Source organism: Nuphar pumila, chromosome 11, assembly GCF_984573655.1.
Source record: "Nuphar pumila chromosome 11, dmNupPumi1.hap1.1, whole genome shotgun sequence".
NCBI lineage: Eukaryota > Viridiplantae > Streptophyta > Magnoliopsida > Nymphaeales > Nymphaeaceae > Nuphar > Nuphar pumila.
The window spans coordinates 71,928,626-72,072,804 of NC_143259.1; positions in this window are offsets into that span (position 1 = coordinate 71,928,626).

Genomic DNA, 144,179 nt, shown 5'->3' on the forward strand with positions numbered 1-144,179 from the left:
GGGCCGAAGAGCCAGAGTGTGTTGTTTCCACCCAAAGAGGTGTAATGCTCATGGTGGCCGAAGTGCCAAGAGCGGTGTTCTGCATGCATATGAATAAGACTTAAGGTCGCACATACCCCGCAGTTGAAAATCGTGTTAGGGGTACCCCCTCAGTAATGACTGTGTTGGGGCAGACTGAATGGGGTCGGGTACATACTCCCGTAGTGCTAAGGCACGGGCTGCCTAAATGGCATGCAGATTTTGTCCAAGTAATTGTAAGACTGGCAGACCCCTTCAGGAATTATGCTCACTGTGGAATGACAGTGACGGTACAACCTTGAGTGACACGTATTTTACTTTGGACCTGATAGAGTCCACGATGGCCTCAGTTACTCATGGGTTTTGGGATCGTGGTTATCCTTAAGATCTATGGATTGAACTCAACTACTGCAAGTAGAGGATGCATCCAAATATGGGCCTAGTAGGGTTCTCCCAGTTAAAACACATTGCCTTACTATGGATAGGGTCAACAGGCCTCTGGGGTATCTAAAAAACATAGAATAATCAACCCCCAGAACGTCGCGTTGATGCCCGGACAATGCTTCGCCCGCGTACCAAGGGTGGAAGAGGTTAAATATCGAAACAATGCATTAGCTTAGGTTCAGCGATGCTTGAATGTATACATGGATGGCCATTGTTGAGTCAGTCCTGCATAACCTTTGTGAAGGTGTCATGTTCGGTATACTACTGGACCGACTGGGCAAAGACCCGTGTTGTATCCGCACGACTAAGCGAAGCTCGAGGAGCTGTCCTTAGATGCATGAGATACGGATGTTCCAAGTATGAAGACTTGAGCTAGACATCACTTTGAGACCCGGAAGAGGTCAAGGCTAAGTCGTGAAGACTTGAGCGAATGTTCGACTCATAGCCCTGAGGAGGCTCTTGCGATATACGCTAAGTCTTGGAGGCTTGAGCGTCGCTATTACAAACTGCGACCCTGCGTGGTCATTATTTGTACTTGAGTTGAATGGATGTATGATTGCTTGCTTACCAGACCATCAGTGGTTCTGACCCCGTTTCATGGGGATTTCAGGTGTTGTATCTGCATGGCGATATGCGGAGCAAGGCAGCATCGAGTTCTAGGGTTTCTCTAGACAGAGTTGTACTGCTTCCTTTTTATTGAACCTGTACTGTTTTTCCAAGTGGTGATGTTGTAATAAACATGTGGTTTTCGATAAAATGAAACACTTTGGTGGTCAATGAATTGCTTGGCCACATACCTGCAACGTGCTCGGAGTTTTCTAAAACCGACGACTCATTATCGTCTGATTTCGCTGCTAAAAGCTTTTCTAAGTTCCGCTGCAAAGAAAAAAAAAAGAAATTCATGAAAATTTTAACTTAGCTTTGTTTTGAAAATCCGGGGCGTTATAGAATTGGTATCAGAGCATGTGTCTGAGAAACCTGGTTCAAGATCCGTCATGTCACGATATCGCACTGTAAGTATATTTTATACTTGTGTTCTGATCTGGGTGCATCTTTGTATAGATGGCAACTCGCGACTCCCGAGGTTACTGCTATCGTTGCGGGATCATGCACGATGAGTGGGTATGCCTATATGAGGTCCAAGACTGCCAATTTTGTGGCGAAGAAGGGCATTCCGCCAACGAATGCCAAATGAAACATACCGCCGATATGGGTCGGCGGGGATCGCTTGGTCTTAGGGATGAGACCTCGCGTGTTAGTGGGCCACATTACTCTAGTAGAGGGAGTAGCCGTACCCCAACAACTTCTGATGAACTACCATCTCTGGTAGGATTTGACTTGAACTTCCTTGAGGGATTCGGTCAATCGCAAGGCTATCAACAGGCATCATGTACGCCCAACTTGCACAGTCGGGATGAGGGATGCAACAACTCCTTCTATAATCTCATTATGATTTCAGATTCCTCGAATTATAGTGCTATTATATGAGGGAACGGAGCGGCTTCACGAACGCCGAGTCTAAATGGCCAAGAAGAGGAATACAACCCCTATCATCCCGTTATGGTCTCAGATTCCCCGAGCCATGATGCCACTGAGTGGGCAAGTGGACCGGCATCACTGATCTACCCACAAGATTCACTTGAGAGTGCGGAAGTGCCGCCCAAGCCAAAACTAGTAGTGCCTGCACCAAAGCAATGTGGAAGCAAATGATACTTCGGGTTGTTTGGGTCAAGAAAGAAATCCAGTTCCTAGAAGAGACTGGTAGTGTTTTGGAGTCAATAGACTCATGTACATAGTTTCTCAACGCCTAAAAGTCTGCCAGTGTGGCATGACGTTTGGTTAAGGCGATGCTTGTGTAAATGTGATATATATTAAGTAAATAAAGCTTTGCTTCGATATATATATATTGAGAAACTAAACATGTTGCTTGTATGTGATAGATAAACGGCTCCTACGACGAGGAGAACCATGCCGAGCGAGGAGTCCCATACTCAAGGATTCCTGCTAGAAACACTCAACAACCTGGTTACCGCCATTAATGAAACAAGGCCAGAACCAGTCGTACCACGAAACGAGCACCTGGTGCCACGCCCCCAGAATTTCTACTTGGAAAATCCTTTGGATTTTTAGGAATATTTTTTTTTTGTAAACCAGAGAGCACAAGTGCGGAAAACTGAAAGGGGAGGACAAGTGGAAACTCTGGGCGGGCTACAGATACCAACAGAAAAAGGAAACAACTTTTTATTAAATACATTTACAAAGTGTACAAATCTCATTTCCCTTATACAAAAACCAAAACTGCCAAGATCCAGCAAGTGTCAGAAGTGTGGGTCCAGAGTCTGTTGCAGCACATCGAGCTCCATCGCACGCCTAAGCAACCTGTATCCCCATAAAATGGGGTCAGTACTCTTTCGAGCTGGTGAGACAAACCAAACACAATATACCAAAGTGTGGAAGACGAAGCAGAGCTATTCATGACAATACATAGCATGCACATTACAATAATTAAGCAGTTACAGCATGAGCAAGAGTACAGAACTATAAGTGGAAGTAACTAACAAGAATTCATGGGCAGTAACTACGCTAATGCATTTCACAATCCATATCAACTAGTAAAGTATTTATCAAAGAACATAAATTACCAATATACTGTGAACGATGTCGGGTAAGTGCGAAAGGGAAAGTACAAGCCAAACGAAAGGTAACAAGCTGTAGTAATCGTAACGAGTATTGGAAACGAACAAGCAACTAGAGCAGCCGTACAACAAGTAACTAGAATGGCAAACTCAACAATAACGAACACTAAGCAGCAAAGAACTATAGCAATAGCAGAAATAACGGTAAGACAGGCACTCACAGCAGTAACAAACTATACCAAGTACTAAATCAACAAGGCAACCAAAGTAACAACCGAACAAGAAAGGCAACTGAAGCACAGACTACAGAACAAGTATCAACTACAGTAAGTCAGCTGATTGGTTAGTCTTTAAGTTCTTCTGATTACTCTATCGGGTACGTGAAGGAACCTCGCATTTTGTGAGACATGCACCCGACGTCTGTTATTCATGTTCTAGTGTGGTAATCGGGGAAGCTACAGACCGAGTTCAACCTCATGCGAGCAACACACGGCTAAGAGAAATTACTCGCATAAGCAAGGATTGCAATCCATACTACTGCAGTAGTGAGGTCCTAAAAAGGTAACCTCGACCTCCCTAACTCTGAGTGACTGGAGGCCAAAGGGCGCTACGGCTCCTGTCAAAACACGTGTCGTAGTAACGACAAGTCACTCAGGGTTGTACCATCCACCATCTCCCAAGGTGAACCGTTTTGTGAATGGGGCGAAGCAGGTTTGTCTTTCTTAAGGCTCATGTTCAATCATACCTCACAACAAGGAATTTGCCTCGTGGTCCCCGCAGGGTATGCAAAACGAGGACTTGGCCTGCCCATTCACGTGCTCAGCCTCACGCAACCAATAGAGCACACTACTCGTGAAAGCAGTCATAACACCATATTATTCATTTCTGTTTTAGGGTATATCACACAAGAGTCCATACAACACAAGGGCCACTGCCCGAAGACTCCAACTGAGCCCATATCAAGTCATATCATTATTCATACCCTATGGTGTTCAGTCTTTTCATTTCATGAAGTAAGGGCACGTGGTGCGCTTACCAAAGCCTCAAGCAATGTACCTCCTCAGGGTACGTTCTACTCAATAACTGTGTCAGGATGTGCCAAGTGCAACGTGTAAGAGTAGAAGTATCACATGATTCTACTCTTTGCACAAGTATAAATAATAGAGGCATTGCATAACATTTCTGAGAGACAAATAAGTGTACGAGCCAATACACATTCATATGCATATGATATTTCATCGATATTCCATCACATAAAGCATTGTCTATAAAACATTACAATGGCACTCGCATATCCACCAACAAGGCAAAACAACACGAGTGTGTGCTGAATAATCAAGTGTGAACAAGTATCATACTTCAATGAAATAGTCTGAACTAAGTGAGTAAACCTCAAGTGCAAGCAGTCATGCATGAGCAGAATACGACAAGTACATAAATGAGCTAATACAATATTGCAGAGCAATGTGCCTCACGATGACACAGTTAGAAACATGTGGCCACGGTGAAACCGCTCTCGAACAAATCGAGACAACATTCAAAGCACGTATCTTTAATATAAGCGAGCTCATCTCGCAAAGTGGGTCTACAACCCGAAAATGACATGCTAAGGAGATTTACTACAAGCATACATAGAGTATCGTCGTACAACATTCGCATCTCATGAATCTCGCGACTATACAATGAGGGACAAACACCTCAAAAGGAGTGCAATAGCCAAGTGTCATGAACACATAGGACAAGACACATTGTTCGAATCATCAAACCCAAGCCTCCGGATAAGCTAATCTTATGCAAACCAATACGCACACGGTTATAGTAAATCACATCGTACACAAGAATTACTATGTTATACCACTGGCGAACCACACATAGCAGAGAGTGCTAACTACAATGTATTTATCGTAACAATGCACACATAACAAAATTAGCTATTTACTATTTCCATCAAGGCGGCGACAGAGACAGTTGTTGTTAACGAGTAAAGTGGCAACTATGTCGTGCAATGGGGAAGGTACGGCTAGTCAACTAGCTATCTCGTACAAAGAACTACAAAACTACAAGGACGAAGCCCGAACATTTGTTGCACCGAAGACGCAGCAGCAACAACCCAATCTGGTTGTAACAAGGCCAAACTCTCGCCTAAAACCCGTAGCACCATTCAACTAGAATGCAGACCAAGTATTGTAGCTGCACAACTCGGGAACGAAGTCTCCAATACAACTATAAAGGTGATACTACTATGCGAACCTACGCGGCCCGTTGGTCTAGAAAACTGTACAGACCTAGGCAACATGATCATCCGGTCTTGTGTCACCGGCACTAGTGCAGTCCCATAGGCTGGAGTCCGAAGCTCTCTATCGAAATGGGAACACGAGACAAAAGGAAGGGAAAATCCAACAGCGGTGTTGGAACAGTTCCCAAAGGGGTCGGCAACCTTACCAACCACACAGATGAAAAAGGATACTAAGCGCACACACGCATGCCCGGCTTGGGCTGTGATGCCAAACTACGGCAACACCCGCGACGAGGTGGTAACACCCCATAAGTGTTCAACTGAAGAAGAGGATGGAGACGAACATCAAACTATACTGTCCCATATCCCGCACACTACTGGGACCGAATCCCTTGGGCCAGGTAGGTTTGGCCCAGAAAGAGTAATGACAACAAGGAGAGGTATGCATCACAGAACATAAAGTTATTGATGTAGTATCATGAATTACACACAGATACAAAAGGACACGTATGTGCATCGTGTCACAAGTGCGAGAACTAGACAAGCGACAATGCCAACCATTGCACACTATGATGAGACAGTTAGAAGCATTTGTCACGGTAAGGTGTGACTCAGAAGTTGTGCCAAGGTTCTTAAACCATGCATCGCAACTACAAGCGAGCTCATCTCGTTACGTGGGGCCATTGTCCGCAACAGAACTCGTCAAGGAGTTCTAACAGTCGCATAAGTTTCACTAGACTGTGATTCCAACATGAATCTAGAGAATCCCTACATACTTAGGAGAAATGCATGTAATTGCCAATGTGATAGTACATTCGCATATCACCAGGGTGAGCATATGATAGCATTCATTAGAGCAAAGCTCAAATGCTCAAGTGTGTGGCAGTGAACGTCTTATTCGTGACACTACGTTACGTAATACATTAAAATATACTTAACTAATTTGTGAAGTGCCAAGGTGTCAGTTACGTGTGATAAGAAACAACCTCGTTGCATTATCTCAATGATACATGCCATGTGTTTCACAATCAAGTAAGACCTTATTTCTCTTTGAAGGCATGGGACCATCATCAAAGGAATTTGTGTTCTATGCAAGAGAAACCCATTTCAAAAGTGGACATACACGCCTACGTGAGTCCATATCACATCACATAAAGGAGTTACCATATCATTGCGCACATTACGCTAAGTACATATTGTTTACTTTGGCCACCGAGCACTCTTGTTTATATTATAACTAGTAAAAATGTTGAATCATTGGGGTATTTGAACCCCGTGCTATGGATGCTTACACGCAGCCCCAAAGGCTGCAACTGGGAGGTCCAAAGTTTGCTGACAAAGTGGAAAGGCGCAACACAATGGAGACATATATATCTATCTATCTATAACTTCGGCTGCAACTCAAAAGAGGGAAAACGACAACGAGCCCAACAGCGCGGCGGCTACAACCGGTTGCGAGGTAGGAGTCTTTCCAGGACAGACCCGCGGCACCATCAAGACACTTGAGGCAACAACTACTGCGTTGACAGCAGCTAGCACACTGCTGGGGCCGAAATGAAGGAAAAACTGGGACAGCAACTATGCTGTCCCGCAAACGGCAAAGGCCCAAAACCTTGGACCAAATGGGGGTCCAGTCTAGGGGAGGTCACGGCTGGGGCTCAGCCAATGCAAACCAGCCCCAGGTCTGGACTGAATCGGTCCAGACCCATGCTGGACTGGTTCCAACAGCATGCAAAGGTCTGGACTGGACGTCCAGACTAAACACTGTTCAGCCAAGAAGACCAGTCCAGGTCTGGACCGACTGGTCCAGACCATGGAGGGCGTGCTCTAATTGAGCACGGTTTGGACTGTGTGTCCAAACCCAAGCTGGACCCATCCAACAACGTAGGGAAAGGGTGCACCAGCTGCCTACACCTGGCTGCAGCCTATCTGCTGCACGGCTGCAGCAAGGTCCAAAAAAAATCAAAACCCGAAGGAAAAGGGCATGCAGGGCATGACGCCAACTCAACAAGTTGGAGCAGGCCTTTGACAGGTCTAGACCACATTCGCTCCAGACCATGTCAGGCCTGAAGCTGGGAGCCGAACCCACACCAACCCAAGTTGGTGGGTTCGACAAAAGCTCAAGCTGAACCGAAGAAAGGGAGAAAGAAAGGGGCGTCACGCTGGGGGCAGGTCTAGTAAGAACCCTGCTTGACACGTCCAGCGTGTCTGGACCGTCCAGCCACTAAGATAAAACAACGACCCAACCTGTAACCGAAATTGTAAAGGCTGAAAACAATGGGAAAGCCTGATGTGTACATTCATGGCTCGACCTGTTGGGTCGAGACCAGCAACACCCAAAAGGGGCTAACCCGCATAAGCCGGGTTGCTGGGCTTAGGCCGAACCATGGTCTCCTAGCCAAAACGGAGAGAGAAGGGAAAAAGATAAAAATATCTTGGCAAGGCCCGGCGGACAAGAATCAAACCATATGCATAAAATGCGTCAATGGCCAAAAGATAATGCTTGAGTGGGAGATGGCTTCCAGCCATTATGCAACTATAATACAAAACGAGGAAAAGAAGCAAATCTTCGAAATAGAAAATCACAAGAAATGGAAAAGCATTCTATCATGGTTTATTCATAGAAATTGCATGTAACGTATTACAACAAATGCATGAGTACGAATAAAAAAAAATCTGAGCTCATGACGTCTTACCATTATTTTGCTCAATGCAATACATGCAATGAAAACTATAGAAATAAGAAAACCCAAAATGATTTCAATAATAAAACCTAAAACATTTTCAACGAAAAAGAACCCAAACGATTTCAATGGGCTTCACACAACCTCATTTCGCAACAAACAAGAGAAAAGTGCATTATAAGCATGCTAGAAACGAATTCCACTTCCAAGGGGTTCGTGTAGGAGTGTCTCACCTACGAGGCTTTGGAAAATGAAAAAACAAGGTGCTGCTCACGATTGGGGCTTGTACTAGGCTCACACACACTCAATATCTCCTCTCTCACTCACGGTTTAGAGAAGGGAAGGAAGGGGAGGAGGAGAGAGAAGCTCTTTAAAAAAAATCTAAGGCAATGCCTCTTTCTCTCTCTTCAATGCTCTAAATAGGTTAGGGTTTAAGGAGTGGACGGCTGGGATTAACCCAGCTAGGATGGAGGGCTGGGGTGCTCCACGCCCCCCTCCTAGAAATCCATGCCCAATGCATGTAAGTGTTTTGAAATCATTTCAAATTCTTTCAAAAACGCCACTTTGAAAAACCATTAAAACTTGAAAGAATTACATGGGCTGCCCTTAAGGCTTAGCCAATGGATTTCTAGCATTTAAAATCCTTCAAAAATGTTGCAGAAATGCCATGGGGCGCCAGCCCCATGCTCTCTCTCTTTGAAAGGTGTGCCCCTCATAATTGTTCATTATGAGCCTTTTTGAAAAAGCAATGGCCAATAGTGGCTTACTTTTCAAATGCCATGCAAAATGTCACAAAAGTGCCACCCATCTGGTCAGACCTTGACCAGCTGGTCAACCAAGACTAAGGATGTCCACTAGGGAGGACGCCCAATGGATTTGGGTCCTCATCTAATTGATCCGCTCCAAAACCAAAAATCGCCACTAGTTAAACTTCAAAACTACGCTTAATTAATGCACTAAAATATTAGTTAAATTCAAATAAATCATTCAGTTATCTAATTATCCTCAATTAATACGAAATGGTTAAGGCCTTTCAATAAAATTGCCTTTCGTTTGAAAGAACTAAGCGTATTATGATTTCCTGTCCAAAACTCGTAATTCCCATGCACTGACAAGGTTTTTTTGTCGTATAAATCCCAAATTCGGGGATAAACTATAAAAACATATTATAAGTTAACCCTTAAAATTTCAAAGGTTAATTCATCCAATATTAGGCACTTCTTACTTACACAGTATATTTACGCGATTTTCGGGTCGCGCGTACAAAGCCAAAACACAAGGCATATTCAAAATATACTTAATTATGCAATATAACCTCGTAATTATACGAAAGCATATATATCAACATTAAGTAAGCAGTAAACTTCTCAAAAATATTCCCGTACCTTACATCCTACCCTCCTTAAAAAGGATTTCGTCCACGAAATCGCAAAACAAGGAGTAACAACAAAATGGTCAGATCTCGTCTGACAATACCTAATCGGCTACAACTAAGTCTCCCGTAGACTTCTTGGGACAAAACTTGGCAACAATGCTTGGGTTGTCTACACTTAAAACACTTGCCATCAAAGAGAGGACAAGTTCCAAGACCGCGATCTACGTCGCATTGTTGACACTTCCGCTGAACTTCTAGTCGCTGCGGTCGCTTTCGCTGGGCAATCGATCGCTGGGATCACTTACGCTGGCGGTTCTAAGATACTTTCTGGCGCTTCTGCTCTCTCTCACGTATCAATGGTTCGGCAGTCTCGAGGTTTGTCTCATTTTCAAAGCAGGAAGATTCAAATCTATGGATAGCTTATAGGTTTTTGCACTATTATCCTGCCCATCTTGGGCTACGCGCTGAAGATTCCCGTCTAACTGCTGAATCACTACCGTTTATCGTTGCACAACCTCTGCAAGGTTGTTCACAACACTCAAAATATTGTTGCATCTAGTCTCTTGAGTCATCTATCATGGCAAAAAAAAAAAAAAGACACAACAAATCAATCAAAAGGTCTAACAACTTTGCTCGCTAAGCGATAATCGCCGCAATCACACAGAAATCACGAGCACCCAACACACAAAATCAGACAACATTCATCACAATTCAAACAAAAGTCACATTGCGACAAAATCGGGCAACAATACAACAAGCAAGTACATTCCCCCAATAATCTCGAGCGACACCATATCAGGCCGCTATTGCTAGAAAGGTCAACTTATAGATCACAACTAGTAGCTATATCCATCAATATCAGGAGATCAAAAATCACACAAGTTACCCGTCGGATCGCCAGATCTGGGAAACGTACAACCTCACACGGATTTACCGCCCTAGATGGTTTACCTGGTCTTGGATAGTGTTTCCTCACAGAGATTCACCAAGCTAGTCGGATTACCTGGTCTTGGTCATACCTACCCTCATAGATACTCTGTACACAAGGATATATCAATACAATTGACCGCACTCAGGGTTAGAAACCACTAACAAGGGTTTATGCAGAATGACTAACAACACACATCATATTACTACTCAAGGGAAAACAAGAAGTAGAATCACACATAAAGCAGCAACATGTATCACATTACTTCACATGGCACAACAAATCAAGGAATCACACATTCCTTCAGCAAGGTTCTATGAACCAAAATCACACATCGGATCTAAACATCCGTCGCATGCTCTCGATAATTCTATAGCAGAACAATCATATCATAAGGAAGATTCACACCATGCCACTCATCACTGCCACTATAAGCATTATGTTCTCAATATGAGACCTCAAAGCATGCATAATCAAAGTCATCTCATTCTTAACATAACTAGGACAATAACTCGATCACCCCTATAATGATCAACTATCTCTACCACACAAGGTGGAACGAGAAGGGCGAACTATGCAAGTAGTCCCCTAGATCTCAATCAAGAGCTTCAACTCTCGCAGGAGTCTACGCGAAACAGCTTGGGAAACTAAGTCCACAAGCGCGAATGAACGCTTAGGTTCCGACAATCGATAGCTTAAGCCTGATACACGAGGCTGAAACACGAAATGGGGTCTCACATTGGATGACACCCGAAAAACACACATGATCATCTAATCGAGCAGAACAAGTCATGAAACAACAAAACTGAATTAGAGATACTGACAGTGCGATGGTCGATGCTTGCAGAGACTTGAACCACAGTTCTTTAACTCTTTTAAAACACTGCTCTGATACCATAACTGTCGTGCCCCTAGAATTTCTACTTGGAAAATCCTTTGGATTTTTAGGAATATTTTTTTTTGAAAACCAGAGAGCACAAGTGTAGAAAACTGAAAGGGGAGGACAAGTGGAAACTCTGGGCGGGCTACAGATACCAACAGAAAAAGGAAACAACTTTTTATTAAATACATTTACAAAGTGTACAAATCTCATTTCCCTTATACAAAAAACAAAACTGCCAAGATCCAGCAAGTGTCAGAAGTGTGGGTCCAGAGTCTGCTGCAGCACATCGAGCTCCATCGCACGGCTAAGCAACCTGTATCTCCATAAAATGGGGTCAGTACTCTTTTGAGCTGGTGAGACAAACCAAACACAATATACCAAAGTGTGGAAGACGAAGCAGAGCTATTCATGACAATACATAGCATGCACATTACAATAATTAAGCAGTTACAGCATGAGCAAGAGTACAGAACTATAAGTGGAAGTAACTAACAGGAATTCATGGGCAGTAACTATGCTAATGCATTTCACAATCCATATCAACTAGTAAAGTATGTGTGAACACAACAAAATTTTCAAAATCTTTGAAATATTCCCTTTTTGCCCCTGATATCATTTTCTAAGCAATTGAGTCGCTTTTAAATCCAAATTCCAATACATTTCTCAAGTTTTACTGAAATTAAATTCTTCTTATATGTTTAAATTGATTTCGGATCTGGATCCATTGTCCAGATCCGAATCTGAGTCTCGTTGTCCAAATTCTAAATTAAAATTACAGAAAATACCAAAAATAGTTTTTTCCGACATCCGTTTGGATCCATCACGTGTATTTCTCGATTCGAGCTTCAAAAACTCGAACATTTTTTCAAAACTCAGGTCCAAACCCATTCTTCTGAAGAAATTTCCCCGAAATGGTCTGAAATTCTCAGAAAAATACTTTTGTAAATATTTCTCAGAAAAATACAAAAAAATTAGTGTTTAATCTTTGTTTTCGTGTAAAAACTTAAATTTTGTTGCAAAAATACAAAAAATGGAAAAATCATGCAAAAAAAAAAACCCAAAGAAATTAGGAAAAATTACGTGGTTTTTGAAGATTTTGCCGAAAAACTCACCTTGAACCATTTTTTTTAGAAAAACCTGAAAAGGAGACCCCTGTAGGGAATTTTAGAAAATTTACAACGGCCACTCCCATTCGCTCCCACCATCGCCTCTCTCCCGTTGGATGACCCTCCATCTCCAACAGCTCGTTTCTGGAATTCTCCTCTTCGTCTTTAAAAGGAGATCACGCAGGAGTCTTCAGGGGATCCAGCTTCACCCTTTCACATTCTCCATTACGATCCATTCCTTATCCTTCCACTGCAATATTCTCAAGCGATTCCATCGATCAACCTCCTTCCTCCATGCAAGATCACAAGTAAGCATCCGATCTCTTGGACTCTCCATAGATTTTTTTTTTCTTTCTTCTTTTTTTTTTCCTTCCAAGCTTTATCTTTCTGCATTATCTTCTCTGCTTCCTTTTGTTTTTAAAGCAAAATGGTGTAGCCGATCTGCCTATAGCAGAATCGACTCACCCCCTCTGCAACAGTAAAATGGAATTCCAACATTTCTTTTGATTTCTGTTTTATGTCTTTTGTCAGTTATGCGAATTACTATTGCTTTATTTGTGACATTAGATTTAATAATCCTCTATAGTTCATTTGCATCCCAATCCAATCTTCTTGACAATTTCCCGTTTTCTTTTTTTTTTTAGTTCCTGTTTTGATCTCTGCTCTTGACGTTGGAATCTTTGTTTTTATTGATTATTTTTCTGATTCTTATCGACATTGAGATTTTTTTTGTACCTGGTTATTTGCTTTTATTTGGATCAATATTATTGTTAAATAGCAGATATGTAAGCCTCGTAGCTTCAGATATGCATTAACATCATACCCCATGGCATTGACACCATTGAATGACCCATGTTGCTGATGATTCGATATGCATTTCGTGGTCTTCTCTTCTCCTGTTTTCATGACCTATGGGGTTGGAATTTTCTTCGGTATGTGAAAGTTTTGAGGGGTTCAATACCTCTCTTAGTAGTTCAGCCTCGACCGACCCCCCCCCCCCCCCATTCGTTGTGGAAATATATCATTTCGTAGATTCCTCCCAAACATTTTAAATAGCTAACTTTATTCAGTTTCATATCATAACACTCGATCCTGATTTGCATTTTTTTTTTGTGTTGTTGTTTTTATGATTATCGGGTCATGCTTTTACTATTTTGCTATCCCTGCTTTCACGTTATTCCTCTGTTATCATGCTTCAGTTTCTCACTGGTAGACCCCTGTGATGCTCGACATTTCTCAGCAATCATATAATCCCCTCTGTATCATGGTCGGCTGTGTTATCTCTGTCTGTTGAACCACTGATCATACCTTGCCCATGATATCAAAGGAGTGACCAGCATGATATGCGATGGCCAAGACAAGGGTGTAAAAAAAAAGAAAGGGAGGAGAAAAGAGGGTTCTCAGGCCCAGGTTTTCATTTGCTACAGATCATGTGATCTTCATTTACTGCATCAATGGTCAGTGTTTTGAGAATGTTAGGGAAGATCCCCCTTCAAATTGATTGGATTCCTTGGTTATTCCCCAACTTGGGATAACTCTTCTGATGATTGGTTCAGCCATATTATCTTGCAATATGAGCATTGCTGGATACAATCCCTATGCCATTAACGTTCTAGGAGTTTTAGCTGCTGTGAGGGATTAAGGTGGACATATGGGCATTACCGAATTTATCTTAGCTTGATTGATATCAATGTTCACGAGGTATTTTTTTTCTTCTCTCTATCATTTCTTAATTTGTTCTTATATTGATGGTATACATTTTCTTTTTGCTATGATATTGTCTTTTAACTCTCTTATCCCCTGTTACATACATATGTCCTGTATACACGTTCATGATATCATATTTTCCAAATATCATGTACCCATGTGTTCATTAGCTGTTATAACCCCTCATAAGTCTCCATTATAGTTGCACTTTTCAGCATTTCTGAATATATTGCCACCATTTTTTTTAGTATGTTATATCCCTGCGTTTTGTTTTTATTATTACTTATGTTTTTGCACCTACAGGATTAACTCCCTGTTTTGGGGACACAATATCATCACCAACGCTTTATATTGTTCTCTTTTCCATGTAAATACATTTGATGGGAAACTCACTTTTTGCTTCTTCTTTTTTTTTGTGTTTTGCAGGGTCAATTTCTTACTTCTAATGTAATGCCGTCACTATTGTTTTTGTCTCTCTAAATCCTATGATATACCTTGTTTAATGGATTGATTTAACATCAAAATTTACAAACCCTATGTGTGATTCCACACTGCATTTTCATATTAGGTTGCACACAGCATTAGGGTCATCTTCTTTGCCAAATCTCTGCACAAACCCATCACACAACAACACTTCTGCTGCAAGTTACATCCCATTCACCCAGTTATCACTTCCTGTAGCCCCTGCTATTACTATTATAGCCATCACAAACAGCACCTTGCTGCAATCCTACTTGCAGCAACATCACTGTAGCCTCTTTGGATTTACAGCAGTACCACTGTCGTGCTTCTTCCTACACCTACAGCCATATAAAGCACTGCTGTATATGCCAAGTGTAGCAACCTCCAACACTCTCCGGCACCATTTTCACTATATTGTTCCCGCACCAGCACACCACTACACTAATCACTCCCTGCAATTATACTCACCTGTTATATAGCATCTTCAGCACTATTACATTCACAGCATTACACACTGCAGTCACCCAGTCATTGCTGCACATTGCCCACCATCAGCACAGCACCTGCTGCAGCATTGTCTATGCATTGAAGCCCTTAAAAGTGACCTGCAAAATTGAATCTTAGCAAAACCTCAGCACATCGTAGCATTTTTCCTCTTTCCATTTTCTGCAATCACTACTGTAGATTCATTAGGAACACCCACATCCACCCACTGTATTTTCAGTTCCTTGCACTGATATTGCTTTGATCCATGATGGTTAGTTGTCCTTTACATTAACTAATGTTGCATTGATGTATTTTCAATCCCCTGAGAACTGTTTGCACTGTATTTTACACCAACACCCACTCTACATCCAGGTCATATATATATCTATATATAAGTATATGTCTATATATATATACATATATATGTATGTATATGTGTATATATACGTACCTATATATATACATTAATGGCTATCCTTCCATGCTTTAGATCATCAATATTACTTCATCGAGGTATTAAGCACAAGGTAAGTATATGAATGCCTCATGATTTGCATCTTTGAAATCAAAATAATATATGCAATTCTTCTCTCTTCATACTAATCAGTTGTTTTGCAGGAAATCTGTGGAAAACATCATTACTTGGGATTTGTATTTTCAATTCTAAGTATTGTAATAAGTTAGGTCTTAAATGAGAAATTACATTTCCAACTTTTAGATAGAATGAATGAGCATTATAAATATCATGAATCACTTGTTCTCATATTTTTTCCTTTATTTTCAAAAATTCACAAGTGGGAACACGAATGGCACGTGCACCATTTTCGTAAGAGGTAATTGACCCTAAGTTGATGATCCACATCAATGGCCATAGTCAGAGTGTGGACAAAACTTAGGATTTTTATCTTTTACAAAATAACATTGGATCCACACTGGATCCGTTTTCAAAATTCATCATATTTCCTTAAATATTTTCTCCTTTTATTAGAATTTAACTTAAAATTGACTCAAAATATAAACCAATGGCCATAGGCGGTATATTGAGAGTTAATTTCATTTTAAATTTTATAAAAGCACCAAATGTATTTTATTCTTCACCTGAATTTAAATATAGATTATTATATAATACATTCAATGATCATAGTCAAGGATGTATTATATCTTCAATCTTATTTTAATTCATTTAAAGAATGAAATAGCTTTTCAAATCCAATTTCAAATTCTTTAAATTCATTCATCATTTAGGATAGAACTGCATCATATTTTCAAAATTCCTTTTTCAAAATTCCAAGTAATGTAAATATCTTCCTCAATCTATCTTCAATTCTTATAAAATCCGATTTATCCTTTCATTTTCAAAATTCAATTTTATTTTCAAATCTCAAAGTTCAAATTAACTTTGAGATTCCAAAGTCACTTTATATTCAAATTCAAATCAGATTTCAAAATTCAAATTCGACTTTGAAATTCCAAATTCATTTTATATTCAAAACTCCAATCAAACTCAAAGTTCAATTTAACTTTGAAATTCTTGATTCTTCTTCTAAATTCCAAATTCAAGCCCCAAAATTCAAAGTCCAATTTGACTTTGAAATTCATTTGTATATTCAAAATTCTAAATTTGGAATTCTTAATTCATCTTCTGAATTTAACAAATCCAAATCCACTTTTAGGATCCAGGATTCAACATTCATATTGGATCTCAGACTTCAGATCCAATTCCCCTTTAGGATCCAGAATCCAAATTCTATCTTTTGATCTCAGACTTCAGATCCAAGATTCCATTTTAGAATCCAGAATCCAACTTCACTTTGGATCTTAGACTTCAGATCCAAATCCATTTTTAGGATCCAGAGCCCAATTCTACATTTGGATCTCAAACTTCAGATCCAAATCCATCTTAGGATCCAGAACCCAATTTCACTTTTCGATCTAAGCTTTCAGATCCAAAATCCATTTTAGGATCCAGAATCCAAACTTCTACTTTGAATCTCCAATTTCAGGTCCAAAATTCCATCTTGGATTCCAAATCTTGGATCCAATTCCATTCAAAAATTTCAGATCCAAATCCATTCTAGGATCCAGAAACCAATTCTATATTTGGATCTCAGACTTCAGATCCACTCCATTTTAGTTTCCAGAACCCAAGTCCATCTGGGATTCCAAATCTCGGATCCCTTCCTGTTTAGGATCCGGAATCCAATTCCAATTTTAGATTCTAAATCCATTTTCGGACCTAATCTGAATCCCTTAAATCCATTTCTATCCTTAAATACCATTTGATTATCTTAGATCCATTCCAAACTTAAAAATCCAAATTCAATTCCATCTCAAGTATTCATTTTCTTTTCTAAATTCAAAATCCAAATTCAAAGTCAATTTTGACTTTGAAACTTCATTTCCTTTCATTTCAAAGCTTCAAGTCATTCTTTCTCATTTATTCTTCCAAATCCTGATTTACTTCAAAAGCTTAGAACTTCTCTGATCTATCTCAAGTTCTAAAGTTAAATTCAGACATTTCTTCACTCCCTTATCAAATTCATCTCAGAATACTTGGAAATTTTCAAAACATCTTTTTCAAAAAGAAGCATACATCTTTGCATAGCACAAGCATGACTCTTTGTGCATTTAGAGTTAGAATAAATTCTTAGATTATATTTAAGGCAAAGCAAAAGATATAGATTCGATCCTTGGTTCGATTACCCCTGGTAAAGGCGCCAGGAACGGTTAAACCTCGTACTGACGATCGAATCCCGTCTCTCCATTTTCCCGCAACATTTTCAAAACGGAGGCGAGTAATTTCCTAAATATTTTCAAATAAAGGTCAAGTGAGACCGCGCAAAATAGTTCTTCTCTCTCTCTTTCTTTTCTCTTCTCTCTTTCTCTTCTACCTTTTTGTTCTCCTCCCTTCAAAAAGGAGGAAAATAAAGGTTAGAAAAGGAAAAGAGAAGGAAGAGAGAGAAATACACAAGAGAGGAAAAATTTTGCGATGATCATAGATTTGGCGACCGAGATGGGACATCGTCTTCGTCCGGTTGGATCTATGCCTTTGCTTTGCTTTTATATAATCTAAGTCTTTATTCTTCTATGTCAGCTTCATTTCTATGCAAACCTTAGGAGCCTAGACTCTATCCTAAGCTGACATCATTGCATATAGGATCTAAGTATGGTTTGGTAGGACTATATTGAGGAGATTATTCCATGATCACATTAGACTTAGGTTTTAAATACAACTCTCCTCAATTCTAGGGATTGAATGCAAACAATGTATGCAAGTGTATGCTTCTCTTTATTTAAATCTATCTTCTTTAGGACTTGCATTAGAGCCTTCTGATTTTATTGCATGTTGATCATATTTTGAAAAACATCCCTACCTATATTGTCCTGGTCTTCACGTTGCTGGGCTGTCTCACTGAACCATAGTTTGGGAGAGAGCCTCACAACTGGACCACTTATTTGGGTTCGCGCCCCCCTACTACGTACCTAAGGGCCATAGTCTGAGGTATATCGGTAGGTGCTCAAGGATGTTGGGAAGCCATTACCTTAGAACCGAAGAGATATCTTATATGCCACGTACTTCGAGCTTCGGCTTGAGTATATCGGCGTACCTTGATTGAAGTCAGATGATATAAATCTTAGAGTTAGGATTAAGATCCTATTTGCCATTTCAAATATTGCATATAGAGTCAGCTTTAGGGAGTGTTGTTTGTGCATCCTTGCTTGTATGTGTGTGATTGAATAATATTACGTATATGTATCCTCCTTATATTTTCCAAAACCCTAGGTATATATTTCAAAATTTCCTCCTTTTAAAACCCAGGTGTATTATTCTTTCTCTTCTTCTTCTTCCTTTAAAATTCTTCCAAATTCTTCTGATCCTGCCTGCAAGTTCTTAAAATTTTAAATATTTACCATTCATCCTCAAAATTTCATTTATTCTCTTGTTTTCTTCTGATTTTATATTCTTGTTTACATTTTCATAAAAATCTCTTTCCGTCAAGAGATATCCTTTTCAAAATAATATTTTCTTTTTCATATTTTTAGTTGGTTACTCTCCCTCGTAGAGTAAACAGCGCAATTGTCACAAATTTTATGGCGACTCGATCCCTAGTAATGGGATACAATTGTTTAGATTTCAAACCTAAATCCTCCCTCTTGTTAAAACTTCTTTGGTCTAAAAACCTCCATGTAACGCCCCGAATTTCCAAAAACAAAGCTAAGTTAAAATTTTCATGGATTTCTTTTTTTTTTCTTTGCAGCGGAACTTAGAAAAGCTTTTAGCAGCGGAATAAGACGATAATGAGTCGTCGGTTTTAGAAAACTCTGAGCACATTGCAGGTATGTGGCCAAGCAACTCATTGACCACCAAAGTGTTCCATTTTATCGAAAGCACATGTTTATTACAACACTACTGCTTAGAAAGGCAGTGAAGGTTCAATAAAAAGGAAGCAGTACAACTCTGTCTAGAGAAACCCTGGAACTCGATGCCGCATTGCTCCGTATATCGCCACACAGGTTCAACACCTGAAATCCCCATTAAACGGGGTCAGAACCACTGATGGTCTGGTAAGTAGGCAAACACCTATCTATTCAACTCAAGTAAATGCATAGACCACTCAGGGTCGCAGTTCGTAATACGACGCTCAAGCCTCCATGACTTAGCGTATATTGCAAAAGCCTTATTAGGGCTATGAGTTGAACATCCACGCAAGTCGTCATGACTTCGCATAAGCCTCTTCAGAGCTGTGAGTTAGAACAACCTCTTAAGTCTCTATGACTTAGCCTTGACTTCCTCAGAGTCACGAATGGATGTCTAGCTCAAGACTTTATGCTTGGCACATCCGTATCCTACGAATCTAAGAACAGCTCTCCGAGCTTCACTTAGTCGTACGGATATCAATGGGGTTCTTTCCCAATCGGTCCAGTAGTATACCGACCATGACACCTTCACAAAGGTTATGCAGGACTGACTCAACAACGTCATCCACTCATACATTCAAAGTAGCGCTGTACCTAAGCTAATGCTTTGTTTCGATAATTGCACCTCCCCCTGGGCTTAGGGGACTCATATCTGGGCGACAACGCGACGATCTGGGGGTTGATTATTCTATGTATTTTAGATACCCCAGAGGCCTGTTGACCCCATCCCCCTAGTAGGACGGTACGGCATACCGGAAGAGATCCTTACTAGGTATCCGAATGCATTCTGCTACTGCAGTAGTTGGGTTCAATCCTTAGATATTTAAGGATAACCACGACCTCCATACCTCTGAGTGACGAAGGCCATCAATGAACTCTATCAGGTTCGGGTGAAATATATGTCACTCAAGGCTGCGCCATCACCGTCTTCCTCGGTGAGAAATTCTGAAAGGGGCCTGCCGGTCTTACAATTACTTGACGAACATTGCATGCCTATAGGGCAGCCTTTGAGAAGTATGTACCCGACCCCAATCAACCACACGGTTTTCACCGTGGAACAAAGGTTTTATTCATATGCATGCTTAACTCTGCTCTCGGCACTTCGGCCTTGACGAGCACTTCACCTCTTTCGGTGGAAACAACACACTCCGGCTCAGCGGCCCTTACGAGTCTGGTTGTCTGATAATTCTCAATGAGCATGCACATGACTCGATCTCTACGGATCGGCTACTCGGCGTATTTTTACGCAACGAGCTCAGGACCTCGTCAAGGTACTACCACTACTTTGGCGCAACGGCCCTTACAAGTATGGTGCCCTTGCAGGTGTCAGGGAGACGAGTCATTCTGACATCGTTCCAACAAAGGACATCATTGTGCCACTTAACTGGTTCTGGCAGCTCTTCTGCCAACCATTCTGTCAACATCTTTTCTGCTCTACCGGCAGTGGTGCGACGAACCTTTCTACATCGTAGAAGGCGTTCCATAAACTGGGTAGCACTTCTGCTATGTTCTTTCTGAGCCATTCTTAGCTCCTTCAGGAATTTCAGCAGCACTTCCTCTCTTTTACGGAGAAAGCGTGCGTTTCTTTTATCCATTTCAGCGGCATCTCCCCTCTTTGGTGGGAAATCGCTACGCTTAACTCGGGAAATGGATGCGCACCGTTGTGTGTACTTTGCATCCATCAAGGTTGCAGGAACCTTGGGCCATAGCTAGGCCATACGTAATTGATTTAGTCTTTACGTAAAGAGCATTTTGCCAAAAGGCGAAGCCTTTCCAATAGGGGCTTCATTCGTCAAGCAGAATCTTGTACGAGGAGCGGTAAGGGAATCGCATGGGCGATTTTGGAGTTGATCTCCGTTTGAACACTCACTTACGCGCCATATATGTAATATAAGCAGAAGCCTGTGCTTTATACGGCGGCGGCGTAAAGGAAATGCATATACTATTGTTCAGGGTGTGTAACTGAACGAAATATTCTACATATATAACAAAGCAGAAGCCTTGGCATCGTTTGACGCGATGGCGTAAGTAAATACATTGCAGAAAGCAGGAGCCTTGGCATCGTTCGACGCGACGGCGTAAGTAAATGCATAATCGGAAGTGCAGTAATCGGAAGTACAGAAAGCAGGGAGCCTTGGCATCATACGACGCGACGGCAAAGGTAAATTACATGGCCTGTGCGATATAAGACGCGTCGACAGTATCAGCAGATATACACCTAGATCTGTATCCAACGATAGTTACGAGGCGAGCGAGTGAACACCGAAGTGTCCTAGAGGGCTCAACCAAGAACTAGGGTGAGATACTATTTTGAAGAACGCATATACTGCGTATTCGAACATATATATCCGACGATAGTTACGAGGCGAGCGCGTGAACACCGAAGCGTCCTAGAGGGCTCAACCAAGAACTAAAGTAAGATACTACTTCAGAAAGTATATGCTATATACAAACAATCAAATACTTGAGAGAGATGGTTTAATGAAGCGAACTTACTTCAATTTGAGGAAGAAACGACTCCGATTGCTTCAAACGCTTCGAACGAGGCTCGACTTCGAAAAAGGATCAACTTCGAACTTCGGACGAAAAAGGACTTGGACTTTGACTTTGAACCAAACCAGGTTCAAGTCAAGTCAACTGGGTTCAGACTTAGGTCAAGTAGGTTCAGACCTAGGTCAGGTGGGTTAGGACCAGGTCAGGCAGGCTCAGACCAGGTCAAGCAGGCTCAGGCTAAGTCAGGCAGGCTCAGACCAGGTCAGGTGGGCTCAGGTGGGCTAGGCTAGGTAGGGGAGGTTTGGGAAAGGAGGAGAGAGAGAGGGGTTGGCGATTTTTAAAGAGAGGGGGGCTCCTTTATTTATAGATTCTGAAACTTGGGCCCCAAGTTTCAGAATCCCCTCTTTACCCTTGGGCTTTTCTGAGAATCCCTTCCATGGAAGGTGCTGGAAGGAGCTGGAAGGCTCTGGAAGGTGCTGGAAGGTGCTGGAAGGTGCTGGAATATTCTAGAATCTTCTAGAATATTTTCTGAGAAATATTTCTGTGGGTCCCACCCATATTTCTGTGGGTCCCGCAAGAATTTCGGGTTTTCGGCGATTTTTTTCCGAAAAATTCTGAGTACGCCATTATCTTCGTATTGATGCCACTAAGAAAGTTGGCTCGCAGGAATCCTTTGATTTTGTTCAGATAGGAAGTTATGGCTTCTAGAGTGTTTGAGCATATATTCGCGATTCGATGAATATCCTAAGTATAACTGGCTCGCAGGAATTGATTTGTTTCGCATTCTGAGAAAAATGCTATTTTTACCCGTAAATGCCTCATGAATTTTATTCAGATATTTTTTGAAAAATTGCGGGTCTTACATCATTACCCCCTTAATGGAATTTTGTCCGCGAAATTCAGCTAAGAGTACAAGGTGAAGAGTTCAGGATATTTATCCCGCATATCCGATTCAGGCTCCCAAGTGCAATCATCGACTCCGTGATGTTGCCATCTTACTTTGACAAGTGGAATGACCTTTGTCCTTAGCACTTGCTCCCGTCGGTCCATGATCTCTATTGGCCTTTCTTCCACCGTCATATCCTCCTGGATGTCAATATCTTCATGTTGGATGACGTGGGAAGGGTCGTGAACGTACTTTCTAAGCATTGACACATGAAATACGTTGTGTATCTGTGTATACTGCGGTGGCAATGCTACTCTGTAGGCGGTCTCTCCTATCCGGCTCAAAACCTCGAAGGGACCAACGAATCTGGGGCTGAGCTTCCCCTTCTTTCCGAAACGAAACACACTCTTGGTTGGGGAGACCTTGATAAAAACCTTATCTCCAACCGCAAAAGTGAGTTCCCTACGCCGCTCATCAGCGTCGCTCTTCTGTCGACTCTGAGCAGTCAGTAGCTTCTTCCTGATCATGTGGACCTGCTCAGTATAATGCTGCAACACTATGGGCGAGTCCAAGGTTCGCTCACCCACTTCACCCCAATGGATTGGTGATCTACAGGGTCGCCAGTACAAGGCTTCATACGGTGCCATCCCAATGCTAGCGTGGTGGCTATTATTATAAGCAAATTCAGCCAACGCTAGGTGGGAATCCCAATCACCTTTCCATTCTAGCATACAGGCTCTTAGCATATCTTCGAGAGTCTGTATGGTTCGTTCTGATTGCCCATCTGTTTGGGGATGGAATGCTGTACTGAACTTGAGTTTCGTACCCAGGGCTCTTTGAAGCTGCTCCCAAAAGTGAGAGGTGAACTTCGGGTCACGATCGGATATGATCGAAATCGGCACTCCATGGAGTCTAACAATTTCCCGAATGTAGATCTCCGCCAATCGTTCAGTTGAGTATCGAGTGTTGATTGGCAGGAAGTGAGCAGACTTGGTGAGTCTGTCTACGATCACCCATATTAAGTCATGTTGTCTCTTGGACCGAGGCAATCCAACGATGAAATCCATCGTAATGCCCTCCCATTTCCATTCTGGAATCTCGATCCGTTGCATTTTTCCACCAGGTCGTTGATGCTCGATTTTTACTTGCTGGCAGATTAAACACCTTGAGACAAATGTAGCCACATCACGTTTCATACCCCTCCACCAGTACTTTCTCTGTAAGTCCCGAAACATTTTTGTACCCCCAGGGTGAATGGTGTACTTGCTGTTATGAGCCTCCTGGAGTACTTCCTGTCTTAGCTCAGGGTTATTTGGAACCCAAATTCTTTCTTCCATCCATATTCCTCCATCTTCTTTTAAATGGAAGAAAGTGTCATCTCTTTCAGCACGAGCTTTTAATTCTAAGTACTGGGGGTCCTTGAACTGTTCGGCTACAATGCGATCGAGGATCTCGATATGGATTGTCAGGCATGACAATCGAATCTTTCCTGGGTCAGCCAGGAATGACTTCCAACTGACAAAATCCTCCATCAGCTTCCATTGTCCGGTGAGGCTGGCCAGAGTGCCAACAGTCTTGCGACTAAGGGTATCTGCTACAACATTCGCTTTTCCAGGGTGATAGGAAAGTGTGAATTCATAGTCTTTGAGGAATTCCAGCCATCGCCGTTGCCGCATATTGAGTTCTTTTTGAGAAAAGAGGTATTTTAGGCTTTTATGGTCCGACATGACCTCGAATTTCTCTCCATATAGGTAGTGTCGCCAGATTTTAAGCGCGAACACTACCGCGGCAAGCTCAAGATCGTGGGTTGGATAGTTTTTCTCATGAATTCTTAACTGACGGGATGCATAGGCGATTACTTTGCCATGCTGCATCAATACACAACCCAGACCTGTTCCCGAGGCATCGGTATAAGCAACGAAGCCTCCCTGACCAGCAGGTAAGGTAAGGACAGGGGCAGTGGTAAGCCTCTGTTTGAGAACCTCAAAGCACTCCTTACACTGGTCAGTCCATTCGAACTTGACTCCCTTTTTCAATAATTTTGTCATCGGTACGACGATTCGGGAGAAGTCTTGTATGAACTTCCGATAATATCCGGCAAGTCCAAGGAAGCTGCGGACCTCAGTGATATTTTCTGGCTGCTTCCAGTCTATCACAGCTTCGACCTTCGCAGGATCTACTGCGATTCCATCTTTGGAGATCACATGGCCAAGGAACATTACTTTGTCTAGCTAGAATTCACATTTTGAAAACTTGGCATATAATTGATTATCTTGAAGGGTTTTCAAGACGATTCTCAAGTGCTCCTTGTGTTGTTCCTCATTCTCTGAATACACGAGAATGTCATCAATGAAGACGATGACAAAAGTGTCTAAGTATGGCTTGAACACTCGGTTCATCAGGTCCATAAAGACAGCAGGCGCATTTGTAAGTCCGAAGGGCATTACTACGAACTCATAATGGCCATATCTCGTTCTGAAGGCAGTCTTAGGTATATCCTCCTCCTTAACTCTGAGCTGATGGTATCCAGACCTGAGGTCGATCTTAGAGAACACTCTCGCTGTTCTGAGCTGATCGAATAAGTCCTCAATCCGAGGCAACGGGTACTTATTTTTAACGGTTGCCTGGTTAAGCATCCGATAATCGATGCATAACCGAAGGGATCCATCCTTCTTCTTTACAAATAGTACCGGGGCTCCCCATGGTGACATACTTGGTCGGATGAACACTTGTTCCATCAGTTCTTCCAACTGACATTTCAACTCACTGAGTTCAGCTGGTGCCATACGATAAGGGGCTTTGGATATCGGCGCTGTTCCAGGTAAGGATTGAATTCCAAATTCAACCTCACGAAGTGGCGGAAGTCCTGGCAATTCCTCAGGAAACAGATCGGGAAACTCTCGCACTACTTCCAAACTCTCAAGGGGTTGGTCGTTGGATTTTTCTACCGAAAGACTCAACAGGAAGGCCACACAACCCTTCCTAAGGTATTTTTGTACCTTAAGTGCTGATATGAGCCTTTTTTGTGGAACTGGTTTGGATAACCGGTATTCCATCTTAGGCAATCCGGGTCGAGATAGAATTACTCTGCCCTCGCGGCACAGAATCTTGGCATTATTCTGAGCCAACCAATTCATTCCCAGAATGACATCGTACTGTATCATATCGATCAGGATGGCGTCAGTAGGCAAGTGTTGCCCTGCTATCTCAATATCCAAATTTTTCACACACCGGATACATTTGGTGCGTGAACCCAACGGGTTATATACTTTGATCATTTTATCAATCGGTTGCACCGAGGCGTGGAGTTGTTCGGTGAAATCGTCAGAGATAAACGTATGAGTAGCACCACAATCAAACAAGACGTAAGCTGCATGTCCATTAACAGGTACGGTGCCTTCAATGAGGTCACCGGTTTCGACTTGTTCAGTCGTTACAACGTATACACGACCTGCAGCAGGCCTTTGTTCTACTCTAGGTGGGGGTCGTTGGACTTGTGTTCGTTGTGGTACTTGTTGAGAGGGTCCGGCAGATCCGGCATTCCTCCTCTGCTCATCAATAAGCTTCTTCTTGCATTGTCTTGCAATGTGGCCCACTTTGCCACAGTAGAAGCATCCACCTGTGTCACGTGGACATGGTCCTCTTGCGTGATTAACATGGCATTTTGGGCAGTTTGGGTTGGACTGCAGGTTGTTTGGAGCCATGTTCTGCCTTGGCCTTACAACTTGTTGAGTGTTGTTCCCACCTTGGAACCTTTTCTTCTGAAAGGGTTGTCGTGAACCCTGGCCACTTGGAAACATTCTCTTCTTGTTCCCACCATCAACTATGGGCCTTTTTGCTATGATCACTTTTGATCGCTCCCAATCCACTTGTATTTTTGAAGCTGCTGCCACAGCCGTTTGAAATGTTTGGGGCATGCTGGTGATAACCCGTGACCTTAGCCCTTCTTGCAGGCCATTGATGTACTTGTCGGCCCTTTCTTGGTCGGTCTCAAATAACCGGGAGCAGTACCGTTCAAGATTTTGAAATTTGGTGGTATAGTCAATCAGATTCATGCCACCCTGCTCCAATTCCAGAAACTCCATCTTCTTCTTGTTTCTGGAGTGTAATGGAAAGTAATTATCCATGAAAGCTCTCCGGAAGTCAGTCCAAGGAATGACTTCAACTTCCGAGAACTGGATAATCTTAGTGGTATCCCACCACTTCCGTGCGTTGTCTTTCAGCCTGTACGTGCCAAAGTTGGTCTTCTTTTCTTCTGGTACTCCCAGCACCAGGAAGGCACGTTCGGTCTCTTCGACCCAACTTTCTGCCAGTTCAGGATCGGCTCTACCAGCGAAGACTGGTGGATCGAGCTTGAAGAATTTTTCATAGGTTATTCCACCAAGGTTTTCGCTTCGAGGTGCGACTGGTTCTGGCCTTGTTTCTCGAATGGCAGTAACCAAATTGTTGAGTGTTTCCAGCAGAAATCCTTGAGTATGGGACTCCTCGCTTGGTATGGTTCTCCTCGTCGTAGGAGCCATTTATCTACCACATACAAACAACGTGTTTTAGTTTCACAATTTATATATCGAAGCAAAGTTTTATTTACTTAATATACATCACATTTACACAAGCATCGCCTTATACAAAACGTCATGCCGCACTGGCAGACTTTTAGGCGTTGAGAAACTAGGTACATGAGTCTATTGACTCCAAAACACTACCAGTCTCTTCTAGGAACTGGATTTCTTTCTTGACCCAAAGAACCCGAAGTATCGTTTACTTCCACATTGCATTGGTGCAGGCACAACTAGCTTTGGCTTGGGCGGCACTTCCGCACTCTCAAGCGACTCTTGTGGATAGATCAGTGATGCCGGTCCACTTGCCCATTCAGTGGCATCATGACTCGGAGAATCCGAGACCATAACGGGATGATATAGGTTGTATCCCTCTTCCTGGCCATTCAGACTCGGCGTTGGTGTAGCCGCTCTGTTCCCCCATATAATAGTACTTTGATTCGAGGAATCTGAAATCATAATGGGATTATAGAAGGAGTTGTTGCATCCCTCCTCCCAACTGTGCAAGCTAGGCGTACATGATGCCTGTTGATAGCCTTGCGATTGACCAAATCCCTCAAGGAAGTTCAAGTCAAATCCTACCAGAGACGGTAGTTCATCAGAAGTTGCTGGAGTACGGCTACTCCTTCTACTGGAGTAATGTGGCCCACTAACATGCGAGGTCTCATCCCTAAGACCAAGCGATCCCCGCCGACCCATATCGGCGGTATGCTTCATTTGGCATTCGTTGACGGAATGCCCTTCTTCGCCACAATACTGGCAGTCTTGAACTTCATATGGGCATACCCACTCATCGTGCATGATCCCGCAACGATAACAGTATCCTCGGGAGTCGTGAGTTGCCATCTATACAAAGATGCACCCAGATCAGAACAAGAAGTATAAAATATACTTATAGTGCGATATAGTGGACAAGTCGGATCTCGAACCAGGTTTCTCAGACTCTTGCTCTGATACCAATTCTGTAACGCCCCGAATTTCCAAAAACAAAGCTAAGTTAAAATTTTCATGGATTTCTTTTTTTTTTTTCTTTGCAGCGGAACTTAGAAAAGCTTTTAGCAGCGGAATAAGACGATAATGAGTCGTCGGTTTTAGAAAACTCCGAGCACGTTGCAGGTATGTGGCCAAGCAACTCATTGACCACCAAAGTGTTCCATTTTATCAAAAGCACATGTTTATTACAACACTACTGCTTAGAAAGGCAGTGAAGGTTCAATAAAAAGGAAGCAGTACAACTCTGTCTAGAGAAACCCTGGAACTCGATGCCGCCTTGCTCCGTATATCGCCACGCAGGTTCAACACCTGAAATCCCCATTAAACGGGGTCAGAACCACTGATGGTCTGGTAAGTAGGCAAACACCTATCTATTCAACTCAAGTAAATGCATAGACCACTCAGGGTCGCAGTTCGTAATACGACGCTCAAGCCTCCATGACTTAGCGTATATTGCAAAAGCCTTATTAGGGCTATGAGTTGAACATCCACGCAAGTCGTCATGACTTCGCATAAGCCTCTTCAGAGCTGTGAGTTAGAATAACCTCTTAAGTCTCTATGACTTAGCCTTGACTTCCTCAGAGTCACGAATGGATGTCTAGCTCAAGACTTTATGCTTGGCACATCCGTATCCTACGAATCTAAGAACAACTCTCCGAGCTTCACTTAGTCGTACGGATATCAATGGGGTTCTTTCCCAATCGGTCCAGTAGTATACCGACCATGACACCTTCAAAAAGGTTATGCAGGACTGACTCAACAACGTCATCCACTCATACATTCAAAGTAGCGTTGTACCTAAGCTAATGCTTTGTTTCGATAATTGCACCTCCCCCTGGGCTTAGGGGACTCATATCTAGGCGACAACGCGACGATCTGGGGGTTGATTATTCTATGTATTTTAGATACCCCAGAGGCCTGTTGACCCCATCCCCCTAGTAGGACGGTACAGCATACCGGAAGAGATCCTTACTAGGTATCCGAATGCATTCTGCTACTGCAGTAGTTGGGTTCAATCCTTAGATATTTAAGGATAACCACGACCTCCATACCTCTGAGTGACGAAGGCCATCAATGAACTATATCAGGTTCGGGTGAAATATATGTCACTCAAGGCTGCGCCATCACCGTCTTCCTCGGTGAGAAATTCTGAAAGGAGCCTGCCGGTCTTACAATTACTTGACGAACATTGCATGCCTATAGGGCAGCCTTTGAGAAGTATGTACCCGACCCCAATCAACCACACGGTTTTCACCGTGGAACAAAGGTTTTATTCATATGCATGCTTAACTCTGCTCTCGGCACTTCGGCCTTGACGAGCACTTCACCTCTTTCGGTGGAAACAACACACTCCGGCTCAGCGGCCCTTACGAGTCTAGTTGTCTGATAATTCTCAATGAGCATACACATGACTCGATCTCTACGGATCGGCTACTCGGCGTATTTTTACGCAACGAGCTCAGGACCTCGTCAAGGTACTACCACTACTTTGGCGCAACGGCCCTTACAAGTATGGTGCCCTTGCAGGTGTCAGGGAGACGAGTCATTCTGACATCGTTCCAACAAAGGACATCATTGTGCCACTTAACTGGTTCTGGCAGCTCTTCTGCCAACCATTCTGTCAACATCTTCTCTACTCTACCGACAGTGGTGCGACGAACCTTTCTACATCGTAGAAGGCGTTCCATAAACTGGGTAGCACTTCTGCTACGTTCTTTCTGAGCCATTCTTAGCTCCTTCAAGAATTTCAGCAGCACTTCCTCTCTTTTACGAAGAAAGCGTGCGTTTCTTTTATCCATTTCAGCGGCATCTCCCCTCTTTGGTGGGAAATCGCTATGCTTAACTCGGGAAATGGATGCGCATCGTTGTGCGTACTTTGCATCCATCAAGGTTGCAGGAACCTTGGGCCTTAGCTAGGCCATACGTAATTGATTTAGTCTTTACGTAAAGAGCATTTTGCCAAAAGGTGAAGCCTTTCCAATAGGGGCTTCATTCGTCAAGCAGAATCTTGTACGAGGAGCGGTAAGGGAATCGCATGGGCGATTTTGGAGTTGATCTCTGTTTGAACGCTCACTTACGCGCCATATATGTAATATAAGCAGAAGCCTGTGCTTTATACAGCGGCGGCGTAAAGGAAATGCATATACTATTGTTCAGGGTGTGTAACTGAACGAAATATTCTACATATATAACAAAGCAGAAGCCTTGGCATCGTTCGACGCGACGGCGTAAGTAAATACATTGCAGAAAGCAGGAGCCTTGGCATCGTTCGACGCGACGGCGTAAGTAAATGCATAATCGAAAGTGCAGTAATCGGAAGTACAGAAAGCAGGGAGCCTTGGCATCATACGACGCGACGGCAAAGGTAAATTACATGGCCTGTGCGATATAAGACGCGTCGGCAGTATCAGCAGATATACACCTAGATCTGTATCCAACGATAGTTACGAGGCGAGCGAGTGAACACCGAAGTGTCCTAGAGGGCTCAACCAAGAACTAGGGTGAGATACTATTTTGAAGAACGCATATACTGCGTATTCGAACATATATATCCGACGATAGTTACGAGGCGAGCGCGTGAACACCGAAGCGTCCTAGAGGGCTCAACCAAGAACTAAAGTAAGATACTACTTCAGAAAGTATATGCTATATACAAACAATCAAATACTTGAGAGAGATGGTTTAATGAAGCGAACTTACTTCAATTTGAGGAAAAAACGACTCCGATTGCTTCAAACGCTTCGAACGAGGCTCGACTTCAAAAAAGGATCAACTTCGAACTTCGGACGAAAAAGGACTTGGACTTTGACTTTGAACCAAACCAGGTTCAAGTCAAGTCAACTGGGTTCAGACTTAGGTCAAGTAGGTTCAGACCTAGGTCAGGTGGGTTAGGACCAGGTCAGGCAGGCTCAGACCAGGTCAAGCAGGCTCAGGCTAAGTCAGGCAGGCTCAGACTAGGTCAGGTGGGCTCAGGTGGGCTAGGCTAGGTAGGGGAGGTTTGGGAAAGGAGGAGAGAGAGAGGGGTTGGCGATTTTTAAAGAGAGGGGGGCTCCTTTATTTATAGATTCTGAGAATCCCTTCCATGGAAGGTGCTGGAAGGAGTTGGAAGGCTCTGGAAGGTGCTGGAATATTCTAGAATCTTCTAGAATATTTTCTGAGAAATATTTCTGTGGGTCCCACCCATATTTCTATGGGTCCCGCAAGAATTTCGGGTTTTCGGCGATTTTTTTCCGAAAAATTCTGAGTACGCCATTATCTTCGTATTGATGCCACTAAGAAAGTTGGCTCGCAGGAATCCTTTGATTTTGTTCAGATAGGAAGTTATGGCTTCCAGAGTGTTTGAGCATATATTCGCGATTCGACGAATATCCTAAGTATAACTGGCTCGCAGGAATTGATTTGTTTCGCATTCTGAGAAAAATGCTATTTTTACCCGTAAATGCCTCATGAATTTTATTCAGATATTTTCTGAAAAATTGCGGGTCTTACACTCCACTTTTCCTCTACAGAGAGAGCACTGATATTTCAAAAATAGTCACGACAAGAGGGGGGAAAGAAACAGTTCCTCAACTCAGCGACAGTGAGGCGGAAGGGATAAGCTCTCCTAAATCAGTTAGGGGACAGGGTCAGAACAAGAAAGATGACATCAACCCCACTATGTATGATATGTTCCAAAAGATGATGGCGAGGATGATGTCGGAACAAGCCGAGGCCAAGCTGAAAGAGGCAGTTCCTAAAAGCAAACTAAGGAAGAAGCCTGTAAAGAAGCAAATCCGAATCATCAGGAAGAAGGTACAGCCAGACACTACTTCTGAGGAATCGGAGTCAGTCGAGGAAGAATCAGAAGAGGAAGAGCAGATTGTCTACAAACAGAATCCTCCGAGACAGTCTGTAAAGATAGTTGCAGAAGAGCCTGAATCCGTCAACAAGCCCAAGTCTGGGGCTCCAGCGGAGGACCTGATAAGCAAGCAGATGAATCAAGCAATCAAGGACATTCAAGCCAAGGGTAAGGGCAAACAGACCTACACCGGCGAAGATTTTTACGATGGTCTAGATGGGGACGATAACCTGCAGAATCTTCCCCGCAAGTTTCTCAAATTTGACGGGACTGGCAACCCTAAAGCCCACCTGGCCATATTTTATGCAGAGTGCAGCCCTTTCAGGAAAGATAACAGGGCTCTGTTCATCTGTTTTCCCTACAGGGAGGGTATAGCAGCCAGATGTTATGCTGATCATGTGAATCCTATCGAACTACGAGAGTTCGATAAGGTAGTAAATTTGTTCATCGAGCGCTTCTTATTCAACACTGAAGCCTCACCTACATTAAATCATCTTTACAACCTGAAGCAAGGAGAGAATGAAAGAGCAGGTGATTTCATTCACAGGTGGAGAAGCACCTGTAATAAGATGAAGGTACCCATTCCAGAGGAGCACGCACTGCAGGTGATCCTCAACAATTTCTCTCAGCCCATAAGAAGCCTCATTGCCACTTCCTCGGCGAAATCCTTCATCAAGTTGATTGAGCGAGCCGAATGGCTCGAAGCAGGAATATAAAGCGGACTTTACGAGGGCACGCCTCTAGTCAAGAATATCCAAAATCAGAAAAAGAAGGCGCAGTTCGCTCATTCAGTTGAGGTCGCTTGCAATAATCTTGGCAACAACAGCCAAGGAAACAAGAACAACAATGGCAGTGGTCCGAGAGTAGATCAGGGCAAGGGGCAAAAGGAGAGAGCGTATAAGAACAATGACAAGCCGCTTCCAATTGGCATCCAACAGAAAGGGGATCTTCAAGAGAAGCCCAAGTACATCAAGTGGGAGAAAGATCGAATCTTCACTCCTTTAGATCAAACTATGGAAGCAATTCTGGATTACCTGTTAAAGCACGGGATGATCAAACTCCCTAAAATAGCGGATCCTCCCGTAATCTTGGGAAAGTTTAAGGACCAATTTTGCAAATACCATAGGGAAACGGGGCACGACACAGAGCACTGTTTCTTCCTCAAACACATGATACAAGACTGCATCGACAGAAGTGAGCTGATAGAGGACGAGGAAGAAAAGCAGCCAGCAGTCCTGACAGAACCATTCCCGGACCACTCGAAGAATTGATAAAGCCAAAGTTTTTTGTTTGCTTTCGTCTCTTTTTGTCAGTTGTCTTGTAGGGGCAAGTCGCCCAGTCTTCTATGAGTCTTTTCCTTTTTAAGTTTTTGTAAATATTCGGTTGTTATCAAACTTTTGCTTATCAAATGAAATGTCAATTTCCTTTATATCTTTTATAATGCTTCTTTTTCCTTTGCCATATTGGGGCATTTTAATTCCCGTTCTTTTTCAGAATGCGGGGCAATCCTTACATCATTCATGAGAGAAATGATATTACCTATGAGGGCTTTTTCAAAAATCATGAAATTTTAAAAATCTTCGTTATGACCAAGGAGTTCAAATATTCCTTGGTCTAACCTTTGACAAAAAATCAACCCTCGTGTTGATCATGTCTTCAAAAATAAGTTTTTGAAACCATTATATTGAAAGATCAACCCTTGTGTTGGTCTTATCTTCCAAAATGAATTTTTAAACTTTTATATTCAAAGATCAATCCTTGTGTTGATCTTATCTTTCAAAATGGATTTTAAATCTTTATATTCAAAGATCAACCTTTGTGTTGGTCTTATCTTTCAAAATGGATTTCAAATCTTTATATATCAACCCTTATCTTTCAAAGTGGATTTCAAAATCTTTATATTCAAAGATCAATCCTTGTATTAATCTTATCTTCCAAAATGAATTTCAAATCTTTTCAGTCAAAAGATCAACCCTTGCGTTGGTCTTATCCTCCAAAATTGATCTCAAAACTTTTCAAAGATCAACCCTGGCGTTGTTCTTATCTTTTAAAATGGGTTATAAATCATCATATTCAAAGATCAATCATTGCATTGGTCTTATCTTCCAAAAATAGGTTTTAAATCATTATATTCAAAAGATCGACTCTGTGTTGGTCTTATCTTCCAATATTGGTTTTTAAGCATTGCCTTCAAAGATCAACCCTTGTGTTGATCTTATTATCAATTTCGAACTGTTATTTTTAGAAATCAGGTCTATTGTTGATCTTCTTCTTCAAAATTAGGTATTCAAAACCATTGCCTTTGAAAATTAACCCTCATGATGATCTCTCATGTTTGATTTAAAGGATCAGATCTCCCGCTGATCATTCTTCTTGTGGTGGATTTTCTTCCCCCAAAATGATTTCTCATTTATCTTTTAAATAAACATTTTCCTTCCAAGATCCCATATGCAGGAAGGATCAGAAAAACTGCTTTTTCTCAAATCTTATAAATTTTCAGTTAATTTTTGGTATTTTTTATCTGTTTCATTCATTTTATTCATATTTTATCAAGTTTACATCAATTTCATCAAGTTTATCAAATATTTCCTCAAATTCCATTAAATTTTATCAATTCTTATACCCTTTCAGGTTAAGGGATAAACCTGATGCCTCTTTCCCATGAGGTATTTTCTAAATATTCTTTGTCCCCTTTCAGGTTAAGGGATAAACCTGACCCTCGTTGTCCGAGGTGTTCCCATTCAGGATAAGGGAAAATCCTGAGACCCCTCGTAGGAGCAACAACGCTACCTATGAGGATTCTTTTGTAAATACAAGTTTTATCAACCTTTATTGATTTTCTAAATTTATATCAATTTCTCTTCTTTAAATTCTATTCTTTACCCTTTCAGGTTAAGGGATAAACCTGATGCCTCTTTCCCATGAGGTATTTTCTAAATATTCTTTGTCCCCTTACAGGTTAAGGGATAAACCTGACCCTCGTTGTCCGAGGTGTTCCCATTCAGAATAAGGGAAAATCCTGAGACCCCTCGTAGGAGCAACAACGCTACCTATGAGGATTCTTTTGTAAATACAATTTTTATCAACCTTTATTGATTTTCTAAATTTATATCAATTTCTCTTCTTTAAATTCTATTCTTTGCCCTTTCAGGTTAAGGGATAAACCTGACCCTCGTTGTCCGAGGTGCTCCCATTCAGGATAAGGGAAAATCCTGAGACCCCTTGTAGGAGCAATGACGCTACCTATGAGGATTCTTTTGTAAATACAAGTTTTATCAATCTTTATTGAGTTTCTAGATTTATAGCAATGTCCCTTCGTTAAATTTTCTTAAATTCTATTCTTTTTCCCATTCAGGATAAGGGAAAATCCTGAAACCCCTCGTAGGAGCAATAACGCTACCTATGAGGATTCTTTTTGTAAATACAAGTTTTGTCAATCGTTATTGATTTTCTAGATTTATATCAATTTCCTTTCATTAAATTTTCTTAAAATTCTATTCTTTTTCCCATTCAAGATAAGGGATAATCCTGAAACAACTCGTAGGAGTAATAACGATACCTATGAGGATTCTTTTGTAAATACAAGTTTTGTTAATCTTTGTTGATTTTCTAGATTTATATCAATTTCCCTTCATTAAATCTCTTTAAATTCTATTTCTTTTCCCATTCAGGATAAGGGAAAATCCTGAAACCCCTCGTAGGAGCAATAATGCTACCTACGAGAATTCTTTTGTAAATACAAGTTTTGTCAACCTTTATTGATTTTCTAAATCTATATCAATTTCTCTTCACCTTCTTAAATTCTATTCTTTTCCCCATTCAGGATAAAGGATAATCCTGAGATCACTCATAGAGGCAACCATGCTACCTATGAGAATTCTTTTTACAAAAATAAATCAATTTCCTCAAATGTTCTACATTTTTTTCAAAGTTCTATATCCTTTTGTCTTCTCAAAGTTTATTCTTTTTATATTCACCGTCACATACCTGGTCCATCTAAATCATAGATCATAAAATCCAAATTTTGTCATATCCCTTCTAAATTCAAGTCTCAGGTTATCTCTTCATAAAATCTTCTATTTTCCCCTTCAGGATAAGGGATAATCCTGAAACCCCGGCCATTCCTCTTGCTTCAATCTCTAAATATCTTAAATAGGCCGATCTCCTTCCCGACTCTCAGTTGAAAAACCCAGTGTTCGCATTGGTTATTTTGCTAAGTTTTCAAATCTAAAGATCAAGTTCATCTGTCCTCGTGCTGTTTGTCTCTCAAAAAATCTCAATCTTAAATCAAGTCATTAAATAAAAGGTCCCAGCTACTTCGTTGGTCGTTAAATGATTAAATAAAAGGTCCCAGCTACTTCGCTGGTCGTTAAATGATTAAATGAAATGTCCGAGCTACTTCGTTGGTCGTTAAATGATTAAATAAAATGTCCCAGCTACTTCGCTGGTCGTTAAATGATTAAATGAAATGTCCCAGCTACTTCCCTGGTCGTTAAATGATTAAATTAAATGTCCCAGCTACTTCGCTGGCCGTTAAATGATTAAATAAAATGTCCCAGCTACTTCGCTGGTCGTTAAATGATTAAATGAAATGTCCCAGCTACTTCGTTGGTCGCTAAATGAAATGTCTCAGCAACTTCGTTGGTCGCTAAATGAAATGTCTCAGCTACTTCGTTGGTCGCTAAATGAAATGTCCCAGCTACTTTGCTGGTCACTAAATGAAATGTCCCAGCTACTTCGCTGGTCGCTAAATGAAATGTCCCAGCTACTTCGTTGGTCGCTAAATGAAATATCCCAGCTACTTCGTTGGTCGCTAAATGAAATGTCCCAGCTACTTCGTTGGTCGCTAAATTAAATGTCCCAGCTACTTCGCTGGTCGCTAAATGAAATGTCCCAGCTACTTCGCTGGTCGCTAAATGAAATGTCCCAGCTACTTCGCTGGTCGCTAAATGAAATGTCCCAGCTACTTCGCTGGTCGCTAAATGAAATGTCCCAGCTACTTCGCTGGTCGCTAAATGAAATGTCCCAGCTACTTCGTTGGTCGCTAAATGAAATGTCCCAGCTACTTCGCTGGTCGCTAAATGAAATGTCCCAGCTACTTCGTTGGTCGCTAAATGAAATGTTCCAGCTACTTCGCTGGTCGCTAAATGAAATGTCCCAGCTACTTCGCTGGTCACTAAATGAAATGTCCCAGCTACTTCGCTGGTCATTAAATGAAATGTTCCAACTCCTTCATTGGTCGTTAAATGAAATGTCCTAGTTTTTACTGGTCATTAAATAAAAGGTTCCAGCTCCTTCGCAGGTCTTTAAATGAAAGATTCCAGTTTCGCTGGTCAGAATGTCCAAAATCATAAATTGCAACTAAGGGTCGCATCAAAATCTATATTGAGTAAATATTTCACATAGAAGTCATGAAAACTTTGCCAATTTGCTAAAAATATTTGTTGATTCCAATATTCTTAAAAAGCACAAAAGAATCACCTCAAATTACCTTTAGTATTCTTTCCAAAAAGGTGAAACTTTTTGCGAAAAAGAGGTAAAATTCAAATCTTTTCCCTGTTTGATCAACCAAAAGGATGAAAGAAATATCGTCGGTATGATTAGTGAAATAAATATTCGATGACATTGAAAAGCCGAAAGAGAATTGATATTGATCATAGCTATGGGGCATGTTCAAAGACGATTTTCTGGCAATTAGGCAGTGGAAATATCCTGAGCCATAAAAGAATCCACTTAATCCATGTCACCTTATCCAGTTTAAAGCTGCAATCAAATATCGGCAAAAAGGATCTCTCAATTGTCGTCAATATGAAGGCAAATTAAGCGAGTAGACCCCCGGGGAAAAAGAAGATTTGTATCATCTACCGAGATGAAGGAGTTTGTGAAGGATCCTTCCAGGGAAAGTTCAGATCACCGTCGAGATGAAGGCGAGTGTGATGAACCTACCGACAAACCCTAAATGATATTTGATTTCTGCTATCATTTAAAGACCTTCGAGCCAATATCATATATAAATCTTTGAGAAAAAGAAGGATCAAAGCATCTCCGAGATGAAGGAGTTTGTGACGTACCCTTCCCTGAAAAAGAGAGAAAAGTCAGGACATCTCCAAAATGAAGGATGATGTAAAAAGCCAGAAAAGCCCCATGACTCAAAAAGAGTGCAAGAAGATCATCACGGGAAAACACCCAGATATCAAACTGCCGAAATTGCCAGAAGTCATCTTTTCTCATGCAAAATTTCTTTCATCAATGTCTTTTCATTACTTGCTTTTATGAAATTGAGAATGTTTCTTCTCTTCTCATATCAGGGAAATGAATAACTTCCTTGAAGAAAATCATCAGCGCTAAAAACTTTGAATTTGACTCTTAAAAACCAAGGAGTTAACCTCGTTGGAGGAAATACTCTAGGTAAAAGAGAGAATATCTTTGCACACATGTACACATTTTCAAGCGTTGAAGTCAATTATAAATTTATCTTATTGGCAAAATTTTCTAGATATTCTAAAGAATGAAATAAATATTCAATATCCATTTTGGTGCAACCTAGCGTTGTTTATATATTCCAGAAGAGTTGCCTCACTCAGCTGAAGCATCTCTCCTGTCCCATCATGGTTTCAAGAAACTCGTATGGTTGTTCCCACTCAGGTTAAGGGTCAAAACCCGTACTTCCTGCGAGAGGTCATTAAATTCAAAAAGTTGGGTTCAGTCTCAGCAAAGAGACTCCCAAGTTCATCCCTTTTTCCAAAATTTCATTTTCCTCCTTTCGCGAAACCCCTTTCGGATTTGTTCGTCCAAACTTCGAAAGTCCCATCATGGTCTCTTCACTCGAGGATTCCATATCTTCGTCCCTTTCAGGTTAAGGGTTAAGACTGAACCTCGTACCTCGAGGTATCTTCCTTTTTCAGGTTTGGGTTAAACCTGAGTCTCGTTTCGACGAGGTGTTTCTTCCTCCAGTCCCATCATGGTTCTTCCCATCGAGGAATTCATGCTTTGTATATCCATCCAGGATAGGATTCCACTTAAGCTTAATTTCACAAGACATTTTCCAAAAATGTCCCATCAAGACCCTCGTGTATTCCTTTCCTTATTTCAAATTCATCTTGATATATTTTCGTCCCATCCAGGTTAAGGGCTAAACCTGAATCATTCCGATAAGAGTATCTGGTCTCACCCATGAGACCTGATCAAAATTCTCATTTCCCACCATTTCAGAATTTCCATCTAAAGTCCCATCACGATTTCCTCATTTTCTACTCAATCATATCATCTTCGAGGATTTCGTCTCCCCAAAACCATTCAGGATAAGATTTCAAAGCCTGAGAAGCCATATTTTCAAAATAATTCTTCCACACCCAGTTCAGACCTGCTGACTGGGGCATTTTCAAAATTTGGAGTGTTGTCTTTGCCACTAAGCTCGGCTCTCAACCGGCTTAGTAGCAAAGAGGGGCATCTGTGAACAACCCAAAATTTTCAAAATCTTTGAAATATTCCCTTTTTGCCCCTGATATCATTTTCTAAGCAATTGAGTCGCTTTTAAATCCAAATTCCAATACATTTCTCAAGTTTTACTGAAATTAAATTCTTCTTATATGTTTAAATTGATTTCGGATCTGGATCCATTGTCCAGATCCGAATCTGAGTCTCGTTGTCCAAATTCTAAATTAAAATTACAGAAAATACCAAAAATAGTTTTTTCCGACATCCGTTTGGATCCATCACGTGTATTTCTCGATTCGAGCTTCAAAAACTCGAACATTTTTTCAAAACTCGGGTCCAAACCCATTCTTCTGAAGAAATTTCCCCGAAATGGTCTGAAATTCTCAGAAAAATACTTTTGTAAATATTTCTCAGAAAAATACAAAAAAATTAGTGTTTAATCTTTGTTTTCGTGTAAAAACTTAAATTTTGTTCCAAAAATACAAAAAAAATGGAAAAATCATGAAAAAAAAAAACCCAAAGAAATTAGGAAAAACTATGTGGTTTTTGAAGATTTTGCCGAAAAACTTACCTTGAACCATTTTTTTTAGAAAAACCTGAAAAGGAGACCCCTGTAGGGAATTTTAGAAAATTTACAACGGCCACTCCCGTTCGCACCCTCCATCGCCTCTCTCCCGTTGGATGACCCTCCATCTCCAACAGCTCGTTTCTGGAATTCTCCTCTTCGTCTTTAAAAGGAGATCACGCAGGAGTCTTTAGGGGATCCAGCTTCACCCTCTCACATTCTCCATTACGATCCATTCCTTATCCTTCCACTGCAATATTCTCAAGCGATTCCATCGATCAACCTCCTTCCTCCCTGCAAGATCATAAGTAAGCATCCGATCTCTTGGACTCTCCATAGATTTTTTTTTTCTTTCTTTTTTTTTTTTTTTCTTCCAAGCTTTATCTTTCTGCATTATCTTCTCTGCTTCCTTTTGTTTTTAAAGCAAAATGGTGTAGCCGATCTGCCTATAGCAGAATCGACTCACCCCCTCTGCAACAGTAAAATGGAATTCCAACATTTCTTTTGATTTTTGTTTTATGTCTTTTGTCAGTTATGTGAATTACTATTGCTTTATTTGTGACATCAGATTTAATAATCCTCTATAGTTCATTTGCATCCCAATCCAATCTTCTTGACAATTCCCCGTTTTCTTTTTTTTTTAGTTCCTGTTTTGATCTCTGCTCTTTACGTTGGAATCTTTGTTTTTATTGATTATTTTTCTGATTCTTATCGACATTGAGATTTTTTTTGTACCTGGTTATTTGCTTTTATTTGGATCAATATTATTGTTAAATAGCAGATATGTAAGCCTCGTAGCTTCAGATCTGCATTAACATCATACCCCATGGCATTGACACCATTGAATGACCCATGTTGCTGATGATTCGATATGCATTTCGTGGTCTTCTCTTCTCCTGTTTTCATGACCTATGGGGTTGGAATTTTCTTCGGTATGTGAAAGTTTTGAGGGGTTCAATACCTCTCTTAGTAGTTCAGCCTCGACCGACCCCCCCCCCCCATTCGTTGTGGAAATATATCATTTCGTAGATTCCTCCCAAACATTTTAAATAGCTAACTTTATTCAGTTTCATATCATAACACTCGATCCTGATTTGCATTTTTTTTTGTGTGTTGTTGTTTTTATGATTATCGGGTCATGCTTTTACTATTTTGCTATCCCTGCTTTCACGTTATTCCTCTGTTATCATGCTTCGGCTTCTCACTGGTAGACCCCTATGATGCTCGACATTTCTCAGCATTCATGTAATCCCCTCTATATCATGGTCGGTTGTGTTATCTCTGTCTGTTGAACCACTGATCATACCTTGCCCATGATATCAAAGGAGTGACCAGCATGATATGTGATGGCCAAGACAAGGGTGTAAAAAAAAAAAGGGAAGAGAAAAGAGGGGTCTCAGGCCCAGGTTTTCATTTGCTGCAGATCATGTGATCTTCATTTACTGCATCAATGGTCAGTGTTTTGAGAATGTTAGGGAAGATCCCCCTTCAAATTGATTGGATTCCTTGGTTATTCCCCAACTTGGGATAACTCTTCTGATGATTGGTTCAGCCAAATTATCCTGCAATATGAGCATTGCTGGATACAATCCCTATGCCATTAACGTTCTAGGAGTTTTAGCTGCTGTGAGGGATTAAGGTGGACATATGGGCATTACCGAATTTATCTTAGCTTGATTGATATCAATGTTCACGAGGTATTTTTTTTCTTCTCTCTATCATTTCTTAATTTGTTCTTATATTGATGGTATACATTTTCTTTTTGCTATGATATTGTCTTTTAACTCTCTTATCCCCTGTTACACACATATGTCCTGTATACACGTTCATGATATCATATTTTCCAAATATCATGTACCCATGTGTTCATTAGCTGTTATAACCCCTCATAAGTCTCCATTATAGTTGCACTTTTCAGCATTTCTGAATATATTGCCACCATTTTTTTTAGTATGTTATATCCCTGCATTTTGTTTTTATTATTACTTATGTTTTTGCACCTACAGGATTAACTCCCTGTTTTGGGGACACAATATCATCACCAACGCTTTATATTGTTCTCTTTTCCATGTAAATACATTTGATGGGAAACTCACTTTTTGTTTCTTTTTTTTTGTGTTTTGCAGGGTCAATTTCTTACTTCTAATGTAATGTCGTCACTATTGTTTTTGAATCTCTAAATCCTATGATATACCTTGTTTAATGGATTGATTTAACATCAAAATTTACAAACCCTATGTGTGATTCCACACTGCATTTTCATATTAGGTTGCACACAGCATTAGGGTCATCTTCTTTGCCAAATCTCTGCACAAACCCATCACACAGCAACACTTCTGCTGCAAGTTACATCCCATTCACCCAGTTATCACTTCTTGTAGCCCCTGCTATTACTATTATAGCCATCACAAACAGCACCTTGCTGCAATCCTACTTGCAGCAACATCACTGTAGCCTCTTTGGATTTACAGCAGTACCACTGTCGTGCTTCTTCCTACACCTACAGCCATATAAAGCACTGCTGTATATGCCAAGTGTAGCAACCTCTAACACTCTCCGGCACCATTTTCACTATATTGTTACCGCACCAGCACACCACTACACTAATCACTCCCTGCAATTATACTCACCTGTTATATAGCATCTTCAACACTATTACATTCACAGCATTACACACTGCTGTCACCCAGTCATTGCTGCACATTGCCCACCATCAGCACAGCACCTGCTGCAGCATTGTCTATGCATTGAAGCCCTTGAAAGTGACCTGCAAAATTGAATCTTAGCAAAACCTTAGCACAACGTAGCATTTTTCCTCTTTCCATTTTCTGCAATCACTACTGTAGATTCATTAGGAACACCCACATCCACCCACTGTATTTTCGGTTCCTTGCACTGATATTGCTTCGATCCATGATGGTTAGTTGTCCTTTACATTAACTAATGTTGCATTGATGTATTTTCAATCCCCTGAGAACTGTTTGCACTGTATTTTACACCAACACCCACTCTACATCCAGGTCATATATATATATATCTATATATAAGTATATGTCTATATATATATACATATATATGTATGTATATGTGTATATATACGTACCTATATATATACATTAATGGCTGTCCTTCCATGCCTTAGATCATCAATATTACTTCATCGAGGTATTAAGCACAAGGTAAGTATATGAATGCCTCATGATTTGCATCTTTGAAATCAAAATAATATATGCAATTCTTCTCTCTTCATACTAATCAGTTGTTTTGCAGGAAATCCGTGGAAAACATCATTACTTGGGATTTGTATTTTCAATTCTAAGTATTGTAATAAGTTAGGTCTTAAATGAGAAATTACATTTCCAGCTTTTAGATAGAATGAATGAGCATTATAAATATCATGAATCACTTGTTCTCATATTTTTTCCTTTATTTTCAAAAATTCACAAGTGGGAACACGAATGGCACGTGCACCATTTTCGTAAGAGGTAATTGACCCTAAGTTGATGATCCACATCAATGGCCATAGTCAGGGTGTGGACAAAACTTAGGATTTTTATCTTTTACAAAATAACATTGGATCCACACTGGATCCGTTTTCAAAATTCATCATATTTCCTTAAATATTTTCTCCTTTTATTAGAATTTAACTTAAAATTGACTCAAAATATATACCAATGGCCATAGTCAGGGTATATTGAGAGTTAATTTCATTTTAAATTCTATAAAAGCACCAAATGTATTTTATTCTTCACCTGAATTTAAATATAGATTATTATATAATACATTCAATGACCATAGTCAAGGATGTATTATATCTTCAATCTTATTTTAATTCATTTAAATAATGAAATAGCTTTTCAAATCCAATTTCAAATTCTTTAAATTCATTCATCATTTAGGATAGAACTGCATCATATTTTCAGAATTCCTTTTTCAAAACTCCAAGTAATGTAAATATCTCCCTCAATCTATCTTCAATTCTTATAAAATCCGATTTATCCTTTCATTTTCAAAATTCAAATTTATTTTCAAATCTCAAAGTTCAAATTAACTTTGAGATTCCAAAGTCACTTTATATTCAAATTCAAATCAGATTTCAAAATTCAAATTCGACTTTGAAATTCCAAATTCATTTTATATTCAAAACTCAAATCAAACTCAAAGTTCAATTTAACTTTGAAATTCTTGATTCTTCTTCTAAATTCCAAATTCAAGCCCCAAAATTCAAAGTCCAATTTGACTTTGAAATTCATTTGTATATTCAAAATTCTAAATTTGGAATTCTTAATTCATCTTCTGAATTTAACAAATCCAAATCCACTTTTAGGATTCAGGATTCAACATTCATATTGGATCTCAGACTTCAGATCCAATTCCCCTTTTGGATCCAGAATCCAAATTCTATCTTTGGATCTTAGACTTCAGATCCAAGATTCCATTTTAGAATCCAGAATCCAACTTCACTTTGGATCTTAGACTTCAGATCCAAATCCATTTTTAGGATCCAGAGCCCAATTCTACATTTGGATCTCAGACTTCAGATCCAAATCCATCTTAGGATTCAGAACCCAATTTCACTTTTCGATCTAAGCTTTCAGATCCAAAATCTATTTTAGGATCCAGAATCCAAACTTCTACTTTGAATCTCCAATTTCAGGTCCAAATCTCCATCTTGGATTCCAAATCTTGAATCCAATTCCATTCAAAAATTTCAGATCCAAATCCATTCTAGGATCCAGAAACGAATTCTACATTTGGATCTCAGACTTCAGATCCACTCCATTTTAGGATCCAGAAACAATTCGAATTTTAGATTCTAAATCCATTTTCAGACCTATGCCGAATCCCTTAAATCCATTTCTATCCTTAAATACCATTTGATTATCTCAGATCCATTCCAAACTTAAAAATCCAAATTCAATTCCATCTCAAGTATTCATTTTCTTTTCTAAATTCAAAATCCAAATTCAAAGTCAATTTTGACTTTGAAACTTTATTTCCTTTCATTTCAAAGCTTCAAGTCATTCTTTCTCATTTATTCTTCCAAATCCTGATTTACTTCAAAAGCTTAGAACTTCTTTGATCTATCTCAAGTTCTAAAGTTAAATTCAGACATTTCTTCACTCCCTTATCAAATTCATCTCAGAATACTTGGAAATTTTCAAACATCTTTTTCAAAAAGAAGCATACATCTTTGCATAGCACAAGCATGACTCTTTGTGCATTTAGAGTTAGAATAAATTCTTAGATTATATTTAAGGCAAAGCAAAAGGTATAGATTCGATCCTTGGTTCAATTACCCCTGGTAAAGGCGCCAGGAACGGTCGAACCTCGTACCGACGATCGAATCCCGTCTCTCCATTTTCCCGCAACATTTTCAAAACGGAGGTGAGTAATTTCCTAAATATTTTCAAATAAAGGTCAAGTGAGACCACGCAAAATAGTTCCTCTTCTCTCTTTCTCTTCTGCCTTTTTGTTCTCCTCCCTTTAAAAAGGAGGAAAATAAAGGTTAGAAAAGGAAAAGAGAAGGAAGAGAGAGAAATACACAAGAGAGGAAAAATTTTGCGATGATCACAGTATGCATCAAAGAACATAAATTACCAATATACTGTGAACGGTGTCGGGTAAGTGCGAAAGGGCAAGTACAAGCCAAACGAAAGGTAACAAGTTGTAGTAATCGTAACGAGTGCTGGAAACGAACAAGCAACTAGAGCAACCGTACAACAAGTAACTAGAATGGCAAACTCAACAGTAACGAACACTAAGCAGCAAGGAACTATAGCAATAGCAGAAATAACTGTAAGACAGGCACTCACAGCAGTAACAAACTATACCAAGTACTGAATCAACAAGGCAACCAAAGTAACAACCGAACAAGAAAGGCAACTGAAGCACAGACTACAAAACAAGTAAGTATCAACTACAGTAAGTCAGCTGATTGGTTAGTCTTTAAGTTCTTCTGATTACTCCTTTGGGTACGCGAAGAAACCTCGCATTCTGTGAGACATGCACCCGGCCCCAAACCCCGACCTTGTAAAAACCTTGAGTTTTTGAGCAAATTTTTTTTTTTGAAGGATATACAGAGTGAAAAACAACTAGCAGAAGTAAAGGAGGGAAACAGGGGTAAAGCAAAGGCCGCAAGTCTGAGCGAGCCACAGTGAGAAAACCAAACCATAGTAGACAAGTAAAGTATTCTTCATTTCCACAATAGATGCAATGATACAAACACGAGACTGGGTACAAAAAGGGACAGTCTCACAAAAAGGAGAGGTACAACCCCTCAAACCCCAAAACCAGAAGAAGCCAGAATCTGCTGCAAAGTGTGGGTCTCAAGGCTCCTGTTGTGTGCCGTCGCATCGCGCTGCGTCTACTCGTCACCTGTATCCCCATAAAACGGGGGTAGTACTCTTGTGAGTTGGTGAGACAAACCATCTATACATTATCATTTGTAAGAAAAAGCAGAAGGTAAGCAACAAGCTACAAGTGTGCTAAGTACCAGACTATAACTAGCATGATGGAACAGTTAGAAACATTTGAAATAAAAGTACAAGTGTGTGTCAGGTAGGTGCACGTGCCACAAGACTGTAGAACTACGAGTAAGTAACAGTGCAACCACTAAAGTAACAAAGTAGGAACTGAACAACAGAAAGTAGCAGCTAAATTAACAGAGTAGAAACCAACCAACAGAGGGTAGTAACTGAACAAAAGTGTATACTGTTCTAGAGTAACAACTACAGTAAGTCAGTCTGTTTGGTTAGTCCTTATGTTCATCTTTTTACCTCCGGGTAAGTGAAGGAAAACCCTCGAGTTCTGTGAGTCATGCACCCGACTGTAAACACACCAAATTTTTACCTTCATCCAGTGTTTGTCCATTTCATAAGTCATTACAGATCATTGCATGTCATTGCATGTATTCTGCATAGCATTGCATGTCATTGCATAGCATTGCATGTCATTGCATTTCATTTTTGAGATCCAGCACTCCTATTTCAAAACAATCAATCCAGATTTGAATTTTAAAGCTTTATTTCAAAATCAATTTCAAAACCTGGGTTTTTATTCAATACTCTGTCATTTTCCAACCCCAGGACTTTATATTTCGAAATATTTTCTCAAGGAAACAATCTGGATTCATTTCAAATTCAAATTTTAATCGATTTCAAGTCACAGATGAGACCCATTGAGGTGGTGTCGCTTCTGAATTCCTCTATTCATCAAATTTCTCAAAATTTTGAAAGTTTCAGTCCGATCAGGACTCTGTCTCAGAGTCCTGATCCGGTCAGGAGTCTGTTTTGAGGTCAGTTTTACTTCCATTTTCAATCTGTTCCGTTTGCTTACGAAATCTAGGTCATTTCACAGAGTTTAGTTAGTTCAGGACTCTATTTTAGAGTTCGGTCGAGTTAGGAGTCTAACCCTGACTGTGTTTTCTGACTTATTTCATCATTTCTTGATAAAATCTTTTGAAAATTCTTTCATTTGGCTTTTAAAATCTAAAATCTCAGAGTCCTAAGAGTTCAGGGCTCTAACCCGGAGTTCCAGTTCGCTTGAGACCCTATTTTCAAAGATCTTGAATTTCAAATACTGATTTTAACCCCTTTTCAAAGCCATTTTCAGTGTTTATTTCAAAAATGTTCAAAATTCGATGTGGGCCCACTCAGTTGGCACCATATCCAGAGGAATTCTAACTCAGTTAGGACCTTATGCCATTTCAAAAATCCTAATTTTAAGTTTACTTTTGAAAATCTTTTGAAAACTCTTTCAATTTCAAGTTTTAAAATCGCTTTTTGAAAAACTCAAGTAGGGCCCACTCGGGGTGGCGCCATATTCGAGTAAATCAGGGCTAGACTAGGGTTAGTTGATGTCTTGGTTAGTGTTAGAGGTTTAGAAGAGTCAAAACCATTTTGAAAAACTCATTTTTGAAAGTTAGTTTTTAAAACTAGTGTTTTTAAAGGTTTTTAAAAGTGTTTTAAAAACCCAATGTGAGAGAATGCCAAGTGGCACCACATTTGGGGGATTTTTAGGATTAGCTAGGGGTTAATTAGGCATTAGTTTAGATAATTTAGGCTAGGGGTAGTTAGGTCTTTCCACCCAAAAATCGCCCCCCCTTAGAAGAGTCCAATTTTTTTAAAACATTTGATTTTTAACCTAAATTTTTTTTTATAAATAGAAGGCCATAGGGGGTCGATTTTCCCATCTCTCTCCTATTGAGTTCTTGGAGCTTCTCTCTCTTCTCCAGCCCTTCCTCCATTGCAGCAGCCTCAAGGTAATGTTTTTCTTTAATTTTTAGTTTTTTATTTAATGTTTTCATTGTTTTAAGCATGATTTAGCCATTGGCACCATCATCTTCAGGGATTAAACCATGGATTTGACCTCAAGAACCATCAAGAATCCGCAAGAACGATCCAAGAAGGTGATCTAACCCTGTTTTGGATGATTTACAGAGATTTTAATCCATTAGAATTGATTTTAATATGATTCTTTGCATTATTAACCAATAAAATATATGATTTACCCTTTTTAATGGGTTAAATCTATGTTTTAAAGGTGATATCAAATTCCAGCCATTGATTCCCTGTTTTTAATTTATTTTCATGGTTTATTCATGTTTGTTTTATGTTCTATAGCATAGAAATAATTTTTATTTACTGTTTTATGGTTTATTTTATTTATTTACATTAGTTAATGCATGATTTTTCAAGTTTCTTAAATTTCTGTGTGTTCTAGGTTTAGAACAGTAAAGATGATGTTATTTCGGATTGAAGCACTCATTGTTTCTTTCTGATTTTTTTATATGTGATTAATGCATGAGTTATTGAGTTACTGTAGAAAAATCAGAGGTTTTGGATTTCGGGAACCCTGTCAAAAAAATCAGACATCAAATCGGGTTTTTAAAGCTTTAAAATCGTGGTTAAAATCAAGAAGGTAACTTGCTGTTATGATATTTCTCTCATCTTATATCCGATTTTAGATCTGTAAAGTGATATGGATTCACATTGAGTAGATCTGTCTTCTGTACAATTTTCGGATTTTTTGATCACTGTTTAGTATTTTTACCTATTTAGAGAATCTGTTTTTAAATTTAAAACTCGTTAGGGTTTACCAAAACCCTAATTAGACTTGTGTTAGTCATAAATATTTTGAAATTCCAAATCCAAAGTTAGATCCTAAATCCAACTTGGATCCAGATTTCCAAGTATAAATTCCCACTTTTGGATCTCAGACTTCAGATCCAATTCCTCTTTAGGATCCAGACTCTAATTTCACTTTGGATCTTAGACTTCAGATCCACAGTCTATCTTAGGATCCAGAACCCAACTCTACATTGGATCTCAGACTTCAGATCCACAATCCATCTTAGGGTCCAGAGTCCAACTCTACAATGGATCTCAGATCCAAATCCATCCTAGGATCCAGAACCCAATTCTACTTTGGATCTCAGACTTCAGATCCACTCCATTTTTAGGATCCAGAACCCAAGTCCATCTTGGATTCTAAATCTCGGATCCCATTCTGTTTAGGATCCGGAATCCAATTCCAATTTTAGATTTCAATTCCATTTTCGGATCTAATCTGAATCTCTTAAATCCATTTCTATTCTTAAATACCATTTGATTTTCTCAGTCCTTTCCAATTTCAAACTTCAAAATCTAAAATTCAATTCCATCTCAAGTATTCATTTCCTTTCCTAAATTCAAGTTCAAATTCAAAGTTCATTTCCGACTTTGAAACTTCATTTCCTTTCATTTCAAAGCTTTAAATCATTCTTTCTTAAAGGCAAAAGATTTATTTTTTCAACTCGGATTTACTTCAAAAACTTAGAACTTCTCTGATCTATCTCAAAATTCTAAGTTAGATTCAGTCACTTCTTCACTCCCTGCATCTCAGATAACTTGGAAAATTTTCAAAACATCTTTCAAGAAGAGCATACATCCTTGAATTGCACAAGCATGATTCTTTGTGCATTTAGAGTTAGAATGAATTCTTAGATTATATTTAGGCTAAGCAAAACGGCATAGATTCGATCCTTGGTTCGATTACCCCTGGTAAAGGCGCCAGGAACGATCGAACCTCGTACCGACGAGCGAATCCCGTCTCTCCATTTTCCCGCGAATTTTAAAAAACGGAGGCAAGTAATTTTCTAAATAATTTCAAATCAAGGTCAAGTGAGACCGCGCAAAAGAGTTCCTCTTCTCTCTTTCTTTCTTTCTTTTCTCTTCTCTCTTTCTTTTCTTTCTTTTATTTTACTCCCTTAAAAAAGGAGGAAAATAGGGGTTAGAAAAGGAAAAGAGAAGGAAGAGAGAGAAATCACAAGAGAGGAAAAATTTTGCGATGATCACAGGAACGAAGTCTCCAATACAACTATAAAGGTGATACTACTATGCGAACCTACACGGCCCGTTGGTCCAGAAAACTGTACAGACCTAGGCAACAGGATCATCCGGTCTTGAGACTCTTGGAAGCTTTACCAATTCCTTGGCCAACATATATTCAAGGATTTCATCAAGAGACTGCTCGAGAGGAGTAAATTGGCGATCACAATCCCAACCGTCCCGCTTTATCTTTTCTTTGTGTTGACTCAATTTTCCACTCTGCTTTAAAAATTTCTCTTTCTGACTTATATGATTTTCTTTGCTATCCTTGCACCCCTCGCGGTGGGCCTTGACAAAATTTGTCTTTTTTGAATCTTGATTATTCCTGACAGGAGTGATGCTCTTGTAGAAATCTTTGCTCGTGAAGACTTTCTTGCCCTTGTCGCGGGCTTGCAAATCTTTAATCTTCTTTGCCATTTCCTTCAACTGTATTTGGACTGGATCATCCATTGCTTGATCTTTCAATTTATAGGTTGTCCCTTGCCTATGAGGGGATCTTTGAAGTGCTTGCCAGACTTCATACTCTTCATCAGTGCCACCTACTGATTCTGATTCATCAGATGTATCCTCGTGTTGGATATGTTTCTTGGATAGTTTTAAGACTTTCTTGGCTGACTGGCCTTTTGCCCTCTGCTTGACCTAGATCTTTTCTGTACTAGCTTCAGCTTGTTCTGTCGACATTTTGGTCATCATCTCTTTGAACATAGCATATACCTGGGGATCAACATCATCCTTTGCTTGCTGACCTTGACTTCTGATTGATCGGGGTGAGTCCATTTCTTCTTCTGAAGCGATCGAGTATGCCACACCTTCGACTGATGAGGTTTTCTTTCCGGATCTTGTATAAACCATTGAGTATCACGAGTATTCTTTTAGATGTTGTTGATGCTCTCTGTAAGGTAGAACTGATGATTAGGATTTTGAAGGAAATTTGGTTGAAGGAAAATATTTGTTGATAATTTTGGTAGACAATTGAAATAATATCCCATTACTAGGGACTGAGTCGTCGCTAGAATTACGACAATTGCATTGCTATTCTTTGCAAAATAAACAACTAGAAATATGCCTTGTTACCTAGGCAAGGTCGTCAGACCAAGGTGAAATGTAGAATAAAGGAATTTTATTGAGGGGAAAAACATGATTTTATCAATAATACACTTGATAGAGGGGAGGGGGACAAACAATTTTCCACCACTCCGGATAATCAGACGACACTCGAGGGCTAGGAAAAATAGTAAGATGGACAAAGGAATCCCAGCCATGTCTGGCAGAATGGTATGCTCCAGACGACTGATCTGATGCGAATTCGAATTCTGTGAGAACCCCTGCTAGTGGACGAATCTCTACGCGCTTCTGCCTCTGAGAGAATTGCCTGACGCACCGCTCTGGATGATAGTATGCGTAGAAGAAGGGGCCAAGTAGCCTGAACCGCTTGCCGTATGCATAGGTATATCTGGGAGGTGACTTCTGACGATCAAAGTAGTCCCATACGACTTCTTCCTCCTGAAGGTTGTCGATCAAGAACCGATATCGTGCAACTGGAAGGAGCTTTTCGCCATTGTATCTGAATAAACTTGCTCGGGCTGGCACATGCCGGAGGAACCAAGATTGCAATGCATAGGTGCACCCTTCGACTAAAATAGATTCTCCGAGCGTGAAACGAGTCAGCCCTCGGTATAGAAAAGCTAGTGCTGCCATGGCTATCGAGAGGCGGCTGGTCTGTTGACTTTCCCATCTCCTTAGAAGCTGAACTATTCTGATATCCATATAATTCCGTCCATCTGGAAAGAGAGCGAGTCCCACAGTGCATAAGACCATCGCATGTTGAATTCTCTCTCGAGCTGTCCTGGACAACGAGCTGACTTCCACAAATGCCCCATATTGTCGGTAGATTTTAAGCAGATTCACATATTCATTTCCATCTTCCTCGATCAGCGGCCAAGACTTACGCCCTGTCATGCGAGCTAAAGCGTCTCGAGGGTCCAGACCCTTGACATTAATCAAAAACTGCTTCTCCAATGGATCTCCAAGATGACCGGCTGGCTCGGGCAATCCCATGATTTCTGAAAATTCATCTATCAGCACTGTCATCTCGCCCCATGGGAACCAGAAAATAGAAGTGCTCGGATTCCATCGTTCTGCTAGTGCATGGATCAAATTGCCGTTGATTGTCTGCTTTCCCACTACGGACGCCAGTTCTAACCCACAATCGTCCAAGTGGTCCGGAAACATACAAGAGAAATTCTTGAACCATAAATAGTACCACCGGGGAAAGAAGGATCCGGTGCTGAAGACTCGATGCTCAGAAAGGCTTTGTCGCACCTCATAGGAGATGTGACCCTTAGGGAAGACTGAATCAAGCTGACTGGATGCCATCAAACTGGAAAACATGAAAAATTGGAATAAGACTTGGGAAAATACAGGAAATTTAGGAAAATGCAGGCAGGACAAAAAAATAAGGCAGGAAATTCGAGATCCAGAAGAAAGAGAGGATGAAAAATAACCTGGAGGTTTGAAGAAAATGGAGGAATTTTATGAAAATCGTCCAGGGTTTAATGAAATATAAGGAAGTACTTCATAAAATGAAGTGTTTTGAAAATCGTCCAGGGTTTAAAACATGGACAGTACATGGACATGGATTAGGAATTTTTGGAAAAACCATCCAGTATTTGAGAAAAATATGGAAAATAAAAAGGACATGATTATAACACATTCAATTACATCCTGCACAAACAAGTATGCACATACAACATTCCCTAAAAGCTGACTCTAGATGCACAAATTTTGAAATGGCTGTAGGACCTTAATCCTAACTCTAAGGTTCAGATCATCTGTGTCCAATCATGCTATGCCTATATACTCGAGCCAAGGCTCGATGTACGTGGCATTAAATCAATTTCTCCGGTTCTAGGTTCAAGTTTTCCAACATCCTTGAGCACCTGCCGATATACATTGGACTATGGCCCTTGGTACGTGGCAGGGGGTTTTTCACCCAAATAGGTGGCCCAGTTGTGAGGCTCTGTCCCGAACTATGGTTCTGGAAGAGAGCCCAGCAACGTGAAGACCGGGACAATATAGGTGGGGGTGGTTTTTGAAATATGAGCACATGCAAGAAAACAGAGGGCTCTAAGTCCTAAAGAGATAGAATTTTGAAATATTTGAAGAAGCAAACATTGTTTTCAATCAAACCTAGATTGAGGAGGGTTGTATTAGACCTAAGTCTATGTGAGCATGAATAATTCTCCTCAATATGGTCCTACCAAACCACACCTAGTCTATATGCATTCCATGTCAGCTGGGTTCAAGTCTAGGCTCCTAGGTTCACATGATAGCATAAATTAAAAGCTGACATTCCATGGAAATCGACTTTGACAACTTGAACTAAGTAGAGCATTAAATTGATCAGGCGAAGATAGATCCCATCTCGTTCGCCAAACCTATTATCATCGCAAAATTTTTACTTTTTGCGAGTCAAACTGACCTTTGAAAAGTTTTTGAAAATAACTCGCCTCCGTTTTAAAATGCGGGAAAATTCCATAGAATGGGACTTGCCTGTCGGTACGAGGTTCAACCGTTCCTGCCACCTTTAACAGGGGTAATCAAACCAAGGATCAATCTACTGCTCTGCTTTGTTCAACTTGTCTAAACCATATTCTAATTCCTAAATGCACATAGAATCAGGCATGTGCTATGAATTTTCTGAAAATGCATATTTGAAAACATGATGTTTGCTTTGAATAACTGAAACACTTAGAATAGATATCACATGGAAAATCATGAATTGGGATTTGAAATGTACTTCTGAGAAAAGTAAAAATTGATTTCTGAAGTATTCAAGAGTTTTTTGTGAAAATCGATTCTAAGAAATGTGAAATAACTTTGGAGAACTTGATTTCTTTGAATTCAAACTTTGAAATTGAATATATAACTTAGAAAATCGAATTTGGAACTTGGAAAATACTTGAAATATCATTGGCAAATCCATATTTTGAAAAAATTGATTTTTGAATAAGACTTAGAGGATTTTGAGAAAATGAACTTCTTTGAATTGAGATTTGAATTGGAATTGGCAAATGCATGAAATGAATAAATATGGATTTGAGGAATTGAGAAATACTTTTTGTATTTTTGAGAAATGCAGTGCATTTTGAAGTTAGCCTAAGAGTGTAGGTTGAATGTGGCTAATGTGAAGATCATAAATCTAGGTATCATTCGTATTTTGACTATGGCCATAAATACAAATTCCACCAAGTTTATAAACTTCATAAAAGCTAGTGTATGTGCCATTCGTGTACACCATAGTGAATTCGTAAAATGTGCATGAATGATACATTCATCAGACATTTAATATTTGCAGAATTAAACTATATGCAATGCATCCTATTCTATGCAGGAAATGTAAATTCTTATTGATGTCTTCTTTTAAATCGTTATAATTTTGAAAAGATTTTTAAATGTAAAACATGTGAAAACCAGACATCAAATAATAAAAACCGGTTCTCACTAGTGGATGAGACCGGGTCGAACTCAGGGAACGGGAATATTTTGTATTCAAGCACACAATTCTAAACTATTCTTTATTGCTGAATTATTGAAATGTAAAATGTTCTAAGAAAAGTAAAAACAACTAGCTATTACAACAAATGAATACCCTTCGCAGAGGGCATAAAGTGCAATATTTACAAACCCAAAATCAAATTCCTAATTCTAAACTGAAAAGTAAAAATTCTTCTATTCTTGCACTTCGTGTCACGTAATCGCTTCCGCTCTAGTCTGGTGCTATCCTGCACAAGTCAAAAGGACACGAGCAGTACAAGAGAAAGAAGTAGACAATAGCTAAAAAGGAAAATACTAAAACAATGGAACGTAAAATAAACGAAATCTAAATGACAATAACTAGATAAACCTAATGACAATTAACTAAGTAATTAAAAATACAAATTGCTTGTATCAATCAAATATGCTAACAACTAATAGCTAACAATTCAATGAACTAACAATGCAATCCAGCCATCTGATCACTCCTTCTAAAATATTGATTTAAATTCTAAACAGCCACCACTGGAAAATGAGTTAAAAACAACACTGTAAAGAAAACTCAGTAAAATATACTTCAGATCAATGAAAATAAGATAGATCTTCAAAAATTTGAAATTACATTGATCATTCAAACTGATTCAGGGATCAAATTAATTCAGAGAACAGCAATGATCGTCACTTTTGATCCAGTAATTCAAAATCAAACATTTGATCCAGTAATTCAAAATCAAACAAAATGGTTGAACACCTTTCTCTTTCATTAAACAAGCCTTCTACAGAAATCACATAATCAACCAGAGTTTTCAGGTGGTACTTTAATCCCTTGCTGGAGAAACCATTAAACAAAAATCCATCTCTAGATTTGCAGTAAACCTCATGCCATCTGATGGAACTCAATACAGATATACGATGATAAAAAAAAACACAGCAATAAGAAGAATCCAGCTATCCGATCAAGTGAAATCAACATAGAAATTAATGAAAAAAATTCTGGAACTAAATCACACTATGAACAGAATTTTTAGAAATGAGAAAAAAATAATAAACAGAAAATCAAAGACAGCATGAAATTGATTAACAGATGAAATTTTTTTTTTCAGAAACATCAATGATCGGTTTAATTTTTTTTTCGTTTTATTTCTATTTTTTTCTTTTTTAGACAAAAACAATATAATCGGACAAGTTGAAAGAAGAAGAAGAAGAAGAAGAAGAATGGAAGGAAGAAGAAGAAGAAGAAGAAGAAGAAGAAGACGATCCAAACTTACCAGATGGATTAGAAAAGAATGGCGGCCTCCACACCACGCCGTCGTCGGACTGCAGCACCACCACCGCCGGTTGGATTTGAACAGAGCAAGAGGGAGAAGGGGAAGAAGGAGGTCAGAAACCACCGGCGATGGTGGAAAATGTTGAGAAGAGAGAGAAAAGAGGGAAAGAGGGGAAAGGAGCAAGGTTTAGCCGTGTGAGGAGACGCACGGTTTTTGCGATTTTGGGGTTTTTTTAAAAAATTCAAACCGGTTGGAACCGGTTTGTAACAAGATTTTTTCAGCTTTTTAAAAAAAACGCAAACCGGTTCCAGTCGGTTTGCTATTATTATTTTTTTTTTAGTTTTTAAAAATCAAAAACCAAACCGTGTAATGGTTTGTTAAAAAAAACAAACTATTTAAAAGAGTATTTTTTTTTTTTTAAAAAAAACAAACTATTTACTAAAAACCTCAAACTTACTAACTACTCTAAAAAATTATTTACACTAAACTCATTTCAAAATATATCTAACTCTATTTTTAACTCTAATTTTTATTTTATTTTTATTTTTATTTTTATTATTTTTATTGAAAACTAAAACTAAAACTACTATGACTATAACAAAAACTAAAATATGCATAAAAATGTAAAATAAAACTATTTTTCATGCATTTTCTATTTTTAAATCATTTTAGCACATTTACTCGAAAACTATCATAAAATTGGGTTTTTGAAACATTCTTTTATAAAATCATGCATATTTTAATGTTAATAAACCCTGAATTATATGCATGATCAAATACCCCCATGCTTATGTTTTGCTAGTCCTCGAGCAAACTAGAAAAATGCAAGAAATCCAACTATCACCTAACTCACTTTCGTAGGAATCACGGTTGCATTTAGCTCATGCAACAAGCCCTTTCAACCCCTGGGTTACCCCAGTGGACGAGTAAGGTCTCGTGAGGGTTTGCAGTGATGCTACCCACAAACATCTCTGTCATGTATGCATAATATTACACATTCTCATAAGCAGTAGGTAATTAAAGACTTTGTTTTCACAAATATTTCCTGTTATTTCAAAATCAAAATATAATTAGAATCTTTTATATACCACCACAGAAAAAGAATTTCTTTCACTTTCTAAATATCACAATTATTTATGTTTTATTCTTAGAAAATCCAATAAAAACATATTATTATTTACTTATCCTCACTCATATGTTTTCTGCATAGGTTTTCTCAATCACGCTTCTAAGCACTGAACTTTTTTTTTTCTTTTTAAGCTCTTTTCTCTTTTTTTTCTTTTCACGCTTTTTTCTTTTTGCGCACTTATTTTTCTCATATAGCTTGCGTGTGGTCTGCTTTTATGCCTTGTGCAATGTCAATATCTTTTATACTTTTTCAATACATACCAAAAGATATCAACTAAGACATAAAAGTGACTTCCTTCATTGACCTTTATAACATGAGAGTCAAATATTTCAACTTGTATCTGTTCTCAGTTACTTAGGTTCACGAAGTTTTCCACTCTCTTTTTCGAAATGGAATTAATAGTTTCAACTTACATCTAAGTTCCATCTACTAAGGATTGTGGAATTATCCAAACAACCTAACGCATGCTTTTTCTCACTTTTTGAGCTCATTTTTATGCTTTTGTTCATTTGCTTAGTTTTTCAAAAATAGAACTGTGCATATTCATATTTATGATTCAAAATAAATTCTAACATGTATCTATCATCATTTCCTCGAAATCCGCATAAACAACCATAATTTTTAGATCTATGTCAGAAAAAAAAATTCGTGGGGCTTAAAAATCCTCTAAAAACATCAGATTTGAAATAACATTCATATAAGTTCAAACTTTTTCTTTAAAAATCTACTTTTTATGAGAGATGTGTAAACATGTGCAAGAACGTAAACAGAAATATCAAGGTGTGCATTCTACACCCTCCCCCATGCTTGAATGAAACTAAGTGAATGCACATGAGAGAAATAAATGAGGGAAAAGAGTAGAATGACCTGACATGAATTAAAAATGCACGTTCTATGAATGTAATGAATGCAATGTACACATGACAAAACATGAAACCATGAATGAAACAAAAAGAATATGAAAAACTCATGAAGAAAACTAAAAAGTAAAAACAAAATCTATAAATTCTAAGTAAACCTAATAATGTACAAGATATGGGTTGCCTCCTATAAAGCGCTAAGTTTCACGTCCCCAGCCAGACGGATCCCTGGAAAAACCTTCATCGTCCATGAGATCAATGGACATGAAGTGAGACTCAACCGGGCTCTATGAAGAAAAGAGTGTCATCTGTGACACTACGCACTGTGTTTCCATCCCGTCTACCTCTAACTGTAGGATCATAACTCTCTCAACGTGAAGAACAGAGATTAGTCTCATCTGAGAGACTGGTCAAGAATCGAGAGTCTAGGACCGACCGAGTATCAATAAATGCTACTTCAGACAAGTGGTGAATATGATCAGGCTTGACTTGGTCAAGCACCTTCTGCATCTGCACCTCTTGCTTACTCAAAACGATTGGTGATCCTAAAGGCTGAGAAAATGGGGCTTTATATGATGAAAATGTATGCTGTGAGTAAGGCCCCTTCTGCTGAGGTATCATGGAGATCGACTCGTCAGTAGAAATGATATGGGGTTCATGAGTCGATTCCTGAGTGGAGTGACACGCCTTCCCATACTGAAGGGATGTAACAAAGTCGACTTGCTTATGATGTGAATCAGTGGGTTGCAAGTCAAATAACATGGAATCCTCTCCCTTTGAGACAACAGACTGACTATGAAGGTTCCCCTGGCTTTGCCTAGTGAAAGTCTCAACCAACTGTCCCATTTGAGTCTCTAGCTTGGCTATTGACTGCGTATGGGAACTCAAAACTTGTAATATCCTATCTTGGAAGGATTGACTAAATGAAGGCTCATGAGGTTGGGGTTGAGTATAAGCATGTTGGGCTGGGGGATGAACCTGTGAAAAAATGGGGTGCGAGTAACCTTGTGAAGGGTTACTGGGTCTATACTGTGTCTGGGAGGGCTGATGGGATAGGGGAATGGATTGGTTTCGCCAACCTGGGGTATATGATGATGTAAACGAATCAGGCATGGGTCTAGCGAAACCTTGGGCAGCATTCACCTGCTCCTGAACGAATTCAGGATATAATGGCGCTGCCGGACAATCTAAAACACAGTGTGCAGGGCTAGCACATAGCTCGCACACTCTATCTACTGGACTTCTTGAAGAATTGGCTAGGAATTGATCTAACTTCCTAGTCAACTGGTCAACCTTGGTACGCAAATCTAACTCGGACCCAACTTCGGAAATCCCAACTTCCCTAGGACCACTAGACAGAGATGTAGTCCTATCGAGCCGTGAAGACAAGGTATGATGCATCGTGTTTTCACTCAAGGTCTCGAATAGAGACCACGCCTCGTCCTCACTCTTGAGCATAAAAGTGCCCCCACAAGACGAATCAACCATTTGACGATGCTTTTCAGTAAGCCCGTGATAAAAATACTGCACCAACTGCCAACGAGGCACCTGGTGATGGGGACACTTGCGGAGAAGATCTTTCAATCTCTCCCAAGACTCGTGAAATTGTTCTCCCTCAATTTGAGAAAAACTAGTTATAGCTTTACGAAACTGATTCGTTTTACTAATTGGGAAATATTTTTTTAAAAATTCTTTTTGCATTCCTTCCCAAGTAGTAATACGAACCGTCTCAAGAGATTTTAACCAGTGCTTGGCTTTATCTTTGAGAGAGAACGGAAACAAAGTTAACCTCATAGCGTCGTCTCCAAAATTATTGATTCGCACAGTCGAGCAAATCTCAAGGAATTCGTCGAGATGACGATATGGGTCTTCATTGCTAAGGCCATAAAACGAAGGTAACATTTGAATCACACTGGCCTTAATCTCAAAATGGCTCGCTCCTACATCAAGTCTTGTGATGCAGGAGGTGGGAGTATACGTATTTGGCATGAAGTACTCCCTCAAAGGACGGATCAAATGATGATCGTCAGCCATTGCGTACACCTTGGAGTAGACCGGTGTAGCACACGTCCTAACTCTGGGTTTTCTACCTAACTAACGCACTAAGCGGCCAAACCACGCAAACCACAAAGCGAGTAAACTAAAAACAACAAAAACTAAACAAGCACCACGCAGTTACACATAACAGAGATAATGCATGAAAAATATAAAATCTATGTGTACGGTACCAATCGTACACAGTCACCTCTAAGGGGATCCTAATAGGTGGGTTGTGCAGAAAAGTAAGCTCGTCTCTAAGATATGCACATACGTGGTTCTAAACCTAAATGCAACACAAACACTAGGCAATAAAGTGAATACTAATATTACGCCGTTCCACGGCAACGGCGCCAAAAATTTGATGTCTTCTTTTAAATCGTTATAATTTTGAAAAGATTTTTAAATGTAAAACATGTGAAAACCAGACATCAAATAATAAAAACCGGTTCTCACTAGTGGATGAGACCGGGTCGAACTCAGGGAACGGGAATATTTTGTATTCAAGCACACAATTCTAAACTATTCTTTATTGCTGAATTATTGAAATGTAAAATGTTCTAAGAAAAGTAAAAACAACTAGCTATTACAACAAATGAATACCCTTCGCAGAGGGCATAAAGTGCAATATTTACAAACCCAAAATCAAATTCCTAATTCTAAACTGAAAAGTAAAAATTCTTCTATTCTTGCACTTCGTGTCACGTAATCGCTTCCGCTCCAGTCTGGTGCTATCCTGCACAAGTCAAAAGGACACGAGCAGTACAAGAGAAAGAAGTAGACAATAGCTAAAAAGGAAAATACTAAAACAATGGAACGTAAAATAAACGAAATCTAAATGACAATAACTAGATAAACCTAATGACAATTAACTAAGTAATTAAAAATACAAATTGCTTGTATCAATCAAATATGCTAACAACTAATAGCTAACAATTCAATGAACTAACAATGCAATCCAGCCATCTGATCACTCCTTCCAAAATACTGATTTAAATTCTAAACAGCCACCACTGGAAAATGAGTTAAAAACAACACTGTAAAGAAAACTCAGTAAAATATACTTCAGATCAATGAAAATAAGATAGATCTTCAAAAATTTGAAATTACATTGATCATTCAAACTGATTCAGGGATCAAATTAATTCAGAGAACAACAATGATCGTCACTTTTGATCCAGTAATTCAAAATCAAACATTTGATCCAGTAATTCAAAATCAAACAAAATGGTTGAACACCTTTCTCTTTCATTAAACAAGCCTTCTACAGAAATCACATAATCAACCAGAATTTTCAGGTGGTACTTCAATCCCTTGCTGGAGAAACCATTAAACAAAAATCCATCTCTGGATTTGCAGTAAACCTCATGCCATCTGATGGAACTCAATACAGATATACGATGATTAAAAAAAAAACACAGCAATAAGAAGAATCCAGCTATCCGATCAAGTGAAATCAACACAGAAATTAATGAAAAAAATTTTGGAACTAAATCACACTATGAACAAAATTTTTAGAAATGAGAAAAAAATAATAAACAGAAAATCAAAGACAGCATGAAATTGATTAACAGATGAATTTTTTTTTTTCAGAAACATCAATGATCGGTTTAATTTTTTTTTCGTTTTATTTCTATTTTTTTTCTTTTTCAGACAAAAACAATATAATCGGACAAGTTGAAAGAAGAAGAAGAAGAAGAAGAAGAATCGGAGGAAGAAGAAGAAGAAGAAGAAGAAGAAGATCCAAACTTACCAGATGGATTAGAAAAGAATGGCGGCCTCCACACCACGCCGTCGCCGGACTGCAGCACCACCACCGCCGGTTGGATTTGAACAGAGCAAGAGGGAGAAGGGGAAGAAGGAGGTCAGAAACCACCGGCGATGGTGGAAAATGTTGAGAAGAGAGAGAAAAGAGGGAAAGAGGGGAAAGGAGCAAGGTTCAGCCGTGTGAGGAGACGCATGGTTTTTGCGATTTTGGGTTTTTTTTAAAAAATTCAAACCGGTTGGAACCGGTTTGTAACAAGATTTTTTCAGCTTTTAAAAAAAAACGCAAACCGGTTCCAGCCGGTTTGCTATTATTATTTTTTTTTTAGTTTTTAAAAATAAAAAACCAAACCGTGTAATGGTTTGTTAAAACAAACAAACTATTTAAAAGAGTATTTTTTTTTAAAAAAACAAACAAACTATTTACTAAAAACCTCAAACTAACTAACTACTCTAAAAAATTATTTACACTAAACTCATTTCAAAATATATCTAACTCTATTTTTAACTCTAATTTTTATTTTATTTTTATTTTTATTTTTATTATTTTTATTGAAAACTAAAACTAAAACTAAAACTACTATGACTATAACAAAAACTAAAATATGCATAAAAATGTAAAATAAAACTATTTTTCAAGCATTTTCTATTTTTAAATCATTTTAGCACATTTACTCGAAAACTATCATAAAATTGGGTTTTTGAAACATTCTTTTATAAAATCATGCATATTTTAATGTTAATAAACCCTGAATTATATGCATGATCACTTATTCCAAAGTTAATTTAATTTACATCACTATTGAAATTTAAATACATGAAAAAAAAAATCTTCAATGTACTTGCAAAACTAGAAAGACTGGTTAATGAAAATATGTTGGCTTTTCTAGGTTTATCCAGTAATATCTAGAAATTACTGGATTTTGCTAGATATAAGCCTTTTCCATGATTCCCTTAAATCAAAATTGATAAAATATGAAATAAAATTGAATAAATAAGGAAGATAGGATATGAAATTTTGAAATTGGGGTCAAAATGACCAAAATACCCCTGATAGCAAGACTATGGCCTTGAAATCAGAGTTTTCAGAAAGATATTTTGATAAAATGCAAGTTTTGAAGTTCAAATAAAAATATATCAAACCAAATATGCTATGACATGATTAAAAATATGAAAATTAGGGTTAGGGATTTCGAAATTTAGGTCAAATGACCAAATTGCCCCCGATAGCAAGACTATGGCCTTAAAATCAGGGTTTTTCAGAAAATATTTTGGTAAAACTTAGGTTTTATGCACTAAATGAAATCAAATGAACATCAAATTTAACCTAAAGTATCCTAATATGATTATGAATATGATTAAACCCTAAAAATATATGCTTATGCACAAAAATCCAAGAATATCACAAATTTTGTGATTTTTACAGTGTTTTGGAATTCTTCGGGTGCCCTGTTTTGCAATTCAAACCATTCCAGCATCAAACGGATTCTAAAAATCCTCAAAATTGGTACCTGCACTTGTGATAACCCTAATATCAAATTCGAATTATAAAAATATTTTTTTTGGCATTAAATTAATCCAAAAATAGCATCAAACTTTAAAAATATGCTATTTTTGACCTAGTTCACCAACCAGTCTTAGTCCAAGGCCCTAACCAGGGGTCAAACCTCCATGGAAATCTATGCAATTTTACAGATAACAAATAGACAAGAAAACAGAACTTTTCCTTTTTACAGATATGAAAAAGATGTTAAAACCATGGAGATACCCATCCAACAATCCGGACTTGAATATATTGATTTTAACTTTGGTCCTAACTGATACTTTCAATTGAAAATTCTGGGATAAATAGTACTACTCAGGTGACAAAAAAATAACAATACTCACTTTTTACAGATCATAAATCGGATCTGTAGTTTGGGATTTATAAACAACACAAGTCTGATTAGGGTTTTGGAAAACCCTAACGAGTTTTAAATTGAAAATCAGAGTCTCTGACACAGGAGAAATACTAAACAGTAATAAAAAATTCTGAAAATTTCACAGTAGACAGATCTAATCATTGTGAATCCATGGCATTTTACATATTTAAAATCGGATATATGATGAGAAAAATATCATCACATCAAGTTACCTTCTTGATTTTAACAACGATTTTAAAGATTTAAAAACCCGACTTGATGTCTGATTTTTTTGACAGGGTTCCCGAAGTCTAAAATCTCTTATTTTTTTACAGTAGTTTAATCACATATGCATGCATCACATATAAAAACATCAGAAATAAACAACAAGGATTTAAATTCGAAATAACATTATCTTTATTATTCTAAAACTAAAACACACAGAAATCTAAGAAACTATAAAAACTATGCATTAATTAATGTAAAACAATAAAATAAACCATAAAACAGTAAATAAAAATTATTTTTATGCTTGAAAATGTAAAATAAACATGAATAAACAGATAAATAAATAAAAACTCAGGAATCAATGGCTGGAATTTGCTTTCACCTTTGAAATCATGGATTTAACCCATTTAACGGGTAAATCTCACGTTTCGTCGGTTAAGAACATGAAAAATGTACCTCTCATCGATTCTAATGGATTAGAATCCTTGAAATCACCCTCAAACTGAGTTAGATCATCTTATTGGGTCGATTTTGGGTTTCTTGGATGAAATCCATGGTTAAATCCATGAACACAAGAGTTTCCATGGTGAAATCTATTGAAAAATCATAAAAAACTAATAAAACAATATTAAATAAACTCACCTTGGGGATGCAGCTGCAATGGAGGAAGGTGGAGGTGCTGGAGAGGAGAGAGAAGCCACGAAAATTTGAGAGACAAAGAGTTTCCCTTTGACCCCCCTTAGGTCCCTTTTTATAGTTTTTCAAAAAGTCACTTAATTAGGGTTAATTAAGAGGTTTTTCATTTTTTCAAGACTCTTTCTAATAAATCCACTAAGGGCAACAATTTTTTGTGGTTTCCTAACCCTAAATGAACTCTAATTAAACTCTAATTAATACCTAATTAAACCCTAAAAAGTCCAAATGTGACACCACCTAGTATGGACCCACATTTGGTTTTTAAAACCTGAATTTAAAACCTTTAAAAACCAATGGTTTAAAAGTTAAATAAAATGGATTTTTAAAATTGATTTTGACTCCTCTAAACCCCTAACCTAGCTAGTACAATGACTAACCCTAGTCTAGCCCTGACTTACTCGAATATGGCGCCACCCCGAGTGGGCCCTACTTGAGTTTTTTTCAAAAAGCGATTTTAAAACTTGAAATTGAAGGAGTTTTCAAAAGAGATTCAAAAGTAGACTTGAAATTAAAAGTTTTGAAATGGCACAGAGTTCCAACTGGGTCAGAACTCCTCTGGATATGGCGCCAACTGAGTGGACCCCACATCAAAGTTTTGAAAATTTGAAATAAATACTGAAAATAGCTTTGAAAAAGGGTTAAAATCAACAGTTGAAATTCAAAGATTTTTGAAAATAGAGTCTCAAGCGAACTGGACTCTAGGCTAGAGTCCTGGATTTTTAGGACTCTGTGATTTTGGTTTTTAAAAGCCAAATGAATGAGTTTTTGAAAAGATTTAATCGAAAATGGTGAAACAAGTTAGAAAATACAGTCCGGGTTAGACTCCTAACTCAATCAAAACTCTGAAATAGAGTCCTGAAATAACTGGACTCTTTAAAATGACCTAAATTTTGAAAACAAATGGAAATAAATAAAAAATAGAAATGACAACGGACTTCAAAACAGACTCCTGACTGGATTAGGACTCTGGGACAGAGTCCTGATCGGACTGAAACTCTAGATTTTTTTGTATTTTCTGAAAAACAGTTGAAAGAACTTGTCAAAACAGTGAAAACAATAACAAATATTGAAATAAAACAGAGTTCTGATTCAACTGAGACTATGGGGACAGAGTCCTAATTGAACTAGGACTCTTCAATTTTTGGATTTTCTGAGAAATCAAATGAGAGAATTTTGAAAAACAAGTGAAAATAGGATGAAATTGAATTTTGGTTCAGAGTCCTGATCTGATTAGGACTCTAAGAAAGAGTTCTGATTCGATCAGAACTCTAAGAATTTTGATTTTCTGATGAGCAAATGATGAAACTTGGGCAAAGCTTTTGAAAACCAGTGAAAATGAAGTGAGAACATCAATTTTGGATAGAGTCCTACTTCGATCAGGACTCTGGGGTAGAGTCCTGATTTGATCAGGACTCTGAGATAAAATCTCAAAATTTTGAAATTCTTTGATAAAAGTGCAATAGTTTTGGTAGATTGAAAGATTTCTGAAAGATTCTCTCAAAATTGAAATCAGGATCAGAGTCATGATCCAACTAGGACTCTCTGAACAGAGTCCTGTTTTAACTGAATCTCTGAGTTTCTGACTCATTTTGAAAGATTTTGAAAGATTTGATTGAAAATGGATAAAAATAGTTGTAAAAGATTAGAGTCCCAATCCAATTGAAACTCTGAAGAACAGTCCTGATCCGACTGGACTCTTGAAGAAGAGTCCTGATCCAACTAGAACTCTGAAATTTTGGCTAAAACAGAAGATTTTGAAAGGTTTTCTTCAAAAACAGGTAAAAAGGTAGTGAAAAGTAGAGTTCTGATCCGACTGGACTCTGGAAAAAGAGTCCTGATCCAACTAGGACTCTAAAATTTTTGAGATTTTTTGATAAGTAAAGGAATCCAGAAGCGACACCACCTAAATGGGTCTCATCTGAGAATTGAAATCAATTGAAATTGGGTTTGAAATGAATCCAGATTGTTTTCTGAGAAAATATTTCAAAATATAAAGTCCTGGGGTTGGAAAATGACAGAATGTTGAGTAAAAACCCAGGTTTTGAAATTGATTTTTGAAAGAAAAAGTTTTAAAACTCAAATCTGGATTAAATATTTTAAAAACATAAGTGCTGGATCTCAAAAATGAGATGCAATGACATGCAATGCTATGCAATGTGATGAAATGATATGAAAAAATGTATGCACTGATATGCAATTATATATAAAATGGACAAACACTGGATGAGGGTGAAAATTTGGGGTGTTTACAGATGCCCCTCTTTGCTACTAAGCTGGTATAGGGCCGAGCTTAGTGGCAAAGAAAACATACCAAATTTGAACCATAAAAATGCCCCAGTTAGATAAATCTGACTGGGTATGAAAGAATTAATTCAAATGATGATGGTAGATATGAAATGGAGAATAAGGAGAAAATTTTACTTAAAAAAGAAATGAGATTTAGGTTTTGCCCTTAACCTGGATGGGACGGGAAATACCTCGTATGGAACGAAGCTCAGGCTTAACCCTTAACCTGACCGGGTTGAAAATGGAATACCTCATCAAAGGAGGCTCAGGTTTGTACCCTTGACCTGATTGGGTGGAAAATGGAATACCTCATCAGAATGAAGCCCAGGTTTATACCCTTAACCTGATTGGGCAGAAAATGGAATACATCGTCAAAGGAGGCTCAGGTTTATACCCTTAACCTAATTGGGCAGAAAATGGAATACCTCATCAAAGGAGGCCTAGGTTTATACCCTTAACCTGATTGGGCAGAAAACGAAATACCTCATCAGAGGAGGCTCAGGTTTATACCCTTAACCTGATTGGGCAGAAAATGGATGGAATCCTCGAAAGAAGAGACCGTGATGGAACCTTCGGATTTCCGCACTATGAATCCGATAGGGGTTTTACAAAAGGAAGAAAATTGGGGTCCCTAAAGTTTGAAAAAGGATTGATTTTGGGCGCCTCATTACTGAGACTAATTAACTTTTGAAATTGCCTTTTGCTGAAATTGGTGGCTTAACCTCAAGCCGAAATTGGACTGTCTATGGTGGGACAGTGGGGACACAGGGAAGTGTGCGAATCTGAGAACCCAGGTGCTCTGATTATACCGAAGAAGGGAAGGAATCTTGAAAACTTCCGTTATCAAGTCCTAAAAAGGGATGGTGTCAGGATGCGCCAAAGATGAACCTCAAGCTCTCGCTTCATGCCAGAATAGCTAGAAAATATTGTCAAAATGTTGAAAATTACTGTTGATTCAAAATAATTGAGAGTGATGCATATTGTTTTGAAAGTATTCCCTCTTTTCTACCTGAAGTATTACCTCTGACTGGGCTTAACTCCGTAGAATCAAGATTCGAATTCAAATTGCTTGCGATTGGCTTTCTTTCAAGGAAGTTATCAATTTCCTTGATATGGAAGGAAAAGAAAGTATTCTTGATATTGCGAGAGCTATTGGTGAAAGAATATTGATAAAAGAATTTCACAAAATTAAAGAATATTCTTGATAGATTTGACAGTCTGATATCCTGGGATTCTTTTCTCATGATGATCTTTCTGCACTTTTTTTTTTTAGCAGATTGGAGCTCTCTTGGATTTTCGGGAATTACATCATCCTTCATTTTGGAGATGTCCTGACTTGTCTCTCTCTTTTTTTTTTTTGGAAGGGTACGTCACAAACTCCTTCATCTCAGAGATGTTCCGATCCTTCTTTTCTCTAAGGGATTATCATGATGATTATTGGCTCTTTGGTGGGAAATGTCTTGATGATAGCTGGAATTAAATATCTTTTAGGGTTTGTCGGTAGGCTCATCACACTCGCCTTCATCTCGACGGTGATCTAAACTTTCCCTGAAAGGATCCGTCACAAACTCTGTCATCTTGGAGATGATCCAAATCTTCTTTGGCCTCGGGGGTCGACTCGCTTAATTCGCCTTCATCTTGACGACAATTGAGAGATTCCTTTTGCAGATATTTAATTGCAGCTTAGGTGTTTGAGGAGATATGGAGATTGAGTGGATTTTTTCTGTATCACCCAGGATATTTCGACTGCTTTATTTTTCAAGAATGGTCTTTAAAAATGTGCCATTGACTGCGATCAATATCAATCACTCATGGCTTTGCAACAACATTGAATTCTCTTTGTTGGCCATATTGAGGATTTATTCTTCATCCTTTTGGTTGGCCAATAGAAAGATTTTGAACTTTGAATCCTTTTTCGCGAAAGCATTGCTCTTTCGGAAGTAATACTGGAGGTATTCTTGAAGTAATGTTTTTGTGCAATAAAGATTTTTGAAATCAACAAATATTTAATGACAAATTGGCAAAATTTTCTTGAAATCCTTTGTGAAAGCGAGCATTTGAAGCACAACGCAACACATCCATGACAGAAATTCTCTTCTCCTTTCCCCAAAGGAGACAATTTAGAATTTGGAATTAGGAATTACTCCTCTCCTTTCCCCGAAGGAGAGACTCAGAAATTGGAAATAGGATATTAGATGACCTGGAGATCGAAATTGAGAATTGGTTTACTGGGAGCGACATGGGTTCCGTAGGGATTCATCCTAAGAACGACATTGGTTCGATTAAGAACGACATTGGTTCGATTGAGAACGACATTAGTTCAATAGGGATTCAGCACGACATTGGTTCAATTGAGAACAACATTGGTTCACTGGAACGACATGGGTTCAATAGGGATTCAGCCTAAGAATGATATTGGTTCTATTGAGAACGGCATTGGTTCACTAGGAACGACATGGGTTCAATAGGGATTCAGCCTAAGAACGACATTGGTTCAATTGAGAACGACATTAGTTCAATAGGGATTCAGCCTAAGAATGACATTGGTTCAATTGAGAACGGCATTGGTTCATTGGGAATGACATGGGTTCAATAGGGATTCAGCCTAAGAACGACATTGGTTCAATTGAGAACGACATTGGTTCACTGGGAACGACATGGGTTCAATAGGGATTCAGCCTAAGAACGACATTGGTTCAATTGAGAACGGCATTGGTTCACTGAGAACGACATGGGTTCAATAGGGATTCAGCCTAAGAACGTGGATCAGGAGGACTTCAACCTACAAATCATATATCTAAAAAATACCAATCCAAAAGGAGTTCGACCTAAGGACTGTAAAGAATATCGGATCAGGAGGACTTCAACCTACAGATCAAAATTTTGGCAAATGGGATTAGTTCCGAAGGAGTTCAACCTAAGAACCGGGGATTAGTAAGACTTCAACCTACAGATCGAAATTTTGAGAACAAGATTGGTTTGAAAGGGGTTCAACCTATGAGCCGTATTGGTTTGACAGGCGTTCAACCTACAAATCACATTGACTCTGCAGGGGTTCGACCTACGAACTATCAATTCCATAGGGATTTAACCTAAGGATCACATTGGTTCTGCAGGGGTTTGACCTACAAACTATCAATTTCATAGGGATTTAACCTAAGGATCACAGTTTAAGAAGGAAGGGTTCAAACTTGTGAGCTTTGAATGGACCAGGTGCTAAACTAGGTTTTTGAGGGAAGATTCGAATCAGAATTCAACTCTTCAAGGAAAACTAGATGAATTGGATTTTGAAAGAAAATTCAAGTCGGAACTTGGATTTTCTAGACCAACTCTGAAGGAAAAGAAAACTCGAGTCGGAACCCGAATCTTCGAAGGAAAACCAGGTCCATTATGGAAGGAAAAGAAATCCGAGTCGGAACTCGAATCCTGAAGGAAAGGTAGATCAATTTGGAAGGAGAAGAAATTTGAGTCGGAACCCGAATCCCGAAGGAAACAAGATTAACTAGAAGGAAAGAAGATGCGAGTCGGAACTCGAATCCTGAAGGAAAACTAAACCGGTTAAAAGGAAAAGAAATTTGAGTCGGAACTCGAACTCCTAAAGGAAAACTAGATCGATTAGAAGGAAAGGAAATTCGAGTCGAAACTCGAACCTCAAAGGAAAACTAAACTGGTTAGAAGGAAAAGAAATTCGAGTCGGAACTCGAATTCCTGAGGAAAACTAGATTAATTAGAAGGAAAGGAAATTCGAGTTGGAACTCGAACCTCAAAGGAAAACTAAACCGGTTAGAAGGAAAAGAAATTTGAGTCGGAACTCAAATTTTTGAGCAAAACTAGATTAATTAGAAGGAAACGAAATTCGAGTCGGAACTCGAACCTCAAAGGAAAACTAAACCGGTTAAAAGGAAAAGAAATTCGAGTCGGAACTCGAATTCCTGAGGAAAACTAGAATAATAAGAAGGAAAGGAAATTCGAGTTGGAACTCGAACCTCAAAGGAAAACTAAACCGGTTAGAAGGAAAAGAAATTCAAGTCGAAACTCGAATTCCTTAGGAAAACTAGATTGATTAGAAGGAAAGGAAATTCGAGTCGGAACTCGAACCTCAAAGGAAAACTAAACCGGTTAGAAGGAAAAGAAATTTGAGTCGGAACTCGAATTTCGGAGGAAAACTAGATTAATTAGAAGGAAAGGAAATTCGAGTCGGAACTCGAACCTCAAAGGAAAACTAAACCGGTTAGAAGGAAAAGAAATTCGAGTCGGAACTCGAATTCCTGAAGAAAACTAGATTAATTAGAAGGAAAGGAAATTCGAGTCGGAACTCGAACCTCAAAGGAAAACTAAACCAGTTAGAAGGAAAAGAAATTCGAGTCGGAACTCGAATTCCTGAGGAAAACTAGATTAATTAGAAGGAAACGAAATTTGAGTCGGAACTCGAACCTCAAAGGAAAACTAAACCGGTTAGAAGGAAAAGAAATTCAAGTCGAAACTCGAATTCCTTAGGAAAACTAGATTAATTAGAAAGAAAGGAAATTTGAGTCGGAACTCGAACCTCAAAGGAAAACTAAACCGGTTAGAAGGAAAAGAAATTTGAGTCGGAACTCGAATTTCGGAGGAAAACTAGATTAATTAGAAGGAAAGGAAATTCGAGTCAGAACTCGAACCTCAAAGGAAAACTAAACCGGTTAGAAGGAAAAGAAATTTGAGTCGGAACTCGAATTCCTGAGGAAAACTAGATTAATTAGAAGGAAAGGAAATTCGAGTCGGAACTCGAACCTCAAAGGAAAACTAAACCGGTTAGAAGGAAAAGAAATTCGAGTCGGAACTCGAATTCCTGAGGAAAACTAGATTAATTAGAAGGAAAGGAAATTCGAGTCGGAACTCGAACCTCAAAGGAAAACTAAACCGGTTAGAAGGAAAAGAAATTCGAGTTGGAACTCGAATTCCTGAGGAAAACTCGATCGATTAAAAGGAAAGGAAATTCGAGTCGGAACTCGAATCCCAAAGGAAAACTAAATTAGTGGGCACTGAATTTTAAAGTGTACTAGTGTAAACACCAGATTTTGAAAATGTACCAATGCAAGCATTATGTTTTGGAAAATTACCAGTACGAATACTGGGTTTTGGAAGATTACCAGTACGAGCACTGGATTTTGGAAGATTACCAGTACGAGCACTGGATTTTAAAAGATTACCAGTACGAGCACTGGATTTTGAAAATGCACCAGTACGAGCACTGGGTTTTGAAAGATTACCAGTACGAGCGCTGGATTTTGGAAAATTACCAGTACGAGCACTGGATTTTGAAAGATTACCAGTACGAGCACTGGATTTTAAATGGTTACCAGTACGAGCATTGGGTTTTAAATGGTTACCAGTACGAGCACTGGGTTTTGAAAGTTTACCAGCACAAACACTGGATTTTGAAAAATTACCAGTACGAACCCTGGATTCTAAAGAATTACTAATTCATTTTGATGGAAGATTTTCAGTCTTCATCCTTACGACAACTTGGACAACTGTCGGGGCCTCAGGATTTATCGCTTATCCTAAATGGGGAGTTCGATGCAAATGCAAATCGATGCAGATAAATGCAGATGAATTTAAATGAATGCATGCAAATGCAAATGAATGTAAATGGGTGCACATGTGTGTAGAATGAGAGATTTGTTTGATCCTGCCTGCATACAGGGTATTTGTAGATAAAATGAAATTTTTTAAAAAAAATGCCCGTGTAATGGGGGAAGAATATTTTGAACAAAAGGGATAAATGATTGATGTTCGAAGAGCGCACGACAACTGGCTTTTGATTGATTCAGAAGAGACTCAGAAGAGGTTATCCCTCATAAAAGAACATTTTGCCGAGGAGAATAATAAAAAAAATGGCACCGAGCTTGCGAGAAAAATTGACAACTTTATTGATGTATTGAAGGGAAGGTAACAAATAAGAGAAAGACAGACGGGGTTACATCATCCCTTTGAAATAATAAAAGCAAGATGAGAAATTGGGAAAGCGCTAGTGTTATCAATTTTTTGAATGATTGGAGTGAAACATGATCAAGATGAATGGTCCTCCTTTTCATATCCAACGAGGAGATTCTTGTCAATGTCGTCTTGAACAATATTTTTAAGGACAAAACAATGCTCGGTATCGTGACCCATTGCCCGATGAAATTTGCAGAACTGATCTTTAAATCTTCCCATGGTCACAGGAGGATTTGCTATCTTGGGGAGTCTAACCTTCCCTTTGGCTATCATGTATCCCAGAACTTGCTCCAGTGGCTGTTCTAAGGGAGTAAAATTGCGATCGTATCCCCAACCATCATGCTTTGGTTTTCCTTGGAATTTTAATTCGAATTGGACACTTGAGGAAGACTTGTCATCTTGCTTGTCCATTTTATCCTTCCGACTTGCGAGGTCATTTCTCTCTGAGTTTGGATTTCCTGAGCCTCCAGTATGATTTTTTCTACCTCCGCTTTTGTTTTGTCCATTGCTATTTCTGGTGGAGTTGGTAGAAAATGTGGAGTGAGCCTTCATAGACCCGACTGTATCTTTTGTCTTCATGTATTCCAAGAAACTCTCGAGTATTTGATCGAACGGGGCCATCTTCTGGTCTTGGTTCGGATCATCACGCTGCCTCTCTTGTCGAGTACTTGATTTTTGCTGAGACTTGGATATGACAGTTGACCAGTACTCTTTCTCATTTTTAATGAAAAGATCCTTGTCGATATGATCTTGGACAATGTTTTTGAAGACGAAACAGTGGTCGGTGTCATGCCCTACTGCCCGATGGAATTTGCAGAACTGGTCTGTGAATCCTCCCATGACGGTGGGAGGATTTGAGACTCTTGGAAGCTTTACCAATTCCTTGGCCAACATATATTCAAGGATTTCATCAAGAGACTGCTCGAGAGGAGTAAATTGGCGATCGAAATCCCAGCCGTCCCGCTTTATCTTTTCTTTGTGTTGACTCAATTTTCCACTCTACTTTAAAGATTTCTCTTTCTGACTTGTATGATTTTCTTTGCTATCCTTGCACCCCTCGCGGTGGGCCTTGACAAAATTTGTCTTTTTTGAATCTTGATTATTCCTGACAGGAGTGATGCTCTTGTAGAAATCTTTGTTCGTGAAGACTTTCTTGCCCTTGTCGCGGGCTTGCAAATCTTTAATCTTTTTTGCCATTTCCTTCAGCTGCATTTGGACTGGATCATCCATTGCTTGATCTTTCGATTTATAGGTTGTCCCTTGCCTATGAGGGGATCTTTGAAGTGCTTGCCAGACTTCATACTCTTCATCAGTGCCACCTACTGATTCTGATTCATCAGATGTATCCTCGTGTTGGATATGTTTCTTGGATAGTTTTAAGACTTTCTTGGCTGACCGGCCTTTTGCCCTCTGCTTGACCTAGATCTTTTTTGTACTAGCTTCAGCTTGTTCTGTCGACATTTTGGTCATCATCTCTTTGAACATAGCATATACCTGGAGATCAACATCATCCTTTGCTTGCTGACCCTGACTTCTGATTGATCGGGGTGAGTCCATTTCTTCTTTTGAAGCGATCGAGTATGCCACACCTTCGACTGATGAGGTTTTCTTTCCGGATCTTGTATAAACCATCGAGTATCACGAGTATTCTTTTAGATGTTGTTGATGCTCTCTGCAAGGTAGAACTGATGATTAGGCTTTTGAAGGAAATTTGGTTGAAGGAAAATATTTGTTGATAATTTTGGTAGACAATTGAAATAATATCCCATTACTAGGGACTGAGTCGTCGCTGGAATTACGACAATTGCGTTGCTATTCTTTGCAAAATAAACAACTAGAAATATGCCTTGTTACCTAGGCAAGGTCGTCAGACCAAGGTGAAATATAGAATAAAGGAATTTTATTGAGGGGAAAAACATGATTTTATCAATAATACACTTGATAGAGGGGAGGGGGACAAACAATTTTCCACCACTCCGGATAATCAGACGACACTCGAGGGCCAGGAAAAATAGTAAGATGGACAAAGGAATCCCAGCCATGTCTGGCAGAATGGTATGCTCCGGACGACTGATCTGATGCGAGGTCGAATTCTGTGAGAACCCTTGCTAGTGGACGAATCTCTACGCACTTCTGCCTCTGAGAGAATTGCCTGACACACCGCTCTGGATGATAGTATGCGTAGAAGAAGGGGCCAAGTAGCCTGAACCGCTTGTCGTATGCATAGGTATATCTGGGAGGTGACTCCTGACGATCAAAGTAGTCCCATACGACTTCTTCCTCCTGAAGGTTGTCGATCAAGAACTGATATCGTGCAACTGGAAGGAGCTTTTCGCCATTGTATCTGAACAAACTGGCTCGGGCTGGCACATGCCGGAGGAACCAAGATTGCAATGCATAGGTGTACCCTTCGACTAAAATAGATTCTCCTAGCGTGAAACGAGTCAGCCCTCGGTATAGAAAAGCGAATGCGGCCATGGCTATCGAGAGGCGGCTGGTCTGTCGACTTCCCCATCTCCTTAGAAGCTGAACTATTCTGATATCCATATAATTTTGTCCATCTGGAAAGAGAGCGAGTCCCACAGTGCATAAGACCATCGCATGCTGAATTCTCTCTCTAGCTGTCCTCGACAACGAGCTGACTTCCATAAATGCCCCATATTGTCGGTAGATTTCGAGCAGATTCACATATTCATTTCCATCTTCCTCGATCAGCGGCCAAGACTTACGCCCTGTCATGCGAGCTAAAGCGTCTCGGGGGTCCAGACCCTTGACATTAATCAAAAAATGTTTCTCCAATGGATCTCCAGGACGACCGGCTGGCTCGGGCAATCCCATGATTTCTGAAAATTCATCTATCAGCACTGTCATCTTGCCCCATGGGAACCAGAAAGTAGAAGTGCTCGGATTCCATCGTTCTGCTAGTGCATGGATCAAATTGTCGTTGACTGTCTGCTTTCCCACTACGGACGCCAGTTCTAACCCACAATCGTCCAAGTGGTCCGAAAACATATGAGAGAAATTCTTGAAACATAAATAGTACCACTGGGGAAAGAAGGATCCGGTGCTGAAGACTCGATGCTCAGAAAGGCTTTGTCGCACCTCGTAGAAGATGTGACCCTTAGGGAAGACTGAATCAAGCTGACTGGATGCCATCAAACTGGAAAACATGAAAAATTGGAATAAGACTTGGGAAAATACAGGAAATTTGAGGAAAATGCAGGCAGGACAAAAAAATAAGGCAGGAAATTCGAGATCCAGAAGAAAGAGAGGATGAAAAATAACCTGGAGGTTTGAAGAAAATGGAGGAATTTTATGAAAATCGTCCAGGGTTTAATGAAATATAAGGAAGTACTTCATAAAATGAAGTGTTTTGAAAATCGTCCAGGGTTTAAAACATGGACAGTACATGGACATGGATTAAGAATTTTTGGAAAAACCGTCCAGTATTTGAGAAAAATATGGAAAATAAAAAGGACATGATTATAACACATTCAATTACATCATGCACAAACAAGTATGCACATACAACATTCCCTAAAAGCTGACTCTAGATGCACAAATTTTGAATTGGCTGTAGGACCTTAATCCTAACTCTAAGGTTGAGATCATCTGTGTCCAATCATGCTATGCCTATATACTCGAGCCAAGGCTCGATGTACGTGGCATAAAATCAATTTCTCCGGTTCTAGGTTCAAGTTTTCCAACATCCTTGAGCACCTGCCGATATACATTGGACTATGGCCCTTGGTACGTGGCAGGGGGTTTTTCACCCAAATAGGTGGCCCAGTTGTGAGGCTCTGTCCCGAACTATGGTTCTGGAAGAGAGCCCAGCAACGTGAAGACCGGGACAATATAGGTGGGGGTGGTTTTTGAAATATGAGCACATGCAAGAAAACAGAGGGCTCTAAGTCCTAAAGAGATAGAATTTTGAAATATTTGAAGAAGCAAACATTGTTTTCAATCAAACCTAGATTGAGGAGGGTTGTATTAGACCTAAGTCTATGTGAGCATGAATAATTCTCCTCAATATGGTCCTACCAAACCACACCTAGTCTATATGCATTCCATGTCAGCTGGGTTCAAGTCTAGGCTCCTAGGTTCACATGATAGCATAAATTAAAAGCTGACATTCCATGGAAATCGACTTTTACAACTTGAACTAAGTAGAGCATTAAATTGATCAGGCGAAGACAGGTCCCATCTCGTTCGCCAAACCTATTATCATCGCAAAATTTTTACTTTTTGCGAGTCAAACTGACCTTTGAAAAGTTTTTGAAAATAACTCGCCTCCGTTTTAAAATGCGGAAAAATTCCATAGAATGGGACTCGCCTGTCGGTACGGGGTTCGACCGTTCCTGCCACCTTTAACAGGGGTAATCGAACCAAGGATCAATCTACTGCTCTGCTTTGTTCAACTTGTCTAAACCATATTCTAATTCCTAAATGCACATAGAATCAGGCATGTGCTATGAATTTTCTGAAAATGCATATTTGAAAGCATGCTGTTTGCTTTGAATAACTGAAACACTTAGAATAGATATCACATGGAAAATCATGAATTGGGATTTGAAATGTACTTCTGAGAAAAGTAAAAATCGATTTCTGAAGTATTCAAGAGTTTTTGTGAAAATCGATTCTGAGAAATGTGAAATAACTTTGGAGAACTTGATTTCTTTGAATTCAAACTTTGAAATTGAATATATAACTTAGAAAATCGAATTTGGAACTTGGGAAATACTTGAAATATCATTGGCAAATCCATATTTTGAGAAAATTGATTTTTGAATAAGACTTAGAGGATTTTGAGAAAATGAACTTCTTTGAATTGAGATTTGAATTGGAATTGGCAAATGCATGAAATGAATGAATATGGATTTGAGGAATTGAGAAATACTTTTTGTATTTTTGAGAAATGCAGTGCATTTTGAAGTTAGCCTAAGAGTGTAGGCTGAATGTGGCTAATGTGAAGATCATAAATCTAGTTATCATTCGTATTTTGACTATGGCCATAAATACAAATTCCACCAAGTTTATAAACTTCATAAAAGCTAGTGTATGTGCCATTCGTGTACACCATAGTGAATTCGTAAAATGTGCATGAATGATACATTCATAAGACATTTAATATTTGCAGAATTAAACTATATGCAATGCATCCTATTCTATGCAGGAAATGTAAATTCTTATTCCAAAGTTAATTTAATTTACATCACTATTGAAATTTAAATACATGAAAAAGAAAATCTTCAATGTACCTACAAAACTAGAAAGACTGGTTAATGAAAATATGTTGGCTTTTCTAGGTTTATCCAGTAATATCTAGAAATTACTGGATTTTGCTAGATATAAGCCTTTTCCATGATTCCCTTAAATCAAAATTGATAAAATATGAAATAAAATTGAATAAATAAGGAAGATAAGATATGAAATTTCGAAATTGGGGTCAAATGGACCAAAATACCCCTGATAGCAAGACTATGGCCTTGAAATCAGAGTTTTCAGAAAGATATTTTGATAAAATGCAAGTTTTGAAGTTCAAATAAAAATATATCAAACCAAATATGCTATGACATGATTAAAAATATGAAAATTAGGGTTAGGGATTTCGAAATTTAGGTCAAATGACCAAATTGCCCCCGATAGCAAGACTATGGCCTTGAAATCAGGGTTTTTCAGAAAATATTTTGGTAAAACTTAGGTTTTATGCACTAAATGAAATCAAATGAACATAAAATTTAACCTAAAGTATCCTAATATGATTATGAATATGATTAAACCATAAAAATATATGCTTATGCACAAAAATCCAAGAATATCACAAATTTTGTGATTTTTGCAGTGTTTTGGAATTCTTCGGGTGCCCTGTTTTGCAATTCAAACCATTACAGCATCAAACGGATTCTAAAAATCCTCAAAATTGGTACCTGTACTTGGGATAACCCTAACATCAAATTAAAATTATAAAAATATTTTTTTTTGCATTAAATTAATCCGAAAATAGCATCAAACCCTAAAAATATGCTATTTTTGACCTAGTTCACCAACCAGTCTCAGACCAAGGCCCGAACCAGGGGTCAAACCTACATGGAAATCTATGAAATTTTACAGAGAACAAATAGACAGGAAAACAAAACTTTTCCTTTTTACAGATATGAAAAAGACTTTAAAACCAGGGAGATACCCATCCGACAATCCGGACTTGAATATATTGATTTTAACTTTGGTCCTAACTGATACTTTCAATTGAAAATTCCGAGATAAATAGTAGTACTCATTAAAAATATCTGATATTTTAACAGTGAACAGGTGACAAAAAAATAACAATACTGTAGTTTGGGATTTATAAACAACACAAGTCTGATTAGGGTTTTGGAAAACCCTAACGAGGTTTAAATTGAAAATCAGAGTCTCTGACAGAGGAAAAATACTAAACAATAATAAAAAATTCTGAACATTTCACAGTAGACATATCTAATCATTGTGAATCCATGGCATTTTACAGATTTAAAATCGGATATAAGATGAGAAAAATATCATCACAGCATGTTACCTTCTTGATTTTAACAACGATTTTAAAGATTTAAAAACCCGACTTGATGCCTGATTTTTTTGACAGGGTTCCCTAAGTCCAAAATCTCTGATTTTTTTACAGTAGTTCAATCACATATGCATGCAGCACATATCAATAAATCAGAAATAAACAATAAGGATTTAAATCCGAAATAATATTATCTTTAATGTTCTAAACCTAAAACACACAGAAATCTAAGAAACTATAAAAACTTTGCATTAATTAATGTAAAACAATAAAATAAACCATAAAACAGTAAACAAAAATTATTTCTATGCTGGAAAATTTAAAATAAACATGAAAAAATAGATAAATAAATAAAAACTCAGGAATCAATGGCTGGATTTTGCTTTCACCTTTGAAATCATGGATTTAACCCATTTAACGGGTAAATCTCACGTTTCGTCGGTTAAGAACATGAAAAACGTTCCTCTCATCGATTCTAATTGATTAGAATCCTTGAAATCACCCTCAAACTGAGTTAGATCATCTTCTTGGGTCGATTTTGGGGTTCTTGGATGAAATCCATGGTTAAATCCAGGAACACAAGAGTTTCCATAGTAAAATCTATTGAAAAATCATAAAAAAACTAATAAAATAATTATAAAATAATAATAAAATAATATTAAATAAACTCACCTTGGGGCTGCAGCTGCAATGGAGGAAGGTGGAGGTGCTGGAGAGGAGAGAGAATCCACGAAAATTTGAGAGAAAAAGAGTTTCCCTTTGACCCCCCTTAGGTCCTTTTTTATAGTTTTTCAAAAAGTCACTTAATTAGGGTTAATTAAGAGGTTTTTCATTTTTTCAGGACTCTTTCTAATAAATCCACTAAGGGCAACGATTTTTTGTGGTTTCCTAATCCTAAATGAACTCTAATTAAACTCTAAATAATACCTAATTAAACCCTAAAAAGTCCAAATGTGACACCACCTAGTATGGACCCACATTTGGTTTTTAAAACCTGAATTTAAAACCTTTAAAAACCAATGGTTTAAAAGTTAAATAAAATGGATTTTTAAAATTGATTTTGACTCTTCTAAACCCCTAACCTAATAGGACAATAACTAACCCTAGTCTAGCTCTGACTTACTCGAATATGGCGCCACCCCGAGTGGGCCCTACTTGAGTTTTTTTTAAAAAGCGATTTTAAAACTTGAAATTGAAGGAGTTTTGAAAAGAGATTCAAAAGTAGATTTGAAATTAAAAGTTTTCAAATGGCACAGAGTTCCAACTGGGTCAGAACTCCTCTGGATATGGCGCCAATTGAGTGGACCCCACATCAGAGTTTTGAAAATTTGAAATAAATACTGAAAATGGCTTTGAAAAGGGGTTAAAATAAATAGTTGAAATTCAAAGATTTTTGAAAATAGAGTCTCAAGCGAACTGGACTCTGAGCTAGAGTCCTGGATTTTTAGGACTCTGTGATTTTGGTTTTTAAAAGCCAAATGAAGGAGTTTTTGAAAAGATTTAATCAAAAATGGTGAAACAAGTCAGAAAATACAGTCAGGGTTAGAATCCTAACTCAATCAAAACTCTGAAATAGAGTCCTGAAATAACTGGACTCTTTAAAATGACCTAAGTTTTGAAAACAAATGGAAATTACAACGGACTTCAAAACAGACTCCTGACTGGATTAGGACTCTGGGACAGAGTCCTGATCGGACTGAAACTCTAGATTTTTTTTGTATTTTCTGAAAAACAGTTGAAAGAACTTGTCAAAGCAGTGAAAACAATAACAAATATTGAAATAAAATAGAGTTCTGATTCAACTGAGACTTTGGGGACAAAGTCCTAATTGAACTAGGACTCTTCAATTTTTGGATTTTTTGAGAAATCAAATGAGAGAATTTTGAAAAACAAGTGAAAACAGGATGAAATTGAATTTTGGTTCAGAGTCCTGATGTGATTAGGACAATAAGAAAGAGTTCTGATTTGATCAGAACTCTAAGAATTTTGATTTTCTGATAAGCAAATGATGAAACTTGGGCAAAGCTTTTGAAAACCAGTGAAAATGAAGTGAGAACATCAATTTTGGATAGAGTCCTACTTCGATCAGGACTCTGGGGTAGAGTCCTGATTTGATCAGGACTCTGAGATAAAATCTCAAAATTTTGAAATTCTTTGATAAAAGTGTAATAGTTTTGGTAGATTGAAAGATTTCTGAAAGATTCTCTCAAAATTGAAATCAGGATCAGAGTCATGATCCAACTAGGACTCTCTGAACAGAGTCTTGTTTTAACTGAATCTCTGAGTTTCTGACTCATTTTGAAAGATTTGATTGAAAATGGATAAAAATAGTTGTAAAAGATTAGAGTCCCAATCCAATTGAAACTCTGAAGAAGAGTCCTGATCCAACTAGAACTCTGAAATTTTGGCTAAAACAGAAGATTTTGAAAGGTTTTCTTAAAAACAGGTAAAAAGGTAGTGAAAAGTAGAGTTCTGATCCGACTGGACTCTGGAAAAAGAGTCCTGATCCAACTAGGACTCTAAAATTTTTGAGATTTTTTAATAAGTAAAGGAATTCAGAAGCGACACCACCTAAATGGGTCTCATCTGAGAATTGAAATCAATTGAAATTGGGTTTGAAATGAATCCAGATTGTTTTCTGAGAAAATATTTCGAAATATAAAGTCCTGGGGTTGGAAAATGACAGAATGTTATGTAAAAACCCAGGTTTTGAAATTGATTTTTGAAAGAAAAAGTTTTAAAACTCAAATATGGATTAAATATTTTAAAAACATGAGTGTTGGATCTCAAAAATGAGATGCAATGACATGCAATGCTATGCAATGCGATGAAATGATATGCAAAAATGTATGCACTGATATGCAATTATATATGAAATGGACAAACACTGAATAAGGGTGAAAATTTGGGGTGTTTATAGGACCGAATCCCTTGGGCCAGGTAGGTTTGTCCCAGAAAGAGTCATGACAACAAGGAGAGGTATGCATCACAGAACATAAAGTTATTGATGTAGTATCGTGAATTACACACAGATACAAAAGGACACGTATGTGCATCGTGTCACAAGTGCGAGAACTAGTCAAGCGACAATGCCAACCATTGCACGCTATGATGAGACAGTTAGAAGCATTTGTCACAGTAAGGTGTGACTTAGAAGTTGTGCTAAGGTTCTTAAACCATGCATCGTAACTACAAGCGAGCTCATCTCGCTACGTGGGGCGATTGCCCGCAACAGAACTCGTCAAGGAGTTCTAACAGTCGCATAAGTTTCACTAGACTGTGATTCCAACATGAATCTAGAGAATCCCTACATACTTAGGAGAAATGCATGTAATTGCCAATGTGATAGTACATTCGCATATCACCAGGGTGAGCATACGATAGCATTCATTAGAGCAAAGCTCAAATGCTCAAGTGTGTGGCAGTGAACGGCTTCTTCGTGACACTACGTTACGTAATACATTAAAATATACTTAACTAATTTGTGAAGTGCCAAGGTGTCAGTTACGTGTGACAAGCAACAGCCTCGTTGCATTATCTCAATGATACATGCCATTTGTTTCATAATCAAGTAAGACCTTATTTCTTTTTGAAGGCATGGGACCATCATCAAAGGAATTTGTGTTCTATGCAAGAGAAACCCATTTCAAAAGTGGACATACACGCCTACGTGAGTCCATATCACATCACATAAAGGAGTTACCATATCATTGCGCACATTACGCTAAGTACATATTGTTTACTTTGGCCACCGAACACTCTTGTTTATATTATAACTAGTAAAAATGTGGAATCATTGGGGTATTTGAACCCCGTGCTATGGATGCTTACACGCAGCCCCAAAGGCTGCAACTGTGAGGTCCAAAGTTTGCTGACAAAGTGGAAAGGCGCAACACAATGGAGACATATATATATCTATCTATAACTTCGGCTGCAACTCAAAAGAGGGAAAACGACAACGAGCCCAGCAGTGCGGCGGCTACAATCGGCTGCGAGGTAGGAGTCTGTCCAGGACAGACCCGCGGCACCATCAAGACACTTGAGGCAACAACTACTGCGTTGACAACAGCTAGCACACTGCTCGGGCCGAAATGAAGGAAAAACTGGCACAGCAACTATGCTGTCCCGCAAACGGCAAAGGCCCAAAACCCTGGACCAAATGGGGGTCCAATCTAGGGGAGGTCACGGCTGGGGCTCAGCCAATGCAAACCAGCCCCAAGTCTAGACTGAATCGGTGCAGACCCATGTTGGACCGGTTCCAACAGCATGCAAAGGTCTGGACTGGGCGTCCAGACTAAACACTGTTCAGCCAAGAAGACCAGTCCAGGTCTGGACCGACTGGTCCAGACCATGGAGGGCGTGCTCTAATTGAGCACGGTTTGGACTGTGCATCCAAACCCGAGCTGGACCCATCCAGCAACGCAGGGAAAGGGTGCACCAGCTGCCTACACCCGACTGCAGCCTATCTGCTGCACTGCTGCAGCAAGGTCCAAAAAAAATCAAAACCCGAAGGAAAAGGGCATGCAGGGCATGACGCCAACTCAACAAGTTGGAGCAGGCCTTTGACAGGTCTGGACCACATTCGGTCCAGACCATGTCAGGCCTAAGGCTGGGAACCGAACCCACTCCAACCCAAGTTGGTGGGTTCGACAAAAGCTCAAGCTGAACCGAAGAGAGGGAGAAAGAAAGGGGCGTCACGCTGGGGGCAGGTCTAGTAAGAACCCTGCTTGACACGTCCAGCGTGTCTGGATCATCCAGCCACGAAGATAAAACAACGACCCAACCTGTAACAGAAATTGTAAAGGCTGAAAACAATGGGAAAGCCAGATGTGTACATTCACGGCTCGACCTGTTGGGCCGAGACCAGCAACACCCAAAAGGGGCTAACCCGCATAAGTCGGGTTGTTGGGCTTAGGCCGAACCATGGTCTCCTAGCCAAAACAGAGAGAGAAGGGAAAAAGATAAAAATATCTTGGCAAGGCCCGGCGGACAAGAATCAAACCATATGCATAAAATGCGTCAATGGCCAAAAGATAATGCTTGAGTGGGAGATGGCTTCCAGCCATTATGCAACTATAATACAAAACGAGGAAAAGAAGCAAATCTTCAAAATAGAAAATCACAAGAAATGGAAAAGCATTCTATCATGGTTTATTCATAGAAATTGCATGTAACGTACTACAACAAATGCATGAGTACGAATAAAAAAAAATCTGAGCTCATGATGTCTTACCATTATTTTGCTCAATGCAATGCATGCAATGAAAACTATAGAAATGAGAAAACCCAAAATGATTTTAATAATAAAACCTAAAACATTTTCAACGAAAAAGAACCCAAACGATTTCAATGGGCATCACACTACCTCATTTCGCAACAAACAAGAGAAAAGTGCATTATAAGCATGCTAGAAACGAATTCCACTTCCAAGGGGTTCGTGTAGGAGTGTCTCACCTACGAGGCTTTGGAAAATGGAAAAACAAGGTGCTGCTCACGGTTGGGGCTGGAACTAGGCACACACACACTCAATATCTCCTCTCTCACTCACGGTTTAGAGAAGGGAAGGAAGGGGAGGAGGAGAGAGAAGCTCTTCAAAAAAAATCTAAGGCAATGCCTCTTTCTCTCTCTTCAATGCTCTAAATAGGTTAGGGTTTAAGGAGTGGACGGCTGGGATTAACCCAGCTAGGATGGAGGGCTGGGGTGCTCCACGCCCCCCTCCTAGAAATCCACGCCCAATGCATGTAGGTGTTTTGAAATCATTTCAAATTCTTTCAAAAATGCCACTTTGAAAAACCATTAAAACTTGAAAGAATTACATGGGCTGCCCTTAAGGCTTAGCCTGTAAGCCCCACTGTTTTTTTTTCTGAAGAATTTTAATGAGATATACTTCATTGTTGGAAAATTTCTTGTTTCGGCACGAGCAATACTCGTAATTTTGGCAATTATCGCTTTCTGAGGTTCTGAATCACGTAGATTTGCTCTACGGGGCGATTCGGGGCAAACCGCGACAAATCAAACCTCAATATTTGTAGATTATATTTATATTGTATTCACATGGGTTCGCTCCGAATTTGGAGTTTAAACGAGAGCAATATCTCGTTATTTCACGGATTTGGGCAAAATAGGGGTACATCGGTAATTATGAGTCATACCGAGGCCCAATTTTGCCGTAATTGGGAAATTAAATATACTTTATGAAAGCTTAAATCTTAATTCACATAAACTAATTTAAAATTTTGAGTTTTAAATTAGTTTAGATTAGTTCTTTTTAATTACTCATTACATTGAGTTTTTACAAAAAAAAAGAGGAAGTGAATCGCAATTTAGTAAAAACCTAGAGGAGGGTTTTTGAAAATATTTCTACATGGGGTGGGTTTTGGGTATTTAGAAAGGTTTGGAATGGGCCCCACCTCATCCCATGTCCTTTTTAGAGTTTATGAAAAGCATAGTTTGAAAAAAAACTCACTTTTCATAGGCATTTTTGAAAAGCTAGAAAAATTTCATTATGGGGCCTTAAAAAGGCATTTTTGTAAAGTGGGTGGGCTCAGCCCACGTTTTATGGGAATTAGGTTGGGCTCCCTTTAGGGGGTAGCCCCTACACCTTTAAAATATATATATATATAAAAAAAAAAAAAGAAGAAGAGGGGCGATTTTTTTTGGGAGACCTTGACCTTGACCTTGAAAGGTCAAGGCCAACCACTCCCCTTAGATTAAGAGGAGTGGTTGGGAGGTACTTGGTACCTTAGACCCCCCCCCCTAGGGTCTTTAGAGTAGGGTGGGGCGTGGGAGGGGGAGACCACACATCTCCCCTCCTTCACTCCCCACCACCTATCTCTTCTCCCCCTTTTTAAGCAAGGGAAGGGAAGAGAGAGAGGGTCGACACCCTCTCTCTCCTTCCACTCTTCTCCAACTTCTTCTTCCTCTTCTACTCTCTCTCCCTCCCCCTTTGTAAGATCTACGATTCTAATTTTGATGTATATTGTGTAATTATATGGAATCGATGATTTTTTATGTTTTGACAATTTTCTAATGATTTGCTTAGTTGAGAATCGGGTAAATCGCGTAATTGTATTGCAAAGAGCGATTTCGGGGAATCTAGAATGAATCTACCTCCGAAACTTTTAGGGTGAGTTTGGAATAGGGTTGTGGTGATACACCCCGAAAATGAGTCCCGAGTGACGAAAAAAACTCGTCAGTGCATGCGAATCACGAGTCTTGACCTAATTTTAGACCCAAAACTTAGAACGCTCAATTTTAGCAAACAAGAGGTGATTTCCTTAGGGGGCATTGACCATTCTACGTTAATTACGGTTATGAAGAGAACAGAATGAGTTGTTGGAATTAAATTAGCATTTTAATGTGTTGAATAAGCATTCTTTAAAGAAGTACACTATATGCGATTTTGGATTTGGATCCGGGGCTACTAGGAGATCCAAAACCCTGGGATGACCCTACAGTGGATGTCCATGTCCTTGGTTGACCAGCTGGTCAAGGGCTGACCAGCTGGATGGTATTTTTGAAATAATCTTGCATGGCTATAAAGAATAGGCCTTCATTGGCCATGTGACTTTCCAACACCCTCATGATGAAGCCTAGGTTCCATCATGAGGGGCGCCATTTTCAAAAGAGAGCCATGGGGTGGCGCCCCATGGCAGATTTGTGATTTTTTTCAAAGACATTTGAATTCTTTCAATCCATTGGGCACGATGGGTGGCAGCTAGGGGTGCCCTTTTGTAAAATTTCAAACTTTTAAGGGCATTTAATGATGCATTTTCGAGATTTTTGCAAAGCCTTTTGGAAGGCTTGACATGCATTGGTTGTTGGGGGGCGTGGAGCTCCCCAACCCTCCATCTTGGAGGGATTTAATCCCAGCCGTTCACCTCTAAGCCTACCTCTATAAAACCTTTACAAAAAAAAACAGGTCCCTCTTATTTGGGCGATTTTCCTTTTTCTCTCTCTCTCCGCTCAAGCTTCCTCACTCCAGCCGTGTGCTTCCTCTTGGCGTGAAGAGCTGCAGCACCTTCCTCATTAGCTAAGGTGAAGACTCACCTCACTTGTTATGGTTTCATTATGAAGAGGAAACCGTTGGAAACTTTGCACCTTGGCATGCAAAAATCCAAACGGTGGATTAGGTGATATAGCTATTGTTCCGATCTTAAATCACCATGGATTAGCAGGATTTCTTGCTGCACGTATTTGAAAGCTTTTCCCTTTTTGTTTTCGTTCAATCACCGTTTTATTTGAAATCATTTCCTTGCTTGTTGTTGTTTACCATATTAGTTTAACACTGTCTTAGTTGTTATGTGATTCTTCTATGCTGAAGTTCATGGCTTTCTCCACCTTCTTCTTTCTATTTTCTATTTTTTTTCTTTTTGGTATGGTGGGCCGAGCTGGGCTCTTCCAGCACACACCCAGGCCGGTTAGCTGTCCCTTGTATTCGGGAACACTAGGCGGCGTGTTCCAGACATCAGCATTTATATTTTTTTTTTTGTGGTTATTGTTATTCTTGTTCTGTGTTTTTCTCTTGCGGTGCTAGGCTTAGACCAGTCCCAAAATGCTGGGACTGGGGGCTGCAGCCATGTTGTCGAGCGTTGGTCACAGTGTGACCAGCTCATTTTGGGCGTAGGAAGGTCAGGCGGTTGTTTTAGCCTCTTGCATGTCTTTTCCTTTTTCTTTGTTCGGTCTTCTTTGGAACCAGGACTGGAGCAGCTGGGCCGGTTTTGGTGTGCCCAGCACACCCTCCTTGTTGCTGTGAATCGAGCCCTTGAGCTCTGGTTCACGCTGACAAGGGTGGCTCGGTCTGGTCCAGCGGACCAGACCCCCATGGTCTATCCATTTGCTCCAGTAATGGATCTGGCGCCACTTGGGTGGCCCGCGCATGCAAGTAGGGATTTGGCCTCTAGCTTCTTCTTCCCTCCGCGTTATCGTTCCGCCTAAACCCTTCGGTTTAGGTCTGAACCAAGGTTTAGACCTGATGGTTTGTCAGCCTAGGCGTGGCACAAGGTGCCAGCCGTCCAACCCCTTTCGTGGGAGCCAGATGGAGCCTAGTGGTGCCGAGCACCCAGGCCCTTTTCATTCGGCCATTTTGGGTTGCATGTAGGTCCGAACCGAATGGTTCAGACCTGTGCATGTATGGGGAACCAGTCCGGCACCGGGTGCCAGCCATGGTTCTGTTTTTGGACAGGTCGAGTGCCAGCCGCATGGTGCTGGGCACCCGGGTCCATCGAGCTGATCCCCTTCGGGTCCGGGTCTGAACCAGAGAGAGAAGGGTTCGGACCCACTGCTGGCCAACCACAGCCCGGTCTCATAGACCAGACCGAGTGGGCCTAGTTTTTGGGCTCAACCCGCAGGCTTTGCCACGGTTGTCTTTGCTGGGGCTGGAAACAGCCCAACAAAAACCATTGACAGGTAGGGTCCGGTTCCTGAGTCGGTCCAGACCTCGATGGTAGGTCCAACAGTCTGGTCCGTAGGACCAGACCACCCTTAGCTAGAGCTTGTTAGCACAAGTGCGGGTGGACTTTCGTTTCGCCACACTCGCGGCCCCGCTACACCATTATTTATGGCTGATAGCAGGTTACCCTATCAACACTAGCTCGCACCTACTTCGAGTCGAACCCGATTAGGTTCAAACCAGCCTTTGTATTGCCCTGCACCCTCCTCGCACTTCGGTTAGGTTCGGCATGAGTGCATGCCTTGGGATGCACCGGGTTCGAGTAAGCTTTTCATATATATATATATATATATATATATATATATATATGTAAATGGGATTGTATATATATATGTATATACGTATACATATAGGTATGTGCCTCGCCGAGTATGTTTGAAAGGGTTGATATATATATGTACACATGAATATATGTAAGGGTATTAAAACTTATGACTCTCGTGTCCCGTTCAAGCATTTTCTCAGATGATTCCATACTCCGAGCTCAGTATGAATTCCATAGCATTATCCTACGTTCGTTTTGGACAAACGGTTTGTTTAGGGTCTGCGGGCGCGGCACCCCGAACCGTGGTAATGCCAATGTTATTCCCATTAGATGGGTTAAGTTCACAAATCATCTTCGACACGTAAGTGTGTCGTACTGCGTAAGGAAAATCCTTATACCTTGATTTATGTGCAACTACTTAGTTAAGTATACAGACGAACACTATTGCAAATCCACATACTTGGAAACTACGTTGAATTACAAGCATTGTTTCATTGTCTTTGTTTCGGGTCCGCAGGCGCGGCACCCCACACCGTGGGAATAGCTAATGTTGTTCCCATAAGTCAGGTATATCCCAAATTTTCACCATAAACATGTAAGTGTGTCAACCATGTATGAAAGCATAGTGAATGCAATATTCACACTGAAGTATGCAAGTTAATCATTTCATATTATGCAACTGCCTCTGTTGTTTATGCTTGTGCAAAAGATAGAAACATACACTTCGCACTTGGCACATCCTGACACTGTTACTGAGTAGTGCGTACCTTGAAAAGGTACATTGCTTGAGGCATTAGTAAGTGCACCACGTGCACTTACTACAAGAAAGAAAAGAATAAAGATAGGGTATGAATAATGAAATGACTTGTTATGGGCTCAGTTGGAGTCCTTGGGCAATGACCCTTGCTTAAAGAGATGGACTCTTGTGTGATATACCCTAAACAGAAATAAATCAATAAGGTATTTCGACTGCTTTCACGAGCAGTGTGCTCTGTTGGCCGCGTGAGGCTGAGCACGTGAATGGGCAGGCCAAGTCCTCGTTTTGCGTACCCTGCGGGGACCACGAGGCAAATTCCTCGTGAGAGGTGTGTTGAACATGAGCCTTAAGAAAGATAAACCTGCTTCGCCCCATTCACAAAATGGTTCACCTCGGGAGAGGGTGGATGGTACAACCCTGAGTGACTTGTCGTTACTACGACACGTGTTTGACAGGAGCTGTAGCGCCCTTTGGCCTCCAATCACTCAGAGTCAGGGAGGTCGAGGTTGCCTTTTTAGGACCTCACTACTGCAGTAGTATGAATTGCAATCCTTGCCTATGCGAGTGTTTTCTCCTAGTTGTGTGCTGCTCGCATAAGGTCGACTCGGTCTGTAGCTTCCCCGGTTACCACACTAGAATTTAAATAACAGACGGTGCATGTCTCACAGAATGCGAGGTTCCTTCGCGTACCTGAAGGAGTAATCAGAAAAACTTAAGAACTAACCAAACAACTGACTTAAAGTAGTTGTTGCTTTACTTGTGTTGTAGACTTACTTTAGTTGTTACAGTCATTTCAGTTTGTTACCTTAGTTACTTGCTGCTCAGTTCGCTTATACTTCAGTTCGTTGCTTCAGCTACTTCTTTTCCTGTTGACTAGTACTTGTCACTTCACACTTACCAGACACAGGCACTTACACTTGTCAGCTTGTTTCCTGCTTTCCTGTGTACTTGATATATATACACATTGCTTGTGGTTGTTTCTTCACCACCTTGAAAAAGGATTGACCCCATTTTATGGGGATGTAGGTGATGAACAGGCTTAGTGCGGATGCAATGATACATGATGGAGGCTCTGAGGACCCACACACTTGACCTGCAGATCTTGTACTTGGTGGTTTTGGGGTTTTTGGTTATTGTTGGGATGTATCCCCTATTTTGTACCTTTTGTACTTATAAGTTGTAAACTCTTTAAAACTGTTAGGGTGTTTCCCCTTTTTACTTCATAGTTTTTCCAAAGTCGGGGTTTGGGGCACCACAGGGATTGGTATCAGAGCAATGTTTAAGTGTGTGGTCAGAGCTTCATCGTGCATCATCCATCGCACTGTAAGTATAAGATTAGCTTTTTCTTCTTCTTGTTTTCCTTCTTTCCTTCCTTTACTTCCTGCTTTTAGATGGTTTTTGTTGTGGTTCTGTGTATATCATAGATGTCGACGAACCCAACCTACGGCAAGATTTTGGAGGCTCTCCAAAACCTGACTCGAGGCGAAGAGGCCCTGAGTGGAGCTGTGCGACATTTGGCACGTAATGGGCATATGTTGGCACCCCCATGTGCAAGGTGTTTGGGAGATCATGTGGGACAGATCTGTCCCCGTGAGTTGGCTGAGTGCCCCTACTGTAGCCTTTGTGGGCATGTCGAAGAGGAATGCCAGACGAAGCAGAGTGATGAGCTCTGGAAGAGCAATGCGGAAGACATCCAGGATGTTTCTTCAATCTCTAGACCTTTGGTACTGGAAGTGGATAGCCAGGACGGAGAAAAGCGAGGAGCGATCGATTCTCCTCAATATTCTCCCGAGTCCTACCCCTATGGTGTTTCTTCGAAGTACGTGCCGCCAATTTTGGGAGAAGTACAGGAGATCTCTGACACGCCACTGAGGGAAGTTATTTCTCCTCCACGTGTTAGGCTGAGGCGCTGTGGTAGTCGGAAGGACTACAGGGACTTCTACACCAGCAAGTCGTGATATTGTGATGTAATGATTAGATGTTAGAAACACTGAGTCAGTGTTTCGTTTTTGCTTTTGGCGTGCTTAAATTGTTGGCAGCACTTGTTTAACCCTATCTTGATGAAGGGTGCTTCTGTAATGTTTCGGTTTTTCTTGTTAAGGAAATGGAAATTTTCCTATCTCTGTGTATTTGCTGGTTGCTTATGTATAGAATGTTGCGTATTTAGATGGCGTGGCGCACCAGGTGTGACGACCTGATGGAGACTCTGAACAACCTTACAGAGGTTGTAGGACGACAAGCGGAGACCATGAGGAACATGGGCGAACACATCCAACAGACCGCCCAGGGACAGGGAGCACCTGCCCAGGTTCCTGTTGCGACAGTCCCATATAAGCAATTTATGAGCTTGAACCCCCCCTCGTTTGATGGAAAGTCGTCGCCGGAAGCGGCCGAGGATTGGATCAGAGAAATTGAACGTATCTTCCGAGTGTTACAAGTTGGTGATGATCGGAAAGTAGATTTTGGGACATATCGTCTCAGGAAGGACGCGGAAAGGTGGTGGGCAGCTACTTGGGAGATAAAATTCGACAACCAGCCAGTTGATTGGGAGCAATTTGTGGAAGCATTCTACGCAGCCTATTTTCTAGCTCACGAGAGGAGCGGAAAAATGCAGGAGTTTCTCGACCTCCAACAGGGTAGTTCTTCTCTCTCGGATTATGTCACGCGTTTTCGAAGCCTAGAGAGGTTTTGTCCGCACTTATACACGACATAAAAGGAGCGAGATCTTAAATTTGCTCGAGGTCTGAAGCCAGTCTTAAGGACAAAGGTGTACACGCGTGCCCCTATGACGGTCAATGAGGCTCTAGAGACGGCCTCCTTGCTTGAACATGATTGGATAGAATCGCAGAAGACCCCCGCACCACGTCAGCAACAGCAGAATCCTGGCCAAAGGAGTTGGCCAAGGAAGAGACAATTCCAGAGGAATCAAGATGGAAGGAAGTTCCATCCTCAGACAAAGAAGCAGCGTAACAACAACAGCAGCAACACCCACCAGAATCAGTATCAGAACCGTAGGCCCCAGTACCAACAACGCCACCAGCCGCAGCAGAAGCAGCTTACCGCAGCTAGTTGTCCAAATTGTATTACAGATCATCCAGGGCGACCCTGCCCGCGAGACACCGACGGATGCTTATATTGTGGAAAGATGGGTCATTATATCAGGGATTGTAGAAAGAAGCAAGCAGACGACCAGCGCAGGAATACGCCAGGTACTTCTCAGCTGACACCGCAACGACAGCCAACGACGCAGCAGCAGTAGCAGCAGTCATATCCACCCAAGACAGCAACCCAGAAGGTCATTGCAGGTCGAGCATACGCGACATCAGTCGAGCAAGTGACCAAGGCAGAGTTGGTCCAAGGTACGATTTCGATATCCGGACATGAAGCACTTACGTTGTTTGATTGTGGTGCTACTTATTCGTTCATAGCAACTAGATTTGTTCGTACCTTACCTTTGGCAGTCGAGTCTTTGAACTTTCCGTTGGAGGTTCGCACTCCAACTAGAGAGCAATCTTTTTGTGACTCGTATGTTCCGAACATCGAGGTGTCAGTGGCAGGACAGAACTTGTCAGCTGACGTTATCCTGTTAGACATGACAGAGTACGATGTCATTCTGGGCATGGATTGGCTTTTTGAGTATCATGCTCAAGTCTTCTGTCGGGAAGGCAAGATCGTTCTTTCTCAGCCTGATCGTCCTGTTCTGGAGATCAAGCTTCCTCGACCTTTGCGCGATAGTCGCATGATTTCTTCTTTCAAGGCTCAGAAATATCTGCGAAATGGGGGTACTGCATTCTTAGTCAGCATTGCCCCAGTTGAACCCAAGATGGTTGTGATCGAAGACTTGGACATAGTCCGAGATTTTTACGATGTGTTTCTGGAGGAACTACCTGGGTTACCTCCGAGGCGTGAGATCGAATTCGGTATCGAGTTGTTGCCTGGAACGACACCAATCTCCAAGGCACCATATCGTATGGCTCCGACAGAGCTTGAAGAGTTAAAGCGTCAGTTGGAAAAACTCCTTGATCAAGGTTTTATTCGACCTAGTGCTTCACCGTGGGGAGCACCAGTGCTGTTCGTACGGAAGAAGGATGGATCCCTGAGGTTGTGCATCGATTATCGGATGCTCAACCAGGCGACAATTAAGAACAAGTATCCGTTGCCGAGGATCGAAGATCTTTTCGATCAGTTACAGAAGGCGAAGGTCTTCTCGAAGATAGATCTTAGATCGGGTTACCATCAGCTTCGTATCCGAGAGGATGATATTGCGAAGACAGCTTTTCGGACGAGATATGGGTTGTATGAGTTTGTGGTGATGCCTTTTGGCCTCACGAATGCTCCAGCAGCATTCATGGATTTGATGAAACGGATTTTTTGTCCATATGTGGACTCGTTCGTGATAGTATTTATCGACGACATCTTGATCTATTCGGAGAGTCCGGAGCAACATCGAGAGCATTTGCGGATTGTGTTGAGTACTCTTCGCGAGCATCAGTTGTTCACCAAATTCTCTAAGTGTGAGTTTTGGCTCGAGCGCGTCATGTTTCTTGGCCGTGTGATATCGAGGGACGGAGTATCCGTCGATCCAGCGAAAGTAGAAGCAGTTTTAGGCTGGAAACAACCTAAGAATGTGTCTGAGATTCGTAGCTTTCTTGGATTGGTCGGTTATTATCGATGTTTTATCCAAGACTTTTCAAGGATCGCTTTACCTTTGACGAAGTTGTTGCGTAAAGGTATTAAGTTCGTGTGGAACAGTGCCTGTGAGGACAGTTTCCAGATCCTGAAGTTGAAGTTGACTACCTCGCCGGTATTGGCTTTACCCTCAGGCAGAGGTGGCTTTGTGGTGTACACAGACGCCTCTGGTACCGGTTTAGGTTGCGTGCTTATGCAGCATGGCCGAGTTATTGCCTATGCCTCCAGACAGTTGAAGACTCACGAGCGAAATTATCCGACGCATGATTTAGAACTGGCAGCAGTCGTGTTCGCTTTGAAATCATGGCGACACTACCTATATGGGGAATCGTTTGATGTCTTTTCCGACCACAAGAGCCTCAAATATCTGTTCTCTCAGAAGGAGTTGAATATGAGGCAACGACAATGGCTTGAGTTCATCAAGGACTATGATTTCACGTTGTTGTATCATCCTGGTAAGGCGAACGTTGTGGCAGATGCGCTTAGCCGCAAAGCGGGTGGCGTTCTGGCTAGTCTTGTGTGGAGCCAGAAGCTTATCGAAGATTTTGTTGCGTGGAAACCTTTTTCTGTTGGCTGTGATCATCGCAAAAAAAATTTCCTCTCGTAATATTCTCTCTTTTCCTTCTCAACCTCTTATTTTCCTCCTTTTTGAAGGGAGAAAAGATAAAAGAATGGAAAAAAAGAGAGAAGGGAAAAGAAAGAAGAGAAGAGAAGAGAAGAGGAACTCTTTTGCGGGTCTCACCTGACCTTAATTTTGAAAATATTTGAAATAACTCGCCTCCGTTTTAAAATATTTGCGGGAAAAATGGGAGGCGGGATCCGCTCGTCGGTACGAGGTTCGACCGTTCCTGGCGCCTTTACCAGTGGTAATCAAACCAAGGGTCGAATTTTATGCCTTTTGCTTTGCTAAGAAATTTATCTAAGTTTTTATCCTAAGTTTAAATGCACAATGAATCATGCTTGTGCAAACGCAAAGATGTATGCTCTTTTGAAAATATTTTGAAGAATTTCCAAGTGTTTCTGAGATGAATCTGATAAGGGGGGTGAAGAAATGATTGAATTTAACTTGGAAATTTGAGATGGATCAGAGGAGTTCTAAGTCTTTTGAAGTAGATCAGAGTTGGAAGAATAAATGAGAAAGAATGACTTGAAGCTTTGAGATGAAAGAAGATGAAGTTTCAAAATTAGAAATGGATTTTGAATTTTGAATTTAGGAAGGGAAATGAATACTTGAGATGGAATTTGAACTTAGATTTTTGAAGTTGGAATTTTAGAATGGATCTGAGAAATCCAGATGGTATTTAAGGATAGAAATGGATTTAAGAGTTTCAGATTAGATCCGAAAAATGAAATTGAAATCTAGAATTTGAATTGGATTCCGGATCCTAAAATGGAGTGGATCTGAAGTCTGAGATCCAAATGTAGATTTGGGTTCTAGATCCTAAGATGGATTTGGATCTGAAGTCTAAGATCAAATGTAGAGCTGGACTCTGGATCCTAAGATGGATTTGGATCTGAAGTCTGAGATCCAAAGTAGAATTGTGTTCTGGATCCTAAAATAGAATCTGGATCTGAATCTGAGATCCAATAGTAGATTGGATTCTGGATCCTAAAAATGGAATTTGGATCTGAATCTGAGATCCAATAGTAGATTGGATTCTGGATCCTAGAAATGGAATTTGGATCTGTAATCTGAGATCCAAAGTGGAATTTATACTTGGAAATCTGGATCCAAGTTGAGACTAGGATTTGATTTTGGATGTGGGTCTTTGAGAAGTCCAAAATAGGACTTTTAAAGATGATCTGGGTTTTTAAAGATCCAGATTTGAACTTTGAGAAGGTTTGAGATTCAAAGTCAATCTCAACTTTGATTTAAAACTTTGAAGAAAAACTGGATTTAGAATCAGAAGATAAATCTAGAAACTTCAAAGTTAAATTGAGTTTTTGAATTGGATGTTGAATTGAGTTGGAATTTTGGAATTTCAAAATTGATTTGAGAATTTGAATTTATAAATGAACTTCAAAGTCAATTTGGACTTTGAATTTGGAGCTTGAATTTGGAATGAGTCAAGAATATAAAGATGGAATTTTGAAATTTCAAAGTCAAATTGGACTTTGAACTTGGAATTTAAATCTTTGAAATAAGATAGAAGAATGAATTAAACTATAGACTTAAGAAATATATTTGGGATCACTTGGATTTTGGAAAAGAGTTTTGAAAAATATGATGTAATTCTATCCTATATGATGAATGAATTTGAATAAGTTTGAAATTGGAATTTGAAAATCATATCTCATTCTTCAAATGAATTTAAGCAAGACTAATGATATAATACATTCCTGACTATGGTCATTGAATGTATTATATAATAGTCATATCTAAATTCAAATGAAGGATAAAATACCCTTTTGGTGCTTTTATAGAGTTTAAAATGAAATTAACCCTCAACATACCCTGACTATGGCCATTTGTATATATTTTGAGTTAATTTTAAGTTAAATTCTGATAAAAGAATAAAATATTTTAGGAAAATATGATGAATTTTGAAAATGGATCCAGTGCGGATCCAGTGTTACTTTGTAAAAGATAAAAATGTTAAGTTTTGTCTACACCCTGACTATGGCCATTGATGTGGATCATCAACTTAGTATTCATTATCTCTTATGAAATGGTGCACGTGCCATTCGTGTTCCCATTTGTGAGAGAAAAAAAAAATGAAGGCAAAAATGCATGAAAAACAAGTAATTCAATGATATTTATAATGCTCATTCATTCTACCTAAAGCAGGAAGTATAGATTTTTATTAAGATCTAGCTATTTACAATATTGGAAGAATATCAAAATTTTCCTAATCTAAGTAAGAGAGACAAGCTTTTCACATATTCCTGAAAAACTGAGTTAGCATGGAGCAAAAGGCAAAATATAGCAAGGATTCAAGATGTAAATATTGAAACTGAAGTGCATATACTAAAAAAAATGTGTATGCTGAATGTTTATGAGACAAATGTATAATGCATTGAGCTGATAAATAAATGGATGCTAGAATGACATATGGAACTAGTGAGAGAATGTATACAGAATGATAATGAACCAAAAATATACATTATGCCACTGGATATGAACAAAATGCACAAATGATAGAAGTAAAAATGGATAGTTAAAGTGAAACTATAACAGCAATATAAACAACAGTTGGTGCCTAGGTATTGCTGGAGTGGTTTATGGAGATGCAGCAAATCACTATTGTATTGTAAACGCACAAGGAAGCAATGAGGGTATGATGAAAATGGAGTGCTGGAAGGTACAGGTGGGAGATACGAGGAGGCTGTGGAGGTCATAGCAGATGGACTAGGTGGTTTGGATGTTACTGCAACTATTAGCAAGTGTTATGGGATGATGGTTATATTATGAATACACAGATGGTGCAGTAGTGAGTATAACTGCTATAGTGAAAGAGTGTTAGTGCAGTAAGAAATAGGGATACAGGGGCTATAGGTGGAGATGCATAAGTCGTTTGCCTGTGGAGGAGTGAAGGGATGTCGTGAGCTTTGTAAGATGAAGATAGCAATACTGGGATGTGCTGATGCGCAGATGGAGGATGGTGATGTAAAGCCATGCATGAGTGAAGGGCATACCAATGCTACAGGAAAATGTATATTATACATGGTGGTGAATGCAATATGCTGGAAGCAAGGGGATGTAAATACAGATGTCGAGCTAATATGGCAGTGCTACAAATACAGTGAAGGGAAATATGAAAACTGGAGATAGTTTTAAATAAGGTAAAGCAATTAGAAACTTCCTCATTTTGTATCTAATTCAACAATGGCCCTCTGACGCGTTTTCAGAACAATTACTTAATATGCTATGAGAAAAATCAGCATTAAGACACAATTCTGATATGTTAAGTTACCAGAACTTACCGATCTCCTTGGAAACAATGGTATTGCCAGGTTTTCGAACTGTGAATACCTGCAACAAAGATTTTCCATATGAGGTGATTCAAGATTCTTAACATTTGATCATAACTGCCGACTGCTAGAAGGTGGTCACATGGTGACCAGGCAACAATTTTTGGTGTTGTTATTTGTTTGATTTAGAATATCAGCATCAGTCACCTCCTTCTCCAGGGATCTCAAGTTCTTCATAAACTGGAGGATGTCACATTTTCGTCAACTGCCACCGATAAGCAAGTATCAATTTCTTATTCCCTTGGACAATATCAGTTCCAGCAAATACTGATGAGAGAGGACTTAAACTCCTTCCCAATTCCTATAACCTGGTTTGCAATTTTCCATTCTCCTGAATGGCATCTTAATTGAAAGTTTTGTTGCTTATTTCCATTTAACCATTTCCTGCAGGTGCTTCATCAAGAACTTACAAAAGAAGCCATCCATTTCTGACATTTTCAAACACATTGTTTGACATATGTATCGACACCAAGACGGTTAATCCACAATCTGAATGCTCGTTCCTTTCTGTAAGTTTTTGCATCCAAAATTTTCCCCAACGGATTGCAATTGCCAAGGTTCGGGGGTCTCCAACAACACACTCATGTAAAGAGGCAGATGTATTATAACTTTGAACACGGGACATAACACTAATGCCCTTACTTCAATGGGAAAACCAACTGCTTTCAAATTTTTACTCCTTTTTTTTTTGTATGTGACAGATCAGTACCATTGAATGAAGTGAGGGCATATGTCATAGAGGAGGTCGTGATCAGGGAATGGATCACAGCAGGGGACAAATAATATGTAGGTGCAGAACGTAATTAGATGAATTGAGGTTCAACCTAGAAATGCAAATGCAATGGAGAAATTTCTGGGTTAAACCAAACAAAAGATATAATACCAGGTCAGACACGATGATAAAATGCTACAATGATGCCAATGTTGCAGATGAGGTAAAGTGGAGGGATATGCATACACGAATATGAACAATGATGTACTGATGAACAGGGTATGGCGAACAAAACTATGGTGAAATGGGCAGTCATATGTGATATCAAAATATCACTCAAAAATTAAAACGTAAAACCAAAATCACCATGAAGACAGGAAATCGAAAGGTCGATAGGAATGATATCGACAGGAAATCAATATTAGCACACAGAACAAAATAAATATGGGAACAAAAATTCCGAGAATAATAAAACATGAAACCAAAAGAAGATCAAAGTGCTAATCGGTTCCTCGAGATGGAACGAGATACTAGAGGAATTATAGTACAAACGAAGATACAAATCATAAAATAACACTGAAAGTATGTAAAAAAAAAAAGGAAAAGTTGAAAGAGAAATCAGAAGAATGAAAGGGGAAAATGTAAAATAAATGCAAAAATGAAATTAGGATTTAAAACTCAGATGGATCGACGATGCCATTGTGAGGCATCGTCGATCCTCAGTACAGAGGGAGAGTAAACTAAAGGATCAACATAGATTGTCAGAGGGGATTTTCCAGAATACGCAAAAGGAATTGCAATCCGAACTGAAAATCAAAGAAAGCGAACACAAAGTGCGAAATGGAAAATGCCAAAAGAAAAATTAAAAGCAATTTAACGAAACAGGGGGATCATCTTACAATGTATGGCAAAATTATAGAAATTGAAAATCATAAGCCAACAGATGTACAAAAGCCAATGTAGCCAACCGAATGGCCAAAGTTTTATTGCAAAGCGCAAGTCGATATCGCTTATAAGTGCATCGACATTGCATATATTGCTTCAGTAGAAAAGGAATAGAACATGAGAAAGAAGATCTGAATAAAGGAAGGAAAAAAAAAAAAAAGAACAAGATAGAGGTAGACTCACAGAGAGAACATAACAGTAGAGGAGAGTGATGACTTACCTTAGTTTGCAGAGGTTCTGAAGATCGAAGAAGGAGAAAAGGCGCTTCTGTGTGATGTTGTAGGGGCTGACCACCTGAAATTGCAGATGCTTTCGATCTTCGGTCGTTTGGAAGGAGAAGCCTCCGTGCTTTCGATCTTCAACTGTTTGGAAGGAGGAGCCTCCGAAAAAAAATGATCGTGAGGGAAGAAGGGTGTAATGGTAGGGTGAAGGCAGATTGATGAATGCTAGATGAATCCAATTCCTTCAGGAAAGAAAGGGGGTCGATAGACTCGATCAGGGGGAGAAGAGGCTCGATCCGGTGGCTGCATGCAGTTTCTGCTACTACTGGTCCGATTGAACTCCTCAAAGGGAAGAAACCGAGAAGTAGAAGAAGAACGTGGTGAGGTGAAGAAGTGATCACGGATGTTCCGAAGAGAAGAGGCTATGGTGGGGTAGAAGACGGTCGTGTAGGAGAAGAAAAGGAATGTACAGTAAAGGGGCGGTGAGGACGATCGTGAAAGAGGGGTGCTGGGGTGAAAACGGATGCCCATTGGGAGCCATGCGCGCTCTTTTTAAAGAGGAAAAGGGGAAGGTTCGGGAGGGTTTGTTGGAGATGGGCGGCCGGAGGTGAATCCGTTGGTGATGGAGGGATTCGGGAGGAGAGCACATGGGGAGGAAGGTTTTGGAGAGGTTTTGTGAAGGCTGAGCAGAGAGAAGAAGAAGGCAGCTGGGCGATTAGGGTTCATTTGTAAACTTTTTTTTGGTTTTTCCAAAAAGAGGCTCCCTTAACAAGATTTTCAAAAAAAATGGTTTAAAAATGATTTTCTTAGCAAAATCGACTTTAAAAGGTTTAAACTCATTCATTTTTCTTTGAAATTTTCCATTTTTTTGGTTTTTGTTTTATTTTTCTATTTTTTTGTATAAAAATCCTAAGATTTACGAGAAATAAAAATTTTAAAACTGATTTTTTTGTAGTTTTGCAAAAATATTTACAAAAGAGAGTTTTCTGAGAATTTGGGTTTTTATTTTTGAAATTTTTCTCAAAGAGGGGATCGGATCCGATTTGAATCAAAGTTGGGTCAGAGCTAAGACTTTGGGTCCGAATTCTAACGAATCTAAGGAATGAATGGAATTTTTGGTTAAAAATTTACCCGGTTACTCAGAAGATGGGATCATGGGCAAAATGGTCATTTTGAAAACCCTTTGAAAAATTTGGGGTGTTCACAGATGCCCCTCTTTGCTACTAAGCCGGTTGAAAGCCGAGCTTAGTGGCAAAGACAACACTCCAAATTTTAAAAATGCCCCAGTCAGCAGATCTGAACTGGGTGTGAAAGAATTATTTTTAGAAACATGGCTTCTCAGGCTTGAAACCTTACCCTGAATGGTTTTGGGGAGCTGATCTCCTCAAAGATGATGTGATCGAGTAATAGAAATGAGGAAATCGTGATGGGACTTTGGATGGAAATTCTGAAATGGTGGGAAAATGAAAATTTTGATCAGGTCTCATGGATGAGACAAGATACTCTTTTTGGAATGATTCAGGCTTAGCCCTTAACCTGGATGGGACGTTTCGGAAAATGTCTTGTGAAATGAAGCTCAAGTAGGATCATATCCTGGATGGATGTACAAAGCATGGATTCCTTAATGGGAAGAGCCATGATGGGACTGGAAGAAAACATCTCGTCAAAAATGAGGAATCTCATTGGAATGTGACTCAGGTTTAACCCAAACCTGCAAGGAAGATACCTCGCGAAGCGAGGTTCCGGGTTAACTCTTGATCTGGATAGGAAATCTACCATACGAGTTTCTCAAAAGTGGAGAAAGCACGATGGGACCTTCAGAATTTGGACGAACAAACCCGAGAGGGGTTTTTGCGAAATGAGGAAATATAGAGTCCCTAAAGCTTTGAAAAGGGGAAGAAATTGGGCATCTCATTGCTGAGACTGAAATAGCTTTTGAAATTAAATGATCTTTCGCAAATGGTTCAGGTTTGACCCTTATCCTGAGTGGGGGCACCATAAGGAATCCTTGACTGAAGAAACCGTGATGGGACAGGAAGAGATACTTCCTTCAGAGGAAACTCTTTTGAGAAATATAAACAACGTTAGGTTGCATCAAAATGGATATTGAATGTTTATTTTATTTTTGGAATAGCTAGAAAATTTTGCCAATAAGATAAAATCATAGTGGGTTCAAACATTTGGAAATGTGCACGTATGTGCAAAAGATATTCTCTCTTTTACCTAGAGTATTTCCCCCAAATGAGGTTAACTCCTCAGTTCTAAGAGTCAAATTCAAAATTTTAGCACTGATGATTTTCTTCAAAGAAGCTATCCATTTCCCTGATATGAGAATAAAAGAAATATTCTTAATTTCATAAAAGCAGAAAATGAAGAGATATTGATAAAAGAATTTTGCATAAGAAAAGATGACTTCTGGCAACTTCGGCAGTTTGATATCTGGGTGTTTTCCCATGATGATCTTTTTGCACTCTTTTGAGTCATTGGGCTTTCTCGGTTTTTCACATCATCCTTCATTTGGATGTCCTGACTTTCCTCTCTTTTTCAGGGAAGGGTACGTCACAAGCTCCTTCATCTTGGAGATGCTCCGATCCTTCTTTCTCTCAGGGATTATATATGATATTATCTCAAAAAGGTTTGAAATCAAATATCTTTTAGGGTTTATCGGTAGGTTCATCACATCTGCCTTCATCTCGACAGCGATCCGAACTTTCCCTGGAAGGATCCGTCACAAACTCCGTCATCTTGGAGATGTTTCAAATCTTCTTTGGCCCCGGGGATCTACTCGCTTAATTCACCTTCATCTTGACGACAATTGAGAGATCCCTTTTGCGGATATTTGATTGCAACTTTTAAACGAAAATGAGAAGGGATGGGTTGAGTGGATTCTTTTATAGCTCAAGATATTTCCACTGCCTGATTGTCAGAAAATCATTCTTAAAACATGCACCATAGCCAAGATCAATATCAATTCTCTTCTGGCTTTTCAACATCATTGAAGATTTCTTTTATTGATCATATCGAGGACATTTCTTACATCCTTTTGGTTGATCAACAGGAAAAGATTTGAATTTTACCTCTTTTCGTGAAAAGTTTCACCTTTTTTTTTTGGAAGGAAATAAAAGAGGTAATCTGAGAAAATTCTTTTCGTGCAGTCAGACTTTTAGAATCAACTAATGCTTTTAGCAAATTGGCAAAGTTTTCACGAATTTCTTGTGAAATAATCACTCAATATAGATTTTGATGAGACATTTAGCTGTAATTTAAAGAAATGATGCAAGAAATCAGACTTTAGAAAACTGGACAGATGAAATATATTAGGTTTTGGAAATCCCGACCAGTTTATGAGAAACTGGATTTTTGATAATCCCGACCAGTGAAAACACTGGATTTCAAATCCCGACCAGTTAAGAAAACTGGATTTCAAATCCCGACCAGTTATGAAAACTGGATTTCAAATCCCGACCAGTTATGACAACTGGATTTCAAATCCCGACCAGTTATGAAAACTGGATTTCAAATCCCGACCAGTTATGAAAACTATATTTCAAATCCCGACCAGTTATGAAAACTGGATTTCAAATCCCGACCAGTTATGAAAACTGAATTTCAAATCTCGACCAGTTATGACAACTGGATTTCAAATCCCGACCAGTTATGAAAACTGGATTTCAAATCCTGACCAGTTATGAAAACTGGATTTTAAATTCCGACCAGTTATGACAACTGGATTTTAAATCCCGACCAGTGAAAAATACTGGATTTCAAATCCCGACCAGTGAAAAATACTGGATTTCAAATCCCGACCAGTTATGAAAACTGGATTTCAAATCTCGACCAGTTATGACAACTGGATTTCAAATCCCGACCAGTTATGAAAACTGGATTTCAAATCCCGACCAGTTATGAAAACTGGATTTCAAATCCCGACCAGTTATGACAACTGGATTTCAAATCCCGACCAGTTATGAAAACTGGATTTCAAATCCCGACCAGTTATGAAAACTGGATTTCAAATCCCGACCAGTTATGAAAACTGGATTTCAAATCTCGACCAGTTATGACAACTGGATTTCAAATCCCGACCAGTTATGAAAACTGGATTTCAAATCCCGACCAGTTATGAAAACTGGATTTTAAATTCCGACCAGTTATGACAACTGAATTTTAAATCCCGACCAGTGAAAAATACTGGATTTCAAATCCCGACCAGTTATGACAACTGGATTTCAAATTCCGACCAGTTATGACAACTGGATTTTAAATCTCGACCAGTGAAAAATACAGGATTTCAAATCCCGACCAGTGAAAAATACTGGATTTCAAATCCCGACCAGTTATGACAACTGGATTTTAAATCCCGACCATTGAAAAATACTGGATTTCAAATCCCGACCAGTGAAAAATACTGGATTTCAAATCCCGACCAGTGAAAAATACTGGATTTCAAATCCCGACCAGTTATGACAACTGGATTTCAAATCCCGACCAGTTATGACAACTGGATTTCAAATCCCGACCAGTTATGACAACTGGATTTCAAATCCCGACCAGTGAAAAATACTGGATTTTAAAAATGAAGGATTTAATCTGATGGTTTGAGAGTGATTGAATTTGGGAGATTATAACCCGAGGGTTGAGAAAATGATAAGACTTTGAGGATATTACAACCAGAGGTTGGGAAACTGATAGAATTGAAGACCTTAAAATGATAGAATTGAGGAGTCGCACCCTAAGGGTTTGATCTTTTGGAATACACGACCAGCGGGAGCAGGATTTTTTTGGAAATACGTGACCAACGAGTGTTGGATCCTTTAGGAATACATGACCAACGATTGTTGGATCTTTTGGAAATATATGACCAACGAGTGTTGGATCTTTTAGGAATACATGACCAACGATTGTTGGATCTTTTGGAAATATATGACCAACGATTGTTGGATCCTTTAAAGTGGTCTGTTTTCAGGATTTATCTTTTTATCCTGAACCGAGAAGGAAGAAAAGAAAACACCTCGTTATCAGGAGGCATCAGGTTTATCCCTTAACCTGAAGGGGAAAGAAGATTTTTTTTTTTTTTTTAAAGAGAATAAACCTGAATTTTTGAAATGGATTAGCCGGAAGGCTGGAATTTGGAAGAAGGTCCCGCCTTGCAGTTGGAGAGAATCCGAGTTGGGACTCGAATCTTTAGAAAAAGATAAAGAGACATCCGAGTTTTAAAAAACTTGAATTTCTAAAGAAATGATTGTTTTCCAATGCAAGGATTGGATTCAGAAGGAAGTCCGAGTCGGAACTCGGAACTTCAAACGAAAATAATAAATGAAAAACCCGAGCTGGAACTCGGATAAAAGATAAAGAGAAACCCGAGTTTTGAAAAACTCGAATTTATAAAGAAATGATTGTTTTTCAATGCGAGGATTTGATTCAAAAGGAAGTCCGGGTCGGAACTCGGAACTTCAAATGAAAATAATAAATGAAAAACCCGAGCTGGAACTCGGATAAAAGATAAAGAGAAACTCGAGTCTTGAAAAACTCGAATTTATAAAGAAATGATTGTTTTCCAATACGAGGATTGGATTCAAAAGGAAGTCCGAGTCGGAACTCGGAACTTCAAATGAAAATAATAAATGAAAAACCCGAGCTGGAACTCGGATAAAAGATAAAGAGAAACTCGAGTCTTGAAAAACTCGAATTTATAAAGAAATGATTGTTTTCCAATGCGAGGATTGGATTCAAAAGGAAGTCCGAGTCGGAACTCGGAACTTCAAACGAAAATAATAAATGAAAAACTCGAGCTGGAACTCGGATAAAAGATAAAGAGAAACCCGAGTTTTGAAAAACTCGAATTTATAAAGAAATGATTGTTTTCCAATGCGAGGATTGGATTCAAAAGGAAGTCCGAGTTGAAACTCGGAACTTCAAATGAAAGAATAGAGGAAGAAGCTCAAATGAGAACTCGGGTTTTTGACAGAAAGTTTTTAATCAAAAGATTGAGTTTTGAAATCTTGCCAGTGCGAGGACCGGACCTGAGAATGAGAATGACCATTTAGAGGACTGAATTTATTTGCATATGATCTGATTGCCCCTTAAGATTGATAAAATTTGGATGAAGGAAAAGGTTTAACAGAGATTAACGAAGCTTTAAAAGAGAAAGACATTCAGGACTATCCCTTCTCCTGAAGAAAGAAGAACCTCGTAGGATAAGGTTTTAGGTTTATCCCTTAACCTGACGGAGGGGAGAAAGAAAGAAAAGAAGGAAAAAGAAATTCCTCATGGAAAAGAGGCATCAGGTTTATCCCTTAACCTGAAAGGGTAATTTTTGAAAATAAGAATCAAGGAGAATTAATAAAATGGATAAATAATAATAAAAATGAAAAGATTGATAAAACTGATAAAAATGGATAAACAAAAGGTTTGAGAAAAGAATTTGATCCTGCCTGCATGTGGGATTATTTAAAATTAGAGAAGATGATGAGAAAATCATTTTGGAAGGAAGGATTAACCACGAGAGCTAATCTTTGAAATGGGGTCATTCATGAGAGATCATCATGAGGGTTAAATTTTTAAAGCAATGATTTTGAAAACCAATTTGTAGAAAATATGATCAACACAAGGGTTGATATTTGAATGCAATGATTCAAAATCAATTTTTTAGAAAATATGATCAACGCAGAGGTTGATCTTTGAATGTAATGATTTGAAATCAATTTTTTTTTAGAAAACATAATCAACACCAGGATTGATCTTTGAATGCAATAAAATTAAATTTTTGGAAAAATGAGATCAGCACCAGGGTTGATCTTTGAATACAAATGATTTGAAATCAATTTTTAGGAAAATATGATCAACACCAGGATTGATCTTTGAATGCAATAAAATCAAACTTTTGGAAAAATGAGATCAGCACCAGGGTTGATCTTTGAATATAATGATTTGAAAACCAAATTTTTAGAAAATATGATCAACGCAAGGGTTGATCTTTTCCTGAGAAATACTTTTCAACTTCAGATGTTTTCTAAGCATACATCATATTTTCCAATTTTACATTTTCCAAAAATATCATAGCACATGCCTGAATTCTCTGTGCATTTAGGATAGAATATAATTTCGATAATTTCGCCAAGTCAAGCATAATTTTGGTCCTTGGTTCGATTACCCCTGTTAAAGGCGGCAGGAACGGTCGAACCTCGTACCGACAGGTCGAGCCCCATCCCGTAGATTTTCCCGCAATTTTCAAAACGGAGGCGAGTATTTCAAAACAATTTCCAAAATCCGGTCAAGTTTGAATCGCGAAAGCATTTTCCTCTCTCTTTCGCAAGGAAGGGAAGACGGGAAAAATTTTGCGACGATAACAGTAATTTCATTTCTCTCATGAATGATGTTGGGATTGCCCCTCATCTTGAAAAGAATAGGCAAAGAAGATTCTTTAAAACGAAAACAGGTGCCCTAATGGGGCAAAAGAAAGAAGTATTGGATGAAGAAAATTAATAATTTATTGATAAGCAGAACTGATAACAAAATACTGCATATTTATAAGCACTCGACAAAAAGGTTGCAAAAACTGGATGGACTTGCCCCTACGAGGTGACTGGCAAAACGAAAGGAAGAAAGCAGGAAACCTTAGCATCGTCAATTTTCTGAATGATCTGGGAAAGGCTTGGTCAAAATGGCCAGCTCATCTTCTTCTTCATCTTCAGCAAGGAGGCTCATGTCAATGCAATCCTGAACAATATTTTTGAAGACAAAACAATGATCAATGTCATGCCCTACTGCCTGATGGAACTTGCAAAACTGATTTCCGAACCTTCCCATGATGGTGGGAGGAGTTGTGGCCTTTGGGAGCTTCAGTAATCCCTTAGTCAGCATGAATTCAAGGGCTTCTTCGAGTGTTTGTTTGAGAGGAGTGAACACACGATCATTACTCCAACCTTCACGCTTTATCTTTTCCTTTTGTGGAAAGTTGGTCTGAAATAGCTTACTATTCTGTCTTTCCTCTCGATCCGCATGGTTGCCCTTACTACCTTTGTTATCATTGCGGCTGATGTTGGCGGAGGAGGTGAAATTTGCCTTTTTCTTTGGATCTAGATTGTTCTTGACGAGGGTGATACCATCATAGACACCGTTCTCCAACCCCATCTCGAGCCACTCGGCTCGTTCAGTAAGCTCTATGAAAGACTTGGAAGGCGAGGTGGAGATAAGACTTCTCAAAGGTTATGAGAAGTTGTTCAGGATCAGCGATAAAGCATGTCTCTCTGATATAGGATCCCTCATTTTGTTGCAGGTCTCTCTCCATCTGCGAATGAAGTCCCTTGCCTTTTTATTTTCATTCTGCCTTAGATTGCAGAGATGGCTCAATGTTGGGAGCGCTTCAGTATTGAACATAAATCGCTCAATGAATAGGTTGACCACCTTATCGAATTTTCGCAGCTCGATTAGATTGATATGCTCGGAGTACCACTTGGCGGCAGTGCCTTCTAAGCTACGAGGAAAACAGAGAAATAGGGCCCTATTGTCTCTCTTGAATTTAGAGCATTCGGCGAAGAACATGGCGAGATGGGCTTTGGGATCACCAGAACCATCAAACTTGATGAACTTGCGAGGCAGGTTTTCCAGTTCTTCGTCTCCTTCTAATCCATCATAAAAATCCTCGCTAGTGAAGACTTTCTTGCCCTTATCGCGAGCTTGCAGGTCTTTAACAACTTTGGCCATTTCTTTGAACTGTGACTGTAGGGGCTCTTCTGCAACTTGATTCTTTGATTTGCGACTCCTCCTTTGTTCTCGGCCTTGTTTCTGAAATGCCGGAGGCACCTCATATTCTTCATTGGTGTCTTTCTCTGATTCTGATTCATCTGAAATTTCTTCTGGCTGAACTTGCTTCTTGGAAGTCTTCTTATCCTTGTGCCCATGGAACTTCTCTTTGAATGGGTTCTTCTCTGCGCTGGTCCCAGCCTGTTCACTCATCATTTTGGTCATCATTTTCTGGAACATGGCATACATCTGTGGGTCTATGCCATCCTCCCATTGCTGCTGCTCTTGACTCCTCTCGGATCGTGGGGAGCCCATCTCTTCTTCTGAGGCTGAGGAGTACTGAGATGCCGTTGTTCTTTTTCCTGATCTTGTTCGAACCATCAAATGTTGTGAATGCTCTCTGTAGGATGAAGTCTTGATTAGACTCTGAGGAAATTTTGGATTGAAAAAAAAAATGATTATTGACGATATGGTAGACAATTGAAAGAATATCCCATTACTAGGGATGGAGTTGCCGCTGAAATCACGACAATTGTGTTGTCATTCTTTGTAAGAGAAATAACAACGAAAAATGTGCCTTGTTACCTAGGAGAGGTCGTCAACCACGAGGAAAAACACCATTTTGAAGGAAAGAGATATCTCTTGGAAAAACAATCCGCAAACAGATTTAGAATAAGGAGAAGGCAAGTGGGTAAACAATTTCCACCGCAATAATCAAGGTATGCACAAGAAAAAAATACGATGAAGAATTTTGCAAATAGACAAAAGAATTGAAAATTCAAGGAGAGAAACATATGATTTTGAAAAATTGCAGGCAGGATAAAAAAATGCAGCTGGAAATTCGAGATCCAGTAGAATGGTAGAATGGAAAATCACCTGGAGTTTTGAAAGAAATGGGATATTTGAGTAAATCATCCAGGGTTTGAGAAAATAAAAGGAAAAGATGAGAATATGGGTATTTGAAAATATTTTAGGGAAAATATAGGAAAATAGAGGTAATATAAGAACAATTACATCCTGCACAAACATTCATGCGCATACAACACTCCCTAAAAGGCTGACTCTAGATGCATCATTTTGAAAACAGTTGTAGGACCTTAATCCTAACTCTAGGTTCAGATCATCTTTGTCCAATCTAGTTATGTCGATATACCCGAATTGAAATCCAAGGTACGTGGCATATAATCTCAACTCCGGTTCTAAGGTAAGGTTTTCCAACATCCTTGAGCGCCTACCGATATGCTTTGGACTGTGGCCCGCGGTACGTGGTAGGGGGTGTTAACCCAAATAATTGGCCCAGTTGTGAGGCTCTGTCCCGAACTAGGGTTCTGAAAGAGAGCCCAGCAACGTGAAGACGGGGTAATGATAGGTAATTGGGGTTTTGCAAAATGATCACATGCAAGAAATAGATGGCTCTAAATCCTAGAGAGATAGATTTTCAAAATCTTTGAAGAAGCATACATTGTTTGCATTCAGATCCTAAATTGAGGAGAGTTGTGTTTAGACCAAAGTCTATGTGAACATGAAAAATATCTCCTCAATCTGGTCCTACCAAACCATGCCTAAGCTATATGCAGTCAATGTCAGCTAGGTCAGAATCTAGGCTCCTAGGTTCGCATGATATCAAAAGTAAAAGACCTGACATTTTGTGAACATAATTTCGATAATTGAACTAAGTCAAGCACAATTTAAGTCAGACAAGGACAGGTCCCATCACGGTCGCCAAACCTGTTATCGACGCAAAATTTTTTCCGTCTTCTCTTCCTTGCGGAAGAGAGAGGGAAATGCTTTCGCGATTCAAACTTGACCGAATTTTGGAAATTGTTTTGAAATACTCACCTTCGTTTTGAAAATTGCGGGAAAATCCATGGGATGGGGCTCGACCTGTCGGTACGAGGTTCGACCGTTCCTGCAGCCTTTAACAGGGGTAATCGAACCAAGGACCAAAATTGTGCTTGACTTAGTGAAATTACCAAAATCGTGTTCTATCCTAAATGCACAGAGAATTCAGGCATGTGCTATGAGATTTTTGGAAAATGTAAATTGAAAAATATGATGTATGTTTGGAAAACATTTGGAGTTGAAAAACATTTCTCAAGAAAAAGATGGAAATCAATCTCTCAGAAAAACTCAGACGAAGAAGGTTTGAAAATCTCAGGAAAGTTTATAAAGACTTAGAAAATCTTGAAGAGATGAGAATCTCGGGAAAATTTTGAGAAAGTTTATAAAGACTTAGAAAACTATGAAGAAATGAGAATCTCGGGAAAATTTTGAGAAAGTTTATAAAGACTTGGAAAACTATGATGGAATGAGAATCTCGGGAAAATCTTGAGAAAGTTTAGATGAGAATCTCGGAAAAATCTTGAGAAAGTTTATAAAGACTTGGAAAATCTTGAAGAGATGAGAATCTCGGGAAAATCTTGAGCAAGTTTATAAAGACTTGGAAAACTATGAAGAAATGAGAATCTCAGGAAAACTGAAAGAAATTCTTGAGAAAAGATGAATATTTGAAAAGGAAAACTCGGTCTTTGAGAATTTTCTTAGGAAAATGATGGAAAGTTTTATAGGAAAATTCATTGGAGAAGGAAATTTAGAACTTCGGAAATTGAAATCCTGAGAATTTTATCTTTGAAATATCTGAAAATCAGCTTTTTATTCTTGAGAAAGATGAAAATTCCTTTTGAAAATGGATCTTAAGAAAATAACTTTTTAAGGAAAATCACGGGAAAACTTTGATTTGGGAAATCCAACTCCGAATATCATCATAGTTTCTTGAGAAATCGATTCCATGAAGCGAAAATTTCTTGACAAAATCATGAGAAAACAAATGATGCAGATGATTTGAATGAATGAATGCAGTTTGAAAAGATTTCTAAAAAATTTGTTGGAAAAATGTGGATTAAGCCAAAGTAAATCCTTCACATATTCTGACTGTGGCCATTAATATATTCAGGGTTTATTTGAGTTAATTCACAATATTTTGAAAACATTGGAAATATGAGGTGCATTTTCAAGATGGCCTAAGAGTGTAGGCTCAATGTGACTGGTAGAGAGATGATGGATCTGGGTCTCGTCCATATTCCGACTAGGGCCGTAAATATGGACTCCTCCGAGTTCATCAACTCTCTAAGAGTTGGTGCAGGTTGTAAACACCCCAAATTTTCACTCACCTCCCCTACATCTCCACCAAACATCATCATCCAGCCTCTGAAATCGCTGGAGGGCAAAATGGTCATTTTCTGAGCCCGGACCTTGCAAAAGTCTAAATTTCATCTGAAACTCTCAAAATTTCTCTGCTTTTAACTCAGATGTTCAAAAATTTATTCCTGACAGGAGACAGACAGCTCCAAGTCTTGGTTCAAGATTCTATTGCATAAGACATGACATTGCATATCATTGCATGAGCATTTCAAATCACTGCACTGCACAACATGTCATTTCAAGGTCCAGAACTCTTGATTTTAAATTTTTCAATCCAGATTAGAATTTCAACTCTTCTCAAAATTGATTTCAAAACCCTGGGTCTTCAAAATTATCAATTCTTCTTATTTTACCCCCAGGACTCTGAATGTCAAAATATTTTTCTCAGGAAAACGATCTGGATAGTTCTTAATGTGGATTTCAGTCACTTCACCTCAGATTTTGCCCTTTTGACAAATTTCAAATATCTTCCTTTTACAAAATCGCCCTACAAGGGCCAACCCTTTCCAAAATTCCTGTTTTGCCCATTAGTCCAGATTTTATGAAAATTCCAAAAAGAAATTGTGGTTTTATCCTTATTTCAATAAAGAAGCAATGTGGAACCCACACTGAGGTGGTGTCACACAAGCTTTTCTTTTGAAAAATTTGAATTTTGAAAAAACCCAAAAATATAGGAGCCTTGTCCCTTGGATTGGTGCCACTTGTCATTTCTCTCTCCTCCCATTTCCATGCCAAGTGTTAGTGTGGGGCTACCTTAAGAAGCCGCCACATGTCATCCCATTTTATCTGCCATGTGTCACCCTATCCATCCTGCGCCATGTGTCATTCCAAGACTACCAAGAGATGCCAAGTGTCATAGGTTGTCCTGTCTAGAAAAAGTGGAGCTTGTCTCCTCTGAGGTGGCGCCACTTAAAGTGTGTCTCCTGCAGAGGACACGTGTCAACCTCTCCCTCCTAGAAAAGTAGCCTGACACATGTCTCTCCCTACTTTTCTCAGAAAAGTAGGAGACATGTGTCACTCCTAAGTTCCTACAGAAAAGGTAGGCTTGTCTCCTCTGAGGTGGCGCCATCTGGAGTGTGTCTCCTGCAGAGGACACGTGGCAAGCTCTCATTTCCTCAGAAAAAGCAAGTGCCATGTGTCATTTTCTGCTCTCTTCAGAAAAACTAGAATTCAAAGTTTCAAATCTCCTCATAGGTGGCGCAGATCCTGAACTTCAACTTTTCCATGTTGTCTGAGATGGCGCCACATGGCTTGGCCCTCCTTCTCTCCCCTCTGCCACGTGTCATCTTCTGCTTCTTTCAGAAAAAGCAGGTGACACATGTCTCCTCACTCCTTCAGAAAAAGTAGAAGACACATGTCTTCTCCTTACTCTCTTCAGAAAAGCAAGTGCCACATGTCACACCTGGCTTTCTTCAGAAAAAGCAAACCATTCAAAATTCAAACAAGGCACTAGGTGGCGAAAATCCTGAGCTCTGATTTTTTCAGATGGCCTGAAGTGGCGCCACATGTCCTTTCCCTCCTTTTCCTCCCTCTTGCCACATGGCATTGTAGGAGCCACCCTGAGGTGGCGCCACATGTCCATCCTCCATTCCTCCAGGGCCAACCTCCATTTGAAATTCGAATTCTCCTCTGAGGTGGCGCCATCTGAAGAACCTCTCCAGCAGGCTGACACTTGGAACCATCCTGGACTGCCACATGTCCAGATCTCCTTTCACCAGAAAAAGCAAAATTCAAATTCCTCTGAGGTGGCGCCTTCTGAGCCCACTGCTCTGTCCTCCTGACATGTGTCAAACACCTTTTGAGGTGGCGCCATTCCAGGACTCCACTTGGCTCCATTTTTATTTTTTATTTTATTTTTAATAAAGGTAGCCCACCATGAGGTGGCGCCACCTGAGGACTCCCTACAAAAAAGTGAATTTGAAATTCAAACTCCAAGAGAGCACCCTCTGAGGTGGCGCCTTCTGGGAGTTCCCTACAGAGAGAATCAAGCAAACTTTTGAAAAATTCCAAATTCCCCCTGCTGAGGTGTCTCACCCACAAAATTTCCATTTTTTTATTTTTCTCAAAAATTAAAACACCTTTTGAGGTGGCGCCACCTGAGAGTTCCCTGCAAAAGACAAATTTGAATTTCAAACCCCCAGATGGCACCTTCTGAGATGGCGCCACATGGAGGGCTCAGATTGAGCCTGTTTGAATTTCAAAAATTTTCAGAAAATTTATAAAAACAAGGGTTCACGCCCAGCCTAAGGGATGATTTTTTTTTAGCTCTTGTGAACTTGGAAAATCCGACCTAGCCTTCCTAAAATCGGATTTTGAACTATGGAAATCGTGCCCCCTTTGGTACATTGAAGAAGGTGGAGTAAAGTTCGTGCCGTGGCCAATCCGATTCAAACATAGCTCGATTTTGGTGGACAATCCGAAGCTCGGAGTGAAGGACGAAGGAAGCTCGTGATAGCCGCCCCTTTCAAGAGCTCCTACGCTGCGTAACGAAACAAGGTGCACTTCTTTTCCCATTGATTGGATTCCATAATTCGAATCGGGGGTCGTTTGAAGAAAGAGCTCATCCGAGGGATGGATTGAGCTATTCTCATAAAACGACATACATAAAAATGTTTCATTATGCTTCCTTGATGATTTTTAACATGCATGTAGTTAGCTAGATTTAATTTGCATTTTATTTCATTAATTTAGCATATTTCATGAATTAATTAGTATTAATTTAACATTTATTTCAATTCTGCTTATTTTCAGTAGGTCTCTGTTTTTGTCAGTCAGTCCACACGTCATTTTATGCATTTATATTTTATTAAAAATCTCAAAAAAATTACGGAATGAGCCCCTAAGTGTTCTTGAAATTTTGCCAAAAATTCGGAGGCATTTGAATTTGTTTACTGCGGTAAACATTCAAAAAGGCAAGTCGGGTTGGTTTTACCTGGGATGCGTTTTGAAAATCATTTTCTAACTTGTAAAATCGAGATATCCCTCATGGGAGATCCGATGTTCGATCCGAAAAATGTTCTGAACTCGGGAGAATGTCTCGTTGTTAATATGATTTTTGCAGATTTTTCTGATTTTGTTTTATATTGAAAAAAATCCGAGAGTTCAGGACACGTGTCAGAGCCTAATTTGGGCCTCTGAAATCTTGGATCGACTTAGGGCTATGGTTTCTCTTTGTGTGTTGCTCCAAATCCAAAACTGTAAAAAGTGAAAGTGGTGTCCGATATGTCCTCTGTTTTCATATGAAAGCCTGTAATTTTTAGAACAGTGTTGACCCCTGATTCGGATTTTTCTTGTCAGTTCCCTGTTTTGCTACATTTGTCTGTTCTGTTAGTTTAGGCAGGAATAGTTATATTGTTATCTGTATTTCCGTTGATCAAATGCCAAAGTCATAAACATGAAAATTGTTCATATAGGTGTCGTGCATAACTCGGATTATTTTCATAAATTTTCATGGCTGTTTGATATTTTTCTAGCGTTTTACATCAGATTAGTGTGATTTTTACCTCTGTCAGAACTAAATCCCTGTTATTGAACTCACCATGGCTCAAATCCCGAGGCTGTAAAAACAAAAAATGTTACATTTTGGGTATTTTAGCAGTCTAAAAAATATCAGAAGTTTCCATGGTGTAAATCTTGCGTTATCATATTAGGCATTGCATTTGGTTCGGATCCATAGGCAAAATCCACCATTTTAGGACTTTCTTTGAATTTTAGCATTTGAATCATATCATTTCGTAATTTTTAGCATTCTAGGTTGTTTATCAGAGTAATTAGATGCTTCATACCGAATTTGGTGCAATTTGAAATCCATTTGAGGTTCAGATTAGCCATAATACCAAAACTGGGTCCCGTAGGACCCGGATCCAAGCGAAAAATAAGCGAAATTCATTATTTTGGATAAATTGCAAAATGTCAAATTCTGATTTTACAGTCTTAGTGTGTTTAGCAGTATGTCATCATGTCTCTTACTGCATCTCATCATCATTTGATTCAATTTGAATTTCGAAATCTCAGTTTTACCAAGTTTTCCTTCAAAAAACCCTGATTTTAAAGTTGTAACTTTAATTTTAGGGGTATTTTGGTCATTTTGACCCCAATTCCGAATTTCAAACTGTTTTCTACCGAATTTCTTGCATTTTCATCATTTCAAATATCAAGGAAGCATGATCATAAGGTTTATATCCAATTAAATCCAATAATTTCATAATATTATTGGAAAATTTTGGAAAAACCCACATATTTGAGCTAACCTTATTTCAAGTTTGGCAGGGACATTCAAAAGAAGGAGTTGAAGTCTGCAAATTTTTTTTATTTCATTTATTTAGTGATGTAATAATGTAAAATTTGGAATAAGAGATTTAATTTCCTGCTTAGACTAGGATGCATATCATATAGTTTGAATTTATGCAAATATCCTGCTTATGTGATGCATACATCTTATTTCAAAAGCACTATGGATGTTCACGAATGGCACGTGCACCAACTCTTAGGGAGTTGATGGACTCGGTGGGATCCATATTTATGGCCCTAGTCGGAATATGGACGAGACCTAGATCCATCATCTTTCTACTAGTCACATTGAGCCTACACTCTTAGGCTATGTTAAAATGCACATCATATTTCCAAAGTTTTCAAAAATCATGTGCATCAAATCAACTAAGTTCTGAACATATTCATGGCCATAGTCAGAATATGTGAAGGATTTATTTGGACTTAATGCACATTTTCCAACCAATTCCTCAAAAAATCTTTTCAAAGGGCATTCATTCACTCATGTCATTTGCATCATGAAATCATTTTCTCAAGAAAGTTTCATTCTCAAAAAAATCGATTTCTCAAGAAACTCTTAAGTTGATTTTCCCAAAGTCAAGTTTTCATAGTTTTCCCTGAAAATCGGTTTCTCAAGAAACTCTAAGGATTTCTTAAAATCGGTTTTCCAAAGACAAGTTTTCCACAGTTTTCCCTGGAAAATGATATTTTCTTAAGAGATTCAAAGAGTTTTCCAATCTTTCTCCAAGATCCAAAATCGATTTCCAAGTATTTCAAAAGGTAAAATTCCCAGGATTTCGATTCCCCAAGTTTTGAATTTCCTTCTCCAATGAGCTTTCCTATAAATCTTCCATCATTTTCCTAAGAAAACTCTTAAAGTCCAAGTTTTCCTAAGAAGTGTTTCCCTTTTCAGAAAGTTCATCTTTTCTCAAGAATCACTTCCATTTTCCCAGGATTTTCAACCATTCATAATTTTCCCAAGTCTTTATGAACTTTCCTGAGATTTCAAATCTTTTTCATCTGAGTTTCCTGAGAAATTGACTTTCAGCTTTTTCCTGAGAAAATCTTTTCAACTCCAAATATTTTCCAAGCATACATCATGTTTTCCCAAGCTGCATTTTCCAAAACCTCATAGCACATGCCTGAATTCTCTGTGCATTTAGGATAGAACATAACTTTGATAATTTCGCTAAGTCAAGCACAATTCTGGTCCTTGGTTCGATTACCCCTGTTAAAGGCGGCAGGAACGGTCGAACCTCGTACCGACAGGTCGAGCCCCATCCCATGGATTTTCCTGCAACTTTTAAAACGGAGGCGAGTATTTCAAAACATTTTCCAAAATCCGGTCAAGTTTGAAGCGCGAAATCGTTTCTCTCTTTTTCTCTTCCGCAAGGAAGAGAAGACGGGGAAAAATTTTCGCGACGATAACAGGTTTGGCGACCGAGATGGGACCTGTCCTTGTCTGACCAAAAAAAGTGCTTGACTTAGTTCAATTATTGAAACTGTGTTCACAAAATGTCAGCTCTTTACTTTTGATATCATGCGAACCTAGGAGCCTAGATTCTGACCCAGCTGACATTGAATGCATATAGCTTAGGCATGGTTTGGTAGGACCATATTGAGGAGAAATTTTCATGCTCACATAGACTTAGGTCTAAATACAACTCTCCTCAATTTAGGATATGAATGCAAACAATGTATGCTTCTTCAAAGATTTTCAAAAGTCTATATCTCTAGGATTTAGAGCCCTCTATTTCTTGCATGTGATCATTTTTCAAAATCTCCATTACCTATCATTACCCGGTCTTCACGTTGCTGGGCTCTCTTCCAGAACCATAGTTCAGGACAGAGCCTCACAACTGGGCCAACTATTTGGGTTAACACCCCCCTACCACGTACCGCGGGCCACAGTCCGAAGTATATCGGTAGGCGCTCAAGGATGTTGGAAAACCTTACCTTAGAACCGGAGTTGAAATTCTATGCCACGTACCTCGGATTTCGGTTCGAGTATATCGGCATAACTGGATTGGACAAAGATGATCTGAACTTAGAGTTAGGATTAAGGTCCTACAGCCGTTTTCAAAATGATGCATCTAGAGTCAGCCTTTTAGGGAGTGTTGAATGTGCATAAATGTTTGTGCAGGATGTGATTGTATGTATGATTTTCTCTATTCTTTATATTTCCCAATGTTTTCTTTTTCTCATTAGGTATTTTTCAAAATATCTTTATTTTCCACAAGATCTTTTTCTCAAACCCTGGATGATTCTTCCAAATATCCCATTTTTTCCAAAACTCCAGGCGATTTTACATTCTACCTTTCTACTGGATCTCAAATTTCTAGCTGCATTTTTATCCTGCCTGCAAAATTTTTCAAAATTTCTCACATTTTCCTAAGTCTCATTATGAGTCTTTCTCTGTTTTCAGTTCAATGGCATCCAGTCAAGTCGATCCTATCTTTCCTGAAGGTCACATCTCCTTCGAGGTGCGACAAGGTCGTCCTGAACATCGAGCCCTTAGCACCGGAACTTTCATTCCCCGGTGGTATTATTCCTGGCTAAAGGGCTTTTCCCGAATGTTCCCGGACCATTTGAGCGAGTGCGGATTAGAGCTGGCATCAGCGGTCGGAAAGCAGACCATCAATGGCAACCTGATCCATGCAATGGCGGAGCGATGGAATCCTCGGACGTGTACCTTCTGGTTCCCATGGGGAGAAATGACCGTTTTAATGGATGAATTTTCAGAAATCATGGGGTTACCAGAACCAGCCGGTCAACCAGGAGACCCCTTAGAGCATCAATTCCTTATCAATGTCAAGGGTTTGGACCCCCGAGACTCCTTAGCTCGTATGACAGGCCGCCGATCTTGGCCCCTGATCCAGTTAGAAGGAGATGAATATGTTGACCTACTTGAGTTGTACCGCCAGTACGGGACCTTCGTCGAAGTCAGCTCGCTTTCAAGAACAGCCAAAGAAAAGATTCAGAATGCAATGGTTCTATGCACCGTAGGACTGTCCCTTTTCCCAGATGGACAGAACTACATAGACATCAGGATAATCCAGCTTATGAGGAGATGGGGAAGTCGGCAAACCAATCGCCTCTCTATAGCCATGGCAGCGCTCGCCTTCCTATATCGAGGTCTGACCCGATTCTCACTTGGAGAGTCCATTTTAGTTGAAGGATGCATCTACGCACTTCAGTCCTGGTTTTTCCAACACGTTCCAGCCCGAGCAAGCTCTTTCAGATACAATGGTCAAGAACTCCTTCCAGTGGCGCAGTATCGGTCTATGATCAACAACATTCAAGAGGATGACGTTGTTTGGGACTATTTTGATCGGCAAATATCTCCTCCCAGATATACCTACGCTTATGGCAAGCGGTTCAAGTTGCTAAGACCATTCTTCTGCACTTACTACCAACCAGAGAGATGTGTTCGGCAGTTCTCCCAGAGGCAGCAGTATGTCGAAGCCCGACTGTTATCAGGAGCTATGGCAGAGTTTGATCTCACCTCCGCACAATGGTCCGGGGCATATCACTCTGCCCGCCACGGCTGGGATTCCTTTGTCTCTCTTAAAATCTTTCCAGGTCCTAGATTGTCTGCCGACTATCGTGAATGGTGGCAAATTGTTTGTCCCCCACCTCTTTGTCAAGATCAATAAAATCTTATTCTTCTCATTTTAATAAAATTCTCTTTCCTTCCATTGTGGTTTGACGACCTCGCCTAGGTAACAAGGCATATTTTCGTTGTTTATTTCTTTTGCAGAAGGAATAGCAACACAATTGTCGTGATTCCCACGACGACTCAGTCCCTAGTAATGGGACATCTTTTCCAAATTGTCTACCATATTTTCAGCAAATATTTCTTCCAAAAGTTAATTCCTTCATAATCTAATCAGGTCTTTGCCCTGCAGAGAGCATCCATACCATTTGATGGTTGAGACAATATCAGGCAAAAGAACCACGGCATCCCAGTACTCGTCAGCCTCAGAAGAAGAAATGGGTTCCCCTCGATCCGAGAAGAGTCAAGAGCAGCAGCAAGAAGATGATGGCATAGACCCTCAAATGTATGCCATGTTCAAAAAAATGATGAACAAAATGATGAATGAGCAGCCCGGGACCAGCTCAGAAAGGAATCCATTCAGAGAAAAATTCCATGGTCGTAGGATTAAGAAGGCTCCCAAGAAGCAGATCCAGCCAGAAGAGATTTCAGATGAATCAGATTCCACTGAAAACACAGATGAAGAATATGAGGTGCCTCCGGCATTTCAGAAGCGTGGCCAAAGTAAAAGCCGCAGATCAAAAAGCAGAGATAAAGAAGAGCCTTTGCAAGCGCAGTTTAAAGAAATGACCCGAGTTGTCAAGGATCTGCAAGCCCGCGACAAGGGCAAGAAAGTCTTTACCAGTGAGGACTTCTATGACGGCTTAGAAGGGGATGATGATCTGGAGAATCTCCCTCGTAAATTCATCAAGTTCGATGGTTCTGGCGACCCAAAAGCGCATCTCGCCACTTTCTTTGTTGAATGCTCTCGGTTTAAGAGGGATAACCGAGCATTGTTTCTATGCTTCCCCCGCAGCTTAGAAGGAGTTGCAGCCAAGTGGTATGCTGAGCATATCAACCCCATCGAGCTCAAGGAGTTCGATAAAGTTGTAAATCTATTCATTGAACGCTTCTTGTTCAACATAGAAGCGCTGCCTACACTAAGTCATCTCTGCAATTTAAGGCAGAATGAGAATGAAAAAGCATGGGACTTCATTCACAGATGGAGATCAGCCTGTAACAAGATGAGAGATCCTATCTCGGAAAGGCATGCATTGTCCTTAATCCTCAACAATTTCTCGCAGCCGTTAAGAGGATTAATCTCCACAGCGCCGTCCAGGACCTTCATTGAGCTGACTGAACGAGCCGAATGGCTCGAGCTGAGTGTGGAAAATGGAGTCTGTGAAGGCTTCACCTTTTCCAAGAACAACTCCCATGGTGAGCAGAAGAAGAAAGCTCACTTCACTTATTCTGCTAACAACAACAACAAAGGCCGAAATCAGCACAAAGGGCAGAAGAAAGATTATTGCTACAGCTCATGTAACGCCCCGGATTTCCAAAACAAAGCTAAGTTAAAATTTTCATGAATTTCTTTTTTTTTTTTTCTTTGCAGCGGAACTTAGAAAAGCTTTTAGCAGCGGAATAAGACGATAATGAGTCGTCGGTTTTAGAAAACTCCGAGCACGTTGCAGGTATGTGGCCAAGCAATTCATTGACCACCAAGGTGTTCCATTTTATCGAAAAACTCATGTTTATTACAACACTACTGCTTAGAAAAGCAGTGTAGGTTCAATAAAAAGGAAGCAGTACAACTCTGTCTAGAGAAACCCTGGAACTCGATGCCGCCTTGCTCCGCATATCGCCACGCAGGTCCAACACCTGAAATCCCCATTAAACGGGGTCAGAACCACTGATGGTCTGGTAAGCATGCAGTCATACATCCATTCAACTCAAATACGATAATGACCACTCAGGGTCGCAATGCGCAATAACGACGCTCAAGCCTCCAAGACTTAGCGTATTTCGCAAGAGCCTCCTCAGGGCTATGAGTTGAGCATCCGCTCAAGTCCTCATGACTTAGAGCAAGCCTTTTCAGGGCTGTGATTTGAATAGCCGCTTAAGTCTCCATGACTTAGCCATGACCTCTTCCGGGTCTCAAAGTGATGTCTAGCTCAAGTCTTCATACTTGGCACATCCGTATCCCACGCATCTAAGGACAACTCCTCGAGCTTCGCTTAGTCGTGCGAATACAACACGGGTCTTTGCCCAGTCGGTCCAGTAGTATACCGAACATGACACCTTCACAAAGGTTATGCAGGACTGACTCAACACGTCATCCACTCATACATTCAAAGCATCGCTGTACCTAGAACTAATGCATTGTTTGATAATTAACCGCTCCCGCCTTTGGTACGCAGGTAGAGCTATTGTCCGGGCATCAACGCGACGTTCTGGGGGTTGATTATTCTATGTATTTTAGATACCCCAGAGGCCTGTTGACCCTATCCATAGTAGGGCAGTGTGTTTCAACTGGGAGAATCCTACTAGGCCCATATTCGGATGCATCCTCTACTTGCAGTAGTTGGGTTCAATCCTTAGATCTTAAGGATAACCACGACCCCAAAACCCATGAGTGACTGAGGCCATCGTGGACTCTATCAGGTCCAAAGTAAAATACATGTCACTCAAGGCTGTACCATCACTGTCATTCCACAGTGAGCATAATTCCTGAAGGGGTCTGCCAGTCTTACAATTACTTGGACAGAATCTGCATGCCATTTAGGCAGCCCGTGCTTTCAGCACTACGAGAGTATGTACCCGACCCCATTCAGTCTTCCCCAACACAGTCATTACTGAGGGGGTACCCCTAACACGATCTTCAACCGCGGGGTATGTGCGACCTTAAGTCTTATTCATATGCATGCAGAACACCGCTCTTTGGCACTTCGGCCACCACGAGCATCACACCTCTTTGGGTGGAAACAACACACTCTGGCTCTTCGGCCCTTACGAGCCTGGTTGTGTAACCGTTCTCAATGAGCATGCATATGACTCGATCTAAATAGATCGGCTACTCGGCGTATTTTTACGCAACGAGTCCAAACCTAGCCAAGGCGCAACCTCTACTCCGGCTCAGCGGCCCTTACGAGCAAGGTGCCCTTGCAGGCACAAGGATACGAGCCGATCTGGCATCGTTCCATCAACAGACATCATTATGCCGTTCCATTGGTTCCGGCAGCTCTTCTGCCAACCATTTCGTCAGCACCTCCCCTGCTCTATCGGCAGTGGTGCGACGAACCCTTCTACGTTGTAGAGGGCAAACCATGAACTGGGTAGCACTCTGCTATATGTCAGAGTATCCTGCTACGTTCTTTCTGAGCTATTCTTAGCTTCTTCAGAAATTTCAGCAGCACTTCCTCTCTTTTACGGAGAAAGCGTGCGTTTCTTTTATCCATTTCAGTGGCATCTCCCCTCTTTGGTAGGAAATCGCCACGCTTAATTCGGGAAATGGATGCGCACCGTTGTGCGTACTTTGCATCCATCAAGGTTGCAGGAACCCTTGGCCATAGCCAGGCCATACGAAATTGACTTAGTCATTACGTAAAGAGCATTTTGCCAAAAACCGAAGCCTTTCCAATAGGGGCTTCATTCGTCAAGCAGAATCTTGAACGAGGAGCGGTCAAGGAATCGCATGGGCGATTTGGAGTTTGATCTCCATTTGAACGCTCATTTATGCGCTATATATGTAGTATAAGCAGAAGCCTGTGCTTTATACAGCGGCGGCGTAAAGAAATGCATATACTATTGTTCAGGGTGTGTAACTGAACGAAATATTCTACATATATAACAAAGCAGAAGCCTTGGCATCGTTCGACGCGACGGCGTAAGTAAATACATTGCAGAAAGCAGGAGCCTTGGCATCGTTCGACGCGACGGCGTAAGTAAATGCATAATCGGAAGTGCAGTAATCGGAAGTGCAGAAAGCAGGGAGCCTTGGCATCATACGACGCGACGGCAAAGGTAAATTACATAGCCTGTGCGATATAAGACGCGTCGGCAGAATCAGCAGATATACACCTAGATCTGTATCCAACGATAGTTACGAGGCGAGCGAGTGAACACCGAAGTATCCTAGAGGGCTCAACCAAGAACTAGGGTGAGATACTATTTTGAAGAACGCATATACTGCGCATTCGAACATATATATCTGACGATAGTTACGAGGCGAGCGCGTGAACACCGAAGTGTCCTAGAGGGCTCAACCAAGAACTAAAGCAAGATACTACTTCAGAAAGTATATTCTATATACAAACAATCAAATACTTGAGAGAGATGGATCAACGAAGCGAACTTACTTCAAATCGTGGAAGAAACGGCTCCGGGTTGCTTCTTGGGCTTCGAGCCTTCCTTCGAGAGGTCAGACTAAGTCAGATGAAGCTGACTTAGTTGAGAAAGAGGTAGAGTAGGTCAAGCTACTCAACCTAAGTGGTTTGAACCAAACAGGGTTCGATCCAAGTCAACTGGGTTCAGCAGGTTCGAACTCAGCTCAAGTAGGCTAAGTCTGGGTTCAGAAATCCAAACCGGAATCTGGACCAAAAAGGACTTTGACTTTGACTTTAAACCCAACTAGGTTCAAGTCAAGTCAACTGGGTTTGGACCAGGTCAAGTGGGTTCAGACCCAGGTCAGGTGGGTTAGGACCAGGTCAGGCAGGCTCAGGCTAAGTCAGGCAGGCTCAGACCAGGTCAGGTGGGCTCAGGTGGGCTAGGCTAGGTAGGGGAGGTTTAGGAGAGAGAGAGAGAAGGCAAGAGAGAGAGGGGGTCGATTTTTATGAGAAGAGAGAGAGTGGGGAGGGCTATTTATAGCCCAAGCCCACCTCCTCTTGGATTTTCTCATGCCCCTTTTACCCCTTGGCTTCTTTTAAATTCCTGGAGGTTCCTTTTAAGGTGGGGCCCACAAGATATTTCCATAGGATATTTTGTGGGTCCCACAAGATATTTTCTGAGGAATATTTCTGTGGGTCCCGCAAGAATTTCGGGTTTCCGGCGATTTTTTTCCGAAAAATTCTGAGTACGCCATTTTCTTCGTATTGACGTAACTAAGGAAGTTGGCTCGCAGGAATCCTTTGATTTCGTTTAGTTAGGAAGTTATGGCTTCCCGAGTGTTTGAGCATATATTCGCAATTCGACGAATATCCTAAGTATAACTGGCTCGCAGGAATTGATTCGTTTCGCATTCTGAGAAGAAATGCTATTTTTACCGGTAAATGCCTCATGAATTTTATTCAGATATTTTCTGAAAAATTGCGGGTCTTACAGCTCAGGCAGTTCGAACCACAAAGATCAGAAAGCAAAGCCTGCGTCTCAATACAGCAAGCCTCCTCAGCAGGATCAAGGGCCGAAACTGCGTGAGAAGACTAGACATGAAGGATGGAGTTACGACAGAAAGTTTACTCCCCTTGACCAATCACTCGAGGATGTGCTCGAGTACATGCTATCAAAAGAGATGGTCAAATTGCCCAGATTGGCCGATCCCCCTGTGCCCATGGGAAAATGGAAAGATCAGTTCTGCAAGTTCCACAGGACAGTGTGACACAACACTGAGAACTGCTTTGTTCTCAAAAACATCGTGCAAGATCTCATTGAAAAAAATCTATTGGTAGAAGGAGAAGAAGAAGAGAAAATGGACATTCTCAACCACCCCTTCCCTTCGCACACCACAGCGGTAGTGTCGGCACAGCCCTTTCTACCGCATGAGCACATCAAGCCGTGTTCTGCGCAAGACCTACAAGTTCAGCACCAGGTATCAGTACTACGACAAGCAGCTCCAGATTCTAAGAAGATGGACTTAATTTCGGCATTCGATAAAATGAAAGTTTCAGAAGCACCTGTGAAGTCAGTTCCCAAATCAAAAGGAACTCCTGACTTCTTCAAGCAAATCGTTAGACCAAGGCCAGAAAGGTCAAGTCAGAAGCCTCTGACTGCTTTATCCAATGTCTCCATCCTTGACTTGGCCAAGAATTCTAGCAAGCATCGACAAGTACTGGATGATCTGCTCAGGAAAATCAAAGTTAAACCCAGTACCACTACTGAAGACATGGCACAGATTGTGAACTCTGCCATGACCAATGCACCAATCACCTTCTCAGATGAGGACCTTCCAAAGCCTCATTCCTTTTATAATAATGTCTTATACATTGTCGTTCGAGTTAGAGGAATGACAGTTCCCCATGTGCTGGTCGATGGAGGCAGTAGCCTCAACATATGTCCCGAAATGACCTCAAAGGCATTAGGGATCAAGGACGAGGAATATATTCCGGATCCCATCACTATCTATGGGTTTGACAACCATGGTCAAACGGCCAAGGGCAAGATATTCTTGGAGGTGTTTATCAACTATTCGGTGCACTCCGTCCTTTTCCACGTGGTTAATGTACCACCAACCTACAACTTGCTGCTCAGAAGAACATGGATTCACAATGCTAATGCAGTGCCTTCCACCCTACATCAATGCGTGAAGTGGTCAAAAGGTGGAATGATTACCACAATACTGGGAGAAGACCCAGAAGAAAGGCTCCCGCAGCCCATGATTCCCCGGCCATCATTCAATGCAGATATTCCCAGCATCAGGGAAAGTGAAGAGATCAGTCACGGAGAAAATCGAGAAATACTCCCGACACCATCAGAGCCATCTCTGCACACAGTAGCCATGACACGATGGAAAGGTCCTCAATTCTTCAAGGTTGGAGGTCGAATCGACTACAGCACCATTAAGGATCATCCCTTGTTTCCTCAATTCATGAAGTCAAGAAAGGGATTTGATTTACTCCTGAAGCATGGTTATCAACCCTTCAAGGGACTCGGCAAGAATGAAGATGGCCGCATCGAGCCAATGATCCAGAAACATCGTCCCCACAGGGCAGGATTGGGGTTCTCCGGAGGAAGCTCATCAAGGAAGACTGTTTTTGTCAAAGGAGCACAATAAAGACCATTTGTTATTTTCTTTCTATTCTTTTTCAAATAAATGTCTCATTTTACCAATGTCACTAATCAATTCAATCAATAAAATTCCAAGTTTCTTTGTCTATTCGGATGCCATCTACTCCCTTTTTGTCTATCTCATCATTTCATAATTCAATGCCATTTTATGCATGGTTCTCTTTAAATGATTGCTTGTCTTACTATAGGCCGATTTGTCTGAACCAGATTTCTTCTCCAAAATTTCAGAATGACTTCTCGAACAATCAAGAAGCTCGTTCTCAATCCCAAGGCCTTTCAGAAGTCGACAGCAATTCACAGAATCAAAGCAAGCACCGGAAATGATAAGATTGCAAAGCAGTCAGATGATTGTGCTGAATACGATCAGTCCCTTCAGGAATTACCAGAGTTCGCCGCAGTTCAGAAGCAGGACGAACCATCTCCTCTAGCACAAGATCCAACTGAAGGTGTCAATATCGGTTCAGAGGAAGATCCAAAAATTCTCCAGATCGGAACCAGTCTGAGTTCAGAAGAAAAGAAAAGGCTTACAGATTTTCTCAAGCGGCATGAAGAAGTGTTCGCATGGACATATGAAGACATGCCAGGCTTAGACCCCAAATTAGTCGAACACCGTTTTGTCTTAAAGCCGGATGCTAAGCCAGTCAAGCAGAAGCTGAGAAAAATGGATCCCAGAATAGAACAACAAGTCAAGGAAGGACTTGAAGATCTGCTCAAAGCAGGATTTATCCGAGCTATTGACTACCCGGATTGGTTAGCCAATATCGTCGTTGTCCCAAAGAAAAGTGGCAAAGTGAGGATCTGCATAGACTTCAGAGACCTCAACAAGGCAACTCCGAAGGATGACTATCCACTTCCAAGCATCGATCTTCTAGTCGATAGCACGGCAGGACATGCCATGTTCTCTTTCATGGACGGATATTCCGGCTACAATCAGATCAAGTTGGCCGCCCGCGACCAATCCAAAACTTCTTTCACCACGCCTTGGGGCACTTTTTGCTATACAGTCATGCCTTTTGGGCTCAAGAATGCTTGAGCAACATATCAACGGGCAATGGCTGTTATCTTTTACGATCAAATGCGCAAAATCATGGATGCGTATGTTGATGATATTCTCGTGAAATCTAAAGAGGGAGAAGATCACCTCGAAGCCCTTGATTCTTTAAGAGACTCATTCTTTACAAGTTAAGGCTTAACCCGCAAAAATGTGTCTTTGGAGTCGAATCAGGCAAATTGTCGGGTTTTCTGGTAAGCAAAAAAGGAATTGAAGTTGACCCAGCCAAAGCAAAGGCTATTATTGATATGCCACCCCCAAAGAATCTCAAAGAACTGCGTAGCCTCCAAGGACGTATGCAGTCAATCCGGCGATTCATTTCCAATTTGGCGATGAGATGTGAGCCTTTCAACCACTTACTCAGAAAAGGAGTGAAGTTCGAATGGGGACCAGAATGTCAGCAATCGTTCGATCCAATCAAGAAGTATCTTCTCAATCCTCCCGTCCTGAAGCCGCCAGAATTGGGAAAACCTCTTTTATTATACATCTCAGTTAATCAAGTCGCATGCGGTGGATTCTTGGCGCAATACAAATAAGGCAACTTGATAGAGCACGCCATTTATTACGTGAGTAAGACTTTCATAGATTATGAAAAGAGATACTCTCAAATAGAGAAGACCTGCCTAGCTCTGGTATGGATGTGTCAGAAGCTAAGACACTACCTGTTGGCATCAGAAGTCAAAATTTTGTCTAAACTCAATCTCCTCAAGTATATCTTAGAACAACCTTTCCTCAGCGGATGAGTCGCCAAATGGCAAGTCTTATTGATGCAGTATGACTTAGAATATGTCTCGCAGCAATCAATCAAAGGCCAAGCAATCACAGATCAATTGGCGGATTTTCCTCTGGCCGAAGAAGTGAAAGCCGAAGATGACTTCCCTGATGAGCATATTTGCAATATCCAGCAATTTCCAGTCTGGAATTTATTTTTCGACGGTTCTAAGAACATGGCCGGAATAGGCATCGGAATTTTATTAATCACTCCTGAGAAGGAGATGATTCCATTTTCTCTCAAGTTAGACTTTCAATGCACTCACAATATGGCTGAATACGAAGCCCTGATTCAAGGTCTAAGGATTCTACTAGACTTCAATGTTAAGAGAGTGCATGCCTACGGTGACTCATTACTTGTTGTCAATCAAGTTCGAGCCGAATGGCAAGTCAAAGATCAGAAGTTATTTCCCTATCAGAAAATTGTTTCAGCTCTCGTCAGCAAGTTCGAAGAATTTCAGTTATTTCACATCAAGAGAGATTTTAATCAAGTGGCCGATAGCCTAGCCAGTTTAGGCTCCATTATGGCATTCAAGAATGGAGAATCTTGTCGCTCTTTTGAAATTGGCAGACTTGACCAACCTGCTTTCATTCCAGCGGAACAGGTAAACCAGGCTGAGCAATAGAAGAAGCCTTGGTATTACAACATCAAAACTTTCATAGAAACCGGTGAATTTCCTCCAGAACTCTCAAAGAAAGAGCAACGAGCAATCCAGCGTATGTCTACTCGATACTTCATTTTGGCCAATGTCCTCTATCGTCGTGGATTCAGTTCAGAGTATTCCAGATGTTTAGATGAAGACGAAGCCAAAGAAGTCGTGCGAGAAGCACACAAAGGCATTTGTGGTGGCCACGTCGGCTACCAAACCCTTGTCAAGCAAATCATAAGAGCAGGTTACTATTAGAAGACTTTGCAACAAGACTGTTATCATTATGTGAAGAAGTGTGTGCAATGCCAAATACATGCACCTCTATTCATGCTCCGGCAACTTATTTACAATCTGTTGTTTCTTCATGGCCGTTCTCCATGTGGGCCTTCGATGTCATAGGTCCCATCACTCCTTCAGCTTCAAATGGCCACAAATACTTCATTGCCGCAACAGAATATTTCACCAAGTGGGTAGAAGCCATCAGTCTCCGCACAGTAGAAGGCCAACATGTGGTCTCTTTTATTCACAAGAACATCCTTTGCCGTTTCGGCATCCCACATGACATTGTGTCAGACAACGACAGTCATTTCAAGAACGAAAAGATGAAGACATTCTGCTCAAAATTCAAGATCTATCACCATTTTTCCGCTCCATATTATCCTCAAGGGAATGGTCAGGCAGAGGCCACCAACAAGATTTTAATTCGTATCCTGGAGCGAACTGTGGAAACAGGCCGTGATTGGCATGAGAAGATCCACGATGCACTATGGGCCTATCGGACCACCATTCGTACACCAACGAATGCTACTCCATCAGAACTGGTCTATGGAACAGAAGTAGTATTGCCGCTACATGTTCAGAAGCCCACTTTGAAATTTGCTTCATTACTGCAATTACCTCTTGATCAATACCAGCAACAGCGACTAGTGCAGCTAGACTTACTCGACGAGAGAAGGCTAAAAGCAGCAGAGCATGCTCAATCCTATCGCCAGAGAGTAGCCAGGCAATATGCGAAGTCTATCATCGAAAGAAGATTCAAAGTCAATGATTTAGTACTTCGCTCCACAGCTTATCTCAAGCATCGTCCCGGCGGCAAATGATCGCCAAATTGGGAAGGTCCCTATGTTGTCAAAGAAGCATTACCCCGCAACTCATATCGGCTCATCAATACCGATGGGGTAGAATTGCCAGATCCTATTAATGCTCGACACTTGAAAAAGTTTTATACTTGAAACATTTATTCTTCCCTTGTAATCCTTCCTGTTTCCTTCAGATAATGATCCAACTTTCTTTCCCAGTTACACTGGGGCATTTTAAAATTTTGTTCTATATGCAGGCAGGATAAACAAATTCCTCATTTCATGCACATGTGCATTCATATGCATCAACTCATGCTCATTGGCATTCAACTGCATTAACAACAATCTGGTCAGTATTAGGATTTCAACAAACCGTCCCACCATGATTCCTAAATAATTCAAAATCAAAAGGTCATCACCAATACTGAACCAAAACCCAACGCTCATACTGGTATTATTCCAAAATCCAGTACTCAAACTGGCACATTTTCAAAATTCCAATTTTTCAGAAAACCGAGTTCCGACTCGGGTTTTTATTCAAATCATTTTTCTTTGTTGATCTGGGTTCCGACTCGTGATCTCTCTACCTTATTCGAGCCTTGACTCGAACTCTTCATTTTCTTTTGTTGATCCGAGTTCCGACTCGTGATCTCTATACCTTAATCGAGCTCAGATTAGAGCTCTTCATTTTCTTTTGTTGATCCGAGTTCCGACTCGTGATCTTTATACCTTGTTCGAGCACAGATTAGAGCTCTTCATTTTCTTTTGTTGATCCGAGTTCCGACTCGTGATCTTTATACCTTGTTCGAGCTCAGATTCGAGCTCTTCATTTTCTTTGTTGATCCGGGTTCCGACTCGAGATCTCTTTATTCATTCAAGCTCAGATTCGAGCTCTTCATTTTTCTTTGTTGATCCGGGTTTCGACTCGAGATCTCTTTATTTGTTCAAGCTTTGATTCGAGCTCTTTATTTTTCTTTGTTGATCCGGGTTCCGACTCGAGATCTCTTCGAGCTTGTCATTCTCTTTTGTTGATCCGGGTTTCGACTCGTGATCTCATTACCTTACTCGAACCCTGAATCGAGTTCTTCATTTTCTTTTGTTGATCCGGGCTCCGACTCGAGATCTCCTTATCTTATCCAAGCTCTAACTCGAGTCCTTCATTTTCCTTTGTTGATCCGGGTTCCGACTCGTGATCTCATTATCTTATTTGAGTTATGATTCGAGCCTTTCATTTTTCTTTGTTGATCCGAGTTCCGACTCATGATCTCTGTATTTTATTCGAGCTCTGACTCGAACTCATCATTCTCCTTTATTGATCCAAGTCATTTCGATCATCAGGGTCTGTCAATTGCTCAAATTTAATATTTTGCCTTCCAAATTTCAATTTAAATCTTCAAATCAGGCAATTCTCCAAATTTCGACCTTCGGGTCACCCATTTTCCAATTCTCAATTTCAATTTCCAATTTTCGATCAATTGCCAAATTTTCGACCTTCGGGTCAATCAATTTCCAATTCTCGACCTTCGGGTCAATCAATTTCCAATTTTCGACCTTCGGGTCAATCGATTTCAAATTTCGACCTTCGGGTCAATCAATTTCCAATCTTTGACCTTCATTTTCGACCTTTAGGTCACTCAATTCTCAATTTCGACTTTCGAGTCACACAATTTCGACCTCTCGGTCAACCAATTCTCAATTTCGACCATCAGGTCATCCAATTTCGACCTTCGGGTCATTTAATTTTCAGCAACCAATCTTCCAATTTCCAATTTCGACCTTTGGGTCAATCAATCTCAATATCCAATTTCAATCATTTTCTCTTGCGAGAGACCCTTTTTAGGGAGAGCACGAGGGAGCTCGTTCTTTTCGCATGCTATCCAATTCGTTCACTTAGCCCCTTTTTAGGGAGAGTTTGAAGGGACTCGCGTCTTTGTGAACTGTTTGCAAAATAATTTCTAATTTCACATGAGGAACCCCTTTTTAGGGGAGAGGCTCGACGGAGACTCGTTTTTCTTGTGACCCCCCAATTTCATACTAGGCCATTTTTCGTCATGAAAGACCCTCTTTGCAGGGAGAGTGTGATGGACTCGCTCCTTTCATGACCCAATTTTCAGACCTCACTATTATCGCCCCCCTTTCCATAAGAGAAGCCTAATATTAGGGAGCTTTGACGAAAGCTCAATTTCTCTTCGAAAGTTCGTTTTGCAAACACCTCCTCTTTAGGGAAGAGAGGAGTATTTCCCATTTCCCATTCAGGTAAGGGCTAAGCCTGAGTCTCTCTTTTTTGGGGAAAAAGAGAGGAGAATTTTCGTCACAGATGCATTGAGCCAGACTTCAGATACTCACTTTCACCAAGGATTTCAAGACAATTTTGTCAATTTGTCAAATTATTTGGTGATTTCAGAATCTTTATTGCACTAATCAGTCTACCTTCAGCATTACTTCCAAAAGAGCGAAGCTTTTGCGAAAAGGGATTAAAAATTCAAATTCTTTCTATTGGCCAACCAAAAGAATGAAGGATAAGTCCTCAATATGGCCAGAAAAGAAGATTCAATGTTATTGAAAAGTCATAGATGATTGATATTGATCGCAGTTATGGCACATCTTTAAGGATTATTCTTGTAAAGACAAGGCAGTGGAAATATCCTGAGTGCTAGAAAATAGAGCATTTACCCAAGCCCCGTTTCCTCAAAATCACCTAAGCCGCAATTAAATATCTGCAAAAGGGATCTCTCACCTGTCGTCAAGATGAAGGCGAATTAGGCGAGTAGACCCCCGGGGCCAAAGAAGATTCGAAACATCTCCAAGATGACGGAGTTTGTGACAAATCCTTCCAGGGAAGGTTCAAAGCACTGTCAAGATGAAGGCAGATGCGATGAACCCCTCGACAATCCCTAAAAGATATTTAATTTCAGCTGTCATCCAAAGATCTCCAAACCCATCGTCCAAGAAGGATCGAAACATCTCCAAGTTGAAGGAGTTTGTGACGTACCCTTCCCAAAAGAGAGAAAGAGAGGAAAAAGAAAGAGAGAAAAAGTCAGAATATCTCCAAAATAAAGGAGAATGTAGAAAAAACCCAGAGAGCCAAAAGAGTGCAGAAAGAGTATCATGAGAGAAGCCCTCAGGATATCAAACTGCCAGGTCTATCAAGAATCCTCTTTAATCTTGTGAAATTCTATTATCAATACTCTTTCATCAATTGCTTTCACAATATCAAAATTCTCTTCCCTGTTCATATCAAGGAAATTGATAGCTTCCTTGAAGAAGGTCAATCGCAAGCAATTTGGATGCTAAATCTTGATTCTACGAAGTGAACCTTATTTGGAGGTAATGCTTTAGGTAGAAAAGAAGGAATATCTTTGCAACAATGTGCAACATTTTCAAAAATTTTGAATCAACAGCAGAATTTCCAACATTTTGACAATATTTTTCCAGCTATCCTGGCGTGAAGTGAGAGCTTGATATCCGTCTTTGATACATCCAGACACCAATTTTAAATCCCTCCTAAGGACTTGATTCCTTCCCTTCTTTGAGAGCATGAACTCTCAGATTGCACACTTCTCTGTGTCCCCACTGTCCCACCATAGACAGTCCCATTTCGGTTCAAGGTCGAACCACCAATCATTTCCCGCAAAAGGCAATTTCAAAAGCCGATTTTAGTCTCAGCAATGAGACGCCCAAAATCAATCCCTTTTCAAGCTTTAGGGACCCCATTTTCCTTCCTTTTGCAAAAAAACCCCTGTCGGATTTATTGTGCAAAATCCGAAGGTTCCATCATGGTCTCTTCCTTCGAGGATTCCATTTCATTTTCCGCCCGATCAGGATAAGGGTACAAACCTGAGCCTCCATCGAAGAGGTATTTCATTTTCCGCCCGATCAGGATAAGGGTATAAACCTGAGCCTCCATCGAAGAGGTATTTCATTTTCCGCCCGATCAGGATAAGGGTACAAACCTGAGCCTCCATCGAAGAGGTATTTCATTTTCCGCCCGATCAGGATAAGGGTATAAACCTGAGCCTTCATCGAAGAGGTATTTCATTTTCCGCCTGATCAGGATAAGGGTATAAACCTGAACCTCATCCAAAGAGGTATTTCATTTTCCGCCCGATCAGGATAAGGGTACAAACCTGAGCCTCATCCAAAGAGGTATTTCATTTTCCGCCCGATCAGGATAAGGTTACAAACCTGAGCTTCATCCAAAGAGGTATTTCATTTTCCGCCCGATCAGGATAAGGGTACAAACCTGAGCCTCAATCAAAGAGGTATTTCATTTTCCGCCCGATCAGGATAAGGGTACAAACCTGAGCCTCCTTTGATGAGGTATTCCATTTTCCGCCCGATCAGGATAAGGGTACAAACCTGAGCCTCCTTTGATGAGGTATTCCATTTTCCACCCGATCAGGATAACGGTACAAACCTGAGCCTCAATCAAAGAGGTATTTCATTTTCCGCCCAATCAGGATAAGGGTATAAACCTGAGCCTCAATCAAAGAGGTATTTCATCTTCCACCCAATCAGGTTAAGGGTACAAACCTGAGTCTCATTTCAATGAGATATTCCATCCCCCAATCAGGTTAAAGGGTCAAACCTGAGCTTCGTTCCATACGAAGCATTTTCTGTCCCATCCAGGGTAACGGCATAAAACCTGAACTTTGCTCTCACAAAGCAAATCTTTCCTCTCCATTCTTTGCTTCATATCTACCATCTCTCTTGGGCTAATTTCTTCACACTCAGTCAGATTCTTCTAACTGGGGCATTTTTTTAAAATAGCCCAAATTTGGTGTGTTTTTCTTTACCACCAAGCTCGGCCATGAGCCGGCTTAGTAGCAAAGAGGGGCATCTGTAAACACCCCAAATTTTCACTCACCTCCCCTACATCTCCACCAAACATCATCATCCAGCCTCTGAAATCGCTGGAGGGCAAAATGGTCATTTTCTGAGCCCGGACCTTGCAAAAGTCTAAATTTCATCTGAAACTCTCAAAATTTCTCTAATTTTAACTCAGATGTTCAAAAATTTATTCCTGACAGGAGACAGACAGCTCCAAGTCTTGGTTCAAGATTCTATTGCATAAGACATGACATTGCATATCATTGCATGAGCATTTCAAATCACTGCACTGCACAGCATGTCATTTCGAGGTCCAGAACTCTTGATTTTAAACTTTTCAATCCAGATTAGAATTTCAACTCTTCTCAAAATTGATTTCAAAACCCTGGGTCTTCAAAATTATCAATTCTTCTCATTTTACCCCCAGGACTCTGAATGTCAAAATATTTTTCTCAGGAAAACGATCTGGATAGTTCTTAATGTGGATTTCAGTCACTTCACCTCAGATTTTGCCCTTTTGACAAATTTCAAATATCTTCCTTTTACAAAATCGCCCTACAAGGGCCAACTCTTTCCAAAATTCCTGTTTTGCCCATTAGTCCAGATTTTATGAAAATTCCAAAAAGAAATTGTGGTTTTATCCTTATTTCAATAAAGAAGCAATGTGGGACCCACACTGAGGTGGTGTCACACAAGCTTTTCTTTTGAAAAATTTGAATTTTGAAAAAACCCAAAAATATAGGAGCCTTGTCCCTTGGATTGGTGCCACTTGTCATTTCTCTCTCCTCCCATTTCCATGCCAAGTTTCAGTGTGGGGCTACCTTAAGAAGCCGCCACATGTCATCCCATTTTATCTGCCATGTGTCACCCTATCCATCCTGCGCCATGTGTCATTCCAAGACTACCAAGAGATGCCAAGTGTCATAGGTTGTCCTGTCTAGAAAAAGTGGAGCTTGTCTCCTCTGAGGTGGTGCCACTTAAAGTGTGTCTCCTGCAGAGGACACGTGTCAACCTCTCCCTCCTTCTAGAAAAGTAGCCTGACACATGTCTCTCCCTACTTTTCTCAGAAAAGTAGGAGACATGTGTCACTCCTAAGTTCCTACAGAAAAGGTAGGCTTGTCTCCTCTGAGGTGGCGCCATCTGGAGTGTGTCTCCTGCAGAGGACACGTGGCAAGCTCTCATTTCCTCAGAAAAAGCAAGTGCCATGTGTCATTTCCTGCTCTCTTTAGAAAAACTAGAATTCAAAGTTTCAAATCTCCTCATAGGTGGCGCAGATCCTGAACTTCAACTTTTCCATATTGTCTGAGATGGCGCCACATGGCTTGGCCCTCCTTCTCTCCCCTCTACCACGTGTCATCTTCTGCTTCTTTCAAAAAAAGCAGGTGACACATGTCTCCTTCTCACTCCTTCGGAAAAAGTAGAAGACACATGTCTTCTCCCTACTCTCTTCAGAAAAGAAAGTGCCACATGTCACTCCTGGCTTTCTTCAGAAAAAGCAAACCATTCAAAATTCAAACAAGGCACTAGGTGGCAAAAATCCTGAGCTCTGATTTTTCCAGATGGCCTGAGGTGGCGCCACATGTCCTTTCCCTCCTTTTCCTCCCTCTTGCCACATGGCATTGTAGGAGCCACCCTGAGGTGGCGCCACATGTCCATCCTCCATTCCTTCAGGGCCAACCTCCATTTGAAATTCGAATTCTCCTCTGAGGTGGCGCCATCTGAAGAACCTCTCTAGCAGGCTGACACTTGGAACCATCCTGGACTGCCACATGTCCAGATCTCCTTTCACCAGAAAAAGCAAAATTCAAATTCCTCTAAGGTGGCGCCTTCTAACCCCACTGCTCTGTCCTCCTGACATGTGTCAAACACCTTTTGAGGTGGCGCCATTCCAGGACTCCACTTGGCTCCATTTTTATTTTTTATTTTATTTTTAATAAAGGTAGCCCACCATGAGGTGGCGCCACCTGAGGACTCCCTACAAAAAAGTGAATTTGAAATTCAAACTCCAAGAGAGCACCCTCTGAGGTGGCGCCTTCTGGGAGTTCCCTGCAGAGAGAATTAAGCAAACTTTTGAAAAATTCCAAATTCCCCCTGCTAAGGTGTCTCACCCACAAAATTTCCATTTTTTTATTTTTCTCAAAAATTAAAACACCTTTTGAGGTGGCACCACCTGAGAGTTCCTTGCAAAAGACAAATTCGAATTTCAAACCCCCAGATGGCACCCCCTGAGATGGCGCCACATAGAGGGCTCAGATTGAGCCTGTTTGAATTTCAAAATTTTTCAGAAAATTTATAAAAACAAGGGTTCACGCCCAGTCTAAGGGATCATTTTTTTTTTAGCTCTTGTGAACTTGGAAAATCCGACCTAGCCTTCCTAAAATCGGATTTTGAACTGTGGAAATCGTGCCCCCTTTGGCACATTGAAGAAGGTGGAGTAAAGTTCGTGCCGTGGCCAATCCGATTCAAACATAGCTTGATTTTGGTGGACCATCCGAAGCTCGGAGTGAAGGACGAAGGAAGCTCGTGATAGCCGCCCCTTTCAAGAGCTCCTACGCTGCGTAACGAAACAAGGTGCACTTCTTTTCCCATTGATTGGATTCCATAATTCGAATCGGGGGTCGTTTGAAGAAAGAGCTCATCCGAGGGATGGATTGAGCTATTCTCATAAAACGACATACATAAAAATGTTTCATTATGCTTCCTTGATGATTTTTAACATGCATGTAGTTAGCTAGATTTAATTTGCATTTTATTTCATTAATTTAGCATATTTCATGAATTAATTAGTATTAATTTAGCATTTATTTCAATTCTGCTTATTTTCAGTAGGTCTCTGTTTTTGTCAGTCAGTCCACACGTCATTTTATGCATTTATTTTTATTAAAAATCTTAAAAAAATTACGGAATGCGCCCCTAAGTGTTCCTAAAATTTTGCCAAAAATTCGAAGGCATTTGAATTTGTTTACTGCGGTAAACATTCAAAATGGCAAGTCAGGTTGGTTTTACCCGGGATGCGTTTTGAAAATCATTTTCTAACTTGTAAAATCGAGATATCCCTCATGGGAGATCCGATGTTCGATCCGAAAAATGTTCTGAACTCGGGAGAATGTCTCGTTGTTAATATGATTTTTGCAGATTTTTCTGATTTTGTTTTATATTGAAAAAAATCTGAGAGTTCAGGACACCTGTCAGAGCCTAATTTGGGCCTCTGAAATCTTGGATCGACTTAGGGCTATGGTTTCTCTTTGTGTGTTGCTCCAAATCCAAAACTGTAAAAAGTGAAAGTGGTGTCCGATATGTCCTCTGTTTTCATATGAAAGCCTGTAATTTTTAGAACAGTGTTGACCCCTGATTCGGATTTTTCTTGTCAGTTCCCTGTTTTGCTACATTTGTCTGTTCTGTTAGTTTAGGCAGGAATAGTTATATTGTTATCTGTATTTCCGTTGATCAAATGCCAAAGTCATAAACATGAAAATTTTTCATGTAGGTGTCGTGCATAACTCGGATTATTTTCATAAATTTTCATGGCTGTTTGATATTTTTCTAGCGTTTTACATCAGATTAGTGTGATTTTTACCTCTGTCAGAACTAAATTCCTGTTATTGAACTCACCATGGCTCAAATCCCGAGGCTGTAAAAACAAAAAATGTTACATTTTGGGTCTTTTAGCAGTCTGAAAAATATCAGAAGTTTCCATGGTGTAAATCTTGCGTTATCATATTAGGCATTGCATTTGGTTCGGATCCATAGGCAAAATCCACCATTTTAGGACTTTCTTTGAATTTTAGCATTTGAATCATATCATTTCGTGATTTTTAGCATTCTAGGTTGTTTATCAGAGTAATTAGATGCTTCATACCGAATTTGGTGCAATTTGAAATCCATTTGAGGTTCGGATTAGCCATAATACCAAAACTGGGTCCCGTAGGACCCGGATCCAAACGAAAAATAAGCGAAATTCATTATTTTGGATAAATTGCAAAATGTCAAATTCTGATTTTACAGTCTTAGTGTGTTTAGCAGTATGTCATCATGTCTCTTACTGCATCTCATCATCATTTGATTCAATTTGAATTTCGAAATCTCAGTTTTACCAAGTTTTCCTTCAAAAAACCCTGATTTTAAAGGTGTAACTTTAATTTTAGGGGTATTTTGGTCATTTTGACCCCAATTCCGAATTTCAAACTGTTTTCTACCGAATTTCTTGCATTTTCATCATTTCAAATATCAAGGAAGCATGATCATAGGGTTTATATCCAATTAAATCCAATAATTTCATAATATTATTGGAAAATTTTGGAAAAACCCACATATTTGAGCTAACCTTATTTCAAGTTTGGCAGGGACATTCAAAAGAAGGAGCTGAAGTCTGCAAATTTCTTTTATTTCATTTATGTAGTGATGTAATAATGTAAAATTTGGAATAAGAGATTTAATTTCCTGCTTAGACTAGGATGCATATCATATAGTTTGAATTTATGCAAATATCCTGCTTATGTGATGCATACATCTTATTTCAAAAGCACTATGAATGTTCACGAATGGCACGTGCACCAACTCTTAGGGAGTTGATGGACTCGGTGGGATCCATATTTACGGCCCTAGTCGGAATATGGATGAGACCCAGATCCATCATCTTTCTACTAGTCACATTGAGCCTACACTCTTAGGCTATCTTAAAATGCACATCATATTTCCAAAGTTTTCAAAAATCATGTGCATCAAATCAACTAAGTTCTGAACATATTCATGGCCACAGTCAGAATATGTGAAGGATTTATTTGGACTTAATGCACATTTTCCAACCAATTCCTGAGAAAATCTTTTCAAAGGGCATTCATTCACTCATGTCATTTGCATCATGAAATCATTTTCTCAAGAAAATTTCATTCTCAAAAAAATCGATTTCTCAAGAAACTCTTAAGTTGATTTTCCCAAAGTCAAGTTTTCATAGTTTTCCCTGAAAATCAGTTTCTCAAGAAACTCTAAGGATTTCTTAAAATCGGTTTTCCAAAGACAAGTTTTCCACAGTTTTCCCTGGAAAATGATATTTTCTTAAGAGATTCAAAGAGTTTTCCAATCTTTCTCCAAGATCCAAAATCGATTTCCAAGTATTTCAAAAGGTAAAATTCCCAGGATTTCGATTCCCCAAGTTTTGAATTTCCTTCTCCAATGAGCTTTCCTATAAATCTTCCATCATTTTCCTAAGAAAACTCTCAAAGTCCAAGTTTTCCTAAGAAGTGTTTCCCTTTTCAGAAAGTTCATCTTTTCTCAAGAATCACTTCCATTTTCCCAGGATTTTCAACCATTCATAATTTTCCCAAGTCTTTATGAACTTTCCTGAGATTTCAAATCTTTTTCATCTGAGTTTCCTGAGAAATTGACTTTCAGCTTTTTCCCGAGAAAATCTTTTCAACTCCAAATATTTTCCAAGCATACATCATGTTTTCTCAAGCTGCATTTTCCAAAACCTCATAGCACATGCCTGAATTCTCTGTGCATTTAGGATAGAACATAACTTTGATAATTTCGCTAAGTCAAGCACAATTCTGGTCCTTGGTTTGATTACCCCTGTTAAAGGCGGCAGGAACGGTCGAACCTCGTACCGACAGGTCGAGCCCCATCCCATGGATTTTCCCGCAACTTTTAAAATGGAGGCGAGTATTTCAAAACATTTTCCAAAATCCGGTCAAGTTTGAAGCGCGAAATCGTTTCTCTCTTTTTCTCTTCCGCAAGGAAGGGAAGACGGGAAAAAATTTTCGCGACGATAACACAGGTGCCATTCGTGTTCATCCACGGTGAATTTTGAAAGATTGAGATGTATGCATCATATAATCAGGATATTACTGAAATCAAACTATATGAGATGCGGCCTAATCTAAGCAGTAAAAGTAAATCTTATTCCAAGGTTTACATTGGATTGTTACATTGCATAACATAAAGTAAAAAAAAAAAAAAAAATGAAATGGAGCCAAGGAATCAACATCTTCTAGATTTTCCTGCAAAATGAGAGTTAGTACAAGATAACCAAGAAAATGGGTATATATACTATATACAACGAAGATATATATGTAGACAAAGAAATATTTGAATTTATGATAAATGATATGTGGTAATGAAGATATATTCACAAAAAAGTAAAAGAAAAGAAAATAAATGTGATAACAAGTGCACATGAAGGGATATATATATATAAGTATATATATATGTATATATATATACATATATATATATATATATATATATATATATATATATATATATATATATATATATACATATAGGTAGATATACATATATATAGATATATATATATACATATAATGAGAAAATATACATGTTAATGGAAATTCCATATAATGGGTAAAAACAGAAAATACAGGTATATATAGTTTCTGTAGGTGATTTTACACAGCCGTAATTACCAAATTACAACATATTTTTTTTATAAAAATGGGTATAGAGCTTCCCTATATATCAATAATGATGTGTGCAAAAGATGGTATAGAGATCATGAACGGATATGGATATATCCGTTCATGAAGGTGGCTATTTATCAAGACTGCACATCTGCAGAAAAAGGAATGAAAAACACATGAATAACACGTTTATGAATGGGAACGATGGTGAACGATAAAAAAGAACCGAATTTCTGTATCCTTCCAACTAAAATAACGAAAATACAATGACATGAATTTTGTAGCTTGATCATTACAACATAGAATGGATTTTATGAAAATTAGCATATAAAGATGTAGAGCAGGATGAGATGATATGCAAGTCATTGGCAGAACTTAAGAAAAAAAAATCTGAGTTCTTAAAGCAATCACTTGATTATCAATCACTTGATGCAAGGCATAACACAAAAGAAACTAGATGATATGTAGAGCACAAAACAAAGAGGATCGATGCCAGGTATTGGTAGAGCACGGAGCACATAAAATTGGCAGAACCCAAAAAAAAATCTGCAGGTATATCATCTCAGTCACTCTTAAAGCAATGTACTTATGCTTTCCTCCTCGGGCTTGAACTGTTGTGAGCCTTTTTGACTTGAAAATGAGTAATACTGCATAAATGAAATGCTAACATATGTTAAAAATCAAAACAATCCAGCTAGGCAAAACAGTACATGTAATGATTAATGGATGCAAAATTATCACACGTTATCAATGACAGGTTGTTGATAGAGGATCAACTTATAATAAGAGTTGAAATCACATTCAAGAGAGTACAACTTTGCAAGAACATGTTATATAGAAATCCTCTCAACTCAAATCAACAAAGATCTATAGTTAGTCCATGCATTTGGTCTGGATATCCACCCGTTAGTTCCTGCAAATTTCTGCACCTGATATGAAGCCTTGCCATTAGTGCTCCTTCTGTAAAATCATACAAAATCTGAATATTGTTGATGCAATCACATTTGAGAGAGAACAACAGCATTGGGAGACCTTATACAGCAACTCTTCTTAATTCAAATCAACAAATTGGCAACCTTCTGGATTTCCTCTGCTGCTAGGCTGAAGAAATATAGGGAAAACGCTGACTGGGCTGAAGAAGAAGATGAGAAGCAGTACCGTGAAGGAGCTGAAGGCTGGGCTGCAGAAGTGAGGACGTTGGCTGGGCTGCAGAAGATGCAGTTTTGCTGTTGGATCCCCTGCTGCTGGTGGGTCGAAGGAGGTGAGAAAGCAATCAGTTGTGCTGAAGGCAAATGGGAAGCAGCAGTTGGCAGCAATGGAGGTGCCCTGCGGCTGGGCTGAAGGAGATGGAGAAATGGGCCTCTTGCTGGATGGCCTCTTGCTGGATGGCGTTTTTCCTTTTGCAGGTGGGCTGAAGGAAAGGGGCAGCCACGTTCTCCACTGTGTGACCCTTGTAGACAACAAATGAGAGTCGTTCCTTGCTGCTGGGCTAAAGCAAGATAGGGAGGCAGTTGCTGTTGGAGGTGCCCTGCGGCTGGTAGGTAGAAGGTTGAAGAAGGGCTGAGCAGCAGCTATGGGATGGGCAGCAACACATTGAGGAGGAGATCCCTGCAAAAATCCCAAACGAAAACAGAAAATCCCCCTTTCCTCTCTAATCGATCCCTGGCCTCCCTCTTTAAAGAACTTTGAATATCCTTTTCAAAAAAGAAGAAAACGCAGCCCCATTCATGAGGTTCCGTTACCTCATTTTTGAAATTTTTTTCTTTGAAATAGCCATTTCAAGAGGGGCGCATTCCCTTTTTTTCAAAATTTGGTTTCATTTCCCTAAGTTTTAGGCAAAATCAAATTTATTACTTTAGGGAAATTCGGCTGTG